Source organism: Struthio camelus, chromosome 11, assembly GCF_040807025.1.
Source record: "Struthio camelus isolate bStrCam1 chromosome 11, bStrCam1.hap1, whole genome shotgun sequence".
Classification (NCBI taxonomy): domain Eukaryota; kingdom Metazoa; phylum Chordata; class Aves; order Struthioniformes; family Struthionidae; genus Struthio; species Struthio camelus.
In genome coordinates, this window is record NC_090952.1 from 21,968,585 (window position 1) to 22,101,509 (window position 132,925).

At 57.2% G+C, this 132,925-nt stretch overlaps 10 protein-coding genes and 1 long non-coding RNA gene across 36 annotated transcripts in view; 6 read left to right on the forward strand and 5 right to left on the reverse strand.

The window, feature by feature from the left end:
- The first annotated feature begins 1,480 nt into the window (after positions 1-1,480).
- On the forward strand, positions 1,481-11,005 carry TNMD (tenomodulin). Its single transcript, XM_068957387.1, has 7 exons — positions 1,481-1,581; positions 1,701-1,835; positions 4,019-4,159; positions 4,996-5,097; positions 7,864-8,017; positions 9,865-10,034; positions 10,511-11,005. The coding sequence occupies exons 1-7, from the start codon at positions 1,534-1,536 to the stop codon at positions 10,718-10,720; spliced, it is 960 nt and encodes a 319-aa protein (XP_068813488.1). The 5' UTR covers positions 1,481-1,533; the 3' UTR covers positions 10,721-11,005.
- A 5,342-nt stretch (positions 11,006-16,347) lies between these two features.
- On the reverse strand, positions 16,348-23,075 carry TSPAN6 (tetraspanin 6). 2 transcript variants are annotated; one of them, XM_068957388.1, is made up of 8 exons: positions 22,890-23,075; positions 22,530-22,718; positions 22,353-22,427; positions 21,433-21,531; positions 20,693-20,848; positions 19,887-19,970; positions 17,797-17,896; positions 16,348-17,196 (listed from the first exon to the last, which is right to left on the reverse strand). In XM_068957388.1, the coding sequence occupies exons 1-7, from the start codon at positions 22,974-22,976 to the stop codon at positions 17,828-17,830; spliced, it is 759 nt and encodes a 252-aa protein (XP_068813489.1). In that variant the 5' UTR covers positions 22,977-23,075; the 3' UTR covers positions 16,348-17,196; positions 17,797-17,827. The 2 variants fall into 2 exon arrangements, with proteins under 2 accessions (XP_068813489.1, XP_068813490.1); XM_068957389.1 differs by lacking the exons at positions 16,348-17,196; positions 17,797-17,896 and adding an exon at positions 18,894-19,045 and having other exon boundaries at positions 22,890-23,061.
- Positions 23,076-24,689: 1,614 nt separating this feature from the next.
- SRPX2 (sushi repeat containing protein X-linked 2) lies at positions 24,690-30,906 on the forward strand. The gene is made up of 12 exons (XM_068957395.1): positions 24,690-24,743; positions 25,472-25,617; positions 25,713-25,991; positions 27,597-27,683; positions 27,778-27,969; positions 28,086-28,262; positions 28,584-28,710; positions 28,800-28,921; positions 29,020-29,199; positions 29,352-29,485; positions 29,573-29,694; positions 30,084-30,906. The coding sequence occupies exons 3-12, from the start codon at positions 25,922-25,924 to the stop codon at positions 30,262-30,264; spliced, it is 1,392 nt and encodes a 463-aa protein (XP_068813496.1). The 5' UTR covers positions 24,690-24,743; positions 25,472-25,617; positions 25,713-25,921; the 3' UTR covers positions 30,265-30,906.
- Positions 30,907-31,408: 502 nt separating this feature from the next.
- SYTL4 (synaptotagmin like 4) lies at positions 31,409-42,135 on the reverse strand. 5 transcript variants are annotated; one of them, XM_068957392.1, is made up of 17 exons: positions 42,014-42,135; positions 40,034-40,196; positions 39,636-39,851; positions 38,968-39,077; positions 38,622-38,736; positions 37,970-38,083; positions 37,536-37,665; positions 37,330-37,420; positions 37,031-37,134; positions 36,827-36,913; positions 36,246-36,424; positions 35,971-36,073; positions 34,528-34,689; positions 33,536-33,641; positions 32,938-33,037; positions 31,925-32,133; positions 31,409-31,690 (listed from the first exon to the last, which is right to left on the reverse strand). In XM_068957392.1, the coding sequence occupies exons 2-17, from the start codon at positions 40,141-40,143 to the stop codon at positions 31,548-31,550; spliced, it is 2,079 nt and encodes a 692-aa protein (XP_068813493.1). In that variant the 5' UTR covers positions 40,144-40,196; positions 42,014-42,135; the 3' UTR covers positions 31,409-31,547. The 5 variants fall into 5 exon arrangements, with proteins under 5 accessions (XP_068813493.1, XP_068813491.1, XP_068813494.1 ...); XM_068957390.1 differs by lacking the exon at positions 42,014-42,135 and adding an exon at positions 41,560-41,679; XM_068957393.1 differs by lacking the exon at positions 42,014-42,135 and adding an exon at positions 40,893-41,058.
- Positions 42,136-44,013: 1,878 nt separating this feature from the next.
- Positions 44,014-49,119, reverse strand: TRMT12 (tRNA methyltransferase 12 homolog). The gene is made up of 8 exons (XM_068957318.1): positions 49,002-49,119; positions 47,881-48,005; positions 47,191-47,359; positions 46,568-46,766; positions 46,329-46,479; positions 46,135-46,244; positions 45,092-45,249; positions 44,014-45,020 (listed from the first exon to the last, which is right to left on the reverse strand). The coding sequence occupies exons 2-8, from the start codon at positions 47,949-47,951 to the stop codon at positions 44,550-44,552; spliced, it is 1,329 nt and encodes a 442-aa protein (XP_068813419.1). The 5' UTR covers positions 47,952-48,005; positions 49,002-49,119; the 3' UTR covers positions 44,014-44,549.
- Positions 49,120-49,155: 36 nt separating this feature from the next.
- Positions 49,156-56,555, forward strand: CSTF2 (cleavage stimulation factor subunit 2). Of its 6 annotated transcripts, none has more exons than XM_068957590.1 (15): positions 49,160-49,288; positions 49,465-49,543; positions 50,443-50,612; positions 50,943-51,079; positions 51,207-51,326; positions 51,430-51,585; positions 51,723-51,852; positions 52,193-52,255; positions 53,629-53,688; positions 54,313-54,454; positions 54,816-54,967; positions 55,266-55,528; positions 55,651-55,776; positions 56,080-56,205; positions 56,353-56,555. In XM_068957590.1, exons 1-14 carry the CDS (start codon positions 49,231-49,233, stop codon positions 56,200-56,202), a joined length of 1,779 nt encoding a protein of 592 aa, XP_068813691.1. In that variant the 5' UTR covers positions 49,160-49,230; the 3' UTR covers positions 56,203-56,205; positions 56,353-56,555. The 6 variants fall into 6 exon arrangements, with proteins under 6 accessions (XP_068813692.1, XP_068813691.1, XP_068813697.1 ...); XM_068957592.1 differs by having other exon boundaries at positions 49,210-49,288; positions 50,206-50,612; XM_068957591.1 differs by lacking the exon at positions 53,629-53,688 and having other exon boundaries at positions 49,156-49,288.
- Positions 56,556-57,704: 1,149 nt separating this feature from the next.
- Positions 57,705-65,379, reverse strand: NOX1 (NADPH oxidase 1). Of its 4 annotated transcripts, none has more exons than XM_068957271.1 (13): positions 65,247-65,379; positions 63,754-63,849; positions 63,225-63,335; positions 61,303-61,387; positions 61,014-61,156; positions 60,750-60,931; positions 60,294-60,426; positions 60,026-60,103; positions 59,582-59,817; positions 59,339-59,501; positions 58,991-59,137; positions 58,655-58,779; positions 57,705-58,334 (listed from the first exon to the last, which is right to left on the reverse strand). In XM_068957271.1, exons 1-13 carry the CDS (start codon positions 65,289-65,291, stop codon positions 58,208-58,210), a joined length of 1,671 nt encoding a protein of 556 aa, XP_068813372.1. In that variant the 5' UTR covers positions 65,292-65,379; the 3' UTR covers positions 57,705-58,207. The 4 variants fall into 4 exon arrangements, with proteins under 4 accessions (XP_068813372.1, XP_068813371.1, XP_068813373.1 ...); XM_068957270.1 differs by having other exon boundaries at positions 60,011-60,103; XM_068957272.1 differs by lacking the exon at positions 58,655-58,779 and having other exon boundaries at positions 58,003-58,334; positions 60,011-60,103.
- Positions 64,897-71,655, reverse strand: XKRX (XK related X-linked). The gene is made up of 3 exons (XM_068957274.1): positions 71,347-71,655; positions 68,541-68,800; positions 64,897-67,345 (listed from the first exon to the last, which is right to left on the reverse strand). Exons 1-3 carry the CDS (start codon positions 71,646-71,648, stop codon positions 66,600-66,602), a joined length of 1,308 nt encoding a protein of 435 aa, XP_068813375.1. The 5' UTR covers positions 71,649-71,655; the 3' UTR covers positions 64,897-66,599.
- A 7,356-nt stretch (positions 71,656-79,011) lies between these two features.
- On the forward strand, positions 79,012-81,653 carry ARL13A (ARF like GTPase 13A). The gene is made up of 6 exons (XM_068957546.1): positions 79,012-79,069; positions 79,224-79,326; positions 80,305-80,375; positions 80,546-80,795; positions 81,083-81,188; positions 81,330-81,653. The coding sequence occupies exons 2-6, from the start codon at positions 79,268-79,270 to the stop codon at positions 81,651-81,653; spliced, it is 810 nt and encodes a 269-aa protein (XP_068813647.1). The 5' UTR covers positions 79,012-79,069; positions 79,224-79,267.
- Positions 81,654-81,754: 101 nt separating this feature from the next.
- On the forward strand, positions 81,755-84,026 carry LOC138068737 (uncharacterized). The gene is made up of 3 exons (XR_011143470.1): positions 81,755-81,928; positions 82,358-82,459; positions 82,780-84,026. It is a non-coding gene; the product is annotated as an uncharacterized lncRNA (long non-coding RNA).
- An 8,767-nt stretch (positions 84,027-92,793) lies between these two features.
- The window catches only part of ATP11C (ATPase phospholipid transporting 11C), a 76,804-nt gene continuing 36,672 nt past the window's right edge, over positions 92,794-132,925 (forward strand). For 4 of the 13 annotated variants that reach the window (XM_068956499.1, XM_068956498.1, XM_068956501.1 and 1 more), the window contains exons 1-6: positions 120,394-120,538; positions 122,608-122,727; positions 125,143-125,232; positions 129,692-129,772; positions 130,797-130,904; positions 132,279-132,407. In XM_068956499.1, the coding sequence (XP_068812600.1) occupies positions 120,485-120,538; positions 122,608-122,727; positions 125,143-125,232; positions 129,692-129,772; positions 130,797-130,904; positions 132,279-132,407 (582 nt within the window). In that variant the 5' untranslated portion in view covers positions 120,394-120,484. Of the gene's footprint in view, positions 92,899-112,498; positions 112,724-120,388; positions 120,539-122,607; positions 122,728-123,165; positions 123,325-125,142; positions 125,233-129,691; positions 129,773-130,796; positions 130,905-132,278; positions 132,408-132,925 lie in introns of those variants that run through there. The other 9 variants (XM_068956493.1, XM_068956495.1, XM_068956492.1 and 6 more) reach the window with 9 other exon arrangements.

The following is a 132,925-nucleotide window of genomic DNA, read 5'->3' on the forward strand; positions in this document are numbered from 1 at the left end:
ACTGGCTCGGCCACCCAGCTCAACCACCCGGCTCAGCCACCCACCTTGGCCACTGGCTCAGCCACCCAGCTCAACCATCCGGCTCAGCCACCCAGCTTGGCCACTGGCTCGGCCACCGGCTCGGTCCCCCAGCTCAACCACCGAGCTCGGCCACCCGGCTCGGCCATGCTGCTCGGCCCCCCGGCTTGCCTGTGTAATTGTAATTAGCACACGATGCACTCTGGGTTTTCATTAGCATCAACAGGTTGGAAAACCAGCGCAGAGCAGCTCGGCGGCGGGGGCCGGGAGCGACGAGCCTGCCCAGAGCCGCAACTTGGCTTTTCTGAGCGCGGCCCCTTTCGGGGGAGCAGGGGTGGGGGGTGTGCTCCCCGCAGCCGGCCGGCCGCCCTCGGAGCAGCGCGCCCTTCAGCAGGCTCCTGGGCAGCTCCACTCCGCGGCAAGGCAGACTGCGCGCCACGAGCGGGGGCCCCCGCACCCCCGGGGGGTAGGTGGCGTGGCCCCCTCGCACACCTCTGACATGCCTGGGGCTTTCGCACATGCCTGCACACCTCCTACACGCATGGTACTCACGCACATGCCTGCACACCTCCTGCATGCATGCTGCCCACCCACATGCCTGCACATGCCTGCACACCTCCAACACGCATGGTGCCCATGCTCACGCCTGCACACCTCTGACACACATGGCAGACACGCACACGCCTGCACATGTGCACTGCACCCCTGCACATGCCTGCACATGCCTGCACACACCTGCACATGCACATGGCACCTATGCACACGCCTGCACACCTCCAACATGTGCATGACACCCATGCACACACCACACATGCCTGCACACCTCCGACATGCACATGGTGCCCATGCACGTGCCTTGCACATGCCTGCACGCCTCTAACATGCACATGGCACCCATGCGCATGCTGCACACACCTGCACACCTCTGATGTGCGTGGCACCCATGCACATACCTGGACACGTGTGCACACCTCTGTCACATGCATGCTGCACACCTCCGATTCGTGTATGATGCCCATGCACACTCTGCTCATGCCTGCATACCTGCAACACGTGCACGGCACCCATGCACACGCTGCACAAGTGTGCACGCTCCGACACACACACACACGCCTGCACACCCCCGACACACACACGCTGCACACATGTGCACACCTCCAACACACGCACACACGCTGCAGGCGTGTGCACGCCTCCGACACACAAGCTGCCCACGCACATGCTGCACGGGCCTGCACGCCTCCGACACGTGCACGGCGCCCATGCATAAGTTGCACACGCGTGCACAGGGCCGTGCCCTGCCCGGCAGCCCCGGGGGCCCCCGCGCCGTGCGCGCGGGGCCGCAGCATCGCAGGCCCCCCGGCGGGGCTGGCGGCCGCCCGGCCGCTCGGAGCCAGGAACGAGCTTTCCCTTTCCCTGCTGGCATGTGCATCCGGCGCCGTCCCAGCTCCACCTCGCCGGCGGCTCCCGTCCTCGTCCCGGCCGCGCGCGCGGAGCGCACCCGCCCGGCACACCATGGCAGGGCCGGCCGCGCAGAGCCCCGACGGCTGCTGCTTTCGGGACGTAAGTGGGTGATTTTCCCCGCCGGCGGGGCTTTGCTCGCGGGAGAAGAGCCCGACGCGCGTGCACGCTCGGCTCTGCCCCCCCCGACCCCTGGATATCGCTCTTTTGTAATTAATCAGGCAGAAGCATCTAAAAGCGGAAAGAAGACCTGCACCGGATACCAGAGCTGTGGGCTGCTCTTTTGCGTGCTGGTGATTTTCCTTACGCTGGTATTTTTTGGTGTAAAATATCTCTGGAGCCCAGCGCCCAAGAAGGTAAGTAAAGCCTCGCGGCAGCGGGGCGCTCGTCCCCGGGCGGCTGCTCCTGCCCGGGCGCCGCTTGCAGCCAGCCCCTCGGACGCAGGCAGCTTCGCAGGCAGTATTTCCTTACGCCGCAAGAATTCACCGGGGTTGGGGGGGGGGGGTCTTTTAAAAACGTTTGTACTGTTCGTATCCGACTTTTACTTTCTATGGGCTGTTTTATTTTTCCCGTCAGCGCGCTGCTCTTCTCCTAGCGGGTAATCACGGGCGGATTGGGGAGGGGGGCTCTACGCCGTAAAGAGTTAAAGTCGCTCCCTTCCACCAGCAGCAAGTTTTATGGCGAGTAAGGAAATATTTTCCATTTCATTTCAATTTATCTTGCCAGAAACCGGTGGAAAAGTCATTACGCCGCGGCATAAAGAGGAGGCGAAAGCCAGGCGGCCGCGGGTCCGATTTCTGACGCTAACGTGTCCGCCACGCGGGGCGGGGGGGGATGGCGGGCCGGGTCGCTCCTCTGCGCCCCGCCACCGGCCTCGCTCACCCCGCCGCCAGCGCCCGAAACGCCCGGCTGCCGGGGCCCGGGGGCCGCTCGCTGGAGGGAGCGGGCCGGCGCTCGGGCCTGGGCCGCCGGGGGGGAGCGGCCCGGCGGGCCGCGAGCGTCGGCCTCTCCTCGGCGAGGAGGGACAAAAGGCCCGCGCGGCGCCCTCGGCCCGGCTCCCTCCCGCCGCGAGGGGGTGAAGCCGCCGGCCTCCCTCGAAAGGCAGCGCGCCCGCGCGCCCTGGGCCTCGCTCGCCGCGGCCTCGCCGGGCCGAAGCGCCGGGGCGGCCGCGGCGCCGGCGCAGTCGCCAGCCAGCGCCCCTTCCCGAGGGGGCGTTTGACGCTTGGATGGGCGCTTGGAGAGCGCCGTTGCTGGCAGGCGGCCGGAGGTACGCTGGCGCTAGGATACGGAGGCGCCGCTAAGAGCGGGAACGGTTTCGTTCCCGCTCCGCGAGGTGTCGGGGGCCGAGCCAGCCGCCGGGAGTTTTCCGCCTGGCCGGCTCCCAGCCGGGGCCTCGGCTCCCCTGGTTTCGCTGGTGCGGAGCGGAAGAAGAAGGAGGGCGATGATGTTTCCGACGGTTTTTCCCTTCGGACCGCCCGATGGGCGAGCGAAAGGAGCGGCAGCGGGAAACCGAGGCCGTTCAGGCGGCCGAGCCGCGCGCCGCCCCGCTCCCGGCGCCTCCGTCTCGCGCGTGGTCACGAGGCGACGGCTCCTCCAGCCGGCCCCGGGGATCTCTCCCGTTCGGAAACGTGAACCAAGGGCAATTCACCTCTTTAAAGAACAAAAAGCCTTTCAAGCTCTCTTCGTAAAGCTGAAGAAGGCAAAAGATCTTTGCGGGGGGGGGGGTGGGAAAAAAAAATAATAATAAAGGTTCCTCCGGAGGGGTGGCCTGGGACGCGTGGCCACGGCTGCCGGCCCCCGCCGGCCGCGGGGACCCGCCAGCTCACGAGAGGCTGGGGGGACATATTTCAGAGAGTCGCAAGCAAGGGTAATTTCTAGCCCTATGAAACATGCGGCGGCTCTCCCGGTAGCGCACAGCTGGCCAAACCCAAACGGGCTGGTTGGCCGCGGCGCTGGCAGAAATAATTCTTCCCGAATAGAGAGAGCAAGTCTAATGTAAGGTGCCTCATGGGATCGCGCTCGCCTACGAATGATTTACAGCGCCGTGCGCGTTTTGTCAGTCAAAACAGGCAGCCTTCCAGCCATTTCAGGCTTCACACTATTTTTTCCATACCATAAAATCCACTGGCACATATATCTCTTTGTAAAAGCCTCGTGCTGACTAGCAAGGGAGGCTCGCGACTGCCAGGGAAGCTCATCGCGCTTGCAGTTTTCAAAGTAGGAGGCGAAGGTGCCCAGCAGGCGCCGCGCTGCCCGGCTGGCATCCGCTCCCGTTGAGCAGCTGTGCGCGGGGACACGTCCGTCCTGAAAACGTCTGCAGGAGGTTTGGAAACCCGCTCACGGAAAGGGCACGGCCACGTCCCCCAAGCTGGGGTACAGCCCTGTCCCCCCCCGACCTGGGGCAGGGGGCACTTTGGAGGGGGTGGGCAGCGTTTACCACCCTCTTTTCCGGAAAGCAGAGCCAGGAGCGCCCGCTCGCCCCGCCGCCATTCGGCGCCCGGGGGGCTGCGGCGACCCCCGCGCGGTTTCGCCCCTGCAGATTTACGGCCTGGAGCACACGTTCCTCAGCAATGGCGAGAAGCAGAAGGTGGTGATGGAGATCGACCCGCTGGCCAGAACGGAGACCTTCAGGACCGGCAACGGCAGCGAGGAGATCCTGGAGATCCACGACTTCAAAAACGTGAGTGCGGCAGGGCAGCCCCTCGGGGACGCCCGGCCGGACAGGACCGCGCCTGCGCCTAAACGTCAGCGCGGGCCGAAAGCCTGGCTGCGCCGGGGCCGATGGGACCCCTCAGGGCGCAGAAGGGTAAACCCCAGCACCGTTTATTCCGGGTGAGGGAGAGCAAGGCCTCCGTGCAGACCGTCTGGGGGTGCTTCCCCAAGGAAAAGATATATATCTACACGAGCTTGCACCAGTATTTAATACTGGCATGGTTCAGTTCCAAGGAAATACATTTTAAAAGCTAGATCTAGTTATCGGATTTACCCTTGCAAAGGAATGCAATCACCATAAATCTATCCCAACCCAGTACATTTATCTGTCTGGAGAGCATTAAAACCTCGTGACAACGTTGTAGGCTCTCTCTGAAACCTAATTAAAATTTGTAGGGAAATACCCTGTGCAGTGACATATGGCAAAATTTTCAGCTAATAGCCTAGCAGGAACTGAAGGCTGAATGTTCATATAACCATAACGGTCAGATGCTATTCTGCATATATTTATTTATGATTACTAGAGCTCATGGTAGTTACAAGGGAAAGGGGAGCAAAGTAAAATTTTATGACTATCTGCCTTAAACTATTTGTAAAAAGCCTTATTCTCTCAAACCATAAAATGCCGTATCCCTTAGGAGAACCTGTTAGTACATCTTAGCATTGCTGCTGAATGGAGTTTGCACAAAAACATCAACAGGAAAAATATGACTAAACTGATGCGGCTGTACGCTCGGTGTGATGCAGTTATTTATTCTTTGGCTTTTCAGTGACTGTTTTTTGTTGTTTGTTTTGACGCTGTAGGGAATAACTGGCATCTTCTTTGTGGGACTTCAAAAATGCTTCATCAAAACTCAGACTAAAGTCATAGCTGAGACTACGGAGGCCAAGATCCCTGAACTTGAGGTATGTAGATAAAAGACAGGACAAATCTGTACAAGCGCCTCCCAGTGAAACCCGCTTTTCCCGCTTTCTCACTGCCATTACATCTGCTCCAGCCTTCCTGGAGAATTTGCAATAAAGAAACAATGAGTTGTGATCGCTTCGCAAAATTATCTTATTTCCAAGGATTGCTTCAAAAAACAACAAGTCAAAGGAGACAGGATTAGACAACCGGCAGACAAAAACCTCTCAGCACAGTACTGAAGCTCAAGAACAATAATCCTGTTGTAGTCAAAAGGTCGCAAGGCAGATCAGGATTAGCAGATGCCAAAAGTCAATCAAATTGTTTTCTCCACAAATTGAGCCTCGTGTTCTCAAGCAGAATGAGGCAGAAGTAATGAATTTTAAAGAGCAGCCATGTTTAACAAATGTGATTTGAGAAAGCACTTAACCACTAGCTTAAATCCCTCGAAGACGAGAGGAGACGCGGGGTCGGCAAGCCTGGGTGGGATCTGTCTCGGACTCTGCCCTACGGCAATGTTTAAGGCCAGACTATAGGAGCAAGACAGCGTGCTGTGATCCCTTCCCTTTCCCACTGCTCCCAGCGCCCTGCACGGCAGGCGCTGCCCGAGCCAAGGCTGTGGCCACATCCTTGCCTTGAGTACTTCTGCATGGACCTACCTTTCAGGAATGTGTCTAATTGTTTTTAAACCCATCTGATTTTTGCCCACCACATCCTGCTGCAACGAGTTCCATAATTCGTGTGCCGCATGAAAAAGTACTTAATTCTTTATTTTAATCCCTTTCTCTGACAAGTTAATCTGATGCCTTAGTCTTTGCGCTGCGCAATGAAAGGAGTAGAGGCCATCCCCCGTTTCCTTCCTCGAAGCCTCCGGCGCTGTTATAGAGCTTCAGCACAGCCCTCCTGTCTTCCCACTGGCAAGATGAAGGGTGTTAGTCAATTTAATTTCTCCTCACAAAGAAGCCATTCCACATAAAATGTCAGCAGAACATGTGTTTAAAATAAAGCGTGTGCAGAAACATTTTCCTGAATCATGACCTAAATTCCAAGACACAGATTCTTTGATTATGCCATAAGAAGCTAATAGATCTTTTCTGTTGCCATCATAAAATAACTATGACTTTTCAGTCTTCGGCAGAACATTGCCCCAGGTAGAGGACTGAAATGTAAAACCCAATGAGATACATGTAGATTTAAGATTTAGTCATTTCTTCCTGGGAGTCTGCCTGCTTTTTGAGAAATTGGGAAACACATACTCAGGTATCTTCAGCAGTAATCTTTCCTCTTCCTCCCTCCCCCAGTTTCTGCAGTTTTTTTGAGGACAGGGAAGCACAAAAGGAGGCAAAAATCTCAGTATTAATTCATGGACGCGGTTCAGAAAACTAGGGGGCTTGTTGTCTCTGGAGGCAGCCTCAGTATAGCCTGGGGGAAAGATGCGGCCACGTTACAATACCACCGTTTCTCCCTGTCATCCGCCCTGCGCTGGGATACCCATCCTGGAGCAGAAACCCCATATCCCCAGATGTCTCGCCTCCCCTTGGCTGGGAGGTGTTGGCTCCCCTCATGCCTGCCCCTGGTGTGCAGGAGACAAGGAAACTGTAACTTTTCTGCACTTCTCTAGCTGCAAAACCAGGAGCTGACTGAGAAGCCACCAGTAAAAGCCTCCATGGAGGCCGTATGGCGCCTTTCTGCACGTGGCGAGTATGCGTTTGCAGGTCCATGCCTGGGACGGAGAGCTGCCTGTCACCAGCAATCACGGCCCGTCCCAGCAGGTAGCGCTGTCTCGGCCGGAGACCACGGGGCATCCCACTCGCTGCTCGCCGGGACTGGTTTTCCCGGCATGGAGCAGCTGGCAAGGGAGGAAGAGAGTTGCAAGGAAAAGCACCTCTCTGGCTGCTCCGGTGGGAGACACGTTCCTGGGGATGGGGCTGTTTCTGGAGCCTGTGCCCTGTCGGTTCCCCGGGAGCCACCTTCCCAGTGGAATGGCTTTGAGCAAAGACTGAGAAAATGACTCAAAATTCATCAGGTTTTGGTGGCTCTTTTGTTAAGACTTCCCAAAGCCATGAAGGAAATTTCTATAAATGAGAAACACTGCTCTAGACACCTTCTGGAGAGAAGCTTGCTTGCTGTATGGGCTACCACAACCAACATACACAATGCTGCATTGGCAGATAGCTCCGCATAGACCTATCCAATAATCTTTTTATATCTCCCTTCCGAAGTCCTGCCAAAATACACCATGGAATAATGCAGTGTACACGACGTGTTATAAATTACTGAATATAGCCGTGCTAAGAATTTCTGTGAGCAATAAATTAAAGTGTTCGATCACAAAATCAGTAGCAGAAGGAGAGAGAAATTAAGTAGTAAGAGCAAAGCAGAAAGGAGATGGTTTAATCTTTGGTTTTAAATGAGCTGGGGAGCTCCAGAAGGCTGTTCCAGCTGGTGGGGATTGCGAAGGAGAAGGCTCTTGGAGCATAATGGGCAGAAGGAGGAGAGAGCAGGGTGGTGCTGGCCTAACAAGGGCAGAAGAAGATGAGGCTTGCGGACGCACTGGCGCACCACTGAGCTAACTTCGTTAGGACCAGGGGATACTGTGTTTGCATGCAGCAAGCAACCAGACCTAGGGGCTGAGGGAAGCAGTACAAAATCTACCTGCTTGTTTGGAGGGAAAGAGGCACATGAGGTAAGCCAAGGAGAGGAGGAGCAGCTGGAGGTGAGCAGAGCATGTCCCATCATGCCGTGATGAAATCTCATTCTTCTTCCAGGGAGAAGAAATTACAAGCACCTACTTTGAGCAGTCCATGGTCTGGGTCCCTGGGGAAAAGCCCATTCAGAACAAAGAGTTTCTGAAGAGCTCCAAAATCTTTGACATCTGTAGAAACGTGACCATCTACTGGATCCACCCAACACTGATAGCAGGTACAAAGAGCCCAGTCTCTCCCATTCAAAGTGCCTCGCAGGCAGCGGGGTGCACAATAGCCTACCTCACCAGAAGCAGAGCCGCAGCTGCCACCACTGTCCCCTTTCCCCCACAAAATTTCCCTCATTGCGAGCTACCAGGGAACCTGTGCCTGCAGCCTAGTCATAAACCTCAGACATGAAAAAGGTTTTTGTGCCACCATGAGAGAATGTGGACAGCTTAATAGCAGGAGCTGACGTTTCTCCCTGCAAAGTGTTCGTCTCTCTCAGCTCCCTGCGCTTTGCAGAGTGGCCACCCACCTTGTAACAAAGAAAAAAACCCCTTTGTACCTGCCAAGAAGCCAGCACTGCTGGAAACTGGGACACCTAAATTCTTGTCACCACATGAACATCAGAGGGTGAGAAGATATCCTATTCCACTCACATCTAAATCACACGACAGGGTTGCCACCTCCAGCTGCTCGCTGTACATCCCTGCCGGAGGTGGCTGGCCTCGTAGATCCGCTGGTATGATTGCACACACTCTCTAACCCGCTTCTGTCAGAACAATCTAGTTTAAAAACCCCTTCCAAGGAAAAACGTCGAAGCCGAAATTGCTCATTGTGGCCCCACACACCAGCCGCAGGGAGCGGTGGGCGACGGTGCAGGGTGCCCAGCTGGACCTGCATGTCCAGCCCCGCACCAAGCAGGACGGGCTCAGCGGCAACTCCCCCGCCGCAAACCAGCCATGACGCACTCCCAAAATGCTTTGAGCACCTTGTTGAATAAGGAGCAGAGTAACAGAAAAGCCTGCATGCTTGAAGCGAGGGCTGCTGCAAGTCTGGAGGTCGATTCGAAAGGCATCTGCTCTCTGCAGAAGCTCTGCTCACCTCCAGGATGGGCTAGCTGAAGTGCTCCCGTTTAACCCCACGTCCCCCCATAGCCAGTGATAGCAGAAAGCCCCTTACGCAAGAACAAGCCCTAATTGCCTGCACCCTGGAGTTACATGCTGAACCAGCCGTGTATGGAGATGAGTAAGGCTTTTATATCGCTGTCTCTTGAGAAGCAGCTGCCGCTGGCAGTCTGCCCTTCTTGCAAAGTTGTTGAAGTTGTTGATGGGTTTGAGTGGCAGCAGCGCGCCTCGGGCATGCAGCCGCGTGGTGTGCAATTACGAGCATGCACAGCCTTTAGCATCGCATCTCAGCAGCCCACAGACAGAGTGTCTTGACCGGTATAGGTACCAGAGGCTCTTCAGCTGAAAGCTGTTGATGGTCCTGGTAGCAGAAGAGTATGCAATGTGAATGGAAACTGCTTTCTCCTTTCTGCTTCATCATTCTCTAGCACCCACTATGAGACCCATTCTGTGGGAAAGCTTGAGTACAAGAAGTTAATGTCATTGTGGGACTTGAGTAAACCAGCAACAGGTGCCGTAGCTAGGCCTCATCTGCCCACAAAACATGCTGCTTCCCAGGGGTGACAGGCTGGTGCTCTACAAAAGCCTGTCCCTGCCAGCACAGCCCACTGCAAGGACATCCCTCCATGCACCATAGCATCAGGTGGAGCGCACAGACACCACCCACGGGCAAGGACCAGCCCTGTGAGCTCAGGCACAGGGATGGGACAGGTCACATCTTCTCCGCCATCCTCCTCCATTCATTTCATCACATAAAGCCCTTTGTCCAGGCTTGCATAGGAGCAGGAGGGAATGGAGTTAGACCTGGTTTGCCGGTGGAGCTGTTCAGGCTGGGGCTGTTTCCTCCTCTTCTTGTACCGTGGCACCAAATTTTGCTGGAGACTTTAATGCCTGCTGTTGCTTTTGTCCTCCTCCTCCCTGCTCATTGAGAGTGACGTTTGGGCTCTTCCCATAGCTCCTGAGCTCGCCGACCTCAGAGAGGGAGAAGGTGACACTGAGCTGCTTGTAAACAACCAAAACTGGCTGGATGGGGGGAACGAACACGAGGTGGAGAAGGATGCACAGCCAGGGCCCAAGCGCCGGGCACGGCAGCTCACTGAGGAGGATCTGCCCGTCAATGACTATGTGAGTGCAGGGAATCGTGCCTGTCCAGGGGGGCACCCCAGGGGTGCCTCAGCACCCCATGCTCCTTCGCCATCGCAGGCTGGTGGAAAGCAGGGAGGAGAAGGGCTCCTCTGTGCTCTCCTCACTGCTGCAGCTGCGGGGAGGCAGCAGGCTGGCCTGGAGGAGATGGGACAGAAGTCCGGGTACCTACAGAAGGAAAGTGCGGGCTGCCAGCAGAGAAAGGCCTCAGTCTTCCTCCAGGGTGGGCATCCCACGGCGAGCCCTGCGCTGCTGGTCATGCCATTTCCCATGGCCACCACAGCACTGCAAGCCTCCAGCCCTGCGTTGGTGTGGGGCTGCGCTCCGGGGTGCCCTGGCCATGCTCTGGGATGCCCTGGCATTACTCCAGGGTGTCCTGACCAAGCTCTGGGGTGCCCTGGCATTGCTCCCAGGCTGTTTCCCTTGCCCTTGCTCTGACGCTGGCTCTCTCCCTGCAGACGGAGAACGGGTTGGAGTTTCACCCCTTGTGGGACGAGCGAGGCTACTGCTGCGCCCAGTGCCGGCGCGCCAACCGCTACTGCCGGCGGGTGTGCGAGCCCCTCCTGGGCTACTACCCCTACCCTTACTGCTACCAGGGCGGGAGGGTGATCTGCCGGATCATCATGCCATGCAACTGGTGGATAGCACGAATGCTGGGCCGGGTCTAGGGCAGCACCCCAGCATCCCTGGAAAGGGGGGGGACTCACTTTTTCTCAGGCGTTTGCTAGCCTGCTGCGTTGCGAGCTATCTTGATGTATCCTGATGTAGCTAAAGCGTAAGTAAGTCGTTATCTGCTTCCAAGCACGTGGCCTGCCCTGCCGCACGGGGGGGGGGGAATGCATGCGGACTGCCCCCAGGGGGCTGGGGATGGTTATGCTTGTCTGTATCACCGTCACGCTGAGCACCAAGAGGCAAACAATAAATGTCTTCTATGAGCGATTGCAAAGAAAATGGAGAGTCATTTAGTGTGTCTGTGATGCTTAATGGCTCTGAGAAGTGATCTAATTGCTCAGCTACCTCATCACTAGCATCCATAACTCAGGTACCAGGACTGCCAGCGCTCACCTAGCTGGGAACGTGCAAAGGTACCAAATTTGCTCCTGACATTGCTGCTAGCTGTGTTTAACACATACCAATGGCCACGGCCAGCCAGCCTCCAAGACCGCTCTCATCCTCGCGCTGGCACAGGGGGTTCAGTAGTTCAGCGGCACCTAACAGGCCCTGTGTAACCACCGTTTCCGCCGGGTGCTGTTGTTCCCTTCGGGAGCGGTGTGCGGTGACAGCAGACCCTGCTCGGAGGCTGCGCGAGGCTCATGCACAGGCAGTGTGGCGGCAGGAGCAGGCACAAAATCCCAGGCAGGATCCCCGCCAGCAGCCTGAGCCAGAGGGAGAGGAGGCGAGAAGGGCTCCACGTGCAGTCAGCAAGACCAGCAGCCAGTAGGACTAACAGGGAGGCAAAACCCAAGCTCCAAGAAGTAAAAAAAGTCCTTGAAACTGTTGCCAAACTTAATAGGACATTCAGCTTTCAGCAGTACTGAGGGCTAATGGCCAAAATTCTCAATTTTATGTCTTTTGATTTTTCCCATTAAAACATTTGCTCCAGTAAATGAGGACACAGCAGCAAGAAGGAAGATGTGGGAGATGCTAAGTACTTGGCAAAGGGGCAAACACATTGTTCCAAAATTGCTCAGCCCCTCGGGCTCTTCCCACGGGCTGCCAAGGCTGCTTGGGCACATCGAGGCGTTTCTTCCACATCCAGCCCCCACGCGGCCCCTGGTAGCTCACGGAGGAGGCACTCATGGGCCCCCCCAAATCCTCTGCCGGGGCTCTGGCCAGTGGCCCAGTACCTCTGTTTCCCAGATTACAGAGCCTTGGAGATGGGAAGCACTCAGCTTGCCAGTAGCCCTGAGATTATTCAGTCTTAGGCAAACGTTCAGCTGAAGAGTGAATTTATTTCCTCTACTCCATATATCAACAGCACAGTTAATAGGCTTAGACAAGTAACAGAAAACCATCCGCAGGTCCTTTGACACTTTAGTTCAACTCCTCAAAGTCCCTTCTCCTTTTCAGCACTTACGTCACTCTCGAAACTAGGAGCTGACCTGGAGGCACGTGGCCGCTGCCAGCTCTGGAGCCCCCACCGGGGCTCCGGTCGGTTCGAAACCTCCCCGCAAAGGTTTCTTGAAATCCATGGTGTCAGTGCTCGAGCCAGATCCCAAATTTTAATTCTTATCCCAGGGAACCGACTGCTGCCAAACAGCTTGGAAATGCTGACGTCCCTCAAGCGTCAGGAGGCACAACCATGCCCCGGTCGCTGGGGGAGCACAGGCTGCCAGCAACCGGCCCTGGCTCATCAGGGAGCAAACGTTTCCTTGGCATGGGCCAGGGCTCAAAACTACTTATGTAATTTCTTTTTCTAAAGAGAGCTCCATGTCGTAAAAACACTCGGAGAGACGAGCCTGCGCCGCCTTGCGTACAAAGGAGAGCGCACGGGCTGGGGACACGATGCCTCCGCCGCAGGGCAGGGCTGGGTAACGCTCACATCGCTTTCCCTGGGTGAAAACCTCAGAAAGGCCGTTTGGACACTTCCAACAAGCCTCCGAGCACCCTCCGCTGCTTCTCCAGACCTCCGGGCCCGCAGACAGGAGCGGCAGGCCAGGCCTGCGCCCTCGCGGAGCACAGCGTCCCCGGGACCTCCCCGGCCCACCTTGCCACACCGCGGCTCCTCTGAAGACAGGCAGCACATGTTTTAAGAGCAATTTCTTCAAACCCTGTTCACAACCATTCTGACAACGCGTTTGAAAGGCTGGGAGCAGCCAAGAGCTCCTCCGCAGCAGAGCTCCCTGCACAGCTAATCCCAAGGGACATGAACCGCTCTTGGGGACAGCCAGGCATCTTTGACAAGTTCCCCTTGAGATAACCCCACTGAGAGGGGGACTTCCTAACACGGCACGAGACACATGAAAACTAACAGGCCAGAACTGTTATGGGAAACCAAAGCTTCGGTGCAAGCCTGGCCGCGCTCACGTACTGACTCACTGGATCCAGCCAGCTCACCAGCCTCACACCCATCTGAGGGCACTCTGCTGCCTGTGCCACCGCAAGAGGAACCCAAGCTGGGAGCTGTGCCCCCGGGCTGGGCCTGCCTTCGCCCCTCACAGCCACCTGCTCCTCTCTGGGACTCCCACGGACGCCCGGCACCAACAACACAACTACGTAATGACCAGAGCAGGTCTCAGCCCAGCTGCACAAGCCACCTCCTGCAATGGTGCGCTCTTGCAAGCTGTTCCTCCTGCGCCCGCCTGCGCTGGGTTGTGCAGCTCCCGAAGAACATCTGCCCCGAAGCTTAGTGCGAGGTCTGGGGCCAGGCTGGACACAGAGCTGCACGTCAGCTCCTGCCATCAGGCACACCGAAGAAGCGTTTCAAGGCTGTCTTTGTTTGGATTATTTTCCTAACGGTGGGGAACACATGCATCCTTTTATACCTGACACTAAATCCTTTCATCCCTCTCTCCAAATTCTATTTATTAGGCTTTGTGCTGGTACCAGATGAGCACTTCCATCAAAAGGAAACTAAATGTGAACAACTCGGTGCTTGAAATCCCCCGGAAAGCAACCCTCGAGGAGTTAAATGGAGCACTGAGCTGGCTAACACATCCAGCAGTCACCCCTGCCACAGGCTGAAAGGGGAGCAGCGATGTTAAACAGCCTCCTTGGCACACACGTTAATAACCCAGCGTGACGCTCCCGTCCCTGCCCGGGGGGGCTGAGGGAGACGTGTCACTGTGCCTCACCTCTGCCGAGCTCAGCCCTGTGTCACGCCCCACCGCACGCCACGGGAGACCTGGGGCATTCATAGCACTCGCCGCGTCAGCCCCGGGTCCCCGCGCTGATCGGCTCCCCCGGGACAGCACAGCACCCACGGGTACGCGGTGCCCGATCGCCGAGGGCTGGCGTGGAGCCTGGCTTTGCCACCTGCTAACGGGGTAATGCAGGGAAAGGATGCGGCCTGCCCCGCGCCCCAGGGTCCCGCTGCCAAGGGAGACGCCGTCCCCGCAGAGGGGGCCTGGGGATGCTCTGCACAAAGGCTGCCCCCAGCCCTGCAGCCCAGCGTCTCCCTCAGCGCGCGCCGACACGCTCTCCTCAGCCTCTATCTCCAAATTAAAGCAAGGTGTCTACTCAAGTACCAACTGCATGTAAATAGAAAAAATCTCCACCCTCTCATCACCGCAGTGCCCCTTGCCTGCCAGCCCCAGGCACAAGCCTCCTCGCTCCCCGGAGCATCAAAGGGAAAAAGTCAGTGCTGGATTTTTGCTGCAGCGGCTCTGAAATATCCGGGCTCCTCGTGCTACCCTCTGCTGGCAAAGGCCCGGCCCCGCAGCTCTGCCCAGCCGGCTCTGCGTATGGGCAGGAACGCCGCTCCGCTGCCGCGCTGCAGAAGCAACGCGCCCACAGAGGCAGGGGCGCAGCGGCTAAGGGCACCCCCTTTGAGGATTTATTGTTTTTAGTTTCGCCCAGGAAGACGGCACAATAAGCAAGCGCTATGTGCTGGCACGCGGAGGGGCCTCCTCGTTTAGCCTGGCTGAGGAAGGCTTTCGGGCACACCTTCGGCACAGACGCACCCTCCTCGTTAGCAGGCGCAGGGCTGCTGTGCGCTGCATGCCCGGGGGGTAGCCCAGGGGCAAGCATCGCTCCGCACCCACGGGCCTCCGTGAGGATATAGGACAGGAAGAGACCGCGAGGTTAATTTACTCAAGAAGCCTGTCTATCAAAGGCCTTTCTGCAAAGCACCAGACCTTAGCAGAGAGGTATTTTGCACGTGTGCCCACATTGATACACCTGCCCCCAGCAGAGTACTCTGGGGTACGCAGCCTCCAGCCCCTCTGCCGAGCCTGGCACTGAAGTCACCAGCAGTGATGGTTTGGCCTACAAACTGGGGACTAGCCCAGGAACCACTCGCTCAGCCCGGGGAAGCCACAAAGCAGCCGTCAGGCAACCGTGCTCTCAGTCAACAGCCAAGGCGAGAGCAGTGACAACCACCAAACCTGCCAGAGGCTGCGGAGAGCTCAGAGGAGCCTGGCAGAAAAGGCTTGCCTGAGCACAGCTGAGCCACAGGCAGCCCAAACAAGGCCTGCACGCATGGGCCTCCCCGGGCAGCACGATCCAGCCAAAGAGGGATGACTTCAGCTCCGCTCGCTTCTGCACAGGCTCTGCGATGGGGATGGGTTTATCTGAATGCAGCCCTGCATTCTCATGTGCTTCTGCCCGGTCTCTGTCCATCCATTAATTGCAATCGGCTGATCTCTCTCCAGTGCTATTTCAATGCTCTGACGCACTCTGCCTCTCCTTCCAAATCCAGGAGGCTTTTAGACAGTCAGCCAGGAGCCGACAACAGTTTGATTTATTCACTGAGGTTAAACGTGACCTAAGCCTTTCAGGGTGTTCCCTTTAAGTTTCTCCACCAGCACCGAAGCTGAGGAAGCATCACTGCCCCATAGCTATTCATTTGCTGCACCACATCACATTTTTCACTGGAGCGGCTCACCCAGCGCAAGACCAGTGTCTGCTAGAGGGCTAATGATGACGAAAGGCCACCACTCATCCTTATGGCTTAACCCCTCCTTTTAAGCATGCCTCCTGCCCAGAATGGCAAAAATGTAGCCCCGGCAGCTGGCAGGCTGCTCCAGACTCTGCCCCGACAGTCATTGCCTATTTGGTGCCTGAGATCTGAATACCTGTCAAGCTCAGAGGAGGGAGTTTTACTCCATCGTTTTTAAGCGTTATGCTCAGTGTAGCAGTTCCTAGCTCAGGAATGTCACTTGCTGATGAAATTGCCCAAAGGAAGACAATACCAAATAAACACAAAGCTTAAATCCTTGTTTCTTGTCCCAGGAAGAGGCTCTGTACACAGGCACCTTCAACAGTGCTGTAGCGCGCTTTGCTCCAAGCAAGCTTTGTCTGCCACAGCACAAAGCAGCAGGGACAGCAGAGGATGTACACGTTTACATGAGGGCTGAACTCTGGTCTCTACGTTCATCCATCCCAGCTCTTGGGCTGCGATGCTTCAGGCCTTCCGCTTCAGCAGTGTTACACAACAGTTTTTGATGAGTATTCAACTACAGAGGTTGTTTGTAAGCGCAAGTACACCAGGGAGCATTTGAGAAACATGAGCTGCAGCGGTCCAGAGGTTGCTGGCTGGCCTGGGGTGAACGGATTACCTTGCAGATAGGTTTTTGCTGCTGCTTGTAGCTATTTCAGCAGAGGAACTTTCAGATTAGAAAAGAAGCCAAGGCAGTTTCATAGAGTAAAATATCTTAATATTTATTGTGTCTCAGGACAAAGGGTTCTATTCAACACACAAAACGAGTTAAAGCAGCACATAATACTGACAATCAAGTCACAGCTGACTCAGTACAAGGACACCTACCAGGGTAAGGGCACCAGGAGCTACACCACCAAACCTTGCTACAGCTTACAAAGAATTACTAGAGCCTGATTAAGAGAGGAACAAGACTCCTTAGAAAAGGACAACTATAAAAAAAAGGATATAAAACCCAGCATGGGGATGAGAGAAAACCTGGGAACGAGCTGAAACCTTGCTGAACAAAGAGCTTCAGGCAGGCAGGGCAGTGTTTTAACGGGGCAACAGCCCCATCTCAAGAGCAACCACATCCAGTGAGCGAGCCTGAACTGTGATGAGATTTCAAGGGCCAAGAGCAGAGGTCAGAGATGAGAGAAAGCACTGCTTTCCCAGTGGAGGCACCAGATAAGATAACTGCTGCGCAGGAGAGTCCCACGAGGCCACCTTCCAAGGCAGCTAGCAAGGTCTGAGTATGAACGACAGCAGTGTCTGCTTCAACACAGCACTTCAGTGCACAGCTGAGGAAAGAGCCAGGGACTGCAGCGCCCGGAGGAACACAGTTACTGTAACCACCTCAGCTACACTAATTATCCCACTCAGTGGTACAGCAGAGTAGTGTTAGGACAAGTCCCCGAGCGCAACAGAACAGCTGTTGCACTCGTTTCTATGAGCCAGTTGAGAAGAAGATCAGTCAATTCAAAGCATGATTCCACAAAGCAGCGTCCAGAGGAAAACCGGAGATGGCTACGCTTTCCTGAGACACAGGAGAGCGGAAGGAATTCCCTGCAATTCAGAAGACAAAGAGTTAACAAACAAGGCTCCCGGCACTGGAGGCCTGGATGTACACACAGCGTAAAATTACGCAGCAGACATGATTTTGCAGGTGCCCGCTTTCTCCATGACACGCACATCAGCATTTGGCACCAGTCTCTGCACTGAAGGCCCCCCAGCAGAAACCAGGCAGCAGAGAAACAGCAGTGGTCAGGGATGCAAAGATAGCCTCGGGGAGCAGGGCATGACCAGCTCATGCTGCATCTCACCAGGAAGAGCCACACTGCAGGAGGGGACCACAGGGGCAGCCAGGGACAGTCCACTGCAGCACAAGGTGGAGGCCCAGGATTAATAGGACAAAAGAGCAGGTAGATCAAATACAAGGCAGCATGAGCAGGTCTCTTGACCAGCATGAACAGCCTGCTCCCTCCTTGATCTAGAAGGGGTCACTTCCCCCTCACACTCTCTCCCTACAAAAAGAGAATACCACATAGCCTAAATACTGTTTTTAGGAGTGCTGTGCAAAGCCAAGAGAGGCCTGCAGCAGACCAGCAGTAAACTTAACGCATAAGCACAGGCACATCCACGGTTTATGTCACTGGACAGACATACCTTGGTCACAGCCACAATGCGCTGGGGCCAGCTACACCATCTCATACTGATTGTTTGTGATGTACCGGGACAGGCAGCAGGCAAGAAAGATGCCAACCAACTGAAAAGGGAAAAATCACATTTGAGACGGCCAAACACAGGATATGGCATTTTAGGGCAAAAGCCTGACAAATTGCTCTAGAACAACAAGCACTTAGGTCTCCGTTTTATAAAAGTCAAACATGGATAGTGGGATTTACAAACCACAACACAGGCTGCTGTGCCCCATTTCAGAGCAAGTGAGACTGAAGTAGAAGATCCTGGCAGGCACAAGCCAAACAAGCTCCTTGCAAGAGATGCTCCACATCCCATCCTGTTACATTCTGCTTTATGAAGCATCTACTGTTTTATGGTAATTTCAGAGATTAAACAGGTATCAGGAGCGTCACAGCCAATTACACAATCACTAGAGAACAGCAACCACCTCTCGCTGCTGCAAGGACAGTGGGGAAGCAAAGCTGGTGTTTTCACATCAGCAACACACCAACATCTGAAGGACATGCTGCTGTTATCACAGCACAGCCTCCCAGCCTCTTTGCAGACGTTCAGGGTCTGATACAGCAGACACGCACACACAGGGAGTTTGACCTACACAAGTAAAGCTAAAGGCACATTTACATGATTGGTCCCTGCTGGCTGCACGACACCGTAACGCTTACTGAAAGAGTGATAAAAACCAGGAAACAGTTACAATTCCCAAGCCTAGCATTAGCTGAGATAATTAGGCGGCCAGAACTGCTGGAGGTACGCAGCACACCATTTGCGTGTCAGTCACGTCCCAGTGACCCCACACAGAGCACAGACCGGGACGTCACGGTGAGCAAAGCACAGTCTGCACAGACCAGCAAAGGAGAAGAGACGGGAGCAGCTGGGCAGAACAGAACGGCTCCACCTCTCAGGCCCTCTCTGAGCCAGAATTCAAGATATTTCCTAGCACAAACTGCAGCAAAGGCCTGTTGGCTCCAGTCTCCCCCACAGTTTACTGCATCCGTTACAGGAAACGCGCAGTGACACACTCCCTACGGTAGAAATATCTTGGCGAGATTCCTCATTCTGCTCTTCCTGTGCTTGTGCTGTTACCTGTTGATCCCCGGGAGGGCAGTGCCTCATGGGTCACACCACAGCTTCTGGGCACTGCATTCAGTAAACGGTGAATTCAAGTTCCTCCAAAGTCAGAGCGTGCCAAGTTTGCTCAGCAAGTGCTCAGCACCTAGAGCCGAGTGAGTTTTCAGAAATCAGCTAAATAAGGGCCAGTTGCGTATCCAGCAGCTCCCACTGTGAAACCTCAGTTCCAGTTTTCCCAAGTGCTCAGCCCCCATTGTGCACAGCTCCTTGGGAAATCCAGACCATGGCATTCACCCTGCACAAAGCCCAATTTAGCAAGGAGCTCAGGGGCAGAGGCCTCTCATTTCCTGCTAGAATAAAGCCTGTCAGATCACAGGACACTAACTACATTGTTGCTGGAAGCCCATGCAGGAAGTGTCCTACAGGATAAAGTAAACTAGAGGTTGAGGAGCCAGAGGGGGAAGAAGCAATAGCAGGTTAAGGTAGTATGTAGAGTGTGAGGTCCTGTCCGTCAGAGCCATTAGCACAAGTGACACCATGTGGGTGCTCTGGGGGACCCAGCCATACAGAAAAGTGATTCCGAAACACTTCCCTGCTAAAAGGGAATACTGGTGGGTAGGAAAAGGAAGGGCACTAGTTTGATCTCTGCCAACAGAAAATGCTAAGTGTTCACTCAGGACAACACGGGCTCTGTTTGGCTGTTTTGGCTTTTCTTAAAGTCAGTTGTTTCAGGAGGAAGTTCTTCTCAAGTAACTCGGGCTCATGGAAACCGAGCTGGTACTTCAGCCTCGGGTTCCGAGACAGAAGACTGCACAACAGCGAGGTTAAGCACAAGGGGAATCTGCAGAATAGCTGTTCCTCCGTGGCTGAAACAGGCCGTGCCTTTTGTAAACATAACAAACCCTGCACAAAAATTAAAATACCTCTGGAGACACGCTATCTTCACTCAGCACTACTCCTGTGCCAGACAGCAAGGGAGATTTTACCTGGAAGCACGCAATGCCAAAGGAGATTCCAGCCACAACGCTCATTTTTGACTCCATTTTTGATGTCACAAGGAAAAAACAACCCTGCAGGGGAGAGAAAGTTAGCATGCAAGTCCAGCGCTCCCACAAGCACAAAGCAGCACTTCCCCAAAGCACACACAGCTCCAGGGGAAACTGCTCCGGAGCAGGAGCCCAAGCAAGAAGTCCAGGGTTCCTGGCTCCCTGCTAGACTGTCTGACCTGGGCAAAGTCATTTCAATATCAGCACCGTACTAATCGGCCTTTCAGCCCAGCCAGTTATCAAAGGGAGCGGTGTCCTTGGGGTTTTCTCAACTTGAGCATTTGGTTAAACACAGTGACTCATCAGAGGAACGTCCCTCGCATTACCCCCTTGCGTACATCACCCAACGATCCCTGCTGGATGAAGTCACCTGTTCTCATCACCGGCTCAGGACTTTGCACAGCAGTCAAGAGACGTCAGGCTACTGAAATAAACTTTATCAGAAAACTACCTCCTCATTCACTTGTTCTCTAAAACACATCCCTGAGTGCAAAGGCTTCTCTCACACCAGTCCCTGATGTTGAGGGTGCAGGACTAGGGGGGATTTCAGAAATGAGGTTAGGCCAGCTCCTATACATCCTTCCCTTTCACCCCCGAGAGTGAACCCTAGGCCACAGGATGTCTTTACCTCAAAAGCAGTTCTCCTTTCAAGGCTCCCTGATGAAGGCCAAGCCCTTCTCTATGCCCTCATCTCTCCCTTCCTCACCTCCAGGATTTGCAGGGGGATTTTTATGAGCTTCACTCACATCCACAAACACTTTCAGTTTGGCTTTGCTCAGGTCCTTCAGATCCCCCTCGGGGCAGTCGTCCTGGCTCTTGCAGCAGCTCTGAGGGATCCCCCTCTGGGCAAAGTATTTAGTCTTCTCCCAGTCCGTGTAGTTCTGGATCCCACAGCAGTGGAGCTGCAGAGGAGTGAAGGAGGGAAAAGGCATGGTCGTGGCAGGGCACTCAGCTGCCAGTCCTACAGCCACTCAGTTCTGCAGCTCCCCAGTGCCCTCACCTCTCAGCAACCTGGGAGCCATCTAGAAACTGCCCCCTAATCTCATGCTGCTGTCCAATGTCTCTTCCCCAAAATGGCATCCCTCCCAAACTCAAACACACTGTGACCCTTGCTGGGACAACTTCCCAAACACGGGGACAGCAGATGCCTCTGCTCCACACACTGCCAACACTGGGTGCTCTCACTAGAGACCCTCCTGGTAACGCATGCAGGCCCCTAACAGAACACATGCTTTCCACGTGTTCCCACTTGTCTCTCCTGCAGGCAGCAAGGGAAGGGAAAGCTGCTATGGCTTTGGAGAACAGCAGGAAGACCCAACATGCTCATCACTAGCACCCTGTAATAAATACCCTGTGGTACAAAAGAACATCCAGCACCATGACAGAAAGGAATATCCCAACCAGTAACGCGCTGGGTGTTGAACGTGTCTGGACGATACAAGCATACCTACCCACCATGAGTCAGAAGCCAGACACAGGCACTCACTGTTCTCTGGATGGTGTCAACTGCATCACTGTGCTGATCCACTGTTGTGTTGTAATTCTTCAATGCCAGGTTAAGGTTGGTCTCAAAGTTTGCCTTAATCTGCAAAAGACAGGTTTTTGCAGCTGTGAGAAAAAGACCACACAGCAAAGCCTTCCTCCTCCCGTGCACACCTGCACTTCAGGAACCACAGCTCACGGGAGCAATGGCTCCATGATGGCACAGCCCCGCGTTAGTCACCTCTGGCGACAGCAGGAATGACTCCAGCTGTGGCCAGCAGATATTCTCCCAATAACCTGGGCAATTAAATGCTATATTAAAAGGCAGGCTTGTATGCACTGTGGTGTCAGGGATGCTATGTGTAATAACAAGGACCTAAATGGTGCCAACTTCCCCCATAAGCAGGTTGCTCCATGGCACAGAAAACCTCGTAGGAACTTTATTTATGGAAAACAAAAATGAAATAATACTTTGAGTTTTGTTTCAGGAGAGGGATCAAAGCCAGAAATTAAAGACTGGGGTTATTTTATTCTTTCTGGCAAAAGGGCCCTGTCGGGGGCCCACGCAGGACGGCAGGGCCAAAGGAATGCTTCCTCCCCTCGAGCTAGACACCTCGCCGTTGCCACCCCCTGATGCCCGCCTCTCCTGCGTCCCCCTTATTCCTTAGTGGGCCCGACCTGATCTTTCTGCAGTTTTAACCTTCTTTAAAGAGCGAGCCCAACGCTGCTCCCAACGGCATCTCTGCCCCTCCAGTGACATCTGCGACCATGCTTGGGTAAAACCAGCACAAAGAAGAGGAAAATTTGCTCTGCAGCAGAGCCGCTGAGCTGTGTGAGAGGCAGCAGACGAGACTAAACCGCGCCAGCTGCCCCGCAGGGGGGGCCCAGGCCGGCGGCCAACGGGGCGGCCGCCCTCGCACTCACCTCGTGCCTGAAGACGAACCCCACGATGGCAGCCACCAGGACGATGAGGAAGATGAGGGACAGGAGCATGGCGTACTGCGGGAAGAGCGGGCCGGGGGTGAGCCGGGCGCCCCGCTCGGGGTCCCGGCCCCTGGGGCCAGCCCACGGGGCACCGCCAGCCCCGGGGGAGTCACCTACCAGCTTGAGCATCCAGGTGCTGCCGCGGCAGGTGGCGAAGCAGCCGAAGGTGCCCAGGAGGACGACGACGGTGCCGGCGCCCACCAGCACGAAGGGCACGTTGGTGGCCTGCTCGTCGAGCAGGGAGAAGTACACGGCCAGGCCCACGCGGCCCCACACGCCCACGGCCAGCAGCACGATACCCGAGACCTGCCGGGAGGGGGGGGGGGGCAGCAGAGGCGCTATGGGCGCGGCACGCGCCTGTCGCGACAGGGCGCGACACGGCCGCAACGGCCGTCGCCTGCGGGGGGGGGGGAGGGGGGGAGGGGCCGAGGCCGGTCGGAACCGGTCGGGGGCGCCGGGGCGGGGGCCGGGGCTCACCCAGAAGACGAGGCTGTAGGTGAGCAGGACGCTCTTGAGGCAGGTGATCACCGGCTTCGTCTGCAGCCGCCGCGACGGGGACGCCATGGCCGGGCCGGGCCCTGTCCTGCCGCGCCGAGCCGAGCCGAGCCGGGCCGGGCCCTGCCGAGCCCCGCTCCGCCCCGCCAGGGAAGCTCCGCCCCGTCCCGCCCCGCCCCAGCAGGAAGGCTCCGCCCCCTCCCACCCGGCTCCGCCCCACCCCAGCAGGGAGGCTCCGTCCCGCTCCGCCCCGGCAGGGAGGCTGCGCCCCGTCCCGCCCCGCTCCGCTCCGCCCCGGCAGGGAAGCTCCGCCCCCTCCCACCCGGCTCCGCCCCGGCAGGGAGGCTCCGCCCCCTCCCACCCGGCTCCGCCCCGCCCCGGCAGGGAGGCTCCGCCCCCTCCCGCCCTGCCGGACGCTGCCGAGCGGCGCCGAAGGTTGTCGAGACCTGCCGGAAATGGCCGAGCGCTCCCGAAGGCGCCGCTCCGCCGTGGGGCGTCCCGGGCCACCCCAGCCCTGCCCGTGTCCCAGCCTGTCCTGCTCCCTGTCCCCCCATCCTGCTTCATGTCACCTTGTCCTGGCCGTGTCTGCCCGGTCCTGCCCAAAGGCCCCCCAGCCTTGCCTATGTCCCCCTAGTCCCGCCCCATGTCCCAGCCTGTCCTGCCCCATGTCACCTTGCCCTGCCCCATGTCCTAACCTGTCCTGCCCCTGTCCCCCCAGTCCTGTCCAATATCCCAGCCTGTTGTGCCCCGTGTCACCTTATCCTGCCCATGTCTCCTCAGTCCTGCCCCATGTCCTCCCAGCCCTGCCTCATGTCCCCCCCAGTCCTGCCACATGTCCCAGCCTATCCTGCCCCATGTCACCATATCCTGCCCATGTCCCCTCATCCTGTCTCATGTCACCTTATCCTGCCCATGTCCCCCCAGCTCTGCCCCATGTCCCAGCCTGTCCTGCCCCATGTCACCTTGCCCTGCCATTGTCCCAGCCTGTCCTGCCCAAAGGCCCCTAGCCCTGCCCCATGTCACCTTAGTCCTCTCCCATGCTCCCCCATCCTGCCCTATGTCCCCCCAGCTCTGCCCCATGTCCCTCCACCCTGCCCCACGTCACCTTATCCTGCCCATGTCCCCCCACCTCTGCCTCATGTCCCCCTAGTCCTGCCCCATGTCCCCTTAGTCCTGTCCCATGTCACCTTATCCTGCCCATGTCCTCCCAGCTCTGCCCCATGTCCCCCCACCCTGCCCCACGTCACCTTATCCTGCCCATGTCCCCCCACCTCTGCCCCATGTCCCAGCTTGTCTTGCCCCACGTCACCTTATCCTGCCCATGTCCCCCCACCTCTGCCCCATGTCCCAGCTTGTCTTGCCCCACGTCACCTTGTCCTGCCCATGTCCCCCCCAGCTCTGCCCCATGTCCCCCCACCCCGCCCCACGTCACCTTATCCTGCCCATGTCCCCCCACCTCTGCCTCATGTCCCCCTAGTCCTGCCCCACGTCACCTTATCCTGCCCATGTCCCCCCACCTCTGCCCCATGTCCCAGCTTGTCTTGCCCCACGTCACCTTGTCCTGCCCATGTCCCCCCCAGCTCTGCCTCATGTCCCCCCACCCTGCCCCACGTCACCTTATCCTGCCCATGTCCCCCAGCTCTGCCTCATGTCCCCCCACCCTGCCCCACGTCACCTTATCCTGCCCATGTCCCCCCACCCTGCCCCATGTCCCCCCGGCCCCGACGGGTGGGCCGCGCCGCGGGCGCTGCAGCTTTAAGGGGCCGCTGGCAGGGGCCGGCTGCGCGCAGCTGGGCAGCGCTGGCGCCCTGCGGGCCGGCGGCGGCGGCGCTGCAGGTAAGGGCGGCCCCGGCCCGAGCCGAGCCGAGCCGAGCCGAGCCGCCGGCGGGTCGGGGTCGGGGTCGGGGTGTGGCGGGCCCCCGAGGGGCGGCAGCCGGGCGGGACGCGCCCCGGCGCTCTGGCAGGTGCCCGGTTTTTGTCCCCAGCCCGTGTGTCCGTGCGTGCGTCCTCTCCCCCGCCAGCCGCCGGGCGGTGCGTGCTGGCGGCCCGAGCCCAGACAGCAAACAAACCCCGCGGGGAGACCTGGAAAAATCCCAGACCTCTCTCGCTCTGCACAGCTGTATTACTAATTAGTGCGTTTAGCCAGCCTGGCCTCCGCGTAACGAGTGCGTTCGGATGGGCTCTCCTCCCCACTCCGGCCGTACCTGCTCGCGCTGAGCTCGCGCCCCCCAGTTCCCTGCTCTTTGTGCAAGCCTCTGTGTGTAAAAACTGCTAGAGGGATCCAGTTTCTTTTCCACCGAGCGCTCCACGCCGTAAGACCTAGGGCAGCGGCGAGCTGGGCTCCGGGATGCTAATAAATGGAGTTTATTACCTCTGCCTGACAGGGGCTGGATTTCAGCTGGAAAAGGGGCCCAGGCTGGAACCGTCTGCCTTGGGGCTCGCTTCCAGCTGCGGAGTCTGTGGCAAGGTTTCTCCTCTCTCGTTTCAGCCTGGGCTAGTGCTGCGTTAGCCAGCCCTCGACTGGTGGAAAAAAGGGGTCCTCATTCCTGTGGTTTTGTCCTCAGGCTCCCGTCTCCGGAGCTCCATTTCCAGGAGTCTGGCAGGGGCGGTAGAGGCTCATCTGCTGCTTCTCGCTTAAGCAGAGACTTCTGGCTTTCCTGGTTGCAAAGAAAAATCTGACAGCCTTTTAAAGCCTCCAAAAAAGCAGAAGGTAAACTGAAAAATAAACAAACCTGTAATTTATTATTTTTGACAATCTCATCGTTTCGAAGGGCCTGACTCATGCTTTCTGAATGTTTGGGATAGGCAGCAGAGGGAAAAAGGAGGTTTGCTCAGCGCAGGCAGCGCAGCCAAGCAGCAGCGCAGCGCGTCTGTGTAGCAACGGCGGGGCTGGTCCTGCTTACAGCCCGTCTCGGTGCTCGCAGGGGGCACTCGGCTGCCTCTGCGCCCCGGAGCGGCAGCGCCCGGCAGGCAGGCTGGGCTGCCCCGCGGCCCCCGGCCCGCTGCCCCCCGGCATGGCGCAGGAGGCGGCCCCCGTCCTGCTGGTGTTCCTCACCCGGCTGGTGTCATCCACGTGGCATGAAGGTGAGTGCCGCGGCGCGCGGGAGCGTGGGCACGGCGAGGCTCCCCCGGGCTAGCTGCCTGCAAGGGTCCCCGCTCAGGGGCTCGCGCCGGGGCGGCCTGCCGGGGCAGGCAGGAGGTGAATCACGGACGGGGAGGGAGGACGGGCGCCCGGGTACGGCGATGCCGGGGGAGAGCATCGGTGCCTGCACTGGGGAGGAGAGGAGACGCAGCTGGGGAGCTGGGAAGCATCCAGGGATGAGTAAATAACCTCTCCCTCATGGCCCTGCTTGCGGAGGCTAAACTTTTCCGTTGCCTCCCCGCTCCCACCGGAGCCATCGGCCGGCAGATGTTTGCCTGGACGGCTGCACGGAGCGCTCAGACCCAAACCCGCCCGCGGCCAGACGGCCCCGGCAAGGCTCTTGGCTGCTGCTGGGGAAACCCATCCCTTCCCCACGGCATCCCGGCCACCGCGCACCGGCGCAGCCAGCCCGCTGCGACGCTGGCGAGGGATCCGGCTCCCTGGAGCGCCTCGAAGGAAAGCTCTTCCCCTGCTCTTTGGGGTGGATGCTGCCCTCTCTGCTCGTTTCCCCTTCCTTGCTGTACCGCCAGGTATTGGTGTCTGCAGCGACGCTCCCTGCCCAGTTCAGCCTGGGCTGGGAGCTGGTCCCAGCTGAGAACGGAAGGGCAACGTTTGCAAGGGAAAGGGAACGTCTGCAGTTGAATAGCGTGTCTGCAACAAAGGGGCACGTCCCCAAGGAAAGAGCGTGTCTGTCCGCGTCCCTGGCTCCGGAGGGCCGGCTCGGCAGCCCCCCTGGGAAAGCAGCCACCGCCGGGGCTGCCGGACGGAGCCGACGGGCTGCGGCCCCCAGCGCCTCCCCGGCCGGTGCCAGCCCCGCGCTCGCCGCGGGCCGCTCCGCTCCCCGGAGGCAGCTCCGTTTCTCCGGCGCCGGACGGCGTGGGAAGGACGGCAGCATGAAAGGCTTTGTGGAAACGAGTGGGCGACTTAATGCGGTTTGTGGGAAGCGGTGGGGAGTCGCTCTGCATAAAGCTCATGGAGGAAAGATTTGTAACGATGTGCCGGAGGGGTTGCCGGTTGGCTTGGCCTCAGCTTATACATACATATATATATATGCATGCATCCCCCTTCCCAAAAGCAGGAGTAGGGGGAAAGAGGAGGTGGGTGCAGCCAGGCCGGGCTCCTGCTGTGCCCGGCGTCCCCTTTCCAGGCGGAGGGAAAACTGCTGCGGGGGGCCGGAGCGGGGATCGCGATGGCGGGGGCTGCCCCGCGGCAGCAGGGGCGGCGAGGAGGGGGCCAGCGCTGGCGGCCGCCGGCGGATATCCAGCGGAAACGTGAGCTCAGCGCTGGGGAATGTCGCGGCCGGGCCGACGCGCCGAGGGGCCGTGGGGGACGACGCCGGCCCTCCCTGCGCTTCCTCCCCGACGCCGGGCCTCGGCCCGTTGCTTTTCGGCAGGGAAGCCAGGCTCGGCGTTGTGCACGCGCCGGAGCATCCCCGCTGGCGCAGCGCCCTTGCTGGGCTGCGCTCCCCCTCCGAAACCCGGGGCCGGATTGTGCCGCTCGGCGGAGAAGCATCACCGCCGCAGCCCCTCTCCTCTCCTCCTCCGCAGGGTCCGGCTACTACCCCGCCGAGAGCCACCCCAACGAAGTGTACGTGGAAGAGGCCCCCGCCGAGCCGGCCCTGGACTACCACCGAGGTAGCGGCACCCCGAGCCCGCCCGCCGGCGCCCCGCGGGGAAGCCGCGGCACGGCCGGGCCGGGCGCCCGGCTCACCGCCCCGCTCTCCCGCAGTGCCCCAGTGGTGCGCCCCGCTGAACATCTACCGCGGCGAGGCCGCCTGCTACTCGCCCCGCGGCGGCACCTACCGCAGCAGCCTGGGGACGCGCTGCGAGCTGAGCTGCGCCCGCGGCTACCGGCTGGTGGGGCGCAGCGCCGTGCACTGCCTGCCCAGCCGCCGCTGGTCCGGGATGGCGTACTGCCGACGTGAGTGCCTGCCGGCCGGCGCCACCACCAGCACCCCCGTGCCCGCGCCGCCGGCCCCTCGCGGGTGCTCTGCCCACGGCCGCTTGCCTCCCCTCTTCGCTCTCTCTCCGGCCCAGAAATCCGGTGCCACGTGCTGCCGGCGGTGCTGCGGGGCTCCTACGCGTGCTCGGCCGGCGTGCAGATGGATTCCCGCTGCGACTACACCTGCCTGCCCGGCTACCAGCTGGAGGGCGACCGGAGCCGGATATGCATGGAGGACGGGCGCTGGAGCGGGAGCGAGCCAATCTGTGTAGGTAAATCCTCACCCTACCGTCCTCCCGCCGCCGGGCCGCGTGCCCGTCTCCGAGCCGGCGGGTATCGCCCCCGCTGCCCGCCGACCCCAACCGCCCCGCACCTCTGGGCCCACCTCTGCTTCTTGCCGTTCCCCCCCCCCCCCCCGAGCTCAGGCTGGCACGGGGGCCGAGCCTGGCCGCTCAGCGCTGGGACCGCATCAGGACCTCCTCGCTCCGGGGAGCCCGGGCGGCGCTCAGCATCCCCAAGGTCGCTGAGCACCCGCCGCAGCCTCTGCCCAGGGCACGCGGGTTCCTCGAGCTTATTCTCCCTTCCGGGCGCAGACATCGAGCCCCCCAAGATCCGCTGCCCTGACTCCCGCGAGCGGATAGCGGAGCCGGGCAAGCTGACGGCCACGGTGTACTGGGACCCTCCCCGCGTCAAGGACTCCGCCGACGGCGTCATCAAGCGGTGAGCGCGGCGGGCCCCTGCAGCCGGGCCGGGCGAGGGCTGAGCGCCCCTCCTGGGGCCCTGACCCAGGAACGTGTCCGTGGGCGCAGGGTGATGCTGCGGGGCCCCGAGCCCGGCTCCGAGTTTGCCGAAGGAGAGCACGTGATCCGCTACACCGCCCACGACCAGGCGTACAACCGAGCCAGCTGCAAGTTCAGCATCCGCGTCCAAGGTGAAGCGGGCTCCCCGGGGCCGCCGGCTCCCTCCTCCCCGCCCCGGGCTCTGCGCCCCGCGCGGCCGCCCGCCCTCACCCGGCCTCCCCCTTGGCAGTGCGGCGCTGCCCCGTCCTGAAGCCGCCGCAGCACGGCTACCTCTCCTGCACCTCTGCCGGCGACAACTACGGGGCCACCTGCGAGTACCTGTGCGACGGGGGCTACGAGCGCCAGGGGACCTCCCTGCGCGTCTGCCAGTCCAGCCAGCAGTGGACAGGCTCGCAGCCCATTTGCACACGTAAGCGGCCCCGGGCAGGGGAGGACCTGCCCGCAGAGATGCCCAGTACCCTGGGGAGATGCTGCTTGGGAGGGAGACGTAGCGGGGGGAAGAGGCAGAGGGGCAACGGGGGGGCGAAACGGGATCGCTCACGCGCTCGCCTCTCGCCCCAGCCATGCAGATCAACACGGACGTGAACTCGGCCGCCAGCCTCCTGGATCAGTTCTACGAGAAACGCCGGCTTCTCATCATCTCAGCCCCTGATCCTGCTAACCGCTACTACAAGATGCAGATCTCCATGCTGCAGGTGAGGCCCTCCCCCCATGGCCTTTCTCGCCCCCCCTCCCCAACCCCGCCAGCACCCTCTCATCACCCCCATCTCTTGTCTCCGCAGCAAGCCACGTGCGGGCTGGACCTGCGGCACGTCACCATCATCGAGCTGGTGGGACAGCCCCCGCACGAGGTGGGCCGCATCCGGGAGCACCAGCTCTCTGCTGGCATCATCGAGGAGCTCAGGTACGGGGATGGGGGGGGACGGAGCAGGCTGGCGGCTGCAGCCGGTTCGCGTGGTCCTGCTGCTCACGTCCATCCTGGAGGGCTGGGGTAGGAGACTGCGGTGGGCTGGCGGGGTCACTCCTGCAGCATGACCACAGGGGCTCAGGAGGTACAGGGCTCACATCTGGGTTCATGGGCGACCCCAGCTCTCAGGCCCCCCTTTCAGGGGCCCCTGGGATATTGGGACACCCATGGTGTGCGCTCAAGGCCCCGAGTCTGAAGAGGGAGGCCCTGAACCATCCTGGCAGCACGCAAACCTGAGGAAGAGGTGCAAGCCCACCATGCTCAGGAGGCCCTGGGCGCCCACTGCACCCTGAACCACTCACTGTCTGGCTTCTCTCCCCCCGCAGGCAGTTCCTGCACCTCACCCGCTCCCTCTTCAACGTGGTGCTGCTGGACAAAGCGGGCACCGACCGCGAGCGCTACATCTTACCCGTCAGCCCGGACGAGCTCTTCGACTTCATCGACACCTACCTGTTGAGCCAGCAGGAGGTGGCCCAGCGGGCACAGAGCGGGGACACCTGCGAGTGAGGCGGCAACGGGGGGAGATGCCTCCCGCCAGCCCAGCTTCAGAGAACGGACAAATTCCTTTCTGCTTTTCTAGTCGCCCACTGTAGAGGAGGACCAGGGTGCCCAGGACTTCTGGGGGAAGGGGAGCCAGCCTCGGGCTGCTCTAGTGCAGAGGCAAGCCGGGGAGGACAGGGGCCGTGCACTAGCAGCGTCCCACTGCCAAACAGCTGGGAGCAGCTGGAGCACCTCTGTGCAAAGCCTGGCGCAGCAGGGGCCCCAGCCCTGCGGGAGGGAGCAGGCTGCCGGATGCGAGGGCAGAGCACGGCCGAGAGCACCGTCACCCTTGTCTCGGCCGTCCTCACCCCGTACGCCACTTGAACTCACTCCCTCATCGCCTGGGGGGGTCGGTCCCCGCCAGCCGGCTGGGCACTGATGCCAGAGTCCTGACGGAGCCAGGGCTGGTGGAAAGCCTTTATTAAAAGCAGATGGCCCCACGCTCAAAGACACAGTAACAGCCATTCAGTGCGCAGACCACCCCTAAACAGATTGTCATCTGCACCCTACAATTTGTCTCTCCTTCCACTCAGCGCTGCGGCGCTCTTCCTGGGAACTGTTTTGGCAGTAGAATATTGACATGAATAAATTTGTATAAAAAGTCTGTGGTAGGAGCATGCTGCATCACAGAGGCACTGGAAACTAATTCTGCATGCAGGAACTGGGCTGCTGCCCCTGGGGAGCTATACAGTGCCACCCCCCCCCCCCATCACCACTGTCCTCCCCCCCGGTAGCCCCCAGCTCATGCCTGCTGACCCTGCAAGTGTTGTCCAGCAAGACACCAATGCTGCTCCCATCCAGGCCCTACAGACAGGGGTGTTCACCTCTGCCTCAGACTCAAGAGTCCTTGTGCCAGGGGCATCCTTTGGCAGGAGGTTGGAGAAGACAACGAGGGAGCAGATCATGAAACAAAGGGAGTGGGAGGAGGGGAAGAAAAAAAGAAGAAAAAAAATTTCAAAGCACTTTCCCTTCTTTTTTCCCCAGGCAAAGTACACAAGGACTCAATCCAGTCCAAATTCTAAGACAAAAGGAGAACCCTTCAAATAAAAAGAAGCTGAACCCAAGAAGCCTTTCTGCCCAAGCCTGTTTAGAGGGAAGGTCATGTTTATTAAAAGGGGGGGGGGGGAAGAGGGGAGGGAAAAAAAGCAAGTCTGGCATCTCTGTCTGGGTCTGGCCTTGGCCATGCTGCAACTGCAGCTCTAGAGTGCCTGTGCCACCTGCAGGGTCAATCCTGGTGCCTGTGCCAATGGCTATGGCCTCAGCTTTGCCATGGTGGAACGGAGCTGGAGCGTCCCTTCTGCCCATGAGCCTGGGTACTGGCGCATCTTCTGCCACAGGTTCAGCTCCTCACCTGTAGAGTCCATCCAGTCCACAGCTTGCCCATTGCTCAGGCCTTGGAGAAAGGTGAGAGATGGGGTTACTGTAAGCCTCTGCACAGGAGCAGCTTTTCTACAGCAGAGAGGCAGCCCCAGGCAAGGGTGCTTGTCCCAAGGGTTTGAGAGGCCATGTAATACATAGGGATCTCCATCTCCTATCAGGACTGCAGGCTTCAGCTTTTCTCACACCCCCAGAACCCCACTGCAGAGCCCAGCTGTCCCCTCAGCGCAGGATCCCCAGGGGTCCTCACCGTTCCCCACGCCCAAGCGGACGCCTCCCAGGAAGTCGTTGCTGGATAGTGGCTCCCGGTCCCAGACCGTCAGCTCCAGGCAGATGTGCTGCAGGTCCTCTGGGTTGATGCCGTTATAGACAAAGGTGTGGTTGTAATGAGGGTTCAGGGTCTTCTTCACCACAGGAGTCTTCCTCTTGGAGGCTTTGTTTTTATGTGGCAGGAGATAGCTGCAGGAAACCACCCTTACAGAATTAGCATTCAATACACACAGCTACCTTCTCCCTGAAGAGCTGAGGTAGCTAGGCCTGATGACTACCATCAGCACCACAGGGACCAGGCCTAGGTATCACTTCCCCCAGCGTGGTCTGAGAAGGAACACCATGGCCTGGAGGGAGCTGGATCTCTGCTCCAACTCCCTAAGCAGCTCAGCAGACTACAAGCGCTCAGGGCAAGAGGTTGCTCTACCTGCCCTCCCCCATTGCCTCATGTGCTTTCCCAACACATGCCTGTACACAGACAGGACCAAGAGAGCAGCCTTAACACCGGAGACAGCAAAAACAAGACCCCTCTTGCCCCAGCACAGCTCGAGTCGCAGCTGCCTGGTTGCTTGAGCAACCTCAGCTGAGACAATTTGATAGCAGCTGCTTGAGGAGCCAGTTCCGGCTCCTGGCCCTCCTAGCCTGGGTAAAAGGCCAAGCCCATGGGAGGAGCACATCCATCTCACCTCTCCTGCTCAGGGGACCCACATGTGCACGCCTCACAAAGCCTGAGCAGCTCCTCTCAGGTGGCCAAAACCCAAGAGCATGCTACCAACAGCTCCTCCTCATCTCCAGAAAGAGACTGGCAGACAGCAACTTTCAGAGTGAAAACACAGCCAGCACAGAGCAGCTACTGGAGAGACCACCTCCCTCCCCTAAATCTCCATACCAGTTCTAGGAAGTGCCCTGGGATGCAATCAGAGAGAACAATGCTGTTACTCACATCTTCCTCGGCCTCCCTTCCCAGCTTCCCAACCTGGTACCGACACTCACCCCTTCACAAAACTGTCTGATGTCCCCCCAGATTTGACAGCTGTGAGGTTCTTGGCTTCTTTGATCCAGACCTGGAGCTCACCGCCTTCCCCTGTTTTGCCTGGAAGAGCCCCAACACAGCAAGATTGTATTAACCCCCATTTTGGCCATAGCTTCCTTCCTGAAAGGTCCTGCAGAATGGCCTTCACCAAGGCAGGTGCACATCCCAGGTGAGAACTCCTCCTATCTCCTCCCATACTGGCCCTGGCTGCCGAGGCAAAGGCACAGAGTCGCTCAAGACAGGGCCTGACAGTTCACCCTGGTACAAGGAATAGCTCTTGCAGACCTCGTCCAGACACAAGAAAACACTGGAACCGCACAGCTGGCCTGAGTGGAGGGAGGTCTGCAGTGACCCAGAGCAGCCAGGAGCTTGCAGACGCTTCAGAAGAGAAAACTGAAGTGCTACAATCCAAGAAGTCCACCCAGAATCAGCTTCCTTTGTGGCCATGAGCAGTTCCCATGGGACTGCTAGGTGTTTGGGAATGGAAATTTTCTCTGGAGGGAGCGGAGATCAGTGAATAACCCCAGACTACAGAGATCTTAACGATCCACCACTTACCCTTCCTGCCATTCCCAGCCCCAGGATGCTTGGGAGACGGGATGTACTTCATGGAGACCACCAGCTCCCCTTTGTACTGGTGGAGGCCAGTAACATCTGTCCCAATCTGCAAAGAGGCAATGGCTGGATTATCACAGCACTATTAGAGAAGCCAAAGGGAACGCAGCAACAGCCTGGTCTGCACACAGCAAGCTACTCACACTTGGCCAAAAGGCCTGCTTTCTTCTAGAGCTGGCTTAGCAAGCACAAATGTCTGCAAGCTCTCTCCAGTAATCACCAGATCGGACTCAGAAACCACTCCTCTGGGATGCTGCTTTGGCTTAACTACATACCTTGGGAAACTCCATTTAGCTCAGCCACCACAAGTTGTTTGAGCCCCAGCAGCGCAGAGGGCTGAGGCTAGAATACCCAAGCTCGTCAAGAAAACCAGACTCCTAAATAACTCCAGCAGCAGAAGCATCTGCTTTCGCAGTCCAGCTATACAATGACAGAGGTTGCAGCCTTTTACTACCCTGTTCTGTAGCCCACAACAGGATGCTGAATCCAACTTCCCCCATTTGTTTCCCTGAAATTGGCTTAAATTCTTCCTTGCTGGGGCAGGGAGAGGAGAAGAGCTGCAGTCTGGGAGTAGCCAAGCAAGCAGAATGACAATATCTGACATCCCACAAGAGATACGCTGAGAAGAAGGGAAGCCAGACTCGGACAGAAGCTCTGCTTTCTTTACCACGACAGTAAAGCTGCTGGGCTGGGGTCTGCATCTCTCCACAGGTTTCATTTAGCACAAGCCTTGCAGTAGCACTCAGGCAAGGTCTTTGTGCCTCTGCCCACTAAGGGCATGCAAGAGTGACACTACAAAGGACATAAAGGCTTGTGAGAAAGCCCTATTGCAGCAGCGACAGAGAGTAAAAGCCCTGGGAGCTTCTCTTCCACAATGAAACCCCACAAGGGAGGTTGCTGACGGCGGGTGGATGCTGAGGCTGCAGGGTCAGTACCTTGCCATGCAGGGGAAGAAACTCCTCCAGGTGGCTGTCGAAGTTCCAAGAGTCCATTGGGATCTCCACCTCCCCCAGAAACGTGTTTCGGCCAAAGCGATCGTGGTGCCAGACTGAGAACTGCAGCGTCCTTGCAAGCAGGAGGGACTTATTAATCTCATACTAGGAAGAGAGACAGGAAAAAACACAGTGACAGTTTCCAGGACTGTTCTTAAGAGCTTCCCCAGGACCGGAGAGGGATGGTGCCCTCAGGCTCTGCTGCCCCACCTTTTCTGGGGTCCTACATAGTACCTGGACTACTGCCACATGCAGGGCTTTGCCTGGCAGCTTTCTCACAGCAGGCAATACCAGACAGGGTACAGACTTGACATACGCTGTCAGTGCGCAGCAGGCACTGCAGACAGCTCGCAGCCCTCAAACAGAAAAGGAGACAGGCAGCTGAGGCACACAGAAGGCTGTCTTCCTTTTCAAGCTTGCTGAAAGCTCAAAGTCCCAGGACAGCAGCCCCCGCCGTAAGCACACACGCCCTTCGGGTGAGCAGTCCCCAGAGCCCATGCAGAGCCAGGGTCAGGACTTGTAGCTCCTCACCACTCCACTCCTTTCTACCACAAGCAAAGCTCTGTCAGCCCACTGTGCCCGAGGTGGTCAGGGCATAAGATCTCAGCAAACTGAGGGCTGTGCATCCTGAGCCACAAGAGACTGGAAACTAAACTATGCTTTCCAGTTCCCACTTCCTGTCCAGAGAGTGCCTGACCTCAGGGATGCACTGCCTCTGCGCGGCAGAGCTTGGGGAAGGAGGCCAGCCTTTCCCACACATCCTGTGCCAGCCACAGCAGGGACTGGGAATGCAAAGGGCAGCGCCAAACGCTTCTGCTGCTGGGGCCCAGAACTGCCTTATCTCTGCTTCTGCAGCCGTGCTGTCCTCCCTGCTAATGTAACCAGGCTGCAAGGGCCTAGCAGTAAGGAGCCTTTTCCAAGGGAAAGCAAGGTCAGCTTGGTGGGGTCCTTGCTTCGGGGAATGTCAGCAGAGCCAGGAATACAGGCTGTGAGAGACACACAGGTTCACAACTTCAGCTGTGTCTCCACACCACCATGGCAGCCAAGACTGTGACACCACAGTGACATTAGAGCAGTGATCCAGGCCAGAATGGTGTTTTCCAGGCTTCAGGGCACAATGCCCAGACATGAAACATCCACAGAGCCTCCACCTCCTCAGGGTTTGGAGCCCATTCCCTACTGGCAGCCACAGCCTTGGAAGGGGAGGCTGTTCCCCTTTTGCCAGGGAAACGAGGGCTGAACCCAAGGGTTAGAGGCAAGGGAGGATGGCTTGCTGCAGAGTGGTTCCAGCAGTGTCCCCAGCGGCTGTGTCTGGCTAGCCTCCAGCAGAGGCAAGGAAGGGGCCTGGAGATGGTTGCATCCTTCCCCCAGCCTCTCTCCACTCACCTTCAGCAGCTCGTTGTAAAGGGGGTTTATGGTGTTGCGTTTGATGGTCGTCTTGCGTTTCCCTTGCCGGGATTTGTCAGGCAGGAGATAGGTCTTCACGTATCTGAAGGGAGGAGCAGGAAGCGCTTCACCAGGGTCTCCCAGAACAAGCCCAGACCTCCTCACCAGCACCCCCCACTTACCGCTCCCAGCTGTCCCGCCCGCAGCCTACACAGCGCCACGAGCCTGACCGACCCTCCCTGGCTTGCCCCCACCAGCGCCCTCCCAGCTCTCACGGGTTGGAGCGCTTCTTGGCCTCATCGCCATAGGCCAGCTGGCGGCACTCCTTCACGTGAATGAACAAGGTCTGCGTCTTCTGCTCGTAGCTCAGGGAAAAGGAGATTCCCCCTGTGACTGCGATGTTCCCGAAGTCACCGGCCTCGCTGTAAATGCTGACCATGCTCCCCAGCGTGCTCTGGAAGACACGGCAGGCTTGAACCTGGGCAGCTTTAGTGTCCCCTCTTTCTCCTGAGCAAGCTCCTCCCTGTAAGACTGCAAAGCACTATACCCAAGGCCTCTTCTACACAGCAGCATTTCCCAATCCCTCTCTGAACCTGACACCGTCTCTCCTTGGCTGCGGTTGGTGACCGAGCATCTTTCGTTCATATTCAGGCTCCATGGGGAATAGCTGGGCCTCCATATTTTAAATTCCATGGAAAGGGACCAAGCTTCTGTGCCCAGCTCTCTTGCCCCTGTGTCCCAGGTGCAGCCAGCCCTGCCTCCCTCCTGCACAAACAGCCAGAGCCGCCCTTCTCCACGGCTTCTTCCTGGAGCATCACAAGGGGAGAGAAAGTGTGGCCAAGCCACGGAGACTCACTGAGGATGTGCCGCTGCGCATGCTGCCCCGGGCCACCCTCTGGCGATGGATCTCCACCAGGTTATCGATGTCTTCCTCTTCCTCATCCTGCAATGAGGGACAAACCACCTGTGTGGGGAGTGCCAAGGAGGCTGGGCACAGCCACCCACACAGCCAGCGTCTTTGCCTCACACCCATGCTCCATAGCACCCTGACAGATCTCACCAGCTCCGTGGTGAGGCCAGGGACTGACTTGCTTCTGTCTCCCAAAGAACTTCTTTCACCCACAAAGTCTTCTGGGCGCAGGTCAATCACTGACTTGGTGTAGTCTGCATGAGAGATGGGAAGACAAGGTGAGGAGGCACGCTACAAGACGAGCAGAACCCCACTGCTCCCTCACCACAAGGTGCTGCCCAAACCTCTTATATCTGTGCCAAAACCACACCACAGCCCAGAGAGAACTGGCTGTCCACCCCCACACCAGATCAGCTCACAAGTCTCCCCTTTGTCTTTAGCCCTCTCACCCGCAGGCCTCACAACCCTCCGGGGATTCTTCTTGAATATAGTTTCATGCTCATCCACCAACATGCTACTTCGGTTTCCCATGGAAGCCTCCTAGGAAGGAAAAGCCTTTGCCAGTTCAGAGTGGAGCAGGAATCGGGCTCCACGGAGCTCCCAGCCCCAGAGCCTGCAGGACGGAGCTGAGCCTTGGAAAAGTAGCGACACATACCCGTCCATCGGCAGCAGGAAGCGTATGTCTGGAGCGCACAGGGAGGGTCAGACTGGACGCAGCAGGCCCTGCTGGTGCAGCAACCTGTTTTCCCTCTTTGAGGGGAGCAGCTTTATCCAGAGAGTTCCTCCTGCAGACACTGTACAGAAACGATCCATCTCGGTCCAGCACGGAGCCAAAAGAAACACTGCTTCGAAACCAAGTAATAACTGGGAACAGCTCTCTCTCAACAAGCTCCGAGCAGCCCAGCCTGGGGAGCAGAAGACCTCCCTGCCCAGGACAGTGTTTCAGCCCAGCAGAAGAGCCAACCTCTCCCTCACTAGACCAAGAAGGTGACCGGAAAAAAACCACCCTTCAGACGAAGGTGCTCATTCTCAGCCAGATCAGTACTGCCACAGGCAAACTGCCCAGACCTTCCCCAGGGAACCCCTTACCTACAGCTGCCCCCTACGCCCTCAGTACTAGGTCTGTAGCTGTTCAGGCTCATGTTTTCCACAGACTCTGTGTCACTCCTGCCATCCCGAGGGTCTGAGGCATCAGGAAACAAACTGCAGACAAACAAAACCACAGGTATGTCCTGTCTGACAAGGAGGCCAGTCTGAGAGAGACTTTCTGTGCCATGAATCATCAGAGCAGGGTGGCAGCATCTCTCCCATCACTGTAGCAGACAACAAGGGCTAGAGTCGGGAGCACAAAAGGCAACACAAATCCACCCCTTTGCCAAAGCCCCTTGGCTGAGGTTCAACCTGTCCAGCCAGGCCTGGCCTAGGTGAAGGTGGGAGCTGCAGGGGACTCTGGACAGAAAACAGCAGGAGCCACAAAGCAAGGAAAAGAGCATCCATTTCTTAACGCTAGAGACAAGCCGTCTTCTCCGCACCCATTGGTCCAGCCAGAGCCTTCAGGCCCAGACAGGCTATCTGTAACCCTCCCAGACAAAGGACCTGCTCCGTTTCCTATATAAACCCTGAGACAAGAGCAGCGAACAGGGAGGAGGAGATGGGGTGAGGACAGGCTCAAGCAGAAGGTCCCTGTTGGCTTGTGAACACAAAGGTGGGAACTGGGTCCCAGAGAACAGGCCTTCCTCACCTGGGCTCCTTCCTTGGCTCCTGGGGGCTCTTCTGCTGGGCTGCAGAGGAGCTTTTGGAATCGCTAAGCTGTGCCTTCTGGAGGAGGGTTTGTCCCACTGTCTCCCTTTTGCTGGCTGAAAGAAGAGAAGAGTCAGGAGAGGCAAGCACCCCGGCAGGGCAGCCCAGAGCCCCGGGGTGAAGGTGTTCCCAACCGACTCCACACCAGGCAGCGGCACTCCCAACGAAAGCTGGGGCATCCCAGAGGGACAGAGTAACAGCACCGGCCTTGCCACAAGCTGTGGGAGAAGAGATCCCTCCAGCTCTGGCGCTTGGCTACACAACACCTCCTCGCCAACAGCCCCTACCTGCAGACTTGTACCGCAGAGACAGCCGCACAATGTCACTGCCCAGCCTGTTGGCAAAGCGATTGACCCTCTGGTCATAGAACCAGTCACCTGTCGTCTTCTTCAGCTCTCTGCAGGACAGAGGGGTAGTGAGGGGCCGTCCTCAGCACCTCATAGCAGGCCTGCAGCTGCCCTCGCTGGCAGGAACAGGCCAAGAACAGCACAGACAAACCGGGCACATCCAGGACACGGCTGTGCAAAGACAAGGCCCTGCTCCAGAGAGGATAACAGGCCCAAGACCAGGGTTTTGCAGGGCAGGTGAGGCAAAGGAGAAAAGGAGAAAACCTGAGTGCTTGAAACACAGGTTGTGCAAGGGTCGCACAGGAGATACATGGAGCCAAGGGGCAAAGAGGAGCAAGGCAAGGAGAAAGGAGACCCGGGAGTGGGGTATGGCCAGTTCTTGATCACCCAAGGGAAGGTGCCCACCTCCGGAGAGCCTGGGTAAGCTAAAGCAGGGACAATCGCCCAGAAGACTAAGCTGCCCAGAGCTGCACTAGAGCCCAGCTGTGCAGGGTCAGGAGGAAGGGATGGCAACGCAGTATCAAGCTAGGGTGACTGGGCTGAGGAAGGAGACAGGAGGAGCAGGCAGCAGGAACCTGCCGCTTGGCCCCCAGCCCCCGTGTACTCACGCCTCCTTGGTGCAGACTTTGCAGCGCCAGGAGCCGTTGGCGCCATAGGAACGGCAGTCCCGACACACCAAGTGGTTGCAGCCATGGCAGGTGTTGGCCTTGGGGCTCACGCGGCCCAGGCTCTGCTGGCAGCGGGCGCACGTCCGCTCGCTGTAGCGCTGGCTGCCCCGCTTGGCCCCCTTGCGCCGGATCTCCAGCAGCTCGTTCTTCAGGCGCCTGCTCGGACACAAACACCAGGGGCAGTCAGAGCTGCACCAGGCCACGAGACTACCGCCGAGCCGCCGCTCCAGCGAGAGCGCGGTTCAGACCGGCCTCCCCTGCACAAGCCCTCCGCCCTCCAGCCACTTTAGAGCAAACCAGGGAAACCAGTAGCCTGCCTGGCCCAGCCACGTTCCCACCTGATCCTCCTCTCCTCTGCTTTACGGAGCTCCTCATCTCGCTGCAGGACCTGCAGGATCAAATCCCTCTCCACATCCGACAGGAAAGACAGATCCACAGCCTCCGACATCACCCGTCCCCGAGATCACTCGCCCTCACCAACAGCAGGTGGACTCGTCCGTGCTAGGAGCAAGCAAGCCAGTTAACACAGCGACGTGCCACATCCCCCGGGGGCTGCACCCTCACGTCGGCAGCACCCGGCGCCGGGTCCCCTCTGGCGCAAGCCTGGCTGCCGGGCCCAGAGGGGCTACAGCCGGGCCCAGATCACCGCGCAGAGCCGAGGTGCCCAAACCGGCCACACCGCAGATGCCTGCCATCCTGCTTCAAGGCCGAACCGTCCTCGTCTCTCACCCCGCCGCGCAGCTGCACGGACGCCAGCCGGCTCAGCGTGGCTCACGCCCCTGGCGCCTGCACCGCCAGCCTCCCGCCCAGGGCACGCTGCCGCCGCTGGGCAGGGTGCTCGGACCTCCTTTTTCCAGCGCGACCCTCCACGACCTCCGACGGCTCTCACGTGACTGCTGCTTACGCCCAGCACCAGCGTCAGGCAGAGGCAGGGCCCAGGCGTTGCAGCTGCCCCTCCTGCTCGCCCAGGCTGCACGCACAAGCGGAGCAACAGCTTGAGGAGCTGCCCCTCCCTTCCCCAAGCGGGACAGGACAGCTGGAGCCTAAGAGCGCAGCCGCAACAGCTGCAGAGCAGGATGAGGCCCGCGGCACCTCACACCCCGGCCCGGCTGGCAGACCCGCAGCCCCGTGGGGCCAGGAGGCCACCCGAGCGCCAGCCTGGGCGAGCGGCGGCGGGCGCCGGGGCCGGGCGCTCACCGTGCCCGCCCGCCGCTTTCCAGCCGCTCCGCAGGGCACCTGCCGCTGCCCGCCCGGGCTCAGCGGCGCCTCCCAGCGCCGAGGCCGGCAGCACCGTCTCCCGCGGCACCGGCGGGTTCTGCCGCGCTGCAGCGCGCCCGGCACCGGGAAAGCCGGCTGCGCCGCCGCGGGGGGGGGGGGGGGGGGGGGGGGGGGCTGGCTGCGGCCCGCGGCCCCCTCCAGCCGAGGGCATGTGCGCAGCTTGTCGCGCCCGGTGCCGCGCAGGCGGCAGGAGGAGGGTGATAAGGCTCGAGTCCGGTGTAGAAAAGTCTTCTTCGCCCAAGCCGCTGCCTGCCTGCCAGCCGCCTGCGCAGCGCGCACCAGCGCCGTCCCCTCCGCGAGCGACCTCCGCCGCCCAGCTCGGCTTTTCCGCCGCTTTCGGTACCGCCGTGCGCGTAAAAAGCGGCAAAGCGCGGCCGCACTAGGCACCGGGACCACAGCCTCTTCCGCCCCCCGCTCGGCGCACCGCCGCTTTGCGGGGCGAGCCCCAGACCCGCTCCCAGACAGCGAGAAACACAGCTCAACCCGCGGCGCAGAACCAGCCGCGCCGGTCGCGCAGCGCCTGGCAGCGTGGGGGGGGGAGGGGGGATGTGAGCGCGCCCCCCCCCCCCTCGTCCCCCCCCGGTACCTGCCGCGGCTCCGGCCCGGCGCGTCGCGGCAGCAGGCGCGGTAGCGGGGGGGGTGGAGCCGCCTCCTTAAAGAGGCCGCGCCCGCCGCACCTTCCCCCCCCCCACCCCAAACCTCCACCGGGGTCGGGGCCGCGGCGCTGCGGGAGGAGCCGGGCGACCGGACCGGCTCGCGGCACGACGGGGCCACGCGTGGCACTGTCCACCCGCAGCCGCGGTGTCTCCCCCCGCCCCCCCCCCCGCCAACACGAACCCGTCTCTGCGGGGAGCGCTTTGGGCACCGTGTCGGGCTCCGGGAGTTGCGCTGCGCCCCGCATAGAGCTCAGCTCGCCAAACGCTTCCTCAGACGCGCTTCCCTCCCCTCGAGCCCCCCGGCCGCCCTGGCCCCCGCGCCCAGGACCCCGTCCCGTCCCGCTGCGCGCAGCCCCCGCGCCCCCGGCCCGACGCATCGCCGACCTCCGCGTTTGCGGCCTCGACGCTGCAGAGAGCCGCTTGGCCGGACCAGGGTTTCGGCCGCGTCCGGGACGTCAGCTGCGCTCGCGGGGCGGCGCGGTGCCCGTCGCGCCGCGCCTTGCCGGGCTGTCGCCCAGCGGTTTATTTGCACGCCTTCCCGCCTGGCCGCCCGGCATCCGGGGGAGGCGGCTCCTCCCGAAGAGCACACAACGCCGGCACAAAGCCTCCGTCGCCGCCCGGGGCGCGTCGGGCCCCGGCTGCCAGGCTGCTGCCAGGCCGAGGGACCGCGGCCGGGCCGCCCTCGTCCTCCCCGCGTGGCGACGAGGTGCCGGGCGAGCCGGAGCGAAGGCTGCGGCCGGGCAGCTCCTCTCCCCGCGGCCCGGCTGGGCGCCCAGGCAGGGGCTCGCCTTGTTTCGGGGGCTCTGGGCGGCCCCCCGGCACAGCCGCGGCTCAGCCCCGGGAGAGGCACTTGCTCACCCGCGTCGCGGCCCTGGCGCGGGGGATGCCCCCGAGCGAGGACGGGCACCTGTAGGCGACCGCAGGGCGCCTGTAGTCGCACCGGCTCTGCCTCGTTCCCCGGCGCGCTGAAGCTCTGCCCACGGCAGGAAGGCAGCTCGTGGAAGCGGGCAGCGAGGGCAGCCCGGCCGGCGAGCGGCGGGGCGCGCGGCTAAGGCGGGGGGCTGCCGACGGTGGGCACGTGGCTCCTCTCCACGTGAGTCGGGGGGAGGCAGCACGGGAAGCCAGCTGGCAGCAGGCTCAAACCGAACGCCAGGACAGGGTTTCTCCCACAGCTTCAGCTGCGCCTCGGGGCTCCCCAGCACGGGACCTCCCCGGGCTTCAGGGCACACGACACGTAGGTGGGGGAAAATCCAGTGGGAGCTGCTGAGCGCACAGAAACCGGGTCCAGCTCGGGCAGCAGCCCCCGCGCCGCAAAGGGCTGGAGAGCCCTTGGACGAGCAGCCTGTGGTGGTCTCTTCCCACGCTGGTCCCTCAGCAATGCTTCTGGCCCCCGTCAGAAGCATCACGGATCCTGGGGGGAGACGCCCCACAAATCAACTTGCAGAGCAGCGAATGTAAAAGGGAGGAGGGTCAGAAATGCAAGATGAGAGGAGCGGAGAAAGAGGAGCAGAGCCCCCAGCGCCCAGAGGACACCAAGGAGCCAGGGGTTGCTGCCCACAGACACAACAGGATGAGGGAATGGAAACAGGCCCCAGGGTTGCTTGAATCCCCTCCTCCCCAGCCTCCTCCTCCCTGACCTTGGCCAGCCCAGCAGGCCGTCGGGGAGGTGTCCTGCAGCTTACTGGGGCCCTGGCCAGGGGGTGGAGGACAAGGCGTGGGAGATGTGCAGCCAGAGCCGCGGTACGAGGCAGCAGCCAGCTGCACTCCTGTGCACACACGCCCCAGCACCTTCCTCTGACTGCAGGAGCGTGCATCACGGCCACCAAGCACACTCACGCTCATGCCCATAGCTGTGTCCTTCCTACATGTTCCCTGCCGGTCAGGCCCCCTTTGCTCGTGCAAGTCACTGCCTCTCCCGATACGGACCCGTCCACCTCGTTGTCCTTTGTTTGCTGCAGGAGAGACATAGCTGTCACCTGCTTCTTCAGTTCCCTCACCCGGCTGGGTTTTTCTCTGAAACAGGGTGCACGCACAGTGCTCAGACAACAGGGCTTTGGCCTTGCACGCAGAATTGAGGGCCGGGGACCCTAGCAAAGGCTTTGCTCCCCAAACCTCTCCACGCACTGCCCTGGCATCCAGTGTCACCAGCAAGCACCAAGCAGGACCCCCACGCTTGCACTGGTGTTTTACATTTTAACTGGACACCAACAGAGAGGTGGTACCTCAACTAGAGAGGTGGTAAATGCCCCGATTTCTGCAAAAAGGTGAGAAGAAACTGAGATGGACAGACCTGCTTCTGGTATTAAAAAAAAAAAGCATGCTAGTAAATGAGCACAAAGCCTGCATCTGATTCACTGGAAGAAAGCTTGGCACGCTCTGAAGGCTCCATGGATGCTGAGGTTTATTTGGCCCTGCAGCTCTCTTCCATATGAAACATGGGACTGAAAGTGCCAGGTAGCATCCAGAGGAGAGGTGAGGGGCACGGCAGGCTCCGGTCGGATGCTCCTGCTCTGAGCAGCGGCAGGCAGAGCCGGGGAAGGACTCGGAGTGCTCTCAGCCCCAGCTGAGCTCCCTCCTTGGCCATGAGGAGCCATGCAGGCTCCCGTCCCATCCAGCTCCTGCCAAGTGGCGCTCCCTTTGGGGAGCGGACATCACTGCCCTGGGCACTGTCAGAAGCCAAGGACGGCAGGGCCCAGCTTGCTGCCGGGCAGTGCTGCCCCCTGGAAACAAGGGGATGTGGAAAGGACAGACAGATGTCTCTGCACAGAACGGCAACCTTCTCTAACTCGGACCTGTCGGGGGAACCGTCCCCTGCCTTTGCTGCTTGCCCCGAGCCAGCACCCTGCAGGCAACTGCAGCATCTCCCTGCTAACACCACCGTTTCCTGTGTCCTCGAGCCGTGCCAGGGCCTTGTGGCCGGCTATGCCGGGAGCGTCGGGCGGCACTCGAGGTCCAGCACGACATGATGCACGTGGGGTGCGTAGGATTTCACTGCCTCAATGTGCAGGATGCTGGTCCTCCACGGCCGCCCGTGCAGCTCTTCCAGTAGCCCCTGTATCCGCTTCGCAGCAGCCTCTGCCCACCTCCGCCACTCTGGCCGGACCCTGGCCACCTGTGTCTCCTTCCTGCAGTTCTCTGCGTCCTTCAGGCTCCAGCGCTCCCTCTCTCTGTCCACCTGCCTGACAGAGCTGGCTTCCTCTGGCGGTCTCTGCTCATCCCTCAAAACTCCAGGCTGCTGGTGGGCTGGTGCGGGAAGATTCTCCACGTTGTGGTGGATGTGGAGCACTCCGCCTGTTTCCTTCTTGAGGACACGGCAGGCTATGGGCCAGCCTTCCTCGGAGCTGGGAAGCAGCCCCAGGTTGACCCGGTCAGCGACGTCCTGCAGCTCCAGCTGGAATGAGAGGGCAGGTGAGCAGGACACGGTGTGGCGGGCAGAACGCCGCGTCCGGGAGCGCCACTCACCTGCCTGTTGTCCCCGTGGTGGATGCGGCAGCGGTCCTGCACGCCGTTCAGCGCCAGATTCCTCCGCAGGGCCTCCACGGCGTGGCGGTTCCACTCGCAGGCGTGGGCGAAGGCAGCCGCCGCGTGCACCAGGTACGGCAGCGTGAAATAGCCGATCCCTGGGGGCAGGAGAGGTGGCAGCAGCTGAGGGCACAACCCAGGCACCGACTCCTGGGATCTGCGCTCCTCCCCAGAGGCAGGTCAGGAGTGGATTATCCTACTGGCTCTCTACGCATCTGCTTTACTCTGGGTCAGAACTAGCCAAGGCACTGGGGAAATGTCCACAAATGGGTTTTCATTCTTCTCCAAATAAAAACCAGTTTTGAAAAATGTTCACTAAGGAACTTAATTTACAATCAGTCTTTGTCCGTAAGTTTGAGACCTGCCTGGTCCTGCTCTCCTTCTACCATTTATTTGAATTAATCAAGAGCAGTGTTGCAAGTGCCACTCTCGTTCTCTGTGGCACAAATCAGAAACATTAACTTCCCTTAATACAGAACAACAGCTTTCTTTACACACAAAAGCCTGACACCATCTCCCAGTCATCTCCACAGCGCAGGAGTGCTCACACCTGCATGCACACTTCAGTTACCATCAGCTTTTCACAAAAGGTTGTCACGCTCAGTACAGACTCGGGACTCTATGTGAGCTTTTTAGAGACAAAATCTAGTTTCATAAAAGAGGGCAAGTCTTCTACTGGGATCAAAACGATTCCTGTGAGCAGCACTAGCTATGGAGCAGTGCTCTGCATAGGCTGAGCCCAGAGGTGATCCAGAGTGTCCAGAGGCAACAGGGACACAGGAGGGACAGCGGTAGCAGGTTGGCTGAGGGCTTCCAGATGGGGCAGGAGCTCTAAGCCACATCACAAAATACTTGCCAAACTGGGTCATTTTTCAACCTAGAATTAATGACGTTTCATCTCCACTTTCATCCCATGAGTACCTGCACCACCGCTCTCTGCAAGCTTACCCTGCAAAACCCCTCCATGTCCCCTGAGATGTTACCTGCATAGAGATCCACCAGGACCTCCCCAGAGCACGGCAGTGAGGCCACCCGCAGCTTCTCCGTGATGTTGCCCGGGGAGAACATGCACTTGGTCACATCGAACGTGTACCTAGGAGAACCGCCAGCCTGGTGAGAGCTGCCCCATTCCCAGGCCGATGTGGCCACCACATCCTGCACCGCAGCTCCTGCCTACCTGATCCCGTTGTCCACATGCTCCACCCAGCCGTCCTGGCCCAGCAGCAGGGTCACACTGGGGGACCGCATCCCGCCTGGCAATACCCGCCCTCGCCTGGCCACGCGCTGGGCACCCAGAGCCGAGGCGACTGTTTCCCAGAGCGCTGGGCCTGCAACACATCCGTGCCAGCACCTTAGGGAAAGGCTAGGGCAGCTCTCGGGGCAGAAGCGGGTCAGGCAGATGGCGCTCCCCCTTACCCAGCTTCTCCCACAGCGCAGCGCTGAAGCTGTCCTCACTCAGCAAGACGAGGTCTCCATGCCGCTGCCAGGAGCGGGGCACATCGTGCTCCAGCTCCTCCGACCAGCTCTCACCCGAGCCCACCACCAACCGCTGCAGCTTGTGGCACAGCTTCTGGGCAGGCGTCTGCACGCTGGCTGCCTTGGAAGGGACGGGGTCCTGTGGGAGAGATGTGGCGAGTGAGGCTGAGACATGGCTCCTTCCCTGCAGCCTCCCTGCTCGAGCCGGGAGCCCCTGTCCGTGCAGCCCTCACTCCTGGCCCCTGCAGAGCGCTCCCTGCCAGTGCCCCTACTCCGCTCTCCGAGACTGGGAGAGGGTACGATCCCAGCAGGAAGGATGAAGCCTCAGGAGGATGCCCACCCCACCGCAGAGCTCCCTGCCTGCACCACAGAAGCCCTGAGCATCTCAGCTGATTGCTCCTCTGGCTGAAAGTGAGAGTTTCAGGGCAGCCTCCCGCCTCCCCTCCCCACACAACCCCCTCACCCTGCGACTCGCAGCTCCCAGGCAGCGTGGGTGCAAGTCAGGGGGCCCCAGGGGCCCTCCAGCGCAGGGGCAGGGCTCAGGGCAGCAGAAGTGTCCCAACCTGGATCCAGGTCAGCCTGCAGGGCACCTCCTGGGGCCCGCTCTTCTGCAGCGCCCGCAGGTGCTGCTCTGTGAGCTTCTCTCCCAGCACAGGCAGGGCCACGCTGCCACCCGGCATCTTCTGCAGCCGGTAACGAGCATCCAGGATCTGTTCCCCTTCCAAATACTCCCTGAAAGGCCAAGGACACAGTCAGGCATTCCTTCCCTCCGCAGCATGCCCAGGCTCTGTGCATCTGCTTGCTGCAGCCTGGGAGCCCACCACGCCGGGGGAGCAGACTGCGGGGCACAGGGCTGCCTCTTCTCCTCCTCCTCTCCGACATGCAGGGCCATTTCCTCAGCGCAGCCGGCTCTGAACACAGCTCTGCTCCAGCTTCCTCCCCTACCCTCCACCTCACCTTGGACTTGCTTGTCTCCCGCTTTTGGGTCCCGGTGCTCATGGAAGACGCAGGCAGGCTGCTTTGGGGACGGGTGCTGCACCGGGAACATCGCAGCAGGGCCAGGGCTCCCTGGGGCTGACACGCTGGAGCCCCAGGGGTCCGCGGAGCTGGAGCAAGAGCTGGGACATGCTAACCCTTACCGGCGCTGCGAGCTGGGGGAGCCTGGCACCCTGTACTCCCCGTTTAAGCAGCCACACTCAGCTCTGCCCTAGCAGGGCAATGTCCTTCAGCTCCCTTCCCACCGGCAGGCTTACCTGAGCTGCTGGGCAAACCGTGGCTCCGTGACAAGGGCAGAGACAGCGCCACACATGTCCTTCACATCCATCCCAGCAGGTCCGAGGAAAGAAGAGACCTCAGCAGCCAACAGGAGTGCAGACACCTGGGTGCCAGACACGGGATCCATCACACACGGTGTGCCATCACACACTCATCACAGGCCAGGTGGAAGCAGGACTTGGAGCGGCCCCGGACACCGCTACGCTGGGGATATCAGAGCCCTGCCGCCCCCAGCCCCGCGGCCTGCCTGGCACCCGCTCGCTGCCGGTGAGCCACCTCGTTGCCCCATGCAGTTTGGCCGCTCCGAGGGGAAGGGGTGCCGCTGCTCTGCCAGGCTCGGTGTGGTCTCCTGGGCTGGGCTCTGACTGCCCGTCCGGGCCTGCGGCCCCGCCGGGGGCGGGCAGGGAGGAGGGTGGCCCCAGATTCCTGGGTCGCAGGCACGGGGTACCCAAGGGTGGGGTACCTGAGGCCGTGCACCCCAGGGATGGACACCCGCCGGCCTGGGGTACTGCAGGGACCGGGTACCGTGAGCGGTGGTGCCTGGGGATGGGGTGTCCCTGGGGCTGGGTGTCCTGGGGCAGGGGGCAAGGTGGGTATCCTGGGGATGGGGTATCTCAGGGATGGGGTACCCAAGGGATCGGGGTATCCTGGGGGATTGGGGTATCCCAGGGATGGGGTACCCAAGGGATGGGGTACCCTGGGAATCAGTTATCCCAGGGATCGGGGTATCCCAGGGATGGGGTACCCAAGGGATGGGGTACCCTGGGAATCAGGTATCCCAGGGATCGGGGTATCCCAGGGATGGGGTAGCCTGGGGATTGGGTATCCCGGGGGATCGGGGTATCCCAGGGATGGGGTACCCAAAGGATGGGGTACCCTCGGGATGGGGCATCCCAGGGACGAGGCACCTCAGGGAAATGGGGAGCTTGGTACTCGGTGCCCTTAGGGGCCGGGGCTGCCGGGGACGGCACACCCCGCGGCCCCGCTCCCCGGCCCGTGTCCCGTTGGCGGTGCCCCAAGGCCGTGTGGCCGCGCCCCAGCCCCCCGCGGGACCGCGCCTGCCCCCGGCCCACAGGGATCCCCCCCCCCCCCGCCCTACCGCAGCTGGGCGGCGCGGCCGGCCGGGGAGCGCGGGCCCGTGTTTCCCGCCGGAGCGCCTTCCCGCCGCGCCGCTCCCGCCGCCATGTTTGGTGCGGGCGGGCCGCCCTGCGCCTGCGCGGTGGGCGGAGCCGCTGGCGCGGGCCGCCGAGTGCGGGCGGAAGGCGGGGGGGGGGGACGGTGTTGGGCGCCGGACCGGAAGCGGCGGTGAGGCGAGGCGAGGCGGCAGGATGGCGGGGCTGTCGGTGCGGGACCCCGCCGTGGACCGCTCCCTGCGCTCCGTCTTCGGTGAGAGGCCGCGGGCCGGGCGAGGCGCCCGCGGCGGCGCGGGCCGGGCGGTGCCGGCGGCTCCTGCGGGCCCGGCCCGCCCGGGGCGCTGCCGCCGGCCGCTGCGGCCCTGGCGCCTGCAGCGGGGCCCGAGCCTGCGGCTGCGCGCTGAGCGGGGGCTGTCCTCTCTCCCACAGTGGGGAACATCCCGTATGAGGCCACAGAGGAGCAGCTAAAGGACATTTTCTCCGAGGTTGGGCCTGTGGTCAGTTTTAGGTGAGATCTCCCCCGCGCTCATCCTTGTCCGGTTCCCCCGGGGCAGCGGGTACAAACGAGGTCCTGAGCCCCACACGCCACTTGAGTGTGTAAGGCAGTGCAGAGCGGGCCTTGCAAAAACGAGCTTCAGCCAGGCGGGAGCAGAGCAATGCTGTTGTGCTGCGCTTGAGTGTGGGTAGAAGGATGGTGTCACTAGCACTGTGACACCTCACTTTGATTTTCCTGGAGAGTTCATGACAGCTGTGTTCTGGGCACAGACACTGAGGTTCGCTCTGTGCAAAGCTCACCAGGTGGTGTAGGGCTTAACAGCCCAAGCACAACAGCATGAGTGTGGAGATACTGCTGCTCTGGCCTACTCCAGGCTGGAGGTGGGCCACCTTCTTGTGGCACGGAGCTGGAGCTGATGAGTCCTCAAATCCTGAACAGGCTCCGTGTAGAGAGCTGGGAGCGTAGGGCGGGAGCACCCAAGTGGCTCTACAGGGATGTTTTTCTGGCTCAACACCAGGCTGCTTAGAGCTCTGAGCAGAGCAAGGGCTTTGGAGCAACTGGTGGCTCTCCTGGAAGAGCCCTGCGGTCCAAAGAGCAGCCCTCATGGAGTGAGAAAGATAGCTTGGCATCACCAGAAGCGCAGCGCTCAAGCTGACGACTTTTCTGGAAACCAGAGCTCTGGGAACAGCCATCGACCTGGATCTAGGAGGCCTTTTGGCTCTGGCTCAGGACCAGCTGTCCCACACCTTTAACTGCGCCAGCTGCCTTGACTCTGTGTTCCCCAGCGCTCCTGTTTGGTGTATCCCAACAGCCCACTCCCAGGTGAGGAGGAGCTGAAGGCATTAAGCATTCTCCTCAGTGCTTGCACTGCCCTTAGTGGTGCTGGTGGTTCTCTCTTCCTCGCTGTCCAGGTTGGTATATGACAGGGAGACAGGAAAGCCGAAGGGCTATGGCTTCTGTGAGTATCAAGATCAGGAGACCGCTCTCAGCGCTATGCGGAACCTGAACGGACGAGAGTTCAGCGGCAGGGCCTTGCGCGTGGACAACGCGGCCAGTGAGAAGAACAAGGAGGAGCTGAAGAGTGAGTCTGAATTTTGTGGTGGAGAAAATTGATGTCATTTTGGGTCTGAGCAGTCATGTTAGGAAGCGTGCCATCTGTTCTGTGATGGTAGTGAGAAGGAGGCGTCCCGGAGCTGATCTGCTCTAGGTGACATAGCAAGTACAGGTTTGCAGAGGGAGGTATGGGCTAAGCTGTGTTTTTTCTCTCTCAGAGGATCTCCCTGCTCTCCCTGGCTACTCCGTCCCTTAGTGGTGACTGTGGCATTTCCCTTCTGATGAGCCTATCAAATACAGTCAGTTGATGTTGTCATCCAAGGCAAGGTCACAGCTTGTATCACAAACTCCGTTGCAGGCTTGGGCACAGGCGCTCCCATCATAGAGTCGCCCTATGGGGACCCTGTGAATCCTGAAGACGCCCCCGAGTCCATCAGCCGGGCAGTTGCCAGCCTGCCACCTGAGCAGATGTTTGAGCTGATGAAGCAGATGAAGGTGAGTGAAAGTGGAGGGCTGTGCTGCCTGCTCTGTGTGTGGGCTTGTCCCTTCCATCAGCAGCCTCTCGTACCCTCGCAGCCCGCAGAGGCCGCACTGCAGCTCTGATCTGTGCGTTTCTCCTCAGCTGTGTGTCCAGAACAGCCCCCAGGAAGCCAGGAACATGCTGCTACAGAACCCCCAGTTGGCTTACGCCCTGCTGCAGGCCCAGGTGGTAATGAGGATCGTCGATCCGGAGATTGCACTGGTTTGTCCCCTGCTGCCTTCTCTGGGATTGTGGGATATCAATGGGAGCCTGTTGCGGAAGCGGGGAGTGGAAGAGAACTTCTTTCTCCCTCTTCTGCTTCTAGAAAATCCTGCATCGCCAGACCAGTGTTCCTCCTCTGATCCCAGGTAACCAGCAGCCAGTGCCAGGACCAGGGCCTGGGCCAGGACCAGGGCCAGGGCCAGGTCCAAACGCCCAGCTGAACCCACAGAATACCCCATCGTCGCAGCCACAGCCCATAGTAAGAGCCTGTAAGACAGACTTGCCGTGCCTTGGGTGCACGTGGGAGAGATGGGCGTTATCCCCAGCTTTCCCAGGTTGGGATGTGTGTGCCTGGGTGACAGAGCTTTGCTGAGGTCTGGTTTCTCTCCTGGGTAGGGTGGCATGCACGTAAACGGTGCTCCTCCTCTGATGCAGCCGCCTATGCAGGGAGGAGTGCCAGCCCCAGGACAGATGGCAGCCGCTGTGCAGGGCCCGGGCCCTGGCCCTGGCCCCATGGCCCCGGGAGGTGAGTGCCTGGTTTTTCCTGAATGGTGCCCAGGCTGCCATAGGCACACAGGTCCTGCAGGCAGCCTGCCTGTACCTTTCCCCTGACTGGGGTGTTTGGCCCTGTGCAGGTGCCCCTGCTGGAGCAGTATGTGCTCCCGTACTGTGGGCTGTGGTTGTGGCTGCTGCCAGCAGTGGTTCAGAAAGATAGCTTTGCTCTGTGGGGAACTGACACCGACAAAATAAATCTCTGGGTGCTACCCCAGGAATTGGGAGTGGGGCAGGTATTCTGAGCCAGAGGAACGGGTAAGTTCTGTAGGGATAGTCAGGAAGGGGTCTGATCTTTCTCCGTTCCCTCTCAGGTGGGCTGCAGCCGCAGGTTGGGATGCCAGGAGGAGGGCCTGTGCCCTTGGAACGCGGACAAGGTAAAGCGCATGTTTGTTAATGCTGTGTCTCATGCAAGCCTCGCTCCAGCTGGGGCCAAGGCCGTGGGTACTGAGCAGTGCTGCATCGGGAGAGCCCCTGCCAGCTACCTGCAGCCTCGCTAGCCCCGGGTCTGGAGATGGAGCAGATCCCACAGCGCTGGGCTGCACCCGAGTTCGTTCGCTTAGGCGCAAGGCTGTGGTGACAGCTCTCCTGCTTCCAGGGCTCCATCACACGCACCAGTTTGCCCCAAGCTTGCTCTGCATCATGTTATGCAGGCATGCCCTGGAATTCAGGAGAGCCGCTGGTCCCGCAAAGCCCCACTGAGCGGGATGTGCCTGTGTTTTCCATCTGTCTGTGAGCCTGTGTCTGTCCCTGTGCTTGTGTGGGCAGGGAGAGCTTGCTCTTCTCCAGTCCCTGTCCTGCTCCTTTGCTGTCTGGGCGCTGGGAAGCAGCTGCGTGGCCGCGGTGTCTGCCCGTGTCTCCCTGTGCTCTCTGTGCCGTGCCCAGCAGAGGGAGCTGGGCCTTTGCTTTTGCTTGCGATAGTGAGTGCGAGGCTTGGCAGGGAATTTCCCAGTGAGTGATTGCTCGGCCCTCCCTCTGCAGACGTGGTCTGTACAGCCCAGCCCTGGAGCCAGATTCCTTGCCATTCAACATATTGCGTGGCTGCCCCGTTAAGGCAGGTGCTGAGTTCAGCACAACCAAGGCATTCCTGTTCTTCCAGTAGTAAGGCATGCAGGGAGCTAATATCTCTGTTGCCTTGACTTGTGTCTTAGGCCCTGTGTCAGGAACATGGCAAACCTGTTTTGAGATCCTCCAACCTTACATATCTTAAGGGCAGCTGACTCATTTTCTTTGGGAGGACGTTGTCTCCCTGAGAGCAGTCCTGCAGTTCTTGGCAGTGTTGCTGGTACTCACCAGATACTGGAGAGCAGACAGAAAACTGGAGCTGGGGAGTGTCGGTGGAAGCTGTGGGCAGGGGCAGAAGCTGACTTGACTCACCGCGTTGCGGTGCGCGGTGTTGTCCCGCAACACGCCCGTTCTTTTGGTGGGTCATCCTGCACGGGGTTCGGTCTCCTGGCCTGCACATGCGCACAGTGAGCAAGGCCAGGGCCTTGCCTAGCTGCGCAGGCCTTGCCAAGGTGGTTGTCTTGCTCATGGTGTCAGAGCTGGCGTTAGCGGAAGAGGCTGGTAAAGCCAGGCCTGCAGCAGGCAGTGTCTTTTTGAATAGGTGTTCTGGGGGACCCCAGGGAGCAGAGCTGATTGTACAGGGCCCAGTGGGCCTGGGCAGCGCTGTTCCCAAGACTGAGTGTGTGTGTGTGCATACACTATTTACGTGTCTGCTCTTCTCCCTCTTTTCCTGCTGCTTGCCCAGGGAACCTGCAGCTCTCGCCCGTGGGACCTGCCAGGCCTGCGTCTATCGAACGCGTTCAAGGTATCCCTGCACCTGCCAGCTCCCTTTCCTCGTGGAGCTCGTTGTGGAGTGCACACAGAGAGCAGCTTTTACCCCACTGCACGCAGGGCCAGGGACTGGCACATCACTCTGCGTAGCCTGGCAGGGTTAGGAGGAGGCAGGATTTCCTCTGGGAGCAAGAGAACAGACTAGTGCTGCGCACAGAGAGTTACCAGTGGAGAAGGAGAGGCTTCCCAGAGAGGCTCTTTGCCTAGGGTCCAACCTCCTTTGAGACCTCACTAACAGGAGCCTTCCAGGTCTTGCTTCTGCTCCTGGCCCCGCATCGGCAAGGTGTTGTGGCTCATGCTCTTAAGGGTTGGCATAGGGGTACCCAAACTCCGTTTGGCCGCCTGTTGTTGTAAGGAACCTGAGGTAGAATCAGAGAGGGAAGGAAAGGGCTGAAGTTAGCACACAGGGAAGGGGCTTTGATGCGCTCTCGCCTTGTCCAAGGGGCTGCTCCCCGGCAGTCGTCACGGCCCACCTGCCCGCGTGCCGGGGAGCAGTGAGGCCGTCCCACACTCCAGCTCCCTGAGGGCGCTGGGGGGCAGTCTCAGCACAGCGCTGGTCATGCTGATCCTCACAAGCTCTTGTGTGTCTCCCTGGCAGTGCCCATGCCAGACCCGAGGGCCCCTATGCAGCGTGGACCTCTACCTGCTAGTGGCCCGCCACCCCGAGGCCTTTTGGGAGATGCCCCGAATGACCCTCGTGGAGGGACCCTGCTTTCAGTCACTGGAGAAGTGGAGCCCAGGTGAGGGGAGAGGGAAGGAGAGGAGCCCTTGGCACTGCCCTTGCCCAAGGGTGGCTTCTCCCTGAGGGCAGGGATGTCACAAGCCTTCTGGGAGTCACTGTTGCCAGGTTGGAGGCCCGTGTGCTGCCAACCTCAGGGACTGGCCTATTTTCCTGGGAATTAGGCATCTTCAGGGCGATAACTGCGGCCCTGTGACATGGGACTGATAGCACCTGTCCCTGTGCCAGCCTCGCCCTCCTTCCCCATGGCCAGCTTTGGGGGCGATTCCAGCACTCTGCCCAGGCCATGCCAAGCCAGCGTCTGACTCACACTCTCTCGCTTTTTCTCCTCCTGCTTTGCTCTCCTCGTCTCTCTGCGTCAGAGGTTACCTTGGGCCGCCCCACCAAGGAGCCCCTATGCACCATATGCCTGGCCATGACAGCCGTGGCCCCCCCCATGAGATGAGGGGGGGACCCATGGGAGAACCCCGACCACTGATGGGAGAGCCGCGGGGGCCCTTGATGGATGCTCGAGGTGAGAGCGGGGGCATGAAATAATGGGTGGCTTAAAGCAGAAAGACGAAAAGTCTAAGAGTGGAGCCCGCTGCCCCGACGCAAGACATTGGAAAGGTGTTTGGGCAGTGAAATGACTCCAGGGCAAGGAGGGACAGTCCGACAAGGCAAAGGAGTTCCTCTAGGCATGTCCCCTTTGCCCCCAGCCCTGCACCTTCCTGGCGTTTGCTAGCCCCCCAGGCAAAGGAGGCAGCGGGCTCACTCCTCCTCTTCCTGCAGCACAGCTCCCTTCCACAGCTTGCCTTGTCTTTCCTCCGCAGTCGGAAGAGATCCGCGAGGGCTGGAGCCACGAGGGCTAGAGCCACGGGTGATGGAGCCACGAGGCCTGGAGCCAAGGGGCATGGAGCCACGGGTCCTGGAGCCACGAGTGCTGGAAGCGAGGGCCATGGAGGCTAGGGTCATGGAGCCCCGGGGCCTGGAGCCTCGAGGGCCTGGTCCCAATCCACGCGGCCCAATGCCTGGTGGGATACAGGGTCCTGGACCACTTAACATGGGAGCCAGTGGTCCCCAGGGGCCCCGCCAGGTATGCACAACACCTCCACCTGCCTGATGTGGTGCTGATGGTCTTGTGGATTCGGGCTGGGTGGAGGCGTATTTGTACGGCCAAGTCCAGAGACCCCCTTATACCCTCTTTTGTGCCCACAGGTTCCTAACATGGCAGGGGCAGGCATGCAAGGAGGAGGCATGCCTGGGGCAGGGGTCCAAGGAGCTGGTCAGCCTGGGGGCTTTAGCCCTGGGCAGAGCCAGGTCACCCCGCAGGATCACGAGAAGGTGAGTGGACAGAAGAGAAAGGTTGAGACGTGAGGGGAGGGGAGAGGAGGGGAGGTTCCTTACACTCCTTGCTGTGGCAGAGGACAGCCCGCCTTCAGGGAGTTTGTGCTGGTGCCCCTCAGCCTCAGGAGGTGCAGTTCCTACTGTGTTTGGAGCAGGTGGTTATTTCAGCCTGGTCTGCCCAGAGCTTGGGCAGCACCCGGGTCCTGCTGCACAGGAGGATTGATCCCACCAGCACTCCCCTTGCTGGCTCTGGTAACCTGGGGTTGCTCTGGCAGACAGCGTCTCTGATTCTCCCCACAGGCAGCCCTGATAATGCAGGTTCTGCAGCTGACAGCAGACCAGATCGCCATGCTGCCCCCGGAGCAACGGCAAAGTATCCTTATTCTAAAGGAGCAAATCCAGAAATCCACAGGGGCGCCGTGATAGGTAATGACAGTGGGGACGGGGCAGCCCTTAATGCCGCTTCACCCTGTGCGTGTTACTCTTCAGTGAATCGGAGGGAGGGTCTGTATGGGGCTGCCCTGCCTTTCCTCTCAGTGCAAGCGCTCACTCTGCCACCCTTGGTTCTTGCAGGCTTGGCAGGCATGTGGCAAAGACGCCGTCCACCTGGACAGAGGCGACGTTCTGTGGCAGCTGCTTGGCATCGCTGTCGGAGTTGATGCTGCGTTTAGGGAGAGGTTTCTCCTCCTCACCCAGTGTTTTGCTCTCTCATTCACCCCTTTTCCTCTGTATATTTTATGATGTTTCAAATAAAGTGGGAGGAGGGTTTGAGTAAAGCCCTGTCTCTTGCGTTGTGTGACCCCACTGTGAAGGCAAAATCGGGACTATTGGGTGCTGGGAACAGCCTGGCCTGGCTCCAGACTAGTCTGAACCACTCAGGTTTCTCTGATTTCCCCAGTATCAAGCCAAGAATTACTCACGTGTCTTACAGACCGTGCTGTTTGTTATGAATGTGATAAAAGAGCACCCTGGGGGTGGTGGGCTCTACAGGGGTGGTGTGTAGTGGGAGGTACTCACACAACAGCCTGCAGGGACTTGAAATTGTCACCTCAGGAGACTGATGGGGGACCAGCCCAGAGTATCCAGTGCTGGGGTGAAGAGCCTGTCTGGCCTGTAATGCCCATGCAGGGTGGTCACACATCTGCCTTCCCAGGGACCATACTGCGCAGCTGCTCACATATCTTGCGACAGGGATGCTGTGTTTCAGCATTTCCCTACTGGAAGGTGGCTCTTGTCACTGAACTAGGTGAGCAGACTGCTCAGAGAGGGTGTCCAGCTGGAGATGGCAGCACTGAGGCAGCCCGCAGGAGGCATCGAGGGGTGTAAGTGAAAGTATCTCTTCAGGAGTAGCCATGTCCTGAGCACCAACCTGTGCTTTATAAAATGCCTATTTGCCTCACTTGTCTTCCCTGGGACATGCTGGAGCAGTGCCCCCACCTAGTGAGGCCACGGAGTTGAGGGCTGTAGGACAGAGCCATGAGGTCTCTGGTGAGTACCTTGCTGCAGCCTGGCCTGGCTGGCCTTGCCCTTGCCTGGGGCAGGATGGGGAGCTCATCTTTCTGTCCCTGTCGACTGGGGTGGGAAGGGCTCGGTATCAGATTGCTGTATCGCTTACAGCACCTGCCTGCTCTGGGAGCATGTTTTTCCCCCTCTTCCCTGAATATGCTGGAGCACAATTTGTTGCCTTTGCATGAGCCACGTTTAAAGTCGTTCCTCATTGCTCTGTGCCCTGGTTCGTGCCTGGCAGGCTGTGCAGGCTTGGCTCACTGTGATGACAGTGAGTTCCTGTGCGGGGAGGGGGCTGGCAGGCAGCCAGCCACAAGTTACACTTCTCTGCCAAGGGTTGGTTTATGGCAAACTTAGCCTGGCTGTTGCGGCCCCATAAAGGGGGCAAACAATAGCCTTCCTTTGTACCTTCACAGACTCGGTGACCACATTTGGCTTTTATTGCAAAGGGCAGCAAGTTTAATTTACCCTTTTACAGAAAGAACTGTTTAAACACAAACAGGAGCATGTTTGTCCCCTGGTGACTGCTCAGCATGTCCAGCTCCCGTCCCATCCCACTGTCCCTCGGTTCTGCCCAGCCTGTGGGCGCTCTAGCTGGTTATAGCTGATCCAGGCCTTCACACCGCTCCTGTAACGCAGCATCACGACGCTTGCCCCAGTTCTCTTCAGAGAGGGCTGTGCTGAGATCTGGGCCTCTTCCACTCACGAGGACTCTCTCTGTACACTGGGTCAAGAAGGCAGCAGTCTTTGAACGTAGGGTTTCTCATGGAGAAGTAGTGCCTTGCTACGTCTTGCCTAGGTTTGATGCAAGTGCTCTTCCATTGGTGCTTAGCCCTGGCCAGGCTGACTCAGTCCGAAAGGGGATGGATGCAAAGACCAGCTGGTTGTCCTCTGCAAGCCATAGTTACAGCATGGATCCAGCTTAGAAGTTTTCCTTGTTGAAGTAGAATTGGACCTTCCTGGGGTCCAGGCTGGAGTGCTGGTGACAAGACTTCTGCAAGCTCTTTGCCAAGGCCTCTGGCCCACACAGGAACACACCGACTACCGACCTGTGAACAGTGAGGGGCTATTAGCTCTAGGGAGGAGGAGGAGGAGGCGTGCTCCCCTGCTGTGGGGCTCCTCCCAGCAGAGGAGCACGGGAGGAGCACCACAGAGGGGTGCATTTGCTGAGGGGTTTGTCTACTGCTCAGGGAAAAAGTGAGTGAAACCCCACAATCTGAAGGGAAGGTGCACATCCCCTGCCAGAAGTCTCTGCTTGCCCACCCCTGTAACGATGGTTGGAAGACAGGGCCAGGGAGATGTACAGCTTTGGGAAGGAAGGGGGATGTTGCAGCTCTGGCACCCTGCCCCTCCGCGTCCCGGCTTTCACCTTGGGTGGGCAGTGGCCACCGCTGCAAACTCGGTGTTCCACATGGGCCGCCCAAAAATGGTTTTGTGCCTCAGGCCGGTCACCGTGTCTGTAGCAATGTCAAAGTTGAGCGCTGCATTGTTGGCCTGGAGAGGACGGGGAGAGTAAGGACCCTGCTCACCACCAGCAAGCCCACCCTAATAAAGTCCCTCATCCTTAGGGAGTTTCCGTTGATGCTGCCCACCGACGGCCTGAGAGAGAGAAAGCCCAGTCCCAGACTTAATATCTCTGCGAGCTGTTAATGTGTTCTTCCCGTGTCTCCTCCCTTGCTCTCGCGCCCACCCGTGGCTGACTCACGATGCTAGTGTCCCAGCCGGTGAGGAAGAGCCGGTAGGTGAGAAAGTCTGCCTTGCCAGACTCGGCCATCTTCTGTTCCAGCGAGGCAAGCAGGTCGTTGAACCAAGCAAAGGCCCCCGTGTCCCGGCAGAGCCAATAGAAGTAGATCTGGGATACAATTGCACGGAGGAAAAAGGCATTACTCCAGGCAGAGCAGAACAGGGGTGGTGGAAGGATGCGATGCCCAGGATCAGGAAGCTGAGCGCCTCCAAGCATGGAGAAATCCATGGCCTGGGGGCAGCGGCTGCTGCACCTGCTGCAGCGCTGGGGTGGCCATAGGGCCAGCTGGTCTCATGGGGTACCCGTTACCTTCTTGGTCTTGAGGGCCTGGTCAGCCTGCTGGAACTTGTACCAGATGGACTTCAGGATGGAGGCGAAGGGGGTGACCCCGATGCCCGCTCCCACCAGCATGGCCACCTCATACTGGAACACATCTTCGCTGGCAGTGCCGAAAGGGCCATCCACTTCGATCCTGGCCAAAACACGGTCTGGGTAAAAGGTACAGCTTCCCTGAATCCTCAGGATGGTCCTTTTGGGGGCTCCCCAGCCTACCTGGGCATCTCCGGATTCTGCTGTTGGAAGATGTTAATGACGCTCTCCGTCCAGTCCCCAGCCACCCGGATGTGAATGGAGAAGAAGTCCTCTTCAGGTGCCGAGGTGAGGGTGAAGGGGTGCCACTCCAGGAGGGAGACAGCGGGGCAGTTGACGAAGATGTACTGCCCCACCTCCATGTGGAAGCCCTTCTTCTGCATCTGCAGCTCCAGCACTCTGGAGGGGTGCATGACCACCTGGGAGGGCAAGACCTGGGTCTCAGCACTTGACCTGGCTCCATCCCTGCCAGAGAGAGGAGCTTTTGCAGCAGCCCCCACCTGCCTCCCTGCAGCCACCCAGCAGAGAGCTGCAGAGGCGTCTTCTCTCTTCCACTGCTGGTTGCCGCAAGGGACGGAGCTGGCTGAAGGCACAGGCTCCAGTATCACCTACCTTGGTAACAACCACCTTCTGCTGTGAGCGCCAGACCCGAAGGATCCGCTCAAAGATGTAGAGGAGGACCGGGGCCAGAACCCACTTCCAGGACTGCAGAGACAGAGGAGAGCAAGGGGCTAGAGATGCTGGGAAGGGAGGTGCCAAGGCTGGAGCATCCCGAGCCAAGCGCTTCCACTGCGCGGAGCGTGCCAGGGAAAGGTTTCTCCTCCCTCCAGCCCCCCGCGCTGCACGGCCACAGGGTCCACGTGCGCCCCCAGGCACGACCTGCTGCTGGCCCTACCTCTGCAGGAATGCTCCCGAACTCGGGCTCTTTGCAGCAGTGGTGTCTGCAGTCCTTGTCCGTGAGGTACTGGGCGCAGCGCCGGGGGTGTGCCTCCTCCATGCTCTCCACCGTCTGCCCGCGCACCAGGCCGCTGCGGAGAGGCGGGGGTGAGCGGCGGGCGTCCAGGCGGGATAGGGCTGGCGAGGGGCTGGGCTAAGGGAGGCTGCAAACCTCCGCTAATGGAGATCCCGCTGCCCCTCGGGAGCCCGTTCAGGGCTGCGCCGCCCTCCCGGGGAAGACGCGGCCACCCCGAGCCTCCAAAACTGGTGTTCAGGGCGCTGGCCGTGCTGTTCTGCCTGCGCTGAGACAGGCTGGCGCAGCGGCTTTGTGCCTGTCCTCGGGGCAGGGGAGCCGCCGCGAGCGGCCCCGCCGGCTCCCGCGGGCCCCCGGGGGTGGCTGCTGGAGGAGCCTTACGCGATGCCGTGGATGACGAGGCCGGCGAAGTAGATGATGAAGAGGTGGTGCGTGTACCAGAAGACCTCAAAGTAGTTCCTGCGGATGAACTCGGTGGAGGACGTGACCATGAGGATGAGCGCCAGCGTGATGATGACCCCCGTCAGCCCCGGGATGGTGGTGAAGGCCACGTACTCGGGGGTCTGCAGGGAGGGAGAGGCAGGGGGTGAGGCAGGGGCGCGGGATGCGCGGCGCGGGGGCTGGCGGCCCCAGGCCGGTGCTCACCGTGCTGTTGGAGTGGATGGGGTTCAGCCACTTGCTGCCCTGCAGGTGCAGCTTGGAGACGACGGCGGCGAGGCTGCCATCGGTGGCTTGCTGGCTCTGGTTGTAGCGCTCCAGGTTGAAGAGGTGGGCGATGGTGTGCACGGCTGGGGGAAGGACAGAGACCGTCACCACGCCTGGCCGGGATGAGATGACTCTGCACCCCCCCAGCCTGGCCCCAGCTCAGCGCAGAGCGGAGCAGAGCGCCCAGCCCGACCGAGGAGGGGCGGAGGGGCTGGCGGCTGCTGCCTACCTGTGAACAGGGCCAGCATGTAGGCCACCAGCTTGTGGAAGGTGAGGTTGTGGTCGAGCTGCTTCCTCAGCGTGCGCCTGCAGCACTGCACAGAGAGGGGTGAGGGTCGGAGCCGGTCGGCAGCACGGCACAGCGGGCTGCCCATGCCGCCCACGCTGCCCATGCTGCTGTTTGCTGTGCTGCTGCACTGCCCACGCTGCCCGTGCTGCCCGTGCTGCTGTGCTCCCTGTGCTGCTGCGCTGCCCATGCTGCCCGTGCTGCCCACGCTGCCCATGCTGCTGTGCTCCCTGTGCTGCTGCACTGCCCACGCTGCCCATGCTGCCCACGCTGCCCGTGCTGCTGTGCTCCCTGTGCTGCTGCGCTGCCCATGCTGCCCATGCTGCCCGTGCTGCTGTGCTCCCTGTGCTGCTGCACTGCCCATGCTGCCCGTGCTGCCCGTGCTGCTGTGCTCCCTGTGCTGCTGCGCTGCCCATGCTGCCCGTGCTGCCCACGCTGCCCGTGCTGCTGTGCTCCCTGTGCTGCTGCACTGCCCACGCTGCCCGTGCTGCCCACGCTGCCCATGCTGCTGTGCTCCCTGTGCTGCTGCGCTGCCCACGCTGCCCGTGCTGCCCACGCTGCCCATGCTGCTGTGCTCCCTGTGCTGCTGCGCTGCCCATGCTGCCCGTGCTGCCCACGCTGCCCATGCTGCTGTGCTCCCTGTGCTGCTGCGCTGCCCACGCTGCCCGTGCTGCCCACGCTGCCCATGCTGCTGTGCTCCCTGTGCTGCTGCGCTGCCCACGCTGCCCGTGCTGCCCACGCTGCCCATGCTGCTGTGCTCCCTGTGCTGCTGCGCTGCCCATGCTGCCCATGCTGCCCATGCTGCCCATGCTGCCCACGCTGCCCATGCTGCTGTGCTCCCTGTGCTGCTGCGCTGCCCACGCTGCCCGTGCTGCCCATGCTGCTGTGCTCCCTGTGCTGCTGCGCTGCCCATGCTGCCCATGCTGCCCGTGCTGCTGTGCTCCCTGTGCTGCTGCACTGCCCATGCTGCCCACGCTGCCCATGCTGCTGTGCTCCCTGTGCTGCTGCGCTGCCCATGCTGCCCGTGCTGCCCACGCTGCCCATGCTGCTGTGCTCCCTGTGCTGCTGCGCTGCCCACGCTGCCCGTGCTGCCCACGCTGCCCATGCTGCTGTGCTCCCTGTGCTGCTGCGCTGCCCACGCTGCCCGTGCTGCCCACGCTGCCCATGCTGCTGTGCTCCCTGTGCTGCTGCGCTGCCCATGCTGCCCATGCTGCCCATGCTGCCCACGCTGCCCATGCTGCTGTGCTCCCTGTGCTGCTGCGCTGCCCACGCTGCCCGTGCTGCCCATGCTGCTGTGCTCCCTGTGCTGCTGCGCTGCCCATGCTGCCCACGCTGCCCATGCTGCTGTGCTCCCTGTGCTGCTGCGCTGCCCATGCTGCCTACGCTGCCCATGCTGCTGTGCTCCCTGTGCTGCTGCACTGCCCATGCTGCCCATGCTGCCCGTGCTGCTGTGCTCCCTGTGCTGCTGCACTGCCCATGCTGCCCACGCTGCCCACGCTGCCCATGCTGCTGTGCTCCCTGTGCTGCTGCGCTGCCCACGCTGCCCGTGCTGCCCACGCTGCCCATGCTGCTGTGCTCCCTGTGCTGCTGCGCTGCCCACGCTGCCCGTGCTGCCCACGCTGCCCATGCTGCTGTGCTCCCTGTGCTGCTGCGCTGCCCATGCTGCCCATGCTGCCCACGCTGCCCGTGCTGCTGTGCTCCCTGTGCTGCTGCGCTGCCCACGCTGCTGCACTGCCCATGCTGCCCACGCTGCTGTGCTGCCATGGTGCACTGCCTGCCCTGCCCATGCTGCACGCGCTGCCTGCCCTGCCCACACTGCCACACTGCCAGGCTGTGCCACCCCCACTGCCAGTGCTGGCACTCACGGAGCAGGTCCCGCGCAGGAAGGAGAGCAGGTTGCGGCACACGGGCAGCAGGATCAGCATGCTGTTGAAGTTGAGGCATTTGGCCGATGCCCGGGCCCACGCCAAGGCGGACTGGGAGAGCAGAGCGGAAGCACGGGGTGAGCGTGGCTGTACCGTGCTGCAGCGGTTCACGGGGGTACGTTTGCCTGCCCCACACGCTGCCCCACGGGGCTGCCCCCAGCACTGGGCAATGCAGGGCTGGGCTGGAACCAGGACTGGGACCGGGACCGGGACTGGGGCTGGAGCCAAGTAATGTTGGGTTGGGGCTGGGCTACCGACTGCGGCTGAAGGATGCTGGACTGGGACTGGGTGGGTGAGTGGGACACAGTGATATTGTGCTGGGACTGGGACGGGACTGGGACAGAGCGATGCTGGGCTGTGCTGGGACAGGAACTGGGATGGCGTGATGCTGTGCTCGGACAGGGACTGCGATGGCACGATGCTGTGCTGGGACGAGACAGGGCTGGGCAAGCGTGATGCTGGGCCTTACCCCGAGGATCTCCCTGGTGTAGAAGTACCGCTCATCGTGGTTGAAGTACACAAAGTAGTATGTGAAGAGGAAGACGTTGATGCCCAGCCAGACGGCCTGCGGAGGGAAAGCCGAGGGCTTCGCGAGCGCTGCCCCATGAGGGACCCCGGCCCCCTGCAGCCGAGGCTGGCCCGGCCTCGTCCTGCACCGTGCAGGGCACCAGGACAGCGCAGCTCCTCCTGCTTCCTTACGGTTAGAGCCGCAGTGGCATAGACGGGACTCGGGGCCAAAGGTGGGAACAGGCGTGGGAGTCTTGCAAAATAACTGTCTCATGGTCAACAGCGCATCATCCACACACAAAGAATGAGGAAAGGAAGATAGCGCCAATATCTGCCGGGGCAGCTGGGTTATTGCTCGAGGGAGGGTCCCCAGGCAAAGCAGAGAGGCTGAGCACGGCTGGCGATGGGGAAAGGGCTGGGGGGGCAGGGGGGGATTTCGCAGGCTCTTGCCTTTCCCAGCCTTGCTGCCCTGCTTCGCCCCGGCTGCCGGGAGGTGCCTCCGCGAACCGGGGCTCCCCTGCGAGCGCCGTGGAGCCCGGGTAGGCTCGGACACAGCCGCCCGCTGCCGTACCCGGCCGCGTCGGCGCAGCGTCCCATTGCAAACGTGTGATTTTCTTTTTTTTTTTTTTGGCAGCGCTCTTAACGCCAGTCTGGCTGAGGTGGAGCGTTAAAAAAATTGAGTGCCATTCAAAAAACGAAAACAACCGCAGATAAGCTTTCTGCAGCGCTCCCCCCCCCCCCCCCTGGCCCCGATTCGCTAAGCGTTTGCGGGCGGCTGCTGCGACCCGTGCACGGCCGGGCGCCGCAGCTCGGCGCGCAGCCCGGCAAACCCCGCGCCCCCAGCAAGCCGCCGCCTGGCACACAAGGATGTCTCCTGCGGCTGCGGGACCTTCGTGCCGGCGAGGGCCGGCGCGGGACGCGCGTGCTCTCGTGCGAGAAGCGAGCGCAGCTCGGCCTCGCGGCGCCCGCCGGGAAGGATGCGGCCGCCTCTCCCCGCTTGGCCGGGGTGCTTTGGGGATTTCGGGTGTTCGCGCTCGGATTGGGAAGGGGCGGCCGAGAAATGAGCAATCGCTGCAGGTTGCAGCCAGCAGCCTGAACGCGAGGACCCGTATTTTCCTTTAATTTAGGTTTCCTTAACACGGGGGCCAAACCCCACCGCTTCGCCGGCTTCCCGCTTTCTCCCCGGGGTCCAGGTTTTTGTTAAGCAGCAGAGATGTCTGTTCCTCCCTGCAGCAACCCGCAGGCAGGGGATTTTAGGAAGCCCCGAGTCAGGACAGCACTTCAGCCTGGATTTACCCCCGAGAGTCTCCAGATCAAGGCTGAGCCTGTCCTTAAGCCATGCCCAAACCTCCTTAAATCCCTCTGACTGCTTCAGCCCCGCCGCGGACCCGGCGCCCCGAACCCGTCCCTGAAGCCCCTCGCCGGGGAGCGAGCGCGCGCGCGCACGGCACTCACAATCACAGCAGCCGAAAACCAGTGGTTCACCAGCCAGTTGCCCATGCTGCCGGCGGTCCCCGCGCCCGTCCCGCCGCCTCGCCGGCCGCCCCGCGGGTTTTATGGTGCCGCGGCAGCTCGGCCCTGCTGCCGGGGTTTTCCCCCGGGAGGCCTTTGAGGAAATGCCGAGCGGTTGCAATAGCGGCGCTCCAGGAAGGCAGGGCTGCGCCCCGGCCCCTCAACTGCTCCTGGCTTCCCGCACCTGCACTACAGCTCATTTCCTCCTTCTTCTGGCGGGGCGAGAGGGTGCTGCTGGGCAGGGCACGACGGGCGGGTGCAGGCTGGCCTCGTGCAGGGGCACGTCCCCGGGGCCGGTGCCGCTCCCGGGGGGGGGCTCGTGCAGCGCTTGTTTGCTTGGCAGCGGGTCGGCCCGGCCGGGGCGCGGGAGACGCGCGGGGACGGCGGCGGCCGCAGCCCGGTGGAGACGGGCGCAGGGCGACGGCTCCTCCCCACGCTCGGGGCATCTCCGGCCCCGCAGCGGCTGGGGTGAGACGCTTCAGGACGTGGTTGCCCCAAGCGGGCAGGTCTCCTCTCTTTTATTTCTTTGCAGCGGTTTGGCACAAAAACGGCCCCTTTTTAAGGTGGAAACTTGCCGGTGGCAGGAGGCAAGGGGGGCGAGCCAGTCACGTGCCCCGCTGCGCAGGCAGGAGCCTCCCCGCTTTCCTCGCCATCCTCCCTTTCCGGAGAGAAACGGCAAGGGGTGAGCAACCAGCCGCTGCCGCCCAGTCCGCCCCGGCCTCCCAGGGCCTGACTGCAGCGGGGCTGAGCACCCTCCGGCCTGGCCCCCAGCACCCGCCAAACCGGGCTAACCCTCCACATGGGCGCCGGCGGGGTCCCAGCCCGAGTTAGGGCCAGCTGGTCTGGGTGCCGTCCCCGTCCCCGCCGCGGTGCCAGCTCTCCTTCGCGCGCTCTCCGTTGCGGGATGCTGAGCTGCCGGCGCGCAGCTCCCTCCAGCGCTGGGACGAACAGGCTGCGCGCCGGGCAGCCGAGCCCCCGTCCCCATGCGAGTCACAACGCTGCCGCCGCGGGGCCGCCCGCATCCCCCCCACCCAAACACGCCGACTCTTGAGCCACAGCCAGGCGTCTTTACCGCCCCAAGAGGCCGACCAGCGCCGCGGGAGCAGCCTCCTGCTCCCCCGAGGCCGGCGCACCCAAGGGTGCAACGCGGGGCCACGGGAGCCGAGCAGCCCGGGTCCAGGTCGGCCACCCACCACGGCCCGCCGGAGCCCGGCGCTGTCCGTAAGCGGGCCCGCGTCCCAGCCGGAGAAGCGTCCCAGCCGGGGGGCTGCGGGGCAGCACCTGCCCCAGCACGGCTCAGACGACGCTGTGCCTCACGCCGGGCTCGCAGGGAGCTTCCAGGGACAGCGGCCTGCCCGGCGTGCGCCGCCGGCAGCAGACGCAGTGCAGGAAGTCGGCAACGTTGTGGTGGAAGAGCTGGCGGCAGGGGTGCAGGTACTGGAAGAAGAGGAGCATGAAGTAGATGGCCAGGCAGTAGCCGAGCAGCAGCTGCACCACGAGCAGTGGGGTGCAAATGTTCTCGTAGACGTCCGTCTTGAAGAAGTACCAGAGGATGACGAGGGCCGTGTTCTCCGCCAGCCTGGCGATGTAGTACACGGCCAGGCGGCCCCAGTTCTGCGACTTGTCGATGAGGTCCCGGTCGGCCAGCTTGAGCTGCACGGCGGACCAGCAGAACATGTTGATGCCGGCGTAGAGGAGGGTGAAGGCGCAGAGCACCACCACCGTGCCCACCCGGCTGAAGTTCTTCTCGATATTGTCGGGCAGCCGCGTGCCGCTGCGCCAGAACTGCACCCAGGGCAGGAAGAAGACCACCAGCAGGTTGGCCAGGGCGATAGGGATGACCCAGTGTTTGAAGACGGTGCCGAAGAGCACGAGGACGGCCACGCGGGTGGAGATCTCCAGGCTGCGCCACAGCACGATGCAGAGGAAGGCCAGTGGCCGCAGCTGAACCTTGTAGTCGTCGTACTTGATCTGGATGGCCAGGATGTTGCAGATGAGTGCCCCGTAGGTGACCGACACCAGGCAGATCCCCATGAGGACGGCTGTAGGGGGAAGGAGAGCAGGGAATCAGGCCGCGGGAGTTTGTATCTGTGTCTGAACCAGGCGCCGACCCCCGCCGCGCTCACGTGGTCTGTGCAAGACGCGCTGCTGGAGGGCGAGCGGGGCACGGCTTGTGCTGCAAGGCCTGCGCACACACGCCTGCGTCCCTCTGCCTCCGCCCGGCGGGCCCCCTCCTTAGCCTGTGCCCCACGCGTCAGCCCCGGCTGGTGCTATGCTACGAAATGCCTATGGGTACCTCAAGAGCCACCCTAGTCCTAGGGGCTGTAAAGGCAAGTTTTTTTTCTAGGAAATGTCAGTGGTCACCTGCGTCCAGCCAAGGGGAGGATTTCTAAGGGCTCTCTCGCCCCTTCCCATCTGTGTTCCCCTCCTGGCAGCACAGAGCAAGGTCCTCGGCGCGGAGGGGACGGGGCCAGACAGCTCGGCCGAGGACAGCAGTCCGCAGTGCTGCGTGGTTACGGGGCCTGGGGACGGCTCCCAGGAACGAGGACGGCTTCCCGAGATCTCCAGCCTCACCCTTGCCTGTCCCCTACCGCAGGGTTTTCAAGGGAGACCTTGCAGGAAACCTTGTACTTGTGCTGGGTAGAGTCCTTGCCGGGGAATTTAGGGAATGCTGGAAACGGAGTTTCTAGGGCCCTTCACACATCTGTAGTACTTTTACCATCTAGCGGGTACAACGTCCTCGCCTGCGAGGCACGGGGGACTGAGCCAGCAGCAGAGGGTCCCCAGCGCAGCAGCCTGCACGTATAAACCCACATTTTCTCCTCATCTGCCATAAGGTTTGTTTTGACTTGTAGCCTGCTTTTTGTCCTGCGGTCTGTGCGCTACCAAGCGTTTGGGCTTCCAGGACTTTGGGCTTGCAGGGGAGCAAGGGTCAGCGAGGACAGGTTCCTCACCAGAGACTAAGATTAAAAAGGCGCAAGAGCACGCCTGCATGTAAGGTTTGTTTGCGCACCAAAGCTGGAGTTACGAGTTTGCTCAGCCACACTAACACCTGAGCTCATAAATAACCACAGCGAGCCGAGCGATGGAGGCCAGAGGGCTTCCTTGTGTTACGAGCAACTGTGAGAGCAGGAGCGCTGGCCTTGGGAGCTCCAGAAAAATAAACAAGCCTGAAAAAAACAAATAACGGCCCTGCGCGTCGCTGCGGACCCAGCACGTCACCCCGTCCCCCCTTACCTCGGGCAGGGGGGACGTACTTCTCGAGGACGCTGATGTAGAGCTGCAGCGTGAGCTGCGGCGTGGAGCCCAGGAAGGCCTGGATGACGGCCATGCGCTTGAAGGCATTGCGGTGGGTGGCCAGCCGGCGGGCCGAGTGGCCCACCTCCTGCTCCATCTCCACCTCATAGCCTTTCCGCAGCCGCCTCTTGCGCGTGATGGTGACGTAGGGCTCCTCCTCCTTCCCCGACCAGCAGTACACCACCAGGGCCTCCACGCACCTGCGGGGATGGAGCAGCCGTCAGCCGCGGAGGCCATCGGGTGCTGGAGAGCACCGTCGTGACCTTGCGCCCGCTCCCGAGCTGCCAGCGCGACGGGCTCTCCCCTCCCGCTCCCGGGGTAAGCCAGGCCTGCTCCGGTCGGATTTGGGCAGCTGTTCAGCGGTGACGCGAGCGGCCGAGGCAATCCCCGGCCCCCGGGATTTGGAGCCGAGGGCAGAGTTATACCTGGACTGCAGGAAGGCACTGCAGCATCTGCGCTCCGGCGCAGGGGGTAAAAGCGTGTGTTGGGGAGAGAGGGACAAAAACTAACGGACAGCAAGAAAGATAAAGCTTAGACATTAGAAAACCTATAGGTTTGTTGGTAGGGACACAGCTAAAGCCCATCCGCCCTAAGGGAAGGGGTTGATCGCCCTCTGGTTCTGTTCTCCTGCTGCTTCTGCGCCCCACCGGCACCAAACGTGTCTGTCCCTTAAGGGGAGGCAAGAGAATTTTCTTACACTGTATTTAAGGCCTTCTGCTGAGCAAGAGGTTTTTACATCTCCTTCTCGGCGGACTCTGAGCGGGGACAGCAGGGAGGGGAGAGCTGGCTGAAAGTCAGTATCTGATATGGTCGCTCATGACAGGATTTCCTGAGACCCGTCCCTGCAGGGCACTGCAAGATATCTTGAAGCTCAGTTGCTTTTTCCATGCGGCTCTGCTGCCTCCCCTCTGAGAGGCCACTACAGCGGCATAAACCCCAGCCTCTCGATCTTCCCAGCCTCTCCAGTCAACTGAAGTCGTGTGCGCATGTATCAGAAGCGATTAGCAGAAGGGAGCTAATCTTTGACAGACCTGGCTTCTGCTCGAAAATTAGTTGGCTCTAGGACCAGCAGCAGATAGTTATTTATGAGCAGTCATTAGGACAACAGAAGCTGCTCTATTTCAGACCCAAATGGAATGAGGTTTTTGGATGAATTCTCGCTCCAGATCAGCCAGCGCTCACGGTTTATTGCAGACTCTAACGGGAAAATGGTTTCATCCAAAAGGGCTGGTTTCAAGGACAATCAAAGCTGCCTTATGCCTTGCCAAAACTTCTTGATAGTCTGGGCACTATTTTCAGCCTGAGGATCTGACTGAAGCAGCTCCCCCCGAGATGTCTCCTGCAAGTGGCCAAGCGCCCGTGTACCAGGCACCTTCGCTGGCCCGCCGCTCGTTGCCCTTTGCAGCACCGCGCTTTGCCCACAATCCATTAAAAGGCTGGCTGCTGGGCGGGAAGGATCCCGCGGCTGTGCCCAGGCAAAAAACGTGGCGACAGGCACGCCCCTGGTACTTTCTGCTTACTTCCAGCGACGGAGGAAGCGCGGTGACGGCCACAGCGTTTCTACAGCTGTGGGCATGGCGTTCCCAAAGCGCCCCGAGCCGCCGGGGCGGCTGCTGGGGCTCTCCCTCGCCGTCGCGGGGAAGGACCCCACGGGGACGGTCGCTCCGTGCCCCAGCACCCGAGCCGGCCACGCGGGGGGACACGCTCTGCCGTGCCGCCCACCTGCCAACCCGCTCGCCCCAGGTGCCAGCTCCGGGCCCTGGCATGGCTCTCCTGCGCCCGTGCCGTTGCGCCGAGAGGAGCTGGCCAAGCTAATGACGCCCTTGGGCCCCCAGGCAGGCACCCCGGCATTCCCGAGGAGTGAGAGAGCAGCATCTCCCCGGCTTGTGCAACATCCACCCCCTCGGCCTCCTCTCCCTGGCTGGATCCTGGCAGCCCGCTCCGGCCCCGCTCCCATGCCAGGCTCTTCTCCTCCGTGTCCCAGGAACTGTCCCTGTCTCCAGCCCTGGGGAGCTTTTGCTGGTGGCAGGACCCTGGCTCACGTTCACCCTCAGACCTCCCTAGCAGAGATTTGCATCTGTGCTGCCAGGTTTCATCTTCTCATCTCCTAAATGAGATGACAAAACCCAAAGAGAAAGAGAAGCACCGACTGCCAGCAGCAACTACGTGAAGAGCCTCTCTTGCAGCTCGGCTGCAACAGGCTTGGAGAGCCGCGTCCTGCAGCCCAGAGGGTGTGAGTCCAGCGGGAGGGGGCCAGGCAGGAGAGGGGCAGCTGTTCCCTCTGGCAGGGCCAAAGCACCTTTCTGGAGGAGGGTGACCCAGGGGAAAGCTGCTGAGGGACAGGGACTGGGAGCAGGAGCGCCCCATAGGGCTTGTCTCCACCGGAGCCCAGGGGAGGAGAGGGACACGGAGCCAGCAGGAGCTATTCTAGGAGCAGCAGGGCTGCTGCGGAGACGGGTCTCTGCTGACCCCCCGGCGCTCTGGGCACTTGGCCCTTCCCAGCCCCTGCGGGATGGGGGGAAGGCCCCACAGACCCCCTGTTCCCTGCTCTGCCCTGGTCCCCCTGGAGCCCCCACACCCCCGGGTCGCGCCAAGCCGAGCGGCGCCGTGCTGCCGGTCCCCACACTCCCCAGCCTGTGCCGAGCCAGGGATGCCAGCACCCGGCCGGGCCGTGTGGGGGTCCCTGCACCCCCGGGGCCGTGCCATGCCATGGGGTCCCCGCACCCCCGCGCCGTGCCGCGCTCACCTGATGAGCGGCCCGAGCTGGAGCAGGTGCATGAGCAGGACGAGGGGGCGGTCGCGGCTGAGGTCGCGGTGCACGAAGATGAGGGTGAGCTGCACCAGGACGGAGGGGCAGAGCACGAAGAAGATGGTGAGCGCCAGCCAGAAGCGGTCGTCGGAGTGGCTGTAGGAGAAGCAGAGGGCCGCGGCCGCCGCGCCCTCCCCGCAGAACAGCGCCGTCGAGAAGACGATGCTCAGCGGCGGCTTCGGCCGCGACGGGGCGGCGGCGGCGGCGGCGGGCGGGCAGCCCCCGCACGGGCCGTCCATCGCGGCCCGGCCCGGCGCGCTCAGCCCCGCCGCGGCGCCATGCCGGGCTGCAGCGAGAGAAGAGCCGCGCGCTGCGGTGCGGAGCGGTGCGGAGCGGAGCGCCCCCGCCGCACGGCCGCCCCGACGGGCAGCCGCCGGCCCGGCCGCCGCGCAGGGCCGGGCGGTGCCGCGCCGCGCCGCGCCGGGCGGGGGCGGGCTGCGCCCACGGCGCTCCCGGGCCCGCCCCGCCGGCGGGGGATGGGGACGGCTGGGGCACCCCGCCGGCTCTGGACCCTCCTCCCGGCCGGGACCCCCCCGCCGGGCCTGGGACCCCCCCCCCGCAAGGCCGGACCGTCTGCCCCAGGACCCCCCCAGCCCCGGACCCGGGACCCCGCTCTGCCTCGCGATCCCCCATCCGCGACCCCCTCCACCCCGCCAGGACCCCTGCTGGGTCTGGGACCCTCCTCACCCCAGGACCCCCGACCCTGTGCCAAGGGACCCCCCCCGCCCTCCAGCACAGGACTCCCCCACCCCAGCAGGACCTCCTAACTCCAGGACATCCGCTGGGGACCCCCCAGTCTGCTCGGGACAACCCCCTGCCGTGGCTGGGCCCCTGCCCTGGGACCCCCTCAGCCATGCCCAGCCTCCCTGCAGCACCCACCCTGGGACCCCCCCCACCCTGCAGCCTTAGCCCTGCCAGCCCCCCATGCCACACTCTGCGCACCCCTAGCCTTAGGGGTGCCCCCTCGGACCCATCCCCAATTACCACCTTCCCCCCCCACCATGCCCTGGCTCCATGGCCCAATGGCACCCTAGTAGGTCCCAGCATCCCCAGGGTGCCCCCCAGGGGAGAGGTGTCAGGTGGCCCTGGGGACGCCGGGGTCCCACGGGGGGCGGGAGGGGATGGCAGTGTGGGTGCCCGCCGTGCCCCCGCCTTGCACCAGCCGCCTGCCAGAGCGCTTCCTGCACCCGCTACAGCCCGCGGCTCTGGGCCCCAGCCCCGAGGCCCAGCCCTGGGGAGGCACGTGTGGGGCTGGGCCTGGGGGCGCCCGCTGCCCCGCAGGCTCCCCCCCGGGCACCTGCGGCGGAAAGGCCCCGGCGCCGGGAGCCGGGGCAGAGCGCTGCAGGGAGCTGCAGGGCACGCAGTGAGGTGGGGGCATTGGGCTGCCTCGCGCCACGGCCCCCGGGCGAGCCCGCACCGGGTAGGAGGAAGCGCGAGCCGTGGGGAATACAACCGCCCGCCGTCCGGGCCGCGGCAGAGGCCGGTGGGGAGGCTCGGCGGCGCGGTGACCAGCGCGGATCCGGCGCTGCAGGCCTGGGGGGCTGCCTGCTCCCCGTCCCCCAGTGCGTGCCGGGCTCTGCCTGCCTTTCCCGCAGCGGGAGCTCCTGCAGCCGGCCGCCCCGGTCGCGCGCGCGAGCTCTCCGGCCCCGGCGCGCCGGGCTCCTGGGCCTGGACGCGCGCTGGCTTGGCTGCGGGAGACGTGACTCAGGCAAGGAGCGTTTGAGGTCAGCCAATTCGCCCTGTTTTCAGGCGGCCGTCGGTAGCTCGGTGTTCATCCTTCCGCAGCCAGGCCAGCTGGGGAGGAGGCGGCTGGCGGCGCTGGGGGCAGAGCCCGAGGTGACGCGGCGTCCCCCGCTCCGCCTGCCCCGAGCGCTTCGGGAGCTCCTCTCCTCCAACGCACCAAGCTTCACAAGCCCCGCGAGTAGCAGTTGTGCCCGTTTTACTGGGACGGGCTGTTTAGCTTATCCATGGCAGGGCTGGGGATGAAACCGCCGGAGGCCTTGGGGACGCAGCGAAGGCCACCGTGGCGCTCGCTCCCGCCGCTCCAGCCCGCGCCAACAGGCAGCGCCGGCCTCAGCTCCTGCTCAGCACTTTTTCCTCCAACTGCACAGCTGCTTCGGGAGCCCACAAAGGCGATGAGCTCACCAGGACCGGCCTGACCGCAGGGGAGGGCAGGCTCGCGTGTGATCGCTCGGCTCTGCTACGGTAGACGCATATTTTCGAGCTGTTTTTGGAAAACAGCCTCTCCGCAAAGCCCAGCAGGGCAGAGTGCAAGGGGCAGAGCATCGCTCCGGGCAGCCTGCTCGCCGGCCGGGGCAGCCCCCCAGGGCGGCAGCTTTCCCCCCGGGCCGGCACGTCCTGCCCCCGGGCGCCACGGCTGGGGGCCCCGCGCCGCTCGGGAGCGACTGCCGCTGCGGCTGGCCCCGGCACACGGGGCGCTCAGCCGATGACAGCGCACCGCCTGGCGCGGCCGGCTGCGCCCACGCCTCCTTATTAGCAGCGAGAGCAACCTGCAATCTATACCATTTATGTGATTTCCATTTATACAAATTAAAAGCGGCCCCCAGGAGTCTGGCAGGTCACCAAGCCTCAGCTGAGTAATTCCCAGGCTCACAGTCATCGCATTTTTAATTTTGTCTTCCCCTGTTCCATGATGAAATATTTTAAGTGCAATTGTTTAAGAACAGAAGAATTCCAGTCCTGCGTCTACAAGTCCTGGCACTGTTCAGAGGAATGGATGGATGAAACCTCACAGCGCTTCCCCAGACCAGTTATTATCCCATTTTCTGACCCCAGCAGGGCAAGACAGAGGCATGCGCTCTGGTTCACGCCGTGAGTCACCCCTCCAGCCGAAACCTACCTGCCCGGAGCTCAGCGCTGCCAGCAGCAGACCATAAAAGCATTGCGTCCCCAGATGCTATCAGAAAGCGATTCTGCCCCCGCTGCTTTGCCACTCCCCGTGGCTCGGGGATCGCAGCCCGTGCCTCTGCCTGCAAGCCGAGCTTGGCTGCAGCGCGGCTGCACGGCAGCCCCTGAACTTGCAGCTGCGGAGCAGCCGCCTGACCCACGCAGCGGGAGCAGGGGGGACGGCTCAGCGGAGAGACGGAGCGCTCTCAGGCGTTCGCACGCACGGCCGGGATGGATCCCAGGCCAGGCAGCCACGCGCTGCCCGGCGCCCCGGGAGGTAGCTTTGGCGCTGAGCGGTGCCCTGGGCTGCGGAGCCAAGGTCCAAAAAGGTGAAGTGACCTCCAACATGAGAAAATCTCATGCGAATGCAAAGTGCCAAGCAGATGGGAATGGTGGTGACAGCTCTAGGGCCATTTTATAAAGCAAGGATTTTTAGACGGGTTACAGGTTATTTATTATGTTATAGTAGCACCTAGAAGCTCATGTCTTTTGCAAACCTCACTTTGAGGAGCTGATCTAGATGAGAAAGACAGGATGAAGGAGAAAATGCTATTTTTCTTGCACAGCCATAGAGCTGCGCTGTGCCCGTGGGTGGCCGGGCTCGGCACACGGTGGCACCTTGCTGCCGGGGTCCTGCCCGCACCTCGCTGTGAGCGCCAGCAGCTCTCGCGTTCGCGGGTCTCCTGCCGGCTGGGGTTTGCCCAAAGCAGCAGCCCCAAGTCCTGCCACCACACGGGAATTTCAGTTCTCTCGTTTTGGAAAACGCTGCCTTGTCCTGGAGAGCATCATTAGCTTCATTAGTTTCTTAATCCCCGACTTCATTAGTTTCTTAATGCCAGCGTTCACGCGCTGCAAACACAGGGATGTGGCAATAGTGGTTACGTGTGAAATGCAGGATTTGCTGCCCAGCTTTTCCAGGCCCTTGCGTGTCCGTGGGACGCAGCGAGGGCATCTGCGTGTGCCGGTCCGGGCTATACGCAGGGGCTGGAGCAACCTCCCTCGCTAGCTCTGACTCTGAAAATAGGCATCTCTGCTTTAAACACTGCCCGTCTGGCAGCTTGGCTCCTGTAAAAGGAGAAGAGAGAAGCCCTTTGGAAAAGGCAGAGAGCCCCTTGTGAGAGCCCTTAAAGAGCCCGGGGGCTGGAGAGCTGCCCACCCGCTCAGGAAACCGGCGCCTGGCCGTGCCCTGCAGCGCCCGGCAGTGCCGCTGCGCTAGGACCGCGGAGGAGGCATCGCTCCCAGCAGCCGCCACCGGGGCATGCCGAGCGGCACGGCCTCAGCTTCCCAAATATAGCCATGCACGGAGAGGCAGAGGCAGCTGGTCTCGGAGCAGGGACGGCTGTGCTTCCCCACCCCCCGCTGCCCTTTCGGATCAGAAGTCTCCCCACGGACACGCTTGGTGCTAAGGAACTAAATACGCCGCTGACGCTGCGCAGGGCGACGACGGTGGGGATGTGTTGATCCCCCCAAAGAGCCAGCGTGCTGGATGAAGCGGAAACCGCACAGCGTTAGCCAGCTGAGCGCGCAGCAAAGGCCCTCGGGCCCCAGCGCAGGCACGCAGCTCACACCAGCAAAGCTAGCAGCTGCAGGGGGCTGGAGGAACTCGTGAGCTGGGAACTTTTTACTTACTTTGGAAATAGCTTTGCAAATGAGTGCTTCACGGCTTAAGCTGTTCGGATTTTGCATTTCACTCTACATAACTCTTTTTTTTTTTTTTCTTGCCCATCAGTCCATGGAAAAGTTTCTGGTTGGGGGAAGAAATATTTTTTTCCATTTGCTTGGCATTTTCCTGTATCGCCCCTGTGCGCTCGCAGTCCCTCATCCTGCACCTAGACCCTCGCAGGGAGAAAACCCTGTGTCTCGGTCCCGCCGGGGCTGTGATCAGCCGTCCCCAGCGCTCCGGGCAGCCGCGCAGGGCCCGGGGCAGGGAGCACGCGCGCCGCTGCTCCTCCTGCGGTACCGCTCGGGCACGGGGCGGAGGGGGGCATTTCCCTGCCGCCTCATCGCTTAAGTTCTTCAAAAAGAAAATGGAAGTGCCGCCTTCTGCTGGATTTATAGCTCTCCGTAACACATACACGTGTTGAAGTCGCGGCCCTTTGGCTGCAATTCCAGTTCAGGCAGCAGGTGTATGATACTGTAACAATAAACCAGGCAGGAAGAGTTGAAGTTACTTTTAATTAACGGATCCCTCTGGTCTCACCGGGTGTAAACGTATACAGCGCCGTGGGCGCCCGCCGGGCTGCAGGCAGCGGCACGCGGCTCCCCGCGCCGGCGGCGGCAGGCACCGCGGGAGCGGGCGGCGGGGAGCCCGCTTTCGGGGCCCCGGGGACTTCTGGTGCGATCGCCCCGAGAAGCACCCCAGCAAAAGCCAGCGAGAAAGGGGGCGAAAAGCAGCGAGCTGACGGATCCCGGAGCCGTTCGGCCGGGGTGACGCCAGGCCCCGCGGCGGCGGGCAGCCCCCGGCCCCCTTTGCCGCCTCCTCGCCCGGCCGCGTTTTGGCCCGTTTTGGGTAGGTTCGTGTTCGCCCCGCGCTGGTTGCGCGCCGCCTGCGAGCGTGACTCGGCGAGTCGCTTATCTTGGTTAAAGTTAACGTCTGCCCGCTGCGGCTTTCGCGGACGGACCTGCTCCTCCTCCGGCGCCCGCCCGGCGCAGGGCACGTGTCGCCAGCAGGCGCTGGGGGGGCCCTGCGTCACCGACAACACGTTTCCACGGCACGGGCGCCAACTCGCCGGCGAGTCCAGTCGGACCGCGTGGCGCTTGCATATCATTAGCTCTAGGGATTTAAAGCCCCTATTATCCGGTTTATCATTAGCCACCAGAGCCGCGCTGGGATTTAAAGGGGCGATGCGGTTGTTTGCAAAGCCGCCGCTTCGGTTCACCCCGACGGGCTGCCGTCATTGCACGACGCGTTTGAAAGCCAGCACGGTCCCTCTCCCTGCCGCCCAGTCCTCTCCCTGGCGCGTCTTCCCGCTCACCCTCCGCGGCCCCCCCGGCCCCGGCGTCTCCCCCAGCCCCGCGTCCTCGCCCCTTGGGCCGCAGGCAGGTGCGGCCGGAGCCCCAGCCCAGCGCCGGCGCGCGCTCGCAGGGTCTGGGGGAGCCGCGGCAGGGCAGGCGGGCAGAAATGGCATTAAAAGAGTGCTGCCCGCCGGAGCCCAGCACGCCGGGGGCAGAGCTCTCCCTCGCCGCCGTCCCTGGGACGGGCGGCGCTGCAGGACCATGCCCGGCGGTCGGCCAGGAAGGGGCGCGCGGGGCAGAGCTCCTTAAGAGCCCTAATGAGGAACGTCTTCCTTGATCGACCAAGATAGCAAATCCTGCCTTCAGAGTTTCTCACCTGGCAACGGTGACGGCGGTAAACCCGGAGCGGCTCCTGCGCGGCAGCGGTGCTTTGCCCGGCCGGCCCCGGAGCCGCCGGCCACCGAGCCGGCAGCGCGGGGCAGAGCGTGGCCGAGCCCGGCGGCTCCCTCCGCAAGCCAAGGGGCCGGGGCGCGCGTTTCTGGGCGCGCGGCCAGCCGCCTCGCTGAGTAACCGGAGCTGCAGCAGCCGCAGGCCAAGGCCAGGCCAGCAGCAAAACACCCGTGGATGAGGGCTGGCCACTTGTCGAGCGCGAGTCTCCCGGAGGGTTTGGCGGGGCGGGGGGAGCAGGTTTCGAGGCCGGGTCCCCAGGCATGTAGAGAGGGACGCCGCCGTTCCTGCATGCCATTTCAGTAACGCCGCAGCTCCTTCTCCAAAAGGCTTGCTGCTTGCAAAGCCCCTGCGCCCGGGGAGGCCACGAAGGGGGTCGGGACGGTCCAAGGCGTGCACGCCGGGGAGGGGGCTGTCCGCCGGCGGCTGCAAACGGGCATCCCCGACGCCTGCTGCACGCGTGGTCAGCGCAGCCCTGCGGCCCCCCCACGCCGGGCACAGCCGCCCTCCCTCGCCCTCGGCCAGGCCAGAGCGGCTGGGGGCGCAGGCACGCTGCCCCGGCGGTCAAACACGGGGGCCTGCAGGCCAACGGCCCCCCCAGCGACGCTGCGTGCAGCTGCCACCTCCTCCGGTAATCATTAACCGCCCGGCCGCTCGGTCCGGGCGCGCGCCGCCCCCTCGGGCGCCGGCCCCGTCCCCCGGCCCGGGGAGGGGGGGTCACTGAAAACGGGGCGGCGGGGCGTGAGGGCCGGCGAAGCCGGAGCAGCGCTCTCGGCCGGGGGGGGCCTTCCCCTCGCCCGCTTCCTCTCCGTCGCCGGCTCCTCCATCAGCTCCCTTCCTCCTCCTGCTCTGCCCCAGGGCCAGGCTCCCGGGTGGCCGGCACGGCTGCCCGCCCGCCCCGCCGCCTCCCGGCCCCGCGCACCCCTCCACCCGGGGGGTCTCGCGGCCCAGACCGGGGGCCCGCGCGCACGCCTGGGGCCGGCGGGCTCCGCTGCCGGCACGGACCGGGCTCCCCCCGCTGCTGGGCCTTGCAGAGGAGCAGCGGGCCGGGGGCTGGAGGGCAGGCAGTCGGGGGAGCTGTTTGTTACAGCAGATACTCGTTCAGCTGCGAAGGCCGCGTGGGCTCTCAGGTGTCCCCTCCGCCAGCCGCTGTGCGGCCCGGTGGGTAGCGCAGTGCCGTTCCCCGCCGGCCGGCGCGGTGGCCAGCCCCGCGGCACTCCGCTTCCCAGCGGGCCCGGCCCCGCCAGGATTAAGGCGGCTGCCAGCAGTAACGTAAATCCGGATTAGGTTAAAGCAGCCGCTGCGCGAAGGAGGCGATGTGAGCAGGGGGCCGGATGGCAGGAGCGAGCGGGTGAGAGGGGTGCCGGGCCCGCGGGCCATCGCCCGGCGGCTCTCCCGGCCGGCTCGCGCGGGCTGGCACCCGCGGGCCGACGAGCGGGCAGCTGCCATGCTGCAGCCGCCAGCGGGGCGAAGCGCGGGGCCGTGCCAGCCCGCTCGTCTCGTAGGTGCCGGCGAGAGGCCGCGGCCGGTCGGCGCGGGGCGGCGCAGCATGTTCCACCTCTTCTCCCACTGCTGGTCCTGGCTGCAGGCCGTGCAGGAGCCCGTCAGGTATGCCCGTACCCCGGGATGCCAACAGGGAACGGGGCGGTCTCCTCCCCGGCACGAGCTTTACCCCCTGCCTTTTCGGCTCCCCCTTGGTTGGAGCAGGGCACGAGCCCGTCCCGAAGGACAGAGGGAGCAGGTCCTCGGCCAGGGCACGCATTCAGCGTCGCAGCAGGAGGGCTGAGGGCGGCCGGTGCCCTGCCAGGGGATCAGCGGGGCGGGAGGAGCGCCGCGGCCGCAGCGGGCACGTCTCCGGGGCTGTCGCGCCGTCCGTCCCTCCAGCGTGCGGAGCGTACGTCCAGAAGTGCCGACTCCAGAAACGTCGGGGTGGTGGGGGGAGTCCCAGTGCCTTCTCCTCTCAAACCAGCTCCCCGATAAAGCTCAGGGCAAAACCTGAATCGCCTGGAGCGTTGACGTGCGTCACGAGACCAGATTAAATTTTCTTTTGAAAGAGTGCTTTGCGGGAAAGCGTTATGCCCACGCAGGGCAGGCGCTGCTGGGTGTGGTACGGGCGATAAGGCAGTTTGTGGTCCTCCCTTTGCAACAGCAGCACGTTAATTGTAATATCAGAGGTGGAGTCGTGCTGCACACCCAGGCCTGCGTATGAGTCTAAGGGGAAAAAGACACCGAAAACAAAACGACTAGCACTGCTGACTTGTAAAGCAAAGGGAAAATGAGATGTGTACGGCTCAGGTGGATATGTTGCTGGAGGCCTTAGCAACAGGGAAAACTCCTGGGTCCAGGCAGAGGCTTGGAGAACTTCCTTGCGCTCTCACTCTGTGTATAGCCATGACGCACTAACGTGGAACAACATTAAGAGCAATCCTGAACTGATATGCCCATAAGGAACCATCTTCTTGGCCTGCGCATATCGCTGCTCAGTTTGGTGTGATCCGGGAAGCAATCGCTGCCCTGGGAAGCACCGCGAGGGCTCCATCGCCGCTCCCCGGGATGCAGGCTCACCGGGTCATTCTCCTTCCCCAGGAAGGTGACCCTCCTTGTTGTGGGCCTGGACAACGCGGGGAAAACCACCCTGGTCACGGACCTCCAGAGAGGTGAGGAGCTGGGGCCACCTGCAGCTGGAGGCAGTGGCTTTATGGTCTTCTGCGGAGCCAGGCAGGGGTGAGCCTCCTGCGAGCTGGCCCTCTGTGCAATCGGAGCAGGGCGCAGCCGCAGCGGGTGAGACCAGGCCATGCCCAGGTCTCCACCGTCTCTCCTCTCGCAGTGCTGGCTGGTGAGGTGCTGCCCGCGGCACAGCCCGGCCAGACCCATCTCCGGGTGGACCGGTTTGAGGTGACGCTGGTGGACCTGCCGGGCGGACAGCGGTCCCGCGGCGCCTGGCGCAGCCACTATGGCGCTGCCCACGGGCTGCTCTTCGTCCTGGACGCCAGCGACCCGGCGCGCATGGAGGAGGCCAGGAAGGCCTTGGGCCGCGTCCTGAGTCATCCCAAGGTCTCCGGGAAGCCCCTCTTGCTGTAAGGCCGAGCGCCCTGACTGCGGTCCCTAGGGCGAGGGGTGCTGGTGGGGACCTCACTGACGAAGGTGTGGAGATGCAAGGAGCACGGTTGGGCTGTTCTGGGGAGGCAGCACCCAGAGGGCTATCACGGAAGCAATACATAAGCAATAAATTCCCCCCCCCCGTAACGCGTATCAGCCCCTTTCCCCCAGCTCTGCTCCCAGCCCTGCTCTGCTCTGCAAGGGGACGGGGACAAGGAGCCCCGTGGGCGCCCCGTCTGACCGCCCGCCCTCTGGCCGCCCCCAGGCTGGCCAACAAGCAGGACGAGGCGGACGCCCTCCTCCCCTGCGAGCTCATCGAGTGCCTCTGCCTGGAGCAGCTGGTGAACGCCAACAAGTCGCCGTGCCGCATCGTGAGTCCGCGGGGCCGGCGGCGGCGGTGGCGGCCGCCCCGCAGGAGACCCCCCCCCCGGGCTGGCGTCCTCGGGCCACCACTTCGCGGGGGCCCGCGGGCGCCTGCCCCCTGACGCCGGCCCCCTCCGTCCGCCCCCCAGGAGCCGTGCGCGGCCGCCGTGGGGCTCCGGCGGGGCCCGTGCCGCAGCGCCCTGCTGGGGCTGCGCTGGCTCCTGCGGGCCGTCGCCGCCGACTACGAGGCCCTGAGCGCCCGCGTCCGGCCGCCCAGCCCCGGGGCGCCCCCGCCGCCCCGCGCCTCCCGCCCGTGCCCCTCCAGGGAGCCGCCGGCCTGGCCCGAGGGCGCCCGCCAAGGGGATGGCGAGACGGGGGCCGGCCGCCGGCTGCTGCAGCCCGTCCACAACCTCCTTCCCCAGGTAGCCGGCGCTGCCCTGCGCCCGCCTCGGCCCCGGCCGTCCTCGGGGTGATCCAGGCTGCCGGGGCCTCGGCCGAGCGAAACCAGAACCAGCCCTTTCCCCCTCCTCCCTTTCCCAGGAGGAGAGCGCGGCGGGCGCCAGGAGGAGGAAGAGGAAGGTGAAGGTGAGGAAGAAGGGCTCGGGAGCGGCCAGGAGCCCGGCCGAGGAGCCCAAGGGCCCCGCAGGAGGGGGCGACGGCAGAGCCGCGGCTGGGGCCGGGCTGCTGCCCGCCAACAGGGTCGGGCAGGAGGACCCGGCGCCCGCTGGCCCGGCTGCCCCCCAGGCAGGTGAGGAGGGCGCGGGGTGCCGGCCCCACCGCCGGCCCACCCCTGGGGCGCAGGCACCCCCTGCACGGGCACAGCGGGACCCTCCGGAGCCACCCCGCAGGGGCGGTTTTGGGACAGCCGGCTCGGGACCCTGTGGCTGGTGGTGGGTTGGGGGCTCCGGTGCCGCAGGCAGACCGGTGCGAAGCTGCAGACCCCCTTCTTGCCGTTCCCTTTGGCTTTGCTTGCAGATCTGCTGAAGCTCCGAGCAGGGAATCGCAGGAGCCCCGCGAGGGCGAGAGGAGAGAGAGATCTCTGACCATCTTGGCAGGGGCTGATGTACAGAGGTGCCGGAGGACTGTGCTCCCACGAGCATCCATCCTCCCAGCTGGTTTGGTAACAAATGTGTCCTTGCCCAAATGTGATGCCCGATCTTTGTTTCTCCTCCTCCAGGGCAGGGCGTGAAAAAGAAAAAGAAGAAGAAAATCAAGAATAAAATCAAGTCACAGGAGTCAGCCCTGGAGCAGCAGCATGAGCCTGTCTCGAGCACCTTTGGTATTTCCCAGGACAGGTTTTGCTGAAAAGAGCGTCCAAGGGGTCTGGCTTGCTCGCAGTGGGGTGCGAGCCACTCAGGAGCACCTAGCTGCAGTGGGAGTAGCACCCGGTGCAGGGTGCCCCTTGACGTGGGGCGTGAAAGGTGCTGGGGTGGGCGCTGTGCTGGGGGCGCAGGCGAGGGCTGGTGGTCTGGGAGGTGGGATGCGTCCTTGCACCCCTCGCTCAGTGCAGGCTGTGGGACTCAGCCCTGCAGGGCCACGACGGGGTAGGAGCTTGACTGCGATGTTGGAGTGTCCGATCCTTTCCCTTCCTCTCTGCAGACCTGTACCGACGGGTGATGCTGACTCTGAAGATGAGGCAGGAGCAGAGGAAGCAGCAAGCTGCCATCGCCCCCTGAGCAGGGCCCTGGGCACGGTGCTGCCCGCCTCAGGGCATGCCACTGGGGCGCTGGGTCTCTGCAGCTCCTGCTCCCGCGGGGCAGGTTGTCCCGGAGCGCACAGGTCCTGGGGAAATCCCAGCTTATGTCGCAGCCATGGTGGGACCCACTGCTGGTGCAGGGCTTTGGGGCGCTTGCCCAGGGCTGGAAGTCCTGGGAGAGCGAACCTGGAGCACAAATGCTAGCAGTGTCCTCTGCATGACATCAAAATCATGGATTTGCTGGAGTGAGCCAAAAAAACCCTCTTCAAAAAGCTCCTCCAACACCCTGGCTGCAAACTCCTCTGAAAAAGAAACAACAAAGAAAAAGGAACAACAGCCGGCCACTTCTGCCGCCCTGTGTTAATGTTCTCTGTAAACCTTGATCTGAACCCAACTGAGGCTGCAGGAGAGAGGAAGATCAGAGCAAATGTCCCAGGGGAAAAGCCCATGCCTGGTACAAGCTGGCTTGAACCGGTGTATGCAAAGCTGACTTTACAGGGCTGGGGTTTCCCTGGCTGCTCGTTCAGTCCCCGTCTGCTGCCAGGATGAGTATTTTTTCCTACTGACGAGGCTGGGAAGGAAGTCACTGATGGGGTCTGCAAGAGCTTTGCTCAGCCATCGACCACGTCCACTGGGGCCATATCAGGAGCCTCCTCACACAGTGGAGGACGGTGACGTCTGCACGCACATCCTGGTACACCGCTGATGGAAGCTTGCGAGGCTGACTTTTTTTTTTTTGGTTGAAGCTGAGGCAATGGTGGTAGAGGCTGCTGGAGGCTCCTCCCCAGAGAGTCCTGCCACCTCCCCCAGGAGCAACAGCGGTGACTTTCTGGCTAATACAGACTCTTCCTACGTGGCTGGCAGCCTGGCACCCTGCAATCTGGCGTGGATACCTGCACTCAGGTCAGGTCTGAGAGGGGAGACTGAGCTGGTGTCTGCGTTGCACCACAACCCCTATGTGATACCTGACCTTCCTGGCTACTGATTATGAGGCAAGGCCTTCCCAGGCCAGCAGGCTAAAACTCTGGGGACTTTGAGGGACTTTCGGGAGCCAGACTCCCTTCCCTGAGTCTGGCTATAAAAGAAGGGGGAGAGGGAACTCCTGCTGCTCTGCCTTGCTAGTCTGCTATAAAGTTGTGTAACTGTCAGCTGCGACTGCCACTGATTGTAGTGAGTCATTATAAATAACAAGATCAACAAAACAGTACCAAGACAAAAATACAGCAGTCTGAAGCAAACTTTTTTCCCTGTCTTGGTAGCTCCTGGGTGGAGCTTGGCTCCAGCTGGGTAGCAGAGCGCCTTCTGCCATGGGAAGAGGTGCTGCCCCTCCGGGCTGCTGGGCACGGGGAGCTGCGGTGGCACGGGGAGGCGCGAGGCTGCTGCGGGGCTGCGGCCGCCAGTCCTCTGCCAGGTGGGTTGCAGGTGAGCCCGCTGCCTCTGATGCTGCTAAACTGCTCCCGGGCAGAGCGGCCTGCTTCGCATGGGCCTCGCAGCAGCCACATCCCCCCCAGAGCATGTCCAGCTCTGGCGTGCACGTTGCGAGGTGGACGCGTCTTAGAATTGGAGCCTACTTGCTGCAGGTAGGGAAGCTGAGCAATGCTTTTTGGGGCAGGCAAACTACCCTTAATGTTTTCTCTGTTGCTAAACTGAAAACTCGAGCCAAGTTAATGCCCTCCCTAGACGTCACCGATGTCCACATTGCCACAGGGTAGAAAGATTAATGTTAAACAAGCAAGCAGCAAATGGACACTGTGGGATCATCCCCTGTATTGGTCTCTTCGCGCATGCCCACGCGGTCTGGGATGAGACCAAATCCTCACCGACAGCCAGAACCTGAAAAGAGCGCAGTCATGAAAGGGGTGCCACTGAAGCATCTGTGCCGCCTCCGCCCAGAGCGGGAACTGGGCAAGTTTGGAGCGTTCAGTGTGTCCAGGCCAGGAGCCAGCTCCCTCTGGTGCTCTCTGGTGCTTCTTGCAATTGCTGCTCCTCATCGGAACAAAACACGCTATGTGTATTGCCTAATCTGGAGATTGCCTCTGCAGCCCCAGCAGGGCAGAGGAGGACCATGCTCTAGCAGGTCCTTAGGTGGCCAGGTTCATACAGAATTTATAGGAAAAACAAATTCAGTAGGCATGACTTGTCTCCCATTTGTTTGTTTTCCCTATATGAAGATAGGTTTGCAGGGTTTTTTAAGGTAAAGTCCTCTCACTGTGCCGTGTGTAATGCATAAAGCCAGAGAAATTAGCCGGTGGAAAAAAACCAGGAGGCAAATGGGTGAGGCTGGCTTTACTAGCCAGCTGACTGAGACTTTCTATTCGAGCCAACTGTAAGAAATTCATTTTGTATATAACATTTGCATTTTTTCATAACATAATGATCTCAAGTGACGGTAATCACTTCAAATATATTTCAAAATCAAAACCCTTTACTCTAGTGTTTCACTGACCGAAGAGCAGTTAACCTCCACTATAAACTAGAACACAGTCCTGATTTATGCCATTGGAGGATACAGCTTTTATTTGATCAAAGGTGAGCAGGAAGACCTCTATGTTAAAAAATGATCTCTCTCAAAGTCAGGAACATCTCAGAAACGTGGGATCTTGAAGACCGCTTTGATCAGTGACCTGGCAGATAAAGCGATGATATTAGTTAATGGTTCCACCAGGTAATGGAGTGGCCTGCACCTCTGGGGTGTGACAAGCAGCTGCTTTAAGAGGAAGGTGTGTGCCCAAGTGACGAATGCTGTGGTGCCTCTCCCAATTCAGGAAAGGTTGCAGCTGGTACAGGGGTGACCTGCTGTAAGCCTCAGCTGGATAGATAAACAGAACTGATCCGGGATATTAAATATCTGCATGACTAAATAGGGGTCTCATCTGAGAAGAGACCTCTGCTTTTATGAGCACTTTTAATTTTGCTGCCTGATAGCTGACTAAACAGCGAGGGAAGGGCTTCGCTGGACGGCGTGGACCTCGGCACTGCTGCCTGCTGAAACTGGGGAGAGACGCGACTCTGCCCGTGCAGCTCTGGCGTTTCCCATGAGACTCCTGGTGTGCTGAGGACACGCCTGAAGCCCAGCACTTCTGTTTGCTGCGAGTAAGACTTCCCCAAAAAATGAGGTGGTGGTGATTGACATCCTCCCACAAACCTGATTTCATTGGACAGTGCTGGTCGGGGGAACCCAAAACGTGCTGAGGCTCATGAAGCACCAGAAGAACAACTGCCCAGTAGCAGCCCATCCCGTGACTAAAGCTGTATCTATTGACACAAAAAGTAAATGGTGTTAATAACACTTTCTGCAGGGAGGACTGGAGCCAGCTGGATGATATAACTGTACTTTGCATTTAAGATTTTTTTTTTTGAAATCTATATTATCTGACAGCTCCCTCTCTTTCACATTTACAGAGGCATCATCTCAGGGGGTTAGGTAAAATCTGGCGATTGCTTCCACGAGTGTTTTCATGGCGCTCTCACTCTTCCTCAGCCTCAGCTGCAGCTTCATTAGTTACACGCTGGTGGCAGCCCCAGTGGCCCACGACGCTGGGCACTGGAGCGTGTCCTCTCCTCACCCCGTCACCACAAAGCCTTTATACCATGGAGCAAAGCGATTTGCCCTGCTGCATGTCCACAGTTGTGGTTTAGAAATAAGAATTTAGTTGTGTCTTTTTCCCCTATGTGGGTCTTTCCAAAGGGTGTGTGAACAGAAGAGCATAAGGAGAAGCTGGTCTTACCATCATTTCCAGCTTTCACATCCAAAGAGCTGCAGAAGAACTAACCATGCAACAGTTTGCAAGAGAACCTCCCAGAAAAGACAGGACCAAATTCTGCATACGAGTTCAGTACTGCAAAGGCGATGAACTCTAGCACGGGCGGCAGAAACCAAGGGGTATTTTGCAATGCAAACGTCCAGGCTCTGCTCCGCAGGCCAGGGCGGGCTGGCCGTGCCTCATGGGTGCCCCGCGGGCCGCGCTGGGGGATGGAGCACACGGGCCCTCCCTGCCAGGCACTTTCGGCAGGTGGTGGGAACTGAGCCGAACCCAAACCCTGCCAGCTCCCGCCACGGGAGAGCCGGGAGAAGTGTGTGGCGAGGGCAGGTGCGGCGTGCTCAGGGCTGCGGGGAACCCTGGCGTCCTTCTGCTTGCGCTTCTATTGGATTGAAGGTAAAATAATTGATGAAAAATTCTTGTCCTGGGATGGCTGTGGTAGTATTTTCCTATTCCCTGGTAGTGCTGGCCCTGCTGTTTTGGGTTGGCTTTGAGCCCCTTTTGAATATGGCTAAAGATGCTGTGAGTGTGCTAAACAAAACATAGTGCTGATGTATGCTTTTTTCTCAGGCCATGCCGTCAGTCCGACCACAGATGCTGACAGCCAACTACTGTGTGTGTGCGCGTGTTTATATACATATACCGATATGCTCAGATATGTTTTTACATATATATATAACATATTTGAGCAAGCTTAGTGGATTCAAACCTAGCAATGGCTGTACCATGTTGGTAAAGGACCAAAGCGGAAGTTTTTAGAGCTTGAGAAGTTGATTGTTATACAAACTTTCTCATATTTTAAGTTCCTACCCTCTGAGTCGTCATTTGGGCTGGGTGCCGACACGCTGTTTTGGCAGTTTGCAGCCCAGTCAAAAAAAAGGAAGTGTTTGGAAATACTTTTTCTTCTTCTTCTTCTTCTGGATGAGCACATTATGACAGGGTCTATCATCCAAAATACTGTGACGAGAAATGCCAGCATAAAATACTTGGCAACTGTTCAACCAGCTCTGCAGATCTTGAGCGCTCTGCTGGCCAGCGAGCGCAGCCAGTATGCTGCTTTGCAGGCTCTAACAGTCTCTTTGCTTGGAGGATATCTGCATGCATTGAATAATGAATAACCCTGCACAGCGTTTCTTTAGAGCTTTTGTTAATGCTTCTAGATCATCTGTTGCATTACTTTAACAGTGAGAGCCAAACTGTTTACTCTCATATATTACACAGAATTGTTAGAAAAAACTAACTTAATTGGGTGAGAGTAACTCCCCAAGCTTCTCTTGATTGTTATGAAATACTTTGCAGGGAAAGAGCAGATAACAAGGCCTGGAAATTTAGAAAATATGGAAACTTTCCCTTTCTAGGTTAAATGAGACATTAGTCCCGGCAGAAGGAGAACAGGTAGAGTCCAAATTATTTAATGGATGTATTTGTTTCAAGGCATAAAGGAATGTGCTAGAGTTTGAGGTATGGAGAGATTCACATCATATATCAAATATACTACCTAGGTTTTTTTTTTCCTCTTATAAAAAGCTCAGTTTTAAAAAAGAGGAATGCTCATAATTGGTAGTCTCTCTCTCTTTTATAAGTTATCACTTTGTAAGTCGCTGCATACTTGACTAGGCTATTTTAGACTGTAAGGGGAAAAGGCCTCTTGAGAAAGACTATCAGCATCTTAATTAGAGGGAATTTTCCTTCAAAATATTGTTGAATAGGGGATCAAGAGCCAATTTATTAACCAAAAGCTTTCATTTTCTAGTCTTCTGCAGCAATCAGAGCTCAGGCCTTGTCTGCTGGAGAACTTTCACCTTATTAAACTACATTTATATTTCAGCACAGCTGGATTTAGCAAGGCTGTAGCACAAATCCCTGACCTATGGGCTAGATCTTTTCGCCCTGCTACCCAGGCTGTGCTTGGGATTAGACTTTACAACTCATCTTCTGCGTGTGGCACAGCTGTACAAACTGGGTTAGGGGGTGGTTTGTGCAAGTCTCTGGATTGTGGGTGGTGGTGTGGGTTTGTTTTGTTTTTTGTTTTGGGGGGGGGGGGGGTGTGGCCAGGTTTGCGTTCACAAGTTGCAAGGCACAACCTCAGCTATGCAGGCTGTTACTGGTAGAGCCCTGCTGAGCACCAGGGAAGGAAGAAGCCTACGCTCTGCCTCGGGGAGGGGAAAAGAGAAATGCCCACAAATATCAGAGGTTAAAGGCTACAGGTAGGATATGGCGCGTGTATGGCTTTGGCCGCTACCAGAAAGCGAGCACCTTGTCCTGTGCTCGTCCGTCAGCCCCGTGCTGGCAGGTCTTCAGATTGTAGCAGAGTGGATTTGAAAATCTCTTGTGTGAACAGATAGGACATTTGCCTTGGGATCTGCTGGCAAAAACGTTCTCATTCCTTGTGAAACCAATGTTTATCGCAGAACGCGCCAAGGACCTGCCCCATTCAAGAAAAGGGGAGAAAAACTGCGTTGTCAGCTCCTCCTTGGCCTCTCTCGGCACATAACAGTGTTCTCGGGGGCAGTACTAGACCTCTGCGAGAGCCGTGGTGGCAGCGGCGCAGGGGACAAGCTCGGCCCGTCCTGGACGGAGATGGCCCTAGGATGGCTCTTGGAGAAAAAAATTGCCGGGGAAGCTGGCAGCTGTCGTGGCGCTCTGCAGTAAGCGCTCTGGCCCTGCTCGTCTTGCCTAACACGAGCAGGAACTCCACAAGCAGCAAATCGACAGCGGGAGATGGCCTTACAGTAAACTAGCTATAAATCCAAATAGTCAGATTAACAAGACCTGCTTCCAGCCATCGCAACGCTAAAAATAAACCCGTAGTACTCATCATAAGGTGGGGTAGATCTTGAAGAGGAGTAAGTTAATACATCTCCGTTGGCTTTGTATACCTCTGGATATTATAAAATTCTGTCTTAACGCATTACAGGCCAATTGCGCACTGTTCCAAAGACAACACTCATCCTTTAACTGGCCACACGATGGCAGAAGAAGCAAAGAACATGGCAAAAATGAGCGTTAAAAATAGTACTGACCACTAGCATGTTTCCTCAGGGCTAATGGGGAAGTTGGATTTTTTCTCTTGCTAGGCTATCTGCATTTCCCTGAGCAACAGGAAACACTATCGCCATTATGCATTGCTGTTCCAAACTGTTGTTGCTGTGAAAATTAAAAGAGGAAAAAAAAAAGTAGGACAAACTATTTTGTAAAAGGATTTGAGGGACCCTCCCAAGTTCTGGATAGTTCACACCAGCAAAGGGACCCACTCAGGTAGGTGCTTACACCCTCGTGAGCACGCTGTGCTGAGCGCTCGGTTGACGAACCGCTTAACTGCCTTTTGAGGCTAGCTGCAGTGGTTCTGGGTCTCAGCTGAGCCCTATTGGGTAAAACTCTCCTGGGGGCCTGTTGCCCCCCTGGCTGTCGGGAAGGTGGCTGGGGGCAAGGTCGAGCCCCTCGTGGGCAGCGCGGGCGTGAGCTGCCGCTGCTGTGCTGCACACATTATCAGCATGGGGCAATCGGGTTTTCATGGCGAGGTGCTTTAAAACCAGATTCCCTTGCAGAAGGCATGTGAGCTGAAACCGTTGCTACCGTATCTGAAGTCGAATCCTCCAGGCTGCTTCAGGGGCAGAAAGTCCAGATGGGTTTGTCACGCTCCCTCTGTGCAGGGACGGTTTCTGCTGAGATGGGGTTTTGCTGCCTTCCAGGCCACCGTGTCTGCAGCAGGAGGGAAGAGTGATAGATGCCTTGATTTCTTTGGTGAAAATCCTGCCTCTGGCTGGTGTGGGGTAAGCAGGGAGATGTACTGATTTAAACAGGCTGCTCCATGGCAGCAGCCTATTGTGTAACTTACTGAGCCTGAGCATAGGGAGCCAAATACTCCCCAGGCATTATTCTGTGCCTACTTCCGAGCTTTATTAATTCCAGTGGTACATTCATCTGCATAGCTTGCTGGGCTCTGTATAAGACAGTCTCTGACACCTTAGCCATAGCAATCATTAGCAAAAAATTAAAGATAATGAACTACCTAATACGTAAGTCCATATCTTGCATTTTAGCTCTAAGTCCAGCTAATGTTTGAAAACAGAGGTAACGTCATCTCAAATTAAATTGGACATGGATTGCATTTGTATTAGCATGTGAATCATTCCCTTCTTCCCAGCTCAAGCAGGTGTGAAGTGAGAATGAATAACTACCTATAGGAACATACCTAGACGGGAAGGATATAGGTTGTTTCCTACTTGGCCAGGTGAGCCACGTTACCTCCTAAATTCAAGTTGGCCCCCCTGCCCCCAGTTGCTCAACGGAAGGATTTTCCCAGGTGCAGGAGCCTGTCGGAGGAGCTGGTGTCCAAAACTCAGAAGTGCCAGAACCTGCGGCCAGCCCACCACCTCCTTGGCATTCAGAGATGTCAGGATGCCTGGCCCTCAAAAGTAGTTGGTACACTGGACATCAGTAATCTCTCCAAGAGCTGCTGCAGAGCACTGACACACACCATCACGCAGAAAAAATGTCCAAGAGCAGCAACTCGGTCTTTCAGGCAGCACAAATGGGCTTGGAGCCCGCAACACCGTTATCAGACAAGCGGGGTGAGAACTACACTGAAGCGCTGCTCCAAATTCAGTACTCTGCCATCATTTTGAGGGAGAGGGACGTCTCGAGCTAAACTGATTAGGTATTTTATTAAGATGTTTAACAATTTCCACCCATTATGTTAAAATGCGTTGAAACCGTGTAACGTTGTTTTCTGGTTTCCTGTTGCAGTTGCATTTTATGCTGTAAACAGGAACAGCACAGCTGCACAGGGGCTAATTAAAAGGTGCGTCAAGTATTTAGACAGATGCTGCTTGTAATAGCCACGTTGGGGTAAGGAGAGCGTTATTTCGGTGCTGCACCACGGAGGCTGTCATGTTATATAGAAGGAGCTGGATGGAGCGCCAGGGCCAGAGGAACCCTTTTATCACACTTTGTAAAACTTCCAGGCAGCCCTCGCTTAAGTAGAGCAAACGTGAGCGGTTTTAGCCTGAGCGAAATCAATACAGCACTCTTCTTGCTTTAAAAATACCAAGTGAAACCTCTCTGTGTGTTTTTCAGGTCTCTGAAAGTGCAGACAGCTGCTTTCCAGCCCCAGTCATGCTGCACCAGGATAAGTTTCTCTCCCTTTGGAGCCGGAGCCCCGGACGCCGTCGGGACGACGGCTGCTGCCAGCCGGCGAGGGCCGGGCAGGCTGCCGGCTCCCGCCCGAGCCCACCAGCGCGGACCGCCAAGGGGAAAGCTGGCCTGGCAGCGCCGGTCCTGCCTCTTGTCCCGGCGGATAGAGCGCTTCCCAGAAAGGGCTGATTTCCTGGCAACAACGCTGTCAGAAGTGGACGAGAAAACACAATGCTTTCACTAGGTTGCATTTCACCTCTCCATTCTGGTGTTTTTTTCTTGCGTGGAAATAATCATCCTCGCGCGCCGTGTCCTCTGGAGCAGGGAGAGGCTCCCGGGGCCCCGTTGCAGGCGCGCGCTGCTTCCCTTCGCTCCTTGCCGCGGCTCGGAGGGAAGAAGATGCCGGTCCGGCCTGCGCGCTGCAGAAAGGCTGGCGACGCCGGGTAAGGGCGAGCAGCGCTGGGCGACGGGAGCAGGCAGCTGCGCCAGGGACCGAGCGGGGCTCGCTGGCCGGCCAGGGTGAGCCCGCCGCCCGGGAGGAGCGCGCAGCCGGGGCAACACCGCGGAGCAGCTCCTTTCACGTGAAGTCCTGGCTCGGGACAGCCCGGCAGGGTGGGCTGGTTGGGAAGCCCTTGCGTGAGCTGGGCGGAGGTGACGGCGCTGGTGCCCGGGCGGCTCGGCACAGGCGGGACCGCGCCTCGCCCCGGCGCGGCGGCAGAGCCGTCGGCCAGCCCCGCTTCCCCGCTTCGGGGAGCCGGCCCGGCCCGGCTCGATGGCACTACAGCTCCCAGGCTGCTCCGGGGCACGGCGCGACCCGCCTCCCGGGCGGTGGCCAGACAAAAGCGAGGCGCGGGGGCGTGGGGGAAGTGCCCGCCAGCGCAGCGCAGCGCGGCCGGGCCGAGCCGAGCCGAGCCGAGCCGAGCCGACCGAGCGACCCGCAGCGCCGCGCCGCGCCCCGACGGCTGGGCCGGGCCGGGCCGGGCCGGCAGCCCCGCGGCGGCGGGCATGGTGCGCGGCCGGCGGCGCGGCCCGCGGGCAGCCTAGGGGCCGGGCCGGGCGATGCGGCGCTGAGGGCGGCGGCGGGGGGGCGCCGCCGCGATGCTCCGCCGCAGCCTGAGCCGCCTGGTGAGTGCGCGGCGCGGCGCGGGGGCGGGGGGTGCCGGGGCTGCGGGGCTGCTGCCGGCCGCGCTGCGCGCCCGGCTCCCCGCGAAAGCGGGGAAAACTTTTCTTTCGTTTCTGTTTCCTCTTTTTTTTTTTTTTTAATTCCCGCTTCCCCCGGAGGAAGCGCTCTGCCCGCGCGGGCCGCGGAGGGACCGCGTCGCGCCGCCGGGGCGGCGGGGTGCGCGCGGCCGCAGCGCTCCGGCCCCCAGCTGGAGCGGTAATCCTTTGCCGCTCAGCACCTTGCAGCTCGTGCAGTGCTTGGGCTGCGGATCTTTGCCGTGAGAGCCGAAACCTTTTTTCCAAAAAAACCCAGACAAACAAACAAAAAAAACCCCTAAGCCTGGAGCAGGGGGACTTCGCAGCCGGCATGGGGAGCCCCGTGGTTGCGGGTCACCGGTGTGCTGACCGCTGGTTTTTCGAGAGCTCCTTGTCCCCAAATAACGTGGTAAAAACCTTTCCAGTGCCACATAAGCTACTTAGAGATTCGTTGTGACCTCATTGCTTGGGCTGAACTTTTGTAATTACTCATTTTTCCCTGTTCCTCAGCAAGTGTGGTAAAAGCAGTGTTTAACTTTTTTTTTTTCCCCCCTTCGGTAGCCTCTTGTTTGTTTAGCCGTCTCATTCATCGTGCAGCGCATAGTTAACAAATGACTCGGGTTTAAATAGGAGGTATATGTTAGTGCAATATATGCATGCTTGAAGATACAGGAACTGTTTTCTGAGGTGTGCTATACCACTGGGCACAAGGTTGCTTGCCAGATTAGCATGTTCTGACCTCAGCTGGCTGGAAGTATCGAACTGTTGAAAAATGGCTTTTTACATCCTCTTACTTTGGAGAGAGCTGTCTGTGCTGGACTCCAAGGCTTCTAGTGCGGGAGGCTGTTGACCTTCTTAAGTCTGGAGATACCACTGTAGCAGTTCTGGGAGCAAGAATAGTTAGTTTTCCTGTCTTTGTATTTTTAGGTTGTATTTATGTTTGAATCTTTGGGTTAGCTCTGTAGAAAACAGTTAGCTCTAACTATTGTTTTACAGGCCCAGGGACAAATTTATCAGATCTAATCCAAATGCCTTGAGTTATTGACTTTGAATTTAGCTCTGCCTTGTGTTATGCGTAAGTCTCCTAGTCCTCCCTTGCACAAGGCTTTTTCTGATGTGTGTCAGGAGGCATTTGAGGTATGAAGCGTCACATCTGTAGTCACTGAGTTCAACTGAAAGCTGGTTTTAGGTGACCATCCTACACGGGAAGGTAGCCCTGTACAGTACGCAGGCCAGCTGCGTGATTTCCCCTGTGCGGCCACTTCTTGGAGCTGGCTGGAGGTGTCTGTCTGTGCTTGGGCCCCGTCACCACATCGTACTTAAGGCATGACCCTTGCACTGCTCGGTGGTCTCGGGGCAGGGGCAATGTACCCGGGCAACGTGATGGGGTGCTCCCGTCGTCTTCCATCACCAGCTCCTGTACTGGCTAGCTGACGGGTGCTGCTGTGGTCTGCACGTGCCTCAAAATCCAGCATGTGCAGCATCCCTCGGGAAGTGGGGACTGATGCTTCTTAAGGTTTGACATCTTCACCAGAGTAAACGTTTCACGAGTATGGTGCGTAAAACTTTTGGTAAGGCCGTTCTAGGATTGTCTTGTTTCCAGTGGCGTGTTAGTTGCTGCAGAAGGGTTTGCAGGTGTCGGTAGGGCCTCCTGTGTGCATGTCCTGAATCTGGCCAAGAGGCACTGAATGCCTCTGAACCTCGTCTGCCCTATGGCTGGAGCTGATGTCTTCCTCTTTGCCCCTCTCACAATGACAAAGGAAAGGGCTGGCTTCTTGGTCCCTACTGAATGGGAAGAAGTAGTCTGCTGTGCTGAGTTTTATTTTTTGTGTCACTCTGAGCTCTGAAGAAAAGCTCTGCTTATGTTTGTGGCCCTTCTAGTGGGTGATGCTCTTGATTGGGACTCTGAAGTGTACCAGGGTAACTGCAGTGCTAATGGGGGTTGTTAGCCAGTTTTTCCATATACTGGTTTCAGGAATGAGGTTTGACCAGAAATGAGCTCCATCCGTTATCAGGCTGGTGCACGTTCCATCCTGGGCTTGGGCAGATAGTGGCTCTGACTGGAGTGCAGGGCCTGCTACGGTTGTGCCATCCCCAGCTCTGCAGATGTCACGGGGGAGTGAGCCCCCTGTGAGGGACAGTGGAAGGGTATAGGTGCTGAAGGCTGCCGGCCAAAGTGGGAGCAGGTCTGGAGGCATCTGTGAGGCTGGGCATGGGTCAGGAGCTGTCATAGGGTGCTGAGGCCTGTGACATTAGGCCTGGGTGGGGGCAAAAGCTTCAAGTGAGTTTAAAACAAAAAGGGAAAACCAGAGCAGACCTGACAGTGCTTATGGTCCTCTCAGTAGCGTGCTCATTGGCATGACAGGCGGCAGGTAAAGCCCTGCCTGCGGGCATGGGAAGGCAGCGCGGCAGTGTCTCGCTTTGCATTCGGGGCAGGGGGCTTCTCTGCAGTCCCAGCTGGGATCAGGCAAACCAAAGGGTCTGCTAATGGGTGAGAGAAAGAGCTTGAGGCATGAACACCGTCCCTCGTCCCTTCATGGACGTCTGCAGTTGGCTAGAGCTGACGTGGTATCGAGGCTTTTGCCTGCATGGCCCCAGCATCCTGGGGCCCTCTGGGAGCTTGCTAAATTTGGAGGAAAATCCCCCACTCTGGGGAGGAGAGGAAGACCAGCACACACAGATCTCCAGAAGACATCTTCATTGATGCTGTCTTGCACTCGGTCTTATATTGAGAGTATGGGAAGCACAAGGCTTCAAGAAAAGCTTGTTTTCTGGCAGTAGCACTGCAGAAAATTCACTGCAGTTATTAAAGGATGAAGATTATCTGGCACTAAGATCCCATAAGGCCACACTGGCAACTGTTGACACTGCACCACTACGTGGTCTCTGCCACAGGCTCATAAATGCCAATGGATATTAAAAATCCTGTTTTCTGATGTATAAGCTGTGAAATACCTGAGTGTTTCTTGCCCTATCAACATGAATATTACTGGCCTTGGTTGTGTTTTTCCTTCCACAAACTTTCTTATCCTAGACAGGATATAAAATGGAGATGATAAAAAGAGCAGGAGGGAGGGAGAGGAAGAGTGTTGCTTGTGGATCTCCTTCGCTCCTCCAGGATACCAACTCTTGCTCTTAGCAGACCCACTTTGGATTCTGAACTTAAGTTTACACCAGTGAAATTAGTTCTGCCAAAATGAATTGGGTAGGGATCACTAGGGGAGGCAGCATTGAATTGCTGCAGTTAATCCACTTTAAGGAGATACTGCCAACTTGAAATATAACTTTAATTCTTTTCTGGAAACAGATTCTGGCTTATTTTTAGTCTCATACTGCTTGTATTGCCCTTATGGGAAGGCTCTGGAAGTAAGCTGGGTGGGAGTATTGATACAAGGAAAGGCTTTGGGGTTCCTCTCTTCGTGTTGTCCTTTTGTGGTCAGGTGGACTTCTTGGATGAATCTGGTGCCAGTGTCCACATCTGATTACTGAAGCATGTTCATGCTATTATGTGCAACAGCAACTGTTTTCAAACTCAGTTGGCAGAGGCCTAAAAGAAAGTCAGAAGCGCTAGTCCCTGTGTTGTGGCTCAAAGTTAATATACTTTTTTCCTTTGTTAGTTTTTGTGGGTTCTGCGGAAGCGCTTCAGATGGCCGTACCTCCAGGCCACGGCTCTACAACCGCTGCTGCAGTGGCTTTGGTGGGCCCAGAGGGAGGCTGGACTGCTGCCATCAGCAGCAACAGCATAGCTCTGCTGATATAATAGGGTTAATTCAGATTTGGACTGCTATAAGAACTAATTAAGAAAGCTAGAAAGAAAAAATTCCAATATCCCAGTTGCTTCCACGTTTTCCCAGTTTGCTTTTATTTAAAGCTGAGTCTCTTGTGCGGTCTGAAAACCTTCCCCCCACCCCGAAGCTGTCAGCTGCGTTGGAGTGCCAGGAAACTTGGTGAGAAGTGCCCTGGAAAACCCTCGTTCCCCACAGAAGTTTCCTTGGCTCTGTTATTAGAAGATTTAATAGATGGACGGCAATCTGCCTTGATGTGAGGGGACTTGGGCCACTCGGAGGTGCGCGCGTGTCCTGGTGATGCCCAGGGTCGCTGCAGGCGCACGTCTGCCCTTTGCCCCCTGCCCAGCTGGAGGGGTAAGGGAAGGCTTTCCCCGCCGTCAGCACCTCTTCTGCCTCCTCGTACTCAGCCGTTTCAGTGCAGTTCTGCCTTTTCCCGTCCCAGTGCTGCAGGGGGAGGTTTCCGGGAGCCCTGAAGGGCGAAGCACAGCAGAGCTGGTGTCCAGTGCCCAAAGGGAGTCCGGGCGGGGGGACAAAGCCGGCTGACCCCCTAGGAAATAAGAAGCAGGGAATCATCGTTGGGGGTAATGCACCCATACTGCGAGAACCGAGGATGCTGAGAGTAGGCAGCTGAATCCCGCACCTCAAGCGATGTGGTGCTCGCACCCTTGCCCGGAGGGAGGTGCGGGGCTGGCTACCGCGGCGGAGCCGGCACCGCCAGGAACTCGTCCCGCCTCGCGCCCAGGGTGCTGCGTTTTCGCGCACCACTGCTCTGTCGCCTGCGAGTCTCCTTCCTCTGCGTCCGTATCAGTGCCTCGCTCTGGTGTTCTTGTTTAAAATCCAAACTTGATGTTCTGATAAGAAAATAATGAAACAGTTCTAATTAAGAGCAAAATTCTTTCTTTCAGGTGCTTGTGCAGTGTCTAACAGTAGGATTTTAGTTGCATTAGTCTGCTTTAGTTAAATACCTTTGGGCCTGATCGGTTTTGCAGCCTGTACCCTTGTAAATCTTTTTTTTTTTTTTTGTCTAAGCAGTCCCTTATTGAAGAATACTGGAGTAGTCATGAGCTTGGTTAGTCATGAGCATGGTTTCAAGAGCAATTACTTCAACCGGGGGGGGGGGGGGGAAGGGCGATGCCCCTTAAGTCCGATTGCATCTCTTCTCCTTGGGTCAAATCAGTGTCATGACTCAGTATCTTTATCCTTCTCCAGGTTGATAATGATATTGTCTTCTTGACTGCCTTCTCCTTGGGTTTCTTTCTTGTCTCTGTCTTAATTCGTCTGTGTCAGGAAACCAAATCAGAAGCAAGCCTCGGCTTTGTGTGCTGCTTAGGAAGCTGGTGAGATCTTCTGGCTTACTGCTCTGCCAAGAGCTGCACTCGGATGGTGGCTTGTCTAGGGGGGTGGGGGTGTAACACCCGTGCTGGTTATGGGGGCTGTGGCTGGACAGGGTCCCTTGCCTTGAACCACTCTCCTTTTCTCTGTACCCCCCCCCCCCCCCCCCGGATTCGTTTGTTCCTCCCAGGTCAGGAGAAGCAACCTGTCATTTAGGTGTTTGCGGTGCAACGCCTCAGGCTTGGCTGCCTTCCTCCTTTGTGGGAGAAGGAAGGTAACTGAAGCGACCTGGGGTGGTTTTGTGCAGCCTTATAAACAAGGCGCTTCCTTTGTTACAGGCTAACACGGTTATTTCAGTTTGTGTGCTTAGTGCTGCTTTAATGTGGAGGCTTTCCAGCTGGGGCTTGTTTTATTGAATTAAAAAATGGTGAGCCAACTGCCACAGAATCGGGTTGCAGAAGACAGATGTTCAGAAGTCAGGCTTTCATGTCACCTGCCGCGTGTTAATTCAGCTCCCTGCCTGTGCGGGCTGGTGTGGGGCTCTGTCCCAGAGGCCCTACGGGGACCTCACCGAGCAGCGCTTTGCCGCTGGCTTTGCCTTCCCCTCGGGAGGGCACGCTGCTGGTGTTCCCAGTGCAGCAGTGAAGGGTTTTTTCCTCATTAAAGTGCTTGAAAGTGTCAGCAACGCGCTCCCTCCATCCCGACCCTTCCGGAAGCGGCAGGGTAACGTGTCCTGTCCCTGCAGGTGTGGACTCGCGTACGCGGAAGTGATGCCCTGCAGGAGGTGCAGGGCTTGATTGAGGTGAGGTGGTAGCACTGCATTGGGTTTTAACTAACTTCCTGTTTTTGAAGGTCACGTTACTGCAAACGCCCCAAAATCTGATGCACCTTGGGAGCATGCAGAGGAAGGATGATAATCCCGAGGAGGGAGGTCTGGGTGGGGAGCCAGGAGATGTGTTCCTGCTGCCCTAGCCCGAAAGCCCTGAGCTGGGAAGGTCCCACGTGCCTTCCCTCGGCCAGCAGTCGCTGGGGACTGGGGCACCTAAGCCATGGTGAACCTGGCCTCTCTGACCTCTGGGGAGGAACACAAAGTGGAAAAAAGGCCTTGGGGAAGGCATATATTGACTTAAGAGGTGTGTGCCAGCGGTTGGCAAGCCAAATAGATCCCGGTCGAGGTGGCTGGGGAGCAGCAGGGCTCTGAGCCGTGGGAAGGGACACCTCATGGCTGCTGAGCCCTCGCCTCCGGGCCATTGTGGGGCCAGCTCCTGCCGGATGCTCGGCAGGAACATAATCCTGTACAGAGCTGGACTCAAATGGCAGGAAACAAAAGCAGTGCCCCTGCGCTAGTAGGTCCCACGGGGCGGCCAGCAGCGTGTCCTGGCTGAGCAGCAGGGACAGTAGTGACTGTAAATGCCCAGTGCCCTGCACGGGTGCCATCCGTTGGCCCTGGGCGTTGATGGCCAAGCACTGCATGAACTTGCAGCAGCTGGGCAGGCTGGAAGCGTGAACTGTGAGCTGCTCTGTGGGACGCAAAAGTGTGCAAACGGTCCTGCGGTAGGTGTTGTGGGAAACGTCTGCGAAGGAGAAGGTGCCAATTTACTCTCTGATCCTTAGTCTTTGCAGCAAACGTGTAATAAAACTCTATTTTGAGACACAGCACATCTGCAGGTTTTTTTTTAAATGCTGTGAACCAAACATTGCGGTGTGTGATTGTGGTTTCTGCTCCAATAGAAAATAAGAGTATAGAGAGGCGGAGGAAAGGAGGAAGAATTCCTGAGATTCACTTTTTTATCTAACCGTACTAACACCTTGAGAGTGAAGCTACATACTAAATGCCTTGTACGTGATCGTCAGCTTCTACAGGAAGCATTTTGCTTTCATTAACATGACAGAAAGCTGAAAGCGGCAAAGATCAGGCCTGGGCTTTTCAAGTTACAATGGCCACAGATAGTCTCTGTGACACTGAGCACTTTCATCTGAATTAATTCTGCACTTCAAAAAGTGTGGGTTTTCACAAAAAGACCTTAATCTTTCATGAGTAAAGACTTTGTTGCTGGATTTTTTTTCTTTTTTAAGCATACTTAATGCAGTATTGATTGCACTTCATATGTTCAGGGCAAGTTCCCCTGATAGTAGCCATGGCGCAGACCATGCGTCACTTCAGAGATGACAGCTTGTGGAGTCTCAAATGGGGAACCTAGAAATGAGGAACAAGAGCTGTGGGACTGCCTCAGAGGCTGGCTTATGTAGGAGATGGTTCAGAGGTCCCAGAGCTGCTTTCAGCAGCTCTCAATCAACAGCCCTTCCCTTCTCCGACTGCAGTCACCCACCGCTTTTCCTGCACACCTTCCTACTGTTCTGCCAAGTGCAAACCCACTTCACACAAGCAAATGGGTGACAGTTATTTTGGAAATCAAGGGCTTGGTTTTTTTTTTTTCCTCCTTTTTTTTCTTCCTCCCTTTTTCCCTCTTAGTTTTCAGGATTTTGCAGCTTTTCTGACAGCAGATGCTGTGGTCAAATCGTGACACCCCCTCTCCTTCTCCTGATACCTCTCCTTGGTCCCGTTCTTGGGACGTTTCTGTCCTTTTCCCTCCGCTCTGATGCCAGGCTTTCTAACCCCATGGCAGTGTGCCGACGATGGGCTCGCAGAAGTTGGCGAGAGGGGCTTGCTGCCCACTGTTCTGGCGCGTCCTGCCCTGGCAGGAGCAGCTCCTGCAGGGAGGCTCCTTGGGGCTGCTGTAGCTCCTGGCTGTAAGGTAGCCAGTCTGGGTGAGCTACAAAAGGCTCTTTCTTGGGACTTAAGTCCCTTATCAAAGCCTGCAGCCTGAAAAATGAAGGAGCAGGAGTTTTGTAAATTCTCATAACCATTTCTATTTAAAATTGCAAAGCAATCTCCTGACTGTAGCTTTATTCCCAGAAATAGCTCTCCTGTTTGGCTAAAAATAAATAAAAAATCAAACCAAAAAACAGCTGTGGACAAGCAGCTGCATGGAAATGTTCACTCATACAGTTAAAGTTTGGAGAAGTTAGAAATTCCTGTAAAGAAGGACAGGAAAGGACTGGTCAAACATTAATAATTAGTGCTACCAGCTAAATCTATTGTGTGCCGAAACTTTTCGGTTGTGAATTAGATGTGTCTAGGGGCTGTATTTTCTTTCTTAACTTCAAACCATTTTTATCTTCAGTTTGTATTCTGCAAAGAACAACGATTTGCTACATTGTAGGACAAAGCTTTGAGCTGAGCTTTTGCTGAATCAGAACTGAAAGCATGTGAACTTGCTCTTAACAGTAAAAACTGTAGAAGCAAACAGTGCATCTATTAACAGTAGGATTTTCAGACTTGTCTGTAATTTCCTCCTGTTGCCCTTGGTTTATGTATTTCCTTTCTGATTAAAACTGCTACCTTCTACATGTAGCCATTTATAACGGCTCTGTTTGAGAGATTTTAAAAATGTTTGCTTAAGAAAAAGCCAAGCTGACTAGTTGAGAACGTTACTAGAGTCTCAGCCAGGAAGAACCTTCTCGCTGAAACAAGTTGTTGTTACCCCAGTGACCACGTTTTTAGCAATGAAAGTTGGCTCACAGCGTACATATCCGAATGTGGGTAACGAGAGAAGATCTCTTACCTGCAGACGTGCATAATTTGGAAAACTACCTCTGGCTTTTAATTCCTCTTAGTGTTGTAGGGCTCCATGTGGAGTTGAGGAACTTTAATCCACTGTTATCCTTGCTTAGAAAACACAAGGATGGCCAAGTGCGGGGGAGAGGCTGGGGATTTCAGTTGTCCTATTCTTTCCCTCTTATGTGGACAGCCAAGACCGGCACAAACAAGCCCTGAGGGGGAAGAGAGAACCTGGAAAGTCCTGGGAAGTTCTCAACATCTTGGTGGCTAAAGGGTTATGGAGATAAGGAAGTCATGTAGCTGTTCAGCCTGACTGGGTTGTCTAGGACAGTGTGAATTTTCTGATCTTCCAAGAAACTTAGAAGCGAGGTGATTGAGTACACTGTCAAGCCATCTGCTTTTCTCAGGAAATGTTTTCTCAGGGTTTTTTTTTTAAGGGAGTTTCCTATCTTTAATTAAAGTATATTCAGAAAATGGGTGCTGAGCACTAAGTGAGCCACTGAGTTTGTGTCCTGCACTATTCTCAGTAATTGGGTTTTGCTTTGGTGACCTTCCATGGGGAGGTATTTGACAAGGCTCTCCTGCCTACTTCTGCTCCTGGGCAGCAGGCATTAAGGTAGGGAGCAGGTTGCAACTCTTGCAGTGTGCTGAAACAGGCTGAGATGATCTTATATGTAAGTTCAGACTGAAATCTGCTTCTCATTGTACATCATCTCAGAAATATCTTTGTGCTCACTGGGATCTAGTGTTGGGAGTGGTGGGCTGGCTTTGCCTACAAGTTTTGCTAGTGCTGTAGCTTACTGAAAGAAACAAATTTTTTGTGGACTTTACCTGTTTGTTCTTTTCCCAGTCAGTGTACTTAGATCCAGAGATTTGGGCTTTGAGCTCTAGAAATGATTAATACTATTACACAAGAGCTAGGAGAGCAGTGCTTCTCATCTCTCGTAACCTCTGCCCCTCTCTCTAGTTCCCTTATCTCTTGCAAGTAGACAGTTTTTTGTTTTGCTTTTTATTTTTTTTCTTAATTTTAATTGCCAAGGGATACTGAGATTCAGTGTTTATAGTTTTTATTTTCCTTTGTTTGCTCACGGATTTGCAGGATTCCCTAACTCTTGAGGAACAACACCTCTGGCAGGGCTGCTCACAACTACCTTGGAAGGTGCTGGGGCATAACTATTTTGTTCCAGCTGGTAATTAATAACTGATACTCAGAAGCCTCATCCACATACTCAGTGCTTATTAACAGAAATGCAAATGAGCATTTTAGGAACAGCAAGATTTGAAGCATGTTCCGTTCAGGCTGCACCTTGCCTTTAGGGACAGTGCCGGTGAGAATGTGCCTGATTGGAAATACGTAATAAGGACACTGCTGTTTGTGTTGTTGGTGATTATAAGCCACTTCTGGCAATAACATGCTCACTACTGTAGTTTTGCTCTCCCTGTGATCCTTTGCACCGCTTGCTGCAGGATGGCTCTACTAATACAGCGAAGCGCAGCTGCTGCCTTTGTAACCATTGCCATGCAGTTTGCTGAATTACTTTGAATTATCTTCCTACCAGTTTGTTTACTACTGTTTGGCTGAATTAATAAGCACTTGATTTCACTATTTTGCGACAAGTTTGACCTCAGACTTGTGCAAAGAGCTATTATTACCTGAATTATAATCACCCTTTCCTAGCTGGAAAGTGATACTTTGCCAGTGGTTAATTGCCAGGGCTTTTGGTCAGTCTGGTTCTGGTGCAGCAGTTCAGTGATCTACGTGCTGCCTGTTCCCGAGCTCCTGTTGCGGCTCGAGGAAGGTGCTGTGCTGTTGTTTCATTGCTTGCTGGTTTGCGCAGGACTTAAAATCGTCAGAAGAGCTGGTGGTTTTTCCTGCAGCGCTTTTCCTCCCACGTGGTAGGGCTCGCCCCAGAGCGGTGGAAGCGCTGGGGTGAAGGTGACCCGCAGCCAGCGCTGTGCGAGAAAGCGTTAGGTGGTGGGTGTGAATCTGCTGGTGTTACTTCAACTGCAGGTTGAATTGCAGGGGGCTTCAGAGCATTGACTAAATACATAGGGAACAAAGCGGCTTGGAGGGCTCCCTCCGCATCAGACCGCAGCCCTTGTCCAGCAAACCACCACAGGACTGGAAATAGCTGTTTGGTGTGGGTGAAAGGACAAGCGGTGCCACCCTGTGCTTCAGGGACCTCGCAGCAGCACTTCAGAAATCATTGCAGGCTTCGTTAGCAGTCTTGGGAGGCCTGGGGGGGAGGAAGATGAATATCCTGAGATTTTTCTGAGGGTAACTTCAAGGAACGGTTTTTGTCCCGTCTTTATTTTCTGTATGTTGGAAAAATTGGGAGGAGTCTTCAGTGCAATCCAAAAAGCTAAGTTAACTGCAGTTCACGTCTCCTCTCTTCCAGGCAAACCGTGAACGTGCTAACCAACAGAAGTATGCAGATGCGCGAGTTTCTGATTTAAAAAAAAAAGTCTCAGCATGTTAAATTTATCCTGCTTCCTTCAAGTGGAAGGTAGAACATTGGTATGTGGGAATGGACTTCAGTTTAAAAACAAACAAAAATAAATTACATATGCTGCCATGCAACGTACTGCAGTCTGCGGCACCCGCGTGCAGAGAGGTTCACGCGCCGTGTTGAAGCTGGAGTCCCGTGCAGCTTTTGGCTGTTCCCACCTAGCAGGGCGCAGGGGCACGTCTCCTGCGCTTTTGGGTTGTGCCGCCTCCTTCGTAGCGAACGCGTCCGGCACGGCGAGCGCCGCCGGGATCCGATCCGCTCGCGAGCCCTGCGCAGCCCGGGCGGGCGGCGCCGGAGCCGCGACGCCGCAGGTAACGCGGCTGGAGGCGTGCGCCCAGCTCCGCCAGGCAGTTCAGCTCCGGTCTCCGGGTCTGGAGCGCGTTTGGATTTGGCTGCCGAGTGAAGGGCGGGTAGCAGTGCGGCTCTGTGGAAGGCTTGGGTTGAAGAAGCCAGCCCAACTGCACGGCGCAAGCGTTGCTGCTCGCACGCTGCATGCAGTCCTTTTAACGGCCTTGTTAAAAACTTTGCTAAAAGTGGCTTGCTTTCTGGTCAAAAGGAGGAAAAAGTCAATATGCATTAAAAAATCTTTCCTAGACCGCCCTGCGTATAAAGCTGCCGCAGTAGCAATACGTTAGCTTTCCAAATGTGTTGTGCTCCTTTATTTTATTCTGTCTTGTAACGCTGCGGAGCGGGCCGGGTTTTGCCGTTTAATACATGGAGTTTTGCTCCGTTTTGGGTGGGTTGCTAAGTAAGATACCGCGTCTCCAGAAAGGCGCTGCCGCTTGCCCGAATGAGACACTCGGTTTTAAAGTACTTTGCAATGCTTTTAGATACGGTTTGCTGGAATCTACATCTAACATCCTTAACGCTTGAGAAGGGCCGTGTACCTAAGCGTTCTTCATCCCATGCTTCATCTGTGCCACCTCTTCAAAGAGCAGCTCTGCGAGGAGCAATCGCAGAAGCAGCGCGGTTAAGTCTGTGCCGGTAACTCCGGCTTGCGCTCGCCGCCTGCAAAGGGAGGTGGGTCGGCTGGCGGGTTGCTTCCGGGGGCAGCTGTGCTTCAGGCTGATGCTCCAGAAAAAGAAAAAAGGGGAGAAGAAGGAAGTCAGAAGCCTGCCAGTGACTTCATAAGATCTGTTAATACCCTAGTAAGTGGCAAGTGCTTTTTTTTTTTACCTTTCAAAATTGGTAATCGAGAACCCAAGAGGCTGAGACAATTCACAATGACTAAATTAGAAAGGCTTAACAGCGTTAGGGGTGTGGGGCTGTAGTACCCTGCCCGCTCCAGCGCTGAGTACTGACAGCTGCGGGCAGATATGTGTGCATGTCGGGTTGAGCTGTGGGTCTTCAAGAGTCAAGACTTAATTATGAAACAATTCCTCTTTTCCTTTGGGCACTACTCCTTTTTGTCAGTGACAGAGTATGTATAAAAAGGGCGTAAAGTATAGCCCTACAAATAAGGCTGCTTTGTTGTTGTTGCCTTTTTTTTGCAGTGCAAAAGCTAGTAGGTGAGCGGTGGTGGTGGTGTCTGAGTTGAGCCATGCGTGTGAAAGCTTGCGCTGGGGCTCGCCTGCAGCCTGGGCGAGCTGTCGAACTTTCCCCCTTCTAAAGGCAGGTGCTTTTGGGCCCCGGCGCTCGCTCGCGTGGCTCCTGCGTGGCGGCGGCGGGCTGGTGGGCTCTTTCCTCGCCTAGGCGAGGTGCCCCGCCGAGGGGTGCTGCGGCGCGGAGCTCGCCCGGCGGCGGACCGGCGCCGTTGCGCTTGCTTTCGCTTTGCTGTGGCCAGCGCTGTTGCTCCTGAGCTCCTGCGGTGAGCCAGGAAAGGGGAGTAAGCTGGGGGAGAGCAACCCGGCGAGGCGTGAAACCCTTCCTGGCCTTGCACGGGGGAGAGGGCGGGAAGGCAGAAGCTTCGGGCAGCGGCTGGCCGGCGTCGCGTCGGCGGTCTCGTCCAGCCGTGCTCTCGCGTGGGTACTTTCTGCTGGGGAAGCACAGATGCTTTTCAGAACCGATACTCTAGAAGCAGCTTTTTTAGCTCGTTATGTAATTTCAGAAGCGTGTGACTTGCAGTAAGTTTGGCTGTCGTTTTTTTGGGCGCCTGTTGCATCTTGTGGACTGACTGCAGTGTGTGGCTCTTTTTAACTTTATCGATCTTGTCGGAGATGGAACTTTCACCTAAGCCAATTTAGTCTAAAAGCATGCCCACGTTTGACATTCAGCTGTAACTGATAGTATTTGTAGTCCAGAGACATTTGTACTGTTCTCCTTAATGAAAGGCTAATGCACTTACCTTTGATATGGCTGTTTGTAAAGGACTTCCCTCCCCCCCCCCCTCCTCCAGCTGAAATCAAGGGTAAGCAGCTAGTGCAGTAGGGTATGTGAGGATGAAATCAGGCTCGTTATTTCTGTTCACAACTTGAGCAAGATTCCTGTTCTGCCACTCTTGTAGCATTAAATGAGTAATGCTGCATTGCATGCGTTTCCCTCCGTGGCTTCAGCTGAATTTTGCAGGATTCATAAGTGAAAGGGCCCCTGATCTGCCCTCAGTCCTGCTCTGAGCGGTGCGTGCAGAAGGGCTGATAACTTCTAGTCTTGTGCCTTGAAAGGATTGGCAAGCAGGCTTTGTATCTGGCCTACTTGAAAGTGTACTGTGTACCCTTAAAAAGACTTTTATTATAAAACTACGGCAAAGTGGAAAACAAAGGCAGTGCTTACCTGGTAGATATAACATATCTGAAACATTGTGATTTGCGAAACGGTGGTATGCTATTTTTCTCGTGCAAGACAGGATACGTAAAAGCTGGGTAAGATGGACAATAGACAAGACCACACAGTTTAAGGCATTTTGTTGGTTTTGCTCTCCAAGATGCTTAATTTTGTTACCTCTGAAAATATTACTAGACTACGATGAAATTGTGCTCTATTGCCTGACTCTCAAATGGCTTAAGGAAAAAAAGGAGGGGGAGGGGAAACACTGCTGGGAAACTAAATGGAGAAAGAAAAAAAAATCCACTTTATGAGCAGCCCTGCAATCTGTTATCATCAATAATCCCTCCGCAGCGTTAGAGCGAAGCAAAACTGCTGCCGCTTGGCACGATAAGCAGCGATGCAGCATGCTGCAGCCTGGCCTGGCGGCTGGACCTGGCCGTGTCACTCCGTTGATGCCAGCGGGTTCCTTGGGGTGGCCCTGGCTGCGCCGTGCCCCTTCCGTCGGCGGCGGGCCCGCTCCCGCGGGGCTGACAAAGGCCAGCTGAACGTGCCCTCGTGGTTTCGCGGCTCCTTGCGGACGGCTCCGCTTCACGGGCCGTGGTCGTTCCGAGTTGCGTTGGATTTCTTGGTCTTCCTTCCTTGCCGCTCACCCTCCGCCCGTAAGCGTCTGCTCGGGGAGGGAGCGTGCTGGGTGGGCTGCGGTGCCCAGAGCCACGTCCTGCCTCTGTTGCCCAAGGTAATCCTGTGGAACAGGTCGTTTTCGGCGCTTCCCACGAGGCGGTCCGCTCCCGCGCGGCTGGACGGGTGGCAGCGGGGCTTTCCAGTTGCCGTTCAGATGTGAGAAGTTCAGAAGCGCCGAGGGAGGAAATCTCCTGTCAAGAAACTCGCCTCGGTGGCCCGGAGCGCAGAAACGCCCTTCTCTCTTTATTCCCTTTCTGGAGAAACAGGCTTTTGGGGTGGGTGGGGTGGCAATGGCAGGGCTGGGAGCGGGGCTGAGTCACCGCGGCTGGCGGCGGCGGCGCCGCGCTCGGGACGGCGCGCCGTTCTCCCGCCTGCGGGACCTCCGGAGGGGGAGACGCCTGGCCGGGGCGAGCCGCGCTGGCGGGCGTGCGGAGGCCTGCGGCCGCCCTGCGCCCCTGCTGCCCGGGGTTTTCCGGGCTCCTGGTGCGAGATGCCGCCGTCCTGCAGCTGGTTTTCCTCAGTCCCTTTGCTCTGTCAGATGCTGGCGGTGCGGATGGAGCGATGTGATTTTTTTTTTTTTTTTTTTTAAACTGGATTTACTTTGCGGCTATGTTGCCCAGCCTGACGGGAACTTGAGCCAAAAGGATTTCCTGAAGATAAACAGTTATGGGCCCCATGTTGAGGGCTTTCTCTCCTGACTGGGCTAATTACAGTCTCCTAATATAACTGAATTTGTGACCCGAAGAATAAATCTGTTGGTTACTACCATTACCTGGAAAATAAAATACTCAGAGGGGCCCGTTGGGCTGAGTCTGCCTTGGAGCAAGGACTAAGTGAGATGATTTCTCAGCCTCTCCCACCCTTTTTTCCCCTGTTACTTCTGTGAAACTGTTTCTCTGCATGCAGTACAGCAAGGGAAGGGTTAGAAAACCGCAGCTTTGGAAAATAAAAGGGGAAACATTTAATATGAACCACTGTGACTGAGAAGCTGGAGCTTCCTGGTGGCTCTTGCTAGGGAGGCTGGGACCGAAGACTTGGCCGTACCCATTGCACAGGGCTTGAGGGCCTGCCCCGCGGTGCGCACGCGGGGTTGGGTTGAACAGCGTTGAAATCTTTAGCTTTCTAGTCCTCTCCACTTCAGTATTTGTTGGGCGGAGGGGAAAAACCCAACCACTTCCTTGGGAAGCGAAGAGGAGAAACGCAGTAGCAGAGCAGCGGTCTCACGACCGCGTGAGCCGGCTGCTGCCGCCACCGCAGGGCTCTGCTCCCCGACCTGCACCTACCCCGGCGTTTCGGGGTGGAAACAAAAGTCTCTCCACGTGCACCTCACACTGTTGGCATTTACTGGTCTCTGTGGCTGGCCTGCAGGTTGGGGATCCTGGATTTTCTTTGTTTGCCTCTCTAAACTAAAGAGTTCAGGTTTTCAAAGAAAACCAACAAATTATAGCTCCTCAGGCTGATGCAGGTGTTGATAATTACAAACTTTTTTTTTCCCCCTCTTGCACTAACTTTGGGGCAACTGGCTCTGCATGCCTTGAGCAAGCTGCTGGTCTCAGGGCACAGCTGGAGTGGGGGAAGAGGAGGGGGGACGAAGGCTTTGGTGAGGGGGACAACCTCGCTGTGTTTTCTTTGTGACCTCTGTAAAATGTTTGGGCTGTTGTTCAAGGTCCTGCTGTAGTTCTTGACTCCTAAGTGTTCCTAGGATACCGAATTTGATATGTTGGCAGCATGCTGGTCAAACTTTATTCTGCCCTGCCAAAAAAAATGCTGCTTGCATTTCAATATGAGCTATGGTTGCATAATCCTGGCTGCCAACAGAGTGGGGAAAAGGGTTGAGATTTTTTTTCCTAACTTCCAAAGGGTAATGGTTCTGTTTGAACAGGAGCGGCATATTTTCCATAAAATAATGGCAATTAAGTAATGCTGTCCCAATCGATATCTGCTGGCTTTGGTTTGTGTTTGACTTTCTACATCACGTATGATCCTGGCTTTCTGCAAAATGCTTCTGAGTTGACACTGTAATTATGGACTATGTGGCATATTTGCTGGGAAGATGCAGGGTTATGTGATTTCTGGACAGATGTCCTTTAAGAGGAAGGAGGAAAAAAAGCACCTGAAAAACCTCCTTAGGCTTTTTCATCACTGTGGAGGTGTTGCTTTGTTTCCCTTGGGATGTCAAATACAGGAACACGAAACAATTTACTGCTCTCACCTCCCTGCTTTTTCGAAGAATTAAAATACCAGGTTTCGGAGAAAGAGGGAGTTTAGTTAAAAGCTGGCGACGTTTGACTACTTGGCTAAGGGGCCGAGAGCACCGATGCTGTTTCAAGCGCTTGGGTTCTGCAGGGTGCCTGGTTATTGGTCTGCGGTCTTCAGTCTTCTGCCCTTTCCCATAAAAGGGTCTTTGCCCCCCTGTATCTTCAAGGTCTAAAAAGCATGGATGAGTCTTTCCCTGAATGACAGTTTTTGGCAGGAGACTAGGATATGGATGGAGAAGCTCTCCAATATCTTTGATTTGGCAGTGCTTGAAGACCTTGTTTATAATGGTATCCGGAGCATCATGTGTGCAGCGAATGCAGTAAGTTGATGTACTGGTGAACAGCACGTGATGTGCTGAGCTCCTCCTACCAGTGCCCCAATCACTAGTTCAGAGTGATTCCTGTCAGCGGTGAAATTCACCAAGGTGCAAGAAATGGACAAGAGCGGGTACTGAATTTGTCTAATAATGCATTTTTTTGTTGATAATAGAACAGTTTTAGGGAAAATGAGTGATTGATAATAGCCAGTAACTCGGTCATTGCTACTACTAGCTTTGCATCCTCAGGATCTTGGCAGGCTTCTCTCCCTCCTCTCCACCCTGCATCCTCTGGACAGTCCAAGCTTTGAAGAAAATCTCCAGTTTTCCCCTTCCTTTTTGCTATGATACTTAAAGTCCTGATCTGTGACCACCTGGTTTGCAATAGTGCAGGACGTACTGTGTCAACAAAAAGTCCTTTCCCTCTCTGTGCTGGCTGCAAGAATCCTCCAGGGCAATGTCCGCAGTCCTGCTCTGGGGCCGAAGAAGTGAAAAGGAAGATGGGCCTGGGGGGAGTTTTGGCCCCACGTGCTTCACCTTGTTCAAGCATCGACCTTGTTGTCCCCACTGCTGGTTGTCCCCACAGTCCTGGCCCTTCTCCTGCATAAGAGGGATTTCTTTCCTGTTAGCATCTTGAAGACTGCCGTTGGATTCATCTGAACAACCACCTCTTTGTGCGTGAGCTGAGCAGGCAGGTTTATGTGCTGTGTCAGTGCAATGTCCCCTGCTCCACTGCCTCCATCCTGATCTGCTTTCAAAGGGCCGGAGAGGCAGAAAGGAGTTTCCTTCAATCTCCTTTTCTGTCTTGCTTTTCCCAGTGTGTGCTCATGAACAGATTTCTTTAGCCCAGGAGGAGATTAAGTACCCTCATTTGAGGGGAGAGGGGGCAGGTTTTCTGGTTTGCATTAAGGTAACATGATACTCAGCCAGGGACTCTCGTTAGGAGAAATGAGGGTCACTGACTGCATCTGACTCCGCTTGCAGCAGATTGATCAAAGCCTTGAGTGCTCCATTTCCAGGCTTTTTGGCATGGTTCACTTCCTCTTCTACTGCACTTATCACTGGGGCCATCAGACAGCAGAGCCAAAGCCGCCTGGTCCCTAGGAAGGGGAAGTGGGTCTGTCCTCAGATTGCAGTGGAGTCTGCAATGTGTCTGTGGAGGATGTTGTCACCTGTACGCGTGTTATTTCCTAACTGCTGAGCTTTGTTCCCTGGGCCCAAGAAAGGGCTGATCCCTTCTGTAACATAATAATCAGAATTATTATGTTACGCCCTGCACCCTTCTTAAAACTTTCAGTACTCCTTTCCCCTGTTCCCCCCACCCATCTGTTACTCTGCCCTTTTATCGGTAGCTTTATTTGGTGAGTCAGCTCTTCCAGGAAACTCAGCCTATTCCGGCTTTGGTATTTTCTGGCCCATCGTCCTTTCTGAAGATAAGGACAACTTTTCTGCAAGTGCATGCCAGGAGGCAGCATGCCCTTGAGGGTAGAGCGCCGACAGGATTCGGAGACCCGTCCGTGCCGGGGCCGCTCGCCTCGCTCTTAAGTTCACAAAAGTGGGCTATATCAAAAGCTCAGAGCACAGGACATCATGGGCGAGGGAGACAATGAGCATCCTTTGGAGAAGAGCCTGGAGTCTTCAAGGTCCCTTCCAGGTGACACCCTTGGCCGTAGAGAGGACGGTGGTGCTGGTCTGCTTGGTTATGAAAACCAACTGCGAAGATGGGTAGATGAAGTTCTGCTAAATCCTCATGGGCCCCATGTCGTCCCCAGTGTGAAAGGGATGACTGAAGCCCGTAGCGCTGGCAACAGCCATCTGGGATCACCCCAACAGGCACTTGCAGAGGGAGCTCGGTTTTCTTAGTACAGCACTCCTGAGGTATAATAACTGTTAACTGTTATCCTCACTCTGGGTAAAGAAATATTAGTCCTTCTTCTATACCTTGTTTTTTTGCTACTTATTGTTCTGCTTACTATGGTGGTTTGGATGGTTAATCTGCTATTATTTCTGCTGTCCTTCCCACACATGTTTCCACTCTGAAAGCTGGTTTGCACAGTGCTACTAGTACTTGGTATCATTACTGCATTTCTTTCTGATGGAAATACCCGTAAGAACTTCAGCCTGAATATAGGAGAAAGGATATTTGTTTAAAATTTAACCTTTGTTTTCCTAGGGCACTGAACTTCACTCTTCCAGTTAGAAACGACCAGCAAAAATCCCCTCCAGTGGAAAACTTGGACGTATCCCTGCTCCCCTAACTGAAAGGCTCCTCCTTCTCGAAGGTGTTTTAGTTGCATGTCCTCCATTGCAAGCCACACTCTGAGCTTTACTCAGCTTCAGCTGTTTTTCTTTTGGACCTATAGGCTCTTACTGTTTTAAACAGAAAGGCTTTTTTTGTTTTGCTTTTGTTTCTCCCCTGCCTCGAGAACCGTGCATGTCGTCAACCCTTGCCCTCAGATGTGAGGGACAGTAGTGTGATTGGTTTGGATCTATGGAGTTCTCCCTATAATCAGGAGATCTGCCTAAAATGTGGTCCGTGTGGGTAAGCATAGCCTGCTTAGTTGCTAAATTATTAAGAGTTTTGTCAAAGCATTGCATGTACTTGCATAGAAATGATTGTGTACAAAAAGTAATATAAAAATTGGCAAGAAAAGCTGTAATTAAAAATGTATTGGTTGGGTGATAAGACTGAGCAGGCAATGAAGTAGGTGTGCTGATTGACTCTGAGAGTCAAAAGTTTGACAGTTTGGGGGGTTATTTTTAATTAGCGGAGGCTTTTTAAAATTTTAAATCTTGTCCTTGGCTCTCTTGCAGAAAAGTTACAGTGAGCAGAATAGGCTGCTCTGTGATGTGTTTTTATATTTGTAGGCTTTTTTGTAAATCAGGTTGTCTTTTCTGCTACTTGTATGATAAATGGAACAATACAGGAGTGATCAAATTTTAAACTATTCATGAGGTCTAAGCCAAGCAAAGTGATTTAGTCTTTCTTCTACACATATTAAATATAAGCCATGATTTCAGTCGAATAGTTGAGCTTTGTACTTGTGCAGTATAATTATCTCCAGTTTTAGCAGATGATGTTTTTCTTTAAAAACCTGTGGTTTTTATTAGAAACTTTTCTATGACTGACTTGTATTTACTTTGTGGCTTGAAGATAGTATCTAAAGCAAGCATGAAATGAGTTTCTTTTGATTAGTTGTTTTTGGTTTAGATGCCTTCTAAAAAACTAGTAAATCAAAAAGAATTTTTATTTTTCTGCCACTACTTTTTCTGAAAACAGGGACAGTAGGTGGCAAAGACACTTGTTTGCTGTATGGGGGACACTATTAAGCAATGTTTTGCACAGATATGTTAAGAATAGTCTATTTCTTATTACAGTGGCTCGTGCAGGATCCTTCCGAAAGCGAGCCTCGCTGTGTAGGCAACCTACCTGATCTGCAGAGCAGAAGTTTATCTTTAATGTTGAAATCTGCCTACTCCATTAATTTTTACCAGGGCTTGCTAATTTTTACAGAGGTTTGCTAGGTAACTTCTATCATGTGCCAAGTGGGTTCTGCACATCATGGTTCTGCAATGGTTCCCCAGAAGTTTGGGAGACCGAGTGAAGAAGGGGGGTCTCCGGCAGGCACTTGGGAGTTGTTGTACCTGGGCAAAACACATTCCCAGCTCATGTCTGAACCAGTCTGCCACTTGAGTAGTCGGGATTTAAGTAGGTCGGGCGGTGCAAAGATAGACCAGTGGTAGGAGTTACACAGATGGAGAGGGAAAGTGAGGTGCAAAGTGAAGCTTGCCCAAATTCAGGCTAAGAATCTCGGAAGTGCTGGGGACGGAAAACTTAAATCATCTATCGCCGCTTAAGGCTCCAATTGCTTGAAGTCTTAAATGCTGTTTGGTAATTAGTTGCATATACTGACACTTTTAATTCCAGCCATGTCCTGGTCCATCACCTTCAAACAGTACTTGTTCTTAAGTGATTGCAGAAAGATTTACCATCTAGCAAAATGCCAAGCCCCAACTGATCTTTCATGGGCTTATTGATGTGTATATATGGGCTTTTTTAATTTGGACAACGTACAAAAATAGCTATTATCCCTAATGCCTTCATTTCAGAACGGCTGCTTATGGCAAAAAAAAAAAAAAAAGGGCCTTGTACAAAGGTATCAATTCTCTGTTAAAATAACTGTTCTAAGTAGATAGGTGGGTGAATATTTAAATATATGTTCTTTTTCTGAGCAGCTTCATGATAGAAGGAGGGACATACTGCAGCAGTAACGCTTTTGCACTGTCAAATGCATACACACTTGAATCTGCGCCAAATTCGGCAGAACAGCCTGGTATCGACCAGGGCAGTTTTCACGTACAGCTCCTGCCTGAGGGACTGTAAGTGAGGGTAGATGGTGAGCTGCCAACTCAGAACGACGTTCCTGGTAGAACAGGCTTCACTGGCCACATCTGTTAAGCGCTTTTAAGTGTTTTGTATTTGATGCGTTGGCTGTTGTCTTTCCAGTGAATCCCTTTAGCTCACATCTGGTTTGGATCCCATGCTGAAAGGCTGACCAGCTTTTAGCTTAGTTGGTCTGTCTGGGAGAACAGAGTAAGACCCTGAATTTGAAAGTTTAGGAGGTGGGATAAATGCTAGGATCACTATCTGGTAAAACAGCAGAAATTTGTCCTCAGCTTTTGGCTCATGTCTGTTTGGTTCCTCCAGCAGCCTCTGCTTTTGTACCGTAGGGTCATCACGCAGCAGTGCAGAGCGAGGTGTGCACAGCTTAAATGATGGTTCTCGTTTTATAGCTGACCTTCTGTGTTCCCTTCTGTCATTGGCACATATTTTTAGCCTTCCTAGTACCTTATTACTATAAGATCAGGTTGCCTATATCTGTAGCAAAACCCCACACAGGTGGACAGCAGATGACTTGCCCAGCCTGGACGTGGGCTTTGCTGCAAGGTGGCCAACGGAGGTGGCGATGCAGCTTTCACCTGCTCCTAATGCACAGGACCAGGGTCCAGGCTCTGGTAACAACATGAAGCTGCGGATGTCGCACACAGAAATCTTCAGCTCTTCACGCTGGATGGTGCTGTCACTTGACAACTGAATGCGATACCCCTGGAGCTGCTCCATCCTGCCCTCCACTATAGCTGTGTTGTTCCCATCTTCTCCCCGGCACGGATGTTTGAGCGTCCCCTGCCGTGAACCCGTTCGGCTTGCTGAACCGGCCTGGCCCCACATGGGAGCGGGGACTGGCTGACGGTGGCTTAGGCTGTCTCATCTGGACCGTGCCGGGCACCAGCAGGGCCATCGGGCACCCTGGCACGCCGCTGCTGGCAAGCCCTACTCAGGACAGGGTGCTTCTGTGTCCCCTCCACGCGGAGCTTCCCAGGTGCTTCCCGGAGCAGAGCCCCGAGGGAGGATCAGGCATCGTTTCGACAGCTGGCGCGTTACACAACCTCACCTGGCGTGGTCTGCTCGTGAAAATCCAGAGGCTTTTTGCAATATTCAAATCTAAAGCTTTAATGCTCGAAACCACCACGCACCTTGCGGGAAGTGGGGTTTTTTGGGGAGTCGCAGGCAGGCAGAGGAAGCTGCAGAGGGCAGCCGGGGAAGGGAGAGCCGAGTCTTGTCGCCGCTGTGCTGTGCAGTACGGGCTTCATAAAACTCTGCCAGGCAGTGAGACAGTCGCTTGAATTGTATCCAAGTAATATTTTCTGTTTTGCTATCAGAATTTAAATTTTTGAGGAAAGGAGGTAGGGAAAAAGTCTAAATTCTCTCCATGCTAATCTGCATATTTTATCCTTTTCACAAAGGAATGGCAGTTAGTCCCTAAATCACCTCTTAAGTCTCTGCTGAGAACTATTATTAAGACTTTGCCATTTGTTAGCAACCCGGAGAGTCATTTGTAGAATGATGGCGCATGAAGTGCAGTTGTCAAAATAACAGCTTTTGACTGCAGAGCAAACGAAGGAGCTTTTGTCATAAAAGCAGGCATCTGTATCGTAAAACGTGTTCCCTTTTTGGCACTTGAAAAAATCCAAGAAACGTTGATGTTAGGCCTTCCAGTTGCCTGCGTGGCTTTGTGATGCTGCTGTCCGCGAGCGCTCGGAGGAAGGAGGAGTGGAAACGGTGGGACCAGGCGGCTGGCGCGACGTCTGGCTAGCACACGTAACTGGGGTGGCTTCCTTGGTCGCTGCAGAGAGCCCTGACGTGCCGTAATGGGTTTGTTGTAATCTCTGGATGAGCTACTTCAGATGGGGGGGGGGGGGGGGGAGAATAAAGGGGAAATGAGGGATGAAAGCCAAGCTGAGAGCAGGTGATAGTAAATCGGTGGAAGAGTAGCTGACCTGGCCATCTAGCACACCGTAACTAGGGTTTATTCTTCTGTTTTGGGGCTTTGCATGCTTCATGTTTCAGGTTCTCCATGGCTGATTATAGACAGTCTTACAAAGTAAATATTACTATATATTCTTCCAGAAGTGTTTTACTAGAGCTTTGTTATTTGTTTGGCAAGTCATCACCTCTCTCTTGTTTCCCACCGCTCTTTCAGCATGCACAAGGAGAGAGGAAGCTCTTATTTCCGCTCTTGGGCTAAAAAGGACACTTGCAAGTCACGCTCGACTCCGGTTCTCGTCCAGGGAGCCGACGGGGGTTTTGTGCTTTGTTACGGTTGGTGTCCAATCTCCAGCAGCATTCCTCGCCAGATTTAGGCGCTGCGGCGCGGTGCGAGTGAATGGCTCTGTCTCCCGCTCCTGCACCGCGGGTTTTCTTTTTTTCCCCTTTTTTTCCCCTCTAGTTCAGAAAGTAGGCTGTTTTCTGCCGTAAGCAGGCACGATCGAGCTGGGAGGATGTCTGGCGGTCGGTCAGTGCCAGAGGCGATTGGCTCGCAGCCGCTCGCTGATAGCCGGGCGTCGTGTGCAAGGTGCTGCGTCGATAGCTCCCCGCCGCCGCTGCGCTTCGGGAAGGTCGGGCGGTGTTTGCTGCTCGGTCGGGGAAGCGGTAACCGTGCTCGGCTCCCGGGGGCACGAGGGCCGGGTGCAAGGGGAGCGTGTGCCTGCCCCGTGCACGCTTCCGGAGTCGCCTTCGCCTGACCGGGCGCGAGCGCTGCCCCGGGGCCGCGGGCTGGGCTTTGCTGCCGCCCTGCATCCTGGCAGGCGCCGCGCCGCCCCGCGCTGCTCTGAGAACCTTTCTCTCGCTCCACGCTGTTGTGGGCGGAGGTTTAAGGAAGGCAGCTCTGCAAAGAGCAGGAAGAGCTGTGCGGTGCTACTGGCTGGGGCTGGAGGTGTGTGTTTTCTTTCTTTTTCTTTCTTTTTTTTTTTTTTCCTCCATGGTGCCTCTGTAAAAACACTTTAAGATGCTGCAGAAATGGGTGGAGAGCTGGAAGGGGCAAGGAAGAGCTGCCCCGCTCTTTGGGCCAGCCCTGGTGTTGCTATGAGAGGATCCGTTAAATAACCACCGCCCTAGGTACGCGAATAGGGCTGGCTTGGGGCTTTCTTTTTTACATTCTGGCAAGACTTTCTCTAAGCAGCAGTTAATCCTGGGCCTTGCTGTCTCAGCGTGGTTGTTTCCAGAGTGCCTTTTCCATATCTGGGTTTTGCTTGCGGCTTGACAAGCTGCCTGTGATGGGGCCCTGCAGACAGCTGGGATGCTGAGCCTGGACCAGGGCATGCCAGCAGCGCCCGCCCGCCGCCGGCTGAGGTTTGCTGGGCAGCTGACACATGATAAGGACTTTGCATTTTTGGCACCTGCTCTGGTGGGGTTTCAAAGCAAACAAGCTCTGGGGTTGAGGATTAAGAAGAATAAGAAAAGCACGAGCAGTATCCGTTGGTGTTTTAGCAGCCCTGCTGCCTGTTAATGCCCTTGTACCACCAAGAGTGAGAAATGTTTTTCCTGTGCGCGTTGGAAAATCCAAAAACCTAACTCTCAAAGAGCTTGACCTGATCCAAGAAGGCTGTTTTTTCCCCCTGCTCCTTCTCTTAACAGGATTATGAAGTGAATTGAGAACGCCTGTTAAGTCCAATCTTGCACAGTGCTTTTTGGTGTCAGCCTGCTTCTGCTGTTGAGAATTTGGACGTCAGAGAGACAAATTAATTAGTTTGGTCTGCCTAACCACAGGCACTATTTTAATCACGTTCTGTTAAGTTGTCTTGGTTTCAGCCGACAACTGAAACCAACTGCAGCCAGGTTTCTCTGGTGCTCTGTTTGTTGCTGCTGCTTTTGCTGCTAGCCGGTTTTTGCAGGATGGCTCCCGCGCGCCCCAGCGCCCGGCGCGGTGGGATGCTCAGCGCGAGGCAGTGTCGCGTCCGTGCGGCAGCGTTTCGTGGGAGCCCGGCTCTCGGGGCTGCCGGGGGCAGCGCCGGGGGCGGCCGAGCCCACAGCGGATCCCTGTCCAAGCAGCCCAAAAACCTCTGTGGTCCCATCGCGAGCTGCCTCTGTTAAACCTGCCGTCTCGCTTTAGCCTGGCTGAGGGACCGCAGGGTCTGCTCCCTTGGGTGCCGGAGCCTGGGCCAGTGAAGCTCATTATATGTGTGATGGGACTGAGAAAGGACAGAAAGGCAATTTGTAATCTACTCTACAATTTTCTTTTTATTTATTATTTTTTTGAAAGGGGGCGTTTCTCATTTGCCAAGGATCTTGTCTGTGCCAGGCGGTCAGCAGCTGGAAGGGGATGGAAATGGAGCCTACGCTGTTTCCCCGTTGAAATAAATCATTTTTTTAGATAGCTGTAGTTACCAATATGTGCCTGTACTGCCTATGAATTGCTACTGGTCTAAAATCTGCAAGTGTTTTTAATGACGGTGCAGCAAGTGAGGAGTTTTACAATGAGAGTTGTATTTAATTAGGCAAGTGCCCTTACTGCTAGTATTTTCAGGTACCTTGTCTTCTGCACGTTATTTTAAGTCTCCATTGGATTAAGAAGATCCGTCTTTAATTTCTCCGGTGCTGTGAGATGATGTAGCTGTGCGCTCGGCTGGGAAGCCTCCTGGAGCAGTGCTCCCCAAGAGGTCTGTGCTGGAGCCTTCTGCTGCGGGTTGGGAGCGCCTCTTGGGGCGCCGGGTGATGGATGAAGGCAGTTGAGATGAGCTGGTGCTAGGTGTTCCCCTGCTGCCTGCGATGGGAGAGCTGCTGCGCTTCCGGTTTGTGTCCTCATTTATTCTGCTGTAACTACCGAGTGTAGGTGTGCCAGAGAAAGCGTTTACTGGGTTATGGCTAAACCTGATGGATTGCTCTTCTCTGAGAATAGATAGGGAAGGGCACCGCTGGACACTTCTGTCCTGGTGGATGGGCTTTGCATGTGCAAGGGCAGGAAGATAAGTTGTGCGTGGGTGCTTCAAACTGAAATGGTTTGGCCGTCCCTCTGCAGCGTCTCATCACTAGAGAATCCTGGCTAACAGAAGTGTCCAAAGGAGGTTATAAGTACTTTGGGGTGAAGCTCTTGCCTTGCTTAAAGGATGTGTGTTTCTGGCCAAAGTGGGTCCTGTAGGCTGAGCACGGACGTGGGGAGACCCTGCAGCCAGCCAGCTCTGGTGGTGGTGGTGAAATGCGTGGGTGCCCCGATACGCAGCCGAGCGTGGCTGCGTGCGCGTACCTGCTGCGAGATTTCTAGAGCCCCTTTGTGGACCACCTTGTTTGAACCTTTACTCAGTGCAATTTCTGCCTTCAATGTCCTACATCAACCTACTCCGAGATGGGTTTTTGTGTCCAGAACAACTCGTTTCCGTGTGAGTTTTGTTCCTTGTTTGGCAGTTTTGTGCGCGCATGTGAAGGCGAGAATGCATCGGGTCTATTTTAACTGGGAGGGCAGAGATTCTTTCCTTGCCTGACCTGGATCTGACAGGCTATAAATACTTTCCTTCCTGTTATTCCCTTATCTTTCCTCTGACTGCCGTTGAGTAACGGGGCTGTCGTTAAGTCCCTGTGACACTGCAACGACAGGCTATCGGTCATATGTGACATCTCATTCTGCTTAAAAAAAAAAAAAAAAAAAAACCACCCCCCAAGCAAACAAGAAAAGCCAACTCCTAATGGCTCGTCCTGCGTTGTGACCTGGGGGCGGATGTAACCGCTGTGGGGCTCACGGGGAAGGTGAGGGGGTTTCGTGCAGTCTCACCATTAAAATGGGATTATTTGGGAGCATCTGCAGCTGACTGAGCCGTTGCGCTGGACAGCAGCGGCTTCCCTTAGACGTGCTGGGAGTTGCATGTGCGGATTCTGGTTGCTCAAAGCCCTCGGAAAGGAGCAAAGCAAGAGTGGGCGCCTCAACCGCAGGAGAAGGCGCAGAAGGACGAGCCGTCCTGGCTAGGACGAAGCATGGAAAACGGAGGAGTAGGGGATGCAGAAGGGAGCAGGCTTGTGAAGAGAGAGGTAAGAGTGGTATTGCCAGCCAGAGAGGTTGGAAAGTGCAGAGTGAAGCCTCCAGACACTGGAGCAGACCTTTTCCCTAGGAAGGCAGGAACCCCCCCGAGTTTGACCCGAGCTGAGGTCTGCCTGGCACAGTAAGGTGGCCCCAACAGCAGCCCTTAGGGAGTATTTGCTAAGGCAAAGAACAGAAGAAACACAAACAGCATTGCTCCCTCAGCGGGGCTCCCAAAATTGGCCTTTTGGGGTTGTGTTGCATCTGGACCACTGTCATAGCCATGGACCTTCTCTGAACTCGTCTAACTTCTTTTTTTAATCCACTTCTGCGTTTGGCCTTTGTAGAAGTGACACCGAGTGGCACAGCTGAATTATGCATGCTTCCTTTTGTTTGTTTTAAACCTGTTGCCTGGTAATTTCTTTTGGTAATCCCTAGCTCCTGTATCCGGGGAAGTGAATAACTGTTCCCCTCTCGGCTGCCCGGTACTGAGTTGTGCAAAACCGCTGCTATATCCCGGCAGTCATCGAAACGGTGTCGCGGTAGTGCAAGAAAGCTGAATAGGAAAGGGAGAATCGCAAGAGTCCAGGGACGGGCGCTGGGGAGGGGGTCGCACGGGGTGGCGGGCTGGGGAGAAAACGGCAGACGACAGCAACGCGGCTGGACGTTGATGCCGGTTAGGCTGGTTGCCGTGTCGGAGCTGCGACGAAGTTGTTCGCGGGTGTCCCCAGCACCCCTCGGTGCCTCTCCCCGGTGGGAGTCGTGCCGGCTCCTGCAGAGCCGCCTTGCTGGAGCCGGCCCTCCGAGCCTGCCAGCGGCCCCGCTGTGTCCGGTACCTGCTCGCGGGGGAACGCGTTGTGCTCAAGCGCTCGGCCGTGTAAGAGGAGAAGTGATCGGTTCTCCTGACGCTCTGACATAACTGGCGTTTGTATAAAAGCTGGGAGGCAGGCTGTTTATTTTAAAATAAGCTTTCCATGCGGTAAGTTTGTGACGTGGAACTGTCTGCTCTGTTATTTTTGCTTTTGTTTTAGATTCAAAAATAGCAGAAGTATGCCTTTTAAATTCCTGAGTCTGCGCGCATAGGGGAGGTTGTGAGATACTTCAGGTAGACCTGAAGACTTGACGGGAAAACAGGCATAAAGGAAAGCGCTATTTCTACTGGCTTCTCTGGGATCCTGGTATAAATCATGAAGCCGCCATAGAAACCTGCGGCTATAACTGCTTCTGCCAGTAAAAACTGGTCCGGGAAAAGGCTTGATGTCCGTAAGCGGATGTCTCCAAACTGGGAATAGGAAATAGGAGGAGATGCTTGGAAGATAAGTATATGCCTAAGGATTGCAGATGCTTGATAAAGGTGTGTTAGTCTTTGTCCTTAAGAAAGGAAACTTGGGGCGTTCGTGGGCGCAGCTCGCAAGCGCGGGTATCCCGGAAAGTTTCTGTTGCACGGACTGACGTGTCTGCGCCTCGTGGGGTAACTGAAGATTAGAAAGGAAACTTGCAGAAAACCAAAATGGAAGTTAAAAAGCAGCTGCAGTCACAGGCTGAAGGTTCAGGGTCTGTATAAATACGCTCCCATGTCAGCAGTTTGAGATGTTTTATATGGAGAGACCCCAGGCAAAAGTACCCCCAAGGTGCCTTTCCTGCTGAAGCAGAGGGTGCAGAGGGTTTTGGCTGGCAGATGTCCGTGGGACAGATGGCAGCTCCTCCGCCGGGAGGCCTCGGGCAACAGCAGACGTTGCTAAAAACCACTGCGCTTCCCGGGCACGTACAGATGTTTGCGGTGACTGCCTGCTGCAGCCTCTCCCTCGCAGCGCGAGACGGGCAGCTGAGCCCCGTGGGGCCGGGGTCGCGGCGGGCAGCCGCGTGGGACCCCCGTTGCAGTCTCGGCTCTGCTGGGGTTTGGCTAAACGACCTTACGTGCGTCCCTGCCGCTCCGTGCGCTTTTGCTGAGGCGGAGAAGTGAACCTGCCTTATTTCCCGCGAACGGAACGACTTGCTCGAAGTCTGAACCAATGCATGCCGACGCGTAGGCTTTTTAAAACTAGAAGCTTAATTTGCCTTCCCTGCTTGTCTCTGGCAGTGTGCCGGGGAAGAGAAGCGAGTCGGTACGCGCACCGTGGTGGTTGGGCACCGTCCAGTTTCGGAAACGGACGCATACGGTGCGCAGAAGTTCTGCGATAATAGGATCGTCTCATCCAAGGTGAGTTTGCACTATTAATACAGATAGCCTTGTTGTCTAATCCTCGTTTGCACATATTCCCTATGCAGGGACTTGAGCTTCATCTTAGTGTAGATCATGTCTTTTTTTTTTTTTTTTTTTTTTGAAATTTAAACCCTTTTAAATCCATCTTGGGGTAATTAAAGTCTCCCTTTGCAAGTGGCAGCCATCGAGGTATGCCGGTATCATGCCAACCGCACAACCAGAGCATTAACCAGCCCCTTTGCCTTGAGCACCTGCCCTCGAGGAGCTGGTGGCAGGATGGACCAGCCTGGTGCAAAGCGCTTTGCTGAGGCTCGCGAAAGACATGCGAGTGAAGCAGGATTGCATCAGCCTGAGGCAGACGTTGCTAGTGGGTGTGTTGAAACCCCCTGCACCTCCTGAGGGCTTAAGCTACAGCCTATGCGATGCAGCCCAAAGTGTATCTCACGCCGATACTCCAGTTCTTCTCCTCACTTCTTTTTCTTCCCGCCCGTCCCGGTGAGGATATGTACAATTCCCTTCTGTGCTAGAGCATAGCAAAGCGCATGGCGATGTTTTTTTATACTTCCTGGCCTTCACCTTGGAAGAAAGGGAAGGGTAAGTATAATGGAGCGTATGCTATGACAGCAACTTAGATTCGGGAAAGGGTGTGGGGATTATTTTATAAATGGACAGATAAATGTGATTCTCCTGTTTTTGTTCTGTGTTCTTTTTTTCCTCTCTTCAAGTAGGACAAAAATAACCATGTTCTGTTTATCCCTTTGGATGAGAATGAAAACATTCATATTGTGTTAATGTAGCTTTTGTTTATTGTGGGAAAACTGTGTCATGACACCTGTCTACCTTCTGTTTAGTTTTTTCCTTGATATTTTTGAAGTTATTTCAAACGACTTGAAAAAAATCTTAAGTAAAATGTCAAACAAGTGGCATCAAATAGTGTCAACACAGCTGGATACATGTTGCGTTACTTGTGATTCATGATGCTCAGCATACAGTGAGGCTTCAGTTTTACTGTGCTTGAGCTGTAAAAAATTTGTTTTACTTGGATCTCGGTTTTTTTCATATCCCTGTACTGAATGCATGTATCAGGAAAAGTTTCAAGTCTAGACACTTTTAAACTATGTAGTATTCCCACTGACTCTTCCCTGACATACAAGATGCATCCTTCGGGGAACAGTTTTCTGTGTCTTAGTTCTCTGGTAAATGGCTTGTTTTAGCACTAATTTTTTAATTGATTATCTTTGAATTATCTTTGATTGTCTTTGATTATCTCTGAATGTCGTGTCCTTGTTCTTTTGCGTCCCTTTATATCCGCTAAGCATGGACTTTTCCTACCTGCCCAGGCTTTTTTAAAATAAGGTGAACATTGTTCTTGAGTCTTTGCAAGTCATTATCCTTTATTGATTCAAGGCACCCCGAAAGATCAAATATTAGACCCATTGTTTTGCATGTTGTTCTTAAATTCCTTTTAATGTACGTTACTTCATTAAGTCATATTTCTTCAAATGTCTATCTAGAAGCTGTTTGCTGAAGCAAATCCTGTTTTTATCCTTGTTATCCTTCCCCATTTCCAACTGTGTGCCTTGGACTAGTCTGACAAAACAGGAATTTTGGTGAAATTTTCTTGGCTCGCTTTCAGCCGTTTCATGAAGCCATGGAGGGAGCCAAAATTGGAGGTGCTTTGTTGGAAGTTTCAGTAGGAGTTAGGTTGCATCTCAGCGTCTCGCTGAAGTTTTTAAAACGGTCACCTGGCCCTTTGTCTGCAGGGCCCCCGGGCTGCTCAGGCAGCTGGCTGTGATGCACCTCAGTGGGTAAGGGGCTGCATCGTCAAGGAATTAGTCAAGTAACTTCTAATTAAGCAGACTGTAATACCTTGTGAAGCCTGTTCATGAAATGGCCTGTCACCGCATGGCCCTCTGACATGCACATATTACAGCAGTAGTCTATAAAACACAGAACCGCTGTTTTAGCGAGGTGCCTGGCGCCGGGGCGGTTCGCAGGCTGTGAGCAGCTCACCTCCGCGGCTGCAGTAAATCAGCAGCAGCCGGTCTGCAAAATCACAGGGCGCACCGCAGTTCCCCAGTGCCGCGGCTCCAGGCAGCAGAGCTGGAGCTCTGCAAAAGTCTGCTAATATTAACAGCCATCCATTAATCAAAAACACCAGGGAATCACCTCTGCGAGTCCCTGCCAGGCGTGGTGGGCACCTGGCCACCGCGGGCTCCACCTCCAGCTGCAACTCCGATGAAATTATAACAGGAATTTATTTACCTGGTACAGCAGTTTGCCTTATTTTGAGATGAAAACTCATTCCCTGTTCTGCACTGGTCTGTAGGTACAGTCCATGGTGAGTTCTGTCTTGACCTGTTTGCAATGACCTCTGGAAAGTCAGAGTCCTGTTTCTCTCTTATCCCACAGTATACAATCTGGAACTTCCTCCCGAAGAACCTTTTTGAACAGTTCAGAAGAATTGCCAACTTTTATTTCCTTATTATCTTCCTTGTGCAGGTAAGAGGTTTTTACATTGGGATTGGTACCAAGGTTTTTTTCTTTAGATACTGATTTCGAGCACAGCTTGAAAAAGAATTGATATTTAAAACTCACTCTCTTGGTGTTCAGTTTTTTGGTTTGTTTTTATTGGAAGCTGTGCTGTAATTCTGGCACACAATTCAAGATGTAATAACGATTAAAATATTTGGGCCTGAGACCATATTCGAATGACTGCTGAAGCAATTTAAAAGCCTTCTTAACACTTAAACCTGTTAAGGGCAGTCAAGCAGTAGAAATATGTATATTGAGTGCTGCTCAATTAGTTAAGACCTAACTTCAGCTGCTTTACTACTTCTGCTGCAAAACAATATGCCAATATCCCAAGTTATATGAGGTTTGTTAGGTCTTAGTTGTAGAAAGTTTCAAGGCAACTAGGAAAGACAGGTTGTCTGCAGTGAGACTCAGATGAGCTCCTAACACGAGCTTTGGGAATTTGGAGTTTCAGGAAGTTGATTTACACAGGTGAAATAGCAAATTTTACATGCAGATAAATATTTTCTGCTCTCCTTTGTGTTGTGAGATAAGAGACAAATCCTGAGCAAACCTGAGTACTCGTGTTTCTCTTCTGTCAACTGACAAGAAAAGCAGGCTGCCCAAATATATTTGGGGGAAGGGATGGGAAGGAAGTTTGGGAAAATCACCAACAGCGCGCTTACTCCCCTTTTTATACTGAGGCCTCAAGTTTGACAGACAACTTACTCCCCAGCTGAAAACAGGCATCAAAAATCCTGCTCCTGCAGTCTAATAAATGGCGCAGCAGAGCTACTGCGACCAGTCTGCCTTAGGGAGGCTTCTCTGGGATTTTGTCGACTCAGATCTTGGGGTATCACTTTGTTCTAGTCTGCTCTAGTCTAGTCCGTTCTAGTTTCAAAGGTGGGTGTCTGAACGTTTTTATCCTTGGAGTAAAGGATTAGGGTTTACGACTATTCCAGTGGCTGCTGGAGAAACAGTTGATCCCAGCGTAACCAGTGTGGATGGCTCCTAATGGCAGCGTTACACGAAAGGCTGCTGTTCCCCGGCATCAGCTGGCTCCCGTCCATCGCTTGATTTTTGTTGGCGTTGTTCAGTGTTGTCAGGATGCATTTGTAATTTGTCTCGTACTGAGGCAATGCCCTGGAGTTGGGATGTCCTTTTTGTGTAGCTGGTTGTTTAGTGACACAGTGCTACGTTTGCTCTGTTGACCCTCTGGACGTTAACAAGGGATATTCTTGATTGTACTTGAACAACTCATCGCAGTGTAGCTGCTACCCATTTTAGACATAGACGTATGCAGATGAGCAAAGAGCCCCCTGTCCTTTCTTGTTTCTGTTTTTGTGGGCTAGAATAAGGTAGCAACCCACGTGCTCCATTAGAGATAAAAGCCAAAAGCAAGCAAACCAACCTGATGGCACTAACACAGTTGCTACCCTGTAGAGTAATGGGCAGCTCCCATGCACTCTTCGTTCTGAACTGCTGGAGACTTCACTTATCTTTAAGCATTCAAGGTAATTCCATTAACTGAAAATGTCAAGGGTTTACCTTGATAAATGGCATCTATAGCTGAATGTTGATGTTTCTTTTAATTACTTTAAATTAATAGAATTACCCTAAGTGCTTCATTGCAAGTGAAGCATCACGGCACTTGGTAGCAGGTCTCCGTACCGTTGAGCTTTCTAAGGAGGCAGCATGTTCCACTGAGAGCCCTGCCAGCACCTCTCTGGTGAAGCTGGTCTACCTGCCCTGCAGTCTGTAATCAAACTGCATGTTATTCAGCTCTCCTTTCAGAGAGAGGAAGAGAAAGTCCATGGGTTAAACACAAAATAGCAAGTAGTATGCTAACAGGGTTATGAATAACTGTTTGATTCATCTATTGCAACATTTAAAGGTAACTGAATAAACTCCTGGAGGAAAGGGCGGCTTAGAATAAGTGTAGTCAATGTGTGTTTTTAGAGAGAGACCAACCTGACAGCCATAAGCTAATGTAGGAGGTGCCAGAAATGGAAAATGTTCCTTTTGGTTGGTAAAGATGGTTTCTGGACTATGGTCTTCAGTTTTGTAAACAATGAATTAGGAGGAAACGGTTAATAACAGAAGGATTTTGCCACTTTTAAGTGGATCCAAATTAAGTCTTAAAACATCTTGAAAATAACTTCAAAGGAGTCTTTGTTCTGGGATGTTGTTCATGTGTCCCTCTGCCTGCCATGAATGGGGAAGGGGAGAAGAGCAGTATTTGAGCTAGGGGATGTGTAAAGAGTACAGCAGCAATCTCCAAGTACGTATATGAGTTGTTCTGTGCACACTATCTACTATTTGTATTCGTACATCTATAATATAGCATTTGTAGGAACAGAAATCATATTGTTTGCTTGAATAAATATATATTCACAACTGGATCTTGTCCAGCGCAGAAAAGGCTCCTGCAGGGTAGCTGTGGGAACGCCAGGAAGCATTGCGTAAATATCTCTGCTCTCTCACTTGCCCTTCTTAGTGAAAAGAAAAATTCCTCTTGTATTTGTAAGATCTGCCCAATTTTGCAAGCTGAATTTTGGTTAGCTGGCCTGTTCATCAGTGTTGACTTGAATACGTGGCCATCTGGGCACGATGTGCTTTGTGCCAGGTGTCCATACAGCACTTTGTACAGTCCTCTCGGGGTTCTCAAAAGCCCAGTTTCTACAGCTTTCCGTTTGTAAACGTTTCAGATCCGTTTGAGTGAACCAGGAGATTGTGCTCCTGGAGATGTCTGGTTTTTATCTGTTGACTTACTCTCCCCCTAAACTCGTATCACTTAACCTGGCTACTTCTGTGACGTTTCTGTTCCCCTCTTAGTATCTTTTTGAATCGCTTCTGCGTCTGGGTCCAGCGATGCAGGATAAAATTGCAAAGTACAGCTATTTCAAAGAGTTAAAAATTTCCAAGTAGCTTCCTCCCAGCAGATGAGAACAGCTTTGTGCTTAACATAGCTTTTTACAGACAGCCTAAAACAATAAATACAGATTCTGTTGTTTTGTAAGGGTGCCAGCGAAACGCAAATAAATGGAGCAAGACAAAGTTGCTTTGTGGGAACACAAAGCATTTCTGGTGAGCTTCCCCGGCCCTTTCCTTTGCAGCCCTCCACATCTGCCTCTGTGCTCCCACCGTCTCTGGGGGATGGCAGGAGGAAAAGCAGCCAGTTTCGGTGAGCCTGTTTGAAAAGCGCACCTGAGGTTTTCCCCGTCGGCTCTGGGTCTGCCTGAGCTTGCTTTGGCTCTTTGCACGGTGTTTGGAGGTGCTACTGGAAGCCTTGCTGTGGGTGGGGGGGAAGCCGTAAAACATGCCCCCGTCCCGGCGCAGACCCTGCGGGGGGATCTCCATCCTGGCCCGCCCAGGAGGCGAGCGGCTCCTCATATCACGAGTGCGGGAGGCGAGCGTGTCCATGATGAGTCTCATCAGTGTGGCTCGGGGTGCAGCTTTCCCCAGTTTATGCTACTCCCTCCTAATTATGGGCCCGCTCTTCCTCTTTGGGCCTAATCATGGTACCATCAAGAGCTGTTTCCCACACCCCAAAGGTTTAATTAAAGGCCAAGGTGCTCTGCTGTGCTTTGTCCCTGCCGGGGCTGGTCCATGCCGCAGCGCTAGCTCACGGCGTGCCTTCAGCATCACGTCTAACTTGAAGGACTCTACTGTAGGCCTGAAGGCCCTGGTAATAGTCTCTGTAGAGTGCTTAAATTGCATTCCCAACTCTGAATTTCAGGCCTCAAAGGCAAAATGTTAACTTCTGGGCTTCACTTAAATATTCATGTTCTGTTCTGAAACACGTTTCATAGTTATCTGGGGCTGACGCATGTTATTTTTAACCTCTGAGTGTCAGTAATGGCCTTTTGGTGCCCGTCTCTCCGCTGCGCCGGCAGGGCGGGAGGTAGCGGTGCTGCCCTCCCGCTGGCCGTGTTTTGGGGTGGCAGACGTGCCTGCTCATCCAGGCTCTTACTTCCTACTAGTGCTGGGCCAAACTTAGATTTTAAACTACTTCCTATGGGCTTTTTTTCCCACCTGAGGTCTGGGCAAGGTAAGACAGAAGTTGATTAAATCCATTTTACTAGCTTGCGCCTAGAGAAACGCGTGCGCTGACCACCGTAGTAAAGTCTTGTTTATGCCCGGTTTTGTACAGAAGCGCTTCCAGCTCGACGCAGCGCCGAGCGAGCGTCGCTGCGGTTCCCTCTTGGGCCGGTTCCCCGGCAGCTCGGCGTTCCCGCGCCCTTGTGGTGGGATCGTCCCCTGGGAGGCAGGGGAAGCGCTCCTCGGGGTGCGCGGGCGCCCCTGCCTTCCCGAGTCCGGCGTTCCTCACCGAGCGTACGGAGCTTTCTTCCACCACCCATTGCCAGAGCTTTTATTTCTTCTACTGCCTGAGAACAGGTTGTCACCGTTTAGTTTATTGGTTTTTTTTTTTTTCCCCCCTGTGCAGGTCATAGTGGATACTCCAACCAGTCCGGTGACCAGTGGGCTTCCCCTTTTCTTTGTGATCACTGTCACAGCTATCAAGCAGGTAACGGGATCCCTTCGGGGAGAGGATGCTTGCTTCCCACAGGAAGGTTTCCTGTGTGCTGTGGAAAAAAATAATGAATTTGGCGTGCATTTAAATGTACTCGGCAATTGCCAAAACGAGCTGGTGAGCCTGATGACCACTTCTCTGAATGTCAGATATGCTGGTGCTTTTCTGGAGGGACTGCATGTCAAACGTGAACATAGATCTCCAGTTTATGAATTTGACAACGTAAAATGCTGTCTATACATATTGTTGAAAGCAAACTGGTGGCTATTAGTGTTACTACTGTAGCTAGCTCTCTAGTTCTGGCTCTACTGGAATTTGTTTCTCCTCCTTTTAGACGTGTTCTCTGAGCCTTGGCAGAAGAGAGACACGTTCCCAATATAGCCTGTGCTGAGCTCCCTTGTTGGTAAATGACAAGGACTGGGTCCATTCAAATGTCTAGATGGTCCTGAAAATACGTATTCCCCTTACTTCTTGCTGTGATAAAACACCTTTTTCTTCCTGTCATATGCACGTGTGCCACTAAATTTCTTCTACAGAAGTATTAAATAATAAAACAAGTCTCCTCTGCAGGGGCCAGAAAAGGAGAGCTAGAGCAAAATCCATCTGCTTCAAATATGAATGTTTTATTCTTTTAGCGAGGACTAAAGAATCTTGTGCTGCTTTACCCTGGGGAAGAATCACAGGGCACGAAGCCTATTATTCACGTTATAGGCCTGTTCTTGCCAACACTGAGGATAATGAAAGCATGCTGCAGTAATTTAGTTGCTCATTGCATGCAATGCATGTAGATTATTTTTGTGTGTGTTATTCTAAATCTGTTCTGAATCTGTCAAATATGTATATGAAGTTTTTTAAATAAATCGATTCAGCGTGAGCTACTCTCATCAGGCACGAAAGAGTTCTGAGGACTGTTGAATTTATTCTTTTTTTTTTCTCCCTTTCTCTCCATCTCCACTCACCTTATTTCAGTAGTTTACTTGCTTTGTTACGAGTTTGCTGCCTGTATTTGTGTGCCTAGGGATACGAGGACTGGCTGAGACACAGAGCTGACAACGAAGTAAACAAAAGTAATGTCTTCATTGTTGAAAATGCAAAGCAAGTGCAGAAAGAGAGTGAAAAAATCAAGGTAATTTTTTTTTTTTTCAGTTGAGCATTCAGGTGTAGTTCTCACTCAAGCCAATGGGAAAATTAGGGTGTTGGGTGTATGTGGGGTGCGTATTTTTGGGGTGTTAGGCTGCCAAAGGGAGCTCAGAGGGAGGTGATGGGCACCCCGACGCGAGGGGGAGCGGAGGTGCTGCGCTCAGACTGACTCGGCCGTCTCCCCGAACTGCCTCGGTCTCCCGCTTTCAGGCGAGGTGCTCCGAGAACCCTTCCCAGTTCGTAACTGAAGCTTCCTTTGTTTGACTGCCTTTGAAAGGCTGTCTTGCAAAAGCTTCACCAGGGCTGGCAAATGACAGATCTGTCATCGTTGTGCATTTATCTGGGACAAGCAGTCTTTTTCTATTTCCAGCTCTCCTAAGGACACCGAAAAAGTGCACCAGCTTTGACATTAATTTATCACCCCACGCTTCAGGCTAGTGCAAAGTCTCTTGCTTCATCGGGATTTTGCAGAGAAATAAATAATAAATGCAACACGTGGCCAGTCCCTGAGGGCTGAGCTGGGTGGACCTGTCGGGCCCCGGTGCGATGCTCGGGTACCTGTGCACCGTGCACGGCAAAGCAGCCGGCTCTGCCCAGCAGCGCAGCTGGGCCCGCAGGCCTCGTGCTCGGCACAGAGACCCTGGGGAGCAAGCTACGTTTGCAGAGCTAGGTGTTTACCGAATGCGCTGTCTCGACTACAAAATAAGCTTAAACCTTTGCTTTCCCTGTCGTAGCTGCAGTGCCCCCTGCGCGCGCCCCCCCCCCCCCCCCCAATCCTGGCAGGGAGGGGTTTTCAAAGCAAGGAAAAAACATGTGGCAGCTGTGAAGTCCCATCTTAAAAAGAGAGAGGATAAAACCTGAAACCCTGCTCCTTCAAAGGCTGGGGAAACATAGCTAGAGCACGTTTGTAGCAACTGGAGTTGAGAACTGAAGACAGAAGTGAGGACATGAGAAAACTTAGGAACCTGAGTCTTACGCAGTTAAATACCTCTTCTCAACAGAGAAATCCTATGCCCTGTGGAGAGGGTGGCAGACAGCTGCCACGTGTTTAGGGGATTAGAAGTGTGGAGTTCCTGTAAGTGGATAAATGCCCAGGTTCTTAATTTCTGATGCTTTGCTCCTGCTGCAGAGACTGTAGCTAGTTTCATGCAGCAGTTCTGGTTTGTGAAAGGTGAATTACTGAATCACTTTGGATGATGGGTGGTTTTTTTGTTTGTTGTTTTAATCATCTTAAACTCTGATTTCCCTTTTAGTGAACCTGATTTCTCTTAGACTTTGAGAGAAGTTAAATCTGCAACCAGCTAATAATAACCTGAAGAGCTTTATGAAAAGGTTAATTCAAACGTTTCTTTTCTTCCAGGTTGGAGACATAGTAGAAGTGAGAGCAGATGAGACCTTCCCCTGTGACTTGATATTTTTGGCCTCAAGTAGTATTGATGGGACCTGTTACGTCACTACAGCAAGTCTTGATGGCGAGTCGAATTTCAAGGTGACGGGGTTGGATGTGCTGCGTTCAGGAGTCGCTGCTCTCGCTGTACAGATGCTTTTAGTTGCAATTGAAGTCAGTGCTTGTGCAATGTGCATGTCTGTCTGGTTAATTGGAGGATGCTCCCACGGCACCAATCCTCATGGTGACTTAGCTATATTTAACATCCGTTCCCTGCATTGGCTCATCCAGTGAGTCAGCACCACAGTGCTCTGTGGGTTGTTTATTCTTGTGTGTGTGTGGTTGTTTTCTGTTTGGTTTATTTGTTTTTTAATAAACAGCCATTTCTCCTGGCGTTGCCCCAAACTGAATTGATCTTCATTGATAGGGCTTCGCTGCCGTCCTGCCTGTCCCTGGAAGCAGGGTGCCACATCCCGTTTCTTGGGGACTGGTGCGGAGGTGAAGCAGGGAGTGCAGCTGCTTGAACTTCTAGCTCCCTTCTCCAGTGCTTGTACATGCTTTTGTTGTTTGACAGAACTCTTTCAGAGAAATTCAGGACTACTTAAGGCAATATCTTTTGA

Bases quoted from the DNA above. Each gene is read 5' to 3' on its own strand.
- TNMD (XM_068957387.1), top strand. From the start codon at position 1,534: ATGGCAGGGCCGGCCGCGCAGAGCCCCGACGGCTGCTGCTTTCGGGAC. The intron at 1,582-1,700 runs GTAAGTGGGTGA...GTAATTAATCAG, and splicing joins ACGGCTGCTGCTTTCGGGAC to GCAGAAGCATCTAAAAGCGG. The intron at 5,098-7,863 runs GTATGTAGATAA...TTCTTCTTCCAG, and splicing joins CCAAGATCCCTGAACTTGAG to GGAGAAGAAATTACAAGCAC.
- TSPAN6 (XM_068957388.1), bottom strand. From the start codon at position 22,976: ATGGCGTCCCCGTCGCGGCGGCTGCAGACGAAGCCGGTGATCACCTGC. The intron at 22,719-22,889 runs GTGAGCCCCGGC...CCCTCCCGGCAG, and splicing joins CCTACAGCCTCGTCTTCTGG to GTCTCGGGTATCGTGCTGCT. The intron at 22,428-22,529 runs GTAGGTGACTCC...CTCTTCCCGCAG, and splicing joins GCACCTGGATGCTCAAGCTG to TACGCCATGCTCCTGTCCCT.
- SRPX2 (XM_068957395.1), top strand. From the start codon at position 25,922: ATGGCGCAGGAGGCGGCCCCCGTCCTGCTGGTGTTCCTCACCCGGCTG. The intron at 27,970-28,085 runs GTGAGTGCCTGC...TCTCCGGCCCAG, and splicing joins CGGGATGGCGTACTGCCGAC to AAATCCGGTGCCACGTGCTG. The intron at 28,922-29,019 runs GTGAAGCGGGCT...CCCCCTTGGCAG, and splicing joins GTTCAGCATCCGCGTCCAAG to TGCGGCGCTGCCCCGTCCTG.
- SYTL4 (XM_068957392.1), bottom strand. From the start codon at position 40,143: ATGTCGGAGGCTGTGGATCTGTCTTTCCTGTCGGATGTGGAGAGGGAT. The intron at 39,078-39,635 runs GTGAGTACACGG...TCTGTCCTGCAG, and splicing joins AAAGTCTGCACCAAGGAGGC to AGAGCTGAAGAAGACGACAG. The intron at 37,135-37,329 runs GTGAGAGGGCTA...TCTCTCATGCAG, and splicing joins GAGGGTTGTGAGGCCTGCGG to ACTACACCAAGTCAGTGATT.
- TRMT12 (XM_068957318.1), bottom strand. From the start codon at position 47,951: ATGGATGTGAAGGACATGTGTGGCGCTGTCTCTGCCCTTGTCACGGAG. The intron at 46,767-47,190 runs GTTGGGACACTT...TCTCTCCCACAG, and splicing joins GCAGGCTGACCTGGATCCAG to GACCCCGTCCCTTCCAAGGC. The intron at 45,021-45,091 runs GTGAGTGGCGCT...CTCTCATTCCAG, and splicing joins ACCACGGGGACAACAGGCAG to CTGGAGCTGCAGGACGTCGC.
- CSTF2 (XM_068957590.1), top strand. From the start codon at position 49,231: ATGGCGGGGCTGTCGGTGCGGGACCCCGCCGTGGACCGCTCCCTGCGC. The intron at 52,256-53,628 runs GTAAAGCGCATG...CTGCTTGCCCAG, and splicing joins GCCCTTGGAACGCGGACAAG to GGAACCTGCAGCTCTCGCCC. The intron at 55,529-55,650 runs GTATGCACAACA...TTGTGCCCACAG, and splicing joins GTCCCCAGGGGCCCCGCCAG to GTTCCTAACATGGCAGGGGC.
- NOX1 (XM_068957270.1), bottom strand. From the start codon at position 65,291: ATGGGCAACTGGCTGGTGAACCACTGGTTTTCGGCTGCTGTGATT. The intron at 60,932-61,013 runs GTGAGCACCGGC...CCCTCCCTGCAG, and splicing joins CCATCCACTCCAACAGCACG to ACCCCCGAGTACGTGGCCTT. The intron at 60,427-60,749 runs GTAAGGCTCCTC...GCCTCTCCGCAG, and splicing joins CTCGTCATCCACGGCATCGC to CGGCCTGGTGCGCGGGCAGA.
- XKRX (XM_068957274.1), bottom strand. From the start codon at position 71,648: ATGGACGGCCCGTGCGGGGGCTGCCCGCCCGCCGCCGCCGCCGCCGCC. The intron at 68,801-71,346 runs GTGAGCGCGGCA...CCATCCCCGCAG, and splicing joins CAGCTCGGGCCGCTCATCAG to GTGCGTGGAGGCCCTGGTGG. The intron at 67,346-68,540 runs GTAAGGGGGGAC...TTCCCCCTACAG, and splicing joins GTACGTCCCCCCTGCCCGAG to CCGTCCTCATGGGGATCTGC.
- ARL13A (XM_068957546.1), top strand. From the start codon at position 79,268: ATGTTCCACCTCTTCTCCCACTGCTGGTCCTGGCTGCAGGCCGTGCAG. The intron at 79,327-80,304 runs GTATGCCCGTAC...CTCCTTCCCCAG, and splicing joins GCCGTGCAGGAGCCCGTCAG to GAAGGTGACCCTCCTTGTTG. The intron at 80,796-81,082 runs GTAAGGCCGAGC...GGCCGCCCCCAG, and splicing joins TCCGGGAAGCCCCTCTTGCT to GCTGGCCAACAAGCAGGACG.